Here is a 117,314-nt window from a genome sequence, read left to right as displayed (position 1 = left end):
TAGAGACGATTTTTATTCCATCCTTGGCACTGGGAAGAGCCACGTGATTTTCGCGAAATTCAAGCCTACTACTATTACCATTCCCATCACTGGTTCTGTATTGTACTGAGGTGAATTAAACACAAAAACCTCATGTAAATACGAGAAATTCTTTCTCTAAAATGTTTTTTTCTTCATAGTCAACATAATCTTTGTTATAGACAGTAAAAAATCCTTATTTTTGAACACCGTCAATGGGTGAGAATGGGTTAATGTTCATACATTCAAACGAAATTCTAATATGTTTTCAAACGTTTGCAAATGCATGATGCATGAACGTATTCCCATACTGGAAAATATATTTCAAGTCATATTACGAAAATTATACAACAATCCACTTGTACATATGCGTTTTTGACCCATTTTCATCCCGTGACTGCAATACTTTGTTATCAATCTCCGGTACGCTTCACTGGTCGTCTTGGGCTGGAGTGACATTCTCATTGATCCACACACATATATTCTTCAACGCCAATCCGATCTAATTGAATGGAATTTCGCAACGGTTTCTGTAATTGTAGCGGGAAGCCCTGTGGGTGTCTTCGGATAACAACAGTTTTACCACATATCCTTGAAAGTGAGACTTAATGCTTCCGCAAGCTTTTTCTCTCCCCTTCTTCCCCCATTTCGGCCATGAAAAAAAGTTGGCTGCAAATTGAATGCAATTGTTACTAATAAGAATGTGGTTATGGACAAAATAGTTTTTTACCAATATTTAAATTCAAAAGAAACATGAGAAATTTGTGATTCTCAGCGTTTAGTACAAAGTGTTAATCAATTTGTCTATTATACATATTTTTCATCATTTTCTTCAAAATTTAACATCTCTTTGTAGAGTAATAGAAGATCTTAGTTTGAATCAACTTGAATAACACACGAAAATCAACTTGAAACACACAAAGCTGTAACAACACACTATATGGAGTATTGACAGAGCTTTGACTTTGGCATGCTATCATTATATATGAATTGAACAAAGTAAGAAAACCATATAATTATCGAATTCATTGTTCAGATTGGGTCACCGTGTTAGGAATATAAAAAAATATCGTAGTCACCAACGAAGGACCTTTCAATCTTTTCTTTTACGCGAACGGTTACCTGGTTCTCTAGGGTCGTGCTTTTGAAATTTCGACGTTTGACTTCGATGCTTCTTTTTCCTAAAATAGATGGCTATATAAATATGCAACATTAAATGATTTTACATCTAAATTGGCTTTCTGTTTTAGTCACATGTTCAAGTGACAATGAAACCTACTAACGTATTGTATTCCAATCGTGTTATTGAAGTTGATAAATAGTAATATTACATATATGCTTTTTGGCTAACAGGGAGCTAAACATTTTACATATTTTGTGGTTGTCAAATCAATTAGATTCTAAGCTATTTTTTTTAAATGCACTCAAAACGTAGATCATTTGACAATACTTCTTCTAGAAAATTTTCTTTAACTTACTGTTAAGTGTAACGTCGGTTTTCATTTCTCTATGTTTTTGCTGATTACATCGCAATCTTGGAAATACCATAATAATGAAATACTGTTTTGAAGAATTTGAGTTAAAGATGGTTAGCATTATTGAAAATCAGACAAAAAAAAACAACAGTTTATGAGATAAGTAAACTAAATGCATGTACAAAAGTCTCTTTTTGTATTAGAGAGTACATGACTATTTAGGTCATTTTATCAGAGGTAAAACAGATAAGTAATTTGTTTCATATGCTCTGCATACTTGATGTAATTCAATTGGATACTCAAAAGATATAAATTCAAGAATAATACTGGTGGGAGCGTATTGGGCCGGAATCAATATGTTTTACTTCTTCTGTCGCCTCTTCTAGTAAAGTATTGGAAAGAGTTTTAGCATTTGCGAGTACTTAGTCTCTAGAAAAATAGAAATACTTTCTTTTTATTTTTATTTTATCGTACCACAAGTCAAAGACCATTACGACAAAAAAAGATGGGATATTGGTTCCGGTCTTTAAGGAAAAAAAGCAATAATTCTTGTAAAATATATCAATGGTACTGTTAACAGGTTTAGAGAACGGTCTTTATTCTAGGAACATGTATAAATATAAATTAATGATTTTCACACTATGGATGCAATGGTATGGGAAAACATGTATGACTGACTATAGTGTCATTTGAGGTTTACGAATAATTCATTTAGGTGGTCAATACGATCGAAAAGCTGGTTATAATATAATTCTGGAGGAAATTCATAACTGGCATATATAAAAGATGCAATGAAATAAATCATATGTGATAAAGTAATAGTTTTTTGTAAGATTTTATTTGATGACAGTTCCATACTCCCTAATTGTCGTATTGGTCACCCAAAATGGCTAGTGGTTTCTTTCTTAAGACCGCTAGAAGCAGCTAGAATACCAGTTATTCTTATGATCATACTAGAAATACAGTAAGTCCACAGACAAACAGACGTCAAAGCTAGAACAATTGTCTATTCAAAACATAGCCTTACGAACGTTGACGCTCCATGCTAAAAAATTTGCGTTTGACCAACCGGGATCTAGGAGGCGGTAGTGAGTAAATGTCAAACTCGAACTAAAGTGATACGAGCGCAGCGAGTGACCCGTCGACCAACTACCAAATATAAGAAATGTGCGCTATTCTGTTGTACAATAAAAATAATTCGAGTGTTACGTCTGTTTGTCTGTGCAAATAGCTGCCATTTCATTGATTTTCATTCGATTTTTTGAACTTACTTTCTGACTGACTTCAAAAGAGTAAAAATTGTTTGCTATGAGTGAACGAAATGTTTCAATTTTTGCCATTCAAAACTTCTCACTTTCGAGGCTTGTTTTAATAAGCTTTTTCCTTAAAAATCTATGCAAACTTATAATGTCCAACTGCCTTACACGTCTCTTTAGTGGCTAGACGACTTTAATTGATAATTCGACTTTTCTATTAATGATTTCCATGAGCTGTCCGGTGGGCCCAGATAGCCGTAGCGGTAAACGCGCAGCTATTCAGCATGACCATGCTGAGGGTCGTGGGTTCGAATCCCGCTGGTCGAGGATCTTTTCGTAAAAGGAATTTTTCTCGATTCCCAGGGCATAGAGTATCTTCGTACCTGCCACACGATATACACATGCAAAAATGGTCAATCGGCAAAGAAAGCTCTCAGTTAATAACTGTGGAAGTGCTCATAAGAACACTAATCTGAGAAGCAGGCTTTGTCCCAGTTGGGACGTAACGCCAGAAAGAAGAAGAATGAGCTGTCCGGTATTTGAATCAAAGTGTCCGGAATATGAGGCAAAAGTGGGGAAGCGTCCGGAATAAGAATCATGAAAAGGCCACACATTTCGATTTATTCAAAATTATTCAAGTTGCGGAAGCGTGTTCTTCATCCACCATTCGAAAGTTAAAGGTTTCCGGCGCTCGATAACGCTGAGAAATCATACAGAATGATTTATTATGTATGCTCTATGCTAATGTGTACTTCACTAAAGCCTTAAGTGTCCGTAATATGAACCAAAACGGTATTCCGGATTTTACTGGGGTCACGGCAGTGCAAAATTTGAGAAATGCATTCATTTTTTCATTGAAATTACAACACCGAAGCGTAAACGTAGGAAAATGATTGATTGTGATGATTTGAACATAATTTTAATTAGTGAACAGTTCCGGAACACTGTTGCTAGTTTCGCCATGACTTCTTTGGGAACATTTTTGTTTTATGCTCAAACCAAACCAAAATAGGCAGTGTCTCGTTAAAGCTTAAGCAAAAAGTTCGTTTTTCCGCGTAATAGTTGTTTTTTTTTTTTCAAATTGTTTTTCTCGCGTCGGCGTTGAAGATTTTTTTTTTTCAATTTATTCTGCTGGGCACTGCCTCGTTGAATCCCAAGCAGAAAGTTGTAGGGAATAAGATAAATAATAAAAATAATGTTTTAAGTTAAATAGGATCAATCACAGTAATCGAGAAAATAACAGATCGCAGGAGTCGAGCATAGTATGACAAGTTTAATAAATCAGTCTTAAAAGAGATCTTGGAGAGGAAGCAAATTACTTATTCCCTACAAAAGTTTGTACGTTTTTTCGCACATTAGGGAAAGTGTTCCAGTTATGGCCATAGTGGTTTCCCTATTTCGTCATATGTAAAATTCCGATAGGTTTTACTTTTTTATCTTTTTGAATGTTTTAACATCAAGATACATTCTTTATCTTACTCCTAAAACACACAAAACTTTTCAAAATGTGTATAAATTCAAGTTTTCACATATGGCGAAATAGGGAACCACTATGGCTATAACTGGTACACTACGCTAGTCGTTTTTTTATTTATTTTTCTCGCGTCGGCGGCGAAGCTTTTTTTCGGTTTATTCTGCACGTGCTCTGCTTGGCATTGCTTCGTTGAAGCCCAAGCGAAAAGTTCGTTTTTCTCGCGTCGCCTTTGATTTTTTTTTTTTCGGTTTATTCTGCACGTGTTCTGCTAGGCAATGCGTCGTTGAAACCCAAGCAGAAAGTTCGTAAATATGGACATTAGTCTATGTCGAAACAGCCCATAGTGGGCATCGAAAATAATAGGTTCGTTATTCCAGGGGCCTTCCTTAGCCGAGTGGCTAGAGTCGCGGCTACAAAGCAAAGCCATGCTGAAGGTGTCTGGGTTCGATTCACAGCCAGTCCAGGATCTTTTCGTAATGAAAATTTCCTCGACTTCTCTGGGCAAAGAGTATCGTACCTGCCACACGATATACGAATGCGAAAATGGCAACTTAGGCAAAGAAAGCTCTCAGTTAAGAACTGTGGAAGTGCTCATAAGAACACTAAGCTGAGTAGACGGCTCTGTCCCAGTGGGGACGTAATGCCAAGAAGAAGAAGAAGATTCCAGATGATTTACTAGATTTGATTCGGGAGAAAGAAACAGCCAAAAATATTTTGAATACGAAGTCCGCAGAAACCAAACTTGAAAAACTGTTTTGTCTTCACCCTTCGAGTCGAACGATCCTTTGGTGAATGTGTTGGAGGGCTTTAGGACATTTCGTCGAATGACGTTTGGTCGAATGACATTTGGTCGAAAGTACATTTGGTCGAAAGGACATTTGGTCGAATGGACATTTGGTCGAAACGCTGTAAAACATTTATTTTGGTCGAATGACGTTTAGTTTAAGATGTAGGTTTTTTGTACAATGCCTGAAATATTTATCTCGAATGAATTTATTATTCTTCGAAAATTTCATCATTCTTTGAAAAACTACTAAACAAGTTATTTTACTGCTCAACGATGCGAACATAATGTTTTTATTATTTATTATTCTTTTGAAATGTCATCATTCTTCGTAATGAACTGCTGATCTTCATCTGATGGAAGTATTCGGAGAGAGTACTCGATATCAATCTTTGAATTCCGTGCCTTGCAGCTTACGGCTGTGGGTAAGATTTTTTAATGCGGAGATTATTAATAAAACGGAAGGTAAAAATTACTTCAAGGAAGGAAACCCTTTATGGCGAAGTGATTGTTAGGTGTCGGTGACTCTACTTATGGCCAATTGGCTTATTATGACTTCAAGCTTTATAATTTCCTCACGCAAATATATGGCTTTGCTGAATTTTGAATTATTCAAAACTAAAATTGTGCTAATTATATGTATCGGGAAAGGGAAGACGAGTTGACTGAGGCAACGAAATTTGGATTGCGCATATGGATTATTGGTAAAATGACTGATACTTTTTCAATTATTCAATCTATTTTGTGTTAGCGACAAAATGCTACTCTCGACGATAGTCAGACTAAACGTAAGCCTTCGTTTTCATACTATTTAGATTCGACCACTATCTTTTCCACGAAATGTCGGTTCGGCCAAATATCATATGCTTCCTGTTGCAACTAAACATTTTCGACCAAATGTCCATTCGACGAAATGTTCGTTCGACCAAATGTACTTTCGACCAAATGTCATTCGACCAAACGTCTTTCGACCAAATGTCATAGATTCGTGTTGGAGAACCTAAAGTCTTTTCCACTTAGGATTTGGCCGCATAAAATGAGTGATTTCTCTTTGCAGAAAAAACGTACAAAAAAACTTAATTCATCAAGCGTTTTTAATGTAAGGAAAAAAATGGGATGGGGCCAGATAGCCGTTACGGTAAACGCGCAGCTATTCAGTAAAACCAAGCTGAGGATCGTAGGTGGGTTCGAATCCCACCGGTCGAGGATATTTTTGGGATGGAAATTTCAGCGAATTCCCAGGGCATAGGGTAACATCGTACCTGCCACACGATATACACAAGCAAAATGGTCAGTTGACAAATAAAGCTCTCAGTAAATAACTGTGGAAGTGCACATAAGAACACTAAGCTGAGAAGCAGGCTCGGACTCAGTAGAGAAAAATGTCTCTCAGCTTTTCAGTTGCGGTTTATAAATTTTTCCTGAATTCCACCCCTAAATTATTGTACATCAACACTATCTACGTTATCAGCCATTTATTCAAGAATATTTCTAAATCAAGCGCTGTTTCCATTATTTTGATTTACCGTTAAGTCACCAGTCACCGTGCGGCCTCCATTCACCGTGCACATATACAAATTCCTACGGAATATTCATACAATTTTCACAAATTATTCTTTTGTCTGCTAAATAAGATAAAACTAATGAAATGAAGTAGTTTTTGTCACAAAGCATTTTCAAAAACCTAGTTTATGTAGTCAAAATCATGTGAATTCTGTTTGAAACGCCAAAAATTCACATATTTCATTTTAACGTTTGAGTATGAAATTTTGCAAAATTTCAACAAGTTTTCGCAGTGGATTGTATTAGTAAGATGTATTTCATCGTATGTGCAATGGGATTTTATGCAAATTATAATTTTTTATTGTGTCTCAGTGGAAACCCAAAAGCACGATGAATGGACCCTTTTCAATATATATTATTCCTATTACCGTGCATTACTGTAAAAGGCATGAAATTATTCGGTAATATTAGATTTATTGTTATGTCGTGATTAAACTACTTCATATATAGTTTTTGAGTGAATATGGAATGGTTTGGACAATACAGTCAAACCTCCTATAACGATTTTAGTGAAAAAAAAATTATTTAGCCAATTTTTAAACTTTTTATGGTTTTCATTGTAAATGAAGACTTGAATACTCTAAAAAATGAGTGCGCACACTATTAGCAAAATAATTGCTCTATCAACAACGTTTCTTCAAGGTACGAAACAAAATCATGACGAAAACTATACGCACGGTGAATGGTGCACTAGTGTGCACGGTAAATGGTAACATAGAACGGTACGAGGCGACCTTAACATGACATTTTCAAACATATTTTTTTGTTATGCATCACTAGTTTTAGATTTTTCCCTGAATTATGATATAATTGCATGCCACATTGCGGTATTCTAGTACGCTTCAAATTATTTGGAAAAGTTATATAATTTTTTGAGCTGCATTTTTTTCTTAAATGCACGGTGAATGGTAGCTTGACGGTATTTCTTAACTTGACTTTTGATAATTGCCCACAATTTTTCGATCGGTTTGATAAATGGGCAATTTGTTGGATTGATACTTTTCAATGTTTCTCAATCATACTCGGTAAGTAGGCCTTGACCAGGTTAAACGGTTTTTTCTTCGCTTGTCAATTTTTTTTTTCCCGTTTCAGATTCGAAGTTTCCGAGGCTTTGATTTTCGATTTTGACGACTTGATTTGTGGATTTTCCAAGCGTGTCTGTTACAAGAGTTGCTGTTTAAGTTATTGGAATTCAAGTTTTCACCTTTTTTGCCGTTGCTGGAATTAACTGGAAAATCTTGAATTCGAAGTTTCCGAGACTTTCAGTTTCAATTTTGACGTCTTGATTGGTGGATTTTCCCAGTGTGACTGCTTCAAGAGTTGCTGCGCAAGTTATTTGAATTCAAGGTTTTACCATTTTTGCCGTCGTTGGAGTTGTGTTCACTGGAAAATCTTGTATAATAAGTATAATTTTATTTTTCTTCTTTATTTATTTTTCTATTATTTTCTATTATATTGCTCATCTCATATTTGATCTTGTAGTTATATTGATCATTTAGTTTCCGTTATGGAAACTGATGGGGATGAGGGGGGATCAAAAGATAATTCTGATAATTCTAATACCACTTTATTGACCAAACCTTTTCGAGTGAAGGTTTACCCTTCTAGTTTCTCTGGACCCTTTGTTGTATATTTTAGAAAAAAGAGAAACCAATAAATGTTTTGTTGATTTCCTCAGAGATTTATAAAAAGTATAAATCTGTGAAGGAAATCAAAAAAGTTTCTTTGGATAAACTGAGAGTAGTTTTTGGATCTCGAGATGATGCTAATGCACTCTTAGAATCCAGATTATTTTACAATTCCTATCGTGTGTACGCACGCAAATGGAATTATTTATGACGAGTCTTTGGACTGTGATGATATAAGAAATCATGGTTCAGGCTTTTTTAGGAACAAGTCCATTTCTCCGGTCAAGATTTTGGATTGTGTTCGTTTGTCTAAATTATTCATTGATGGAAATAATTCAAAATATGTACATTCAAATTACATCAAGATTACTTTTTCTGGATCTGTACTTCCAGATTTTGTAATGGTTGATAATGTTATTTTTCACGTGAGACTTTATTATCCAAAGCTCATGCATTGTGATCGATGCCTTTTGTTTGGTCACACTTCTAATTTTTGTTCAAACAAGAAAAAATGTTCTAAATGTGGAGAACTTTATGATTCTTCTACATTTGAAGAGCAATCTAAAGTATGTATTTATTGTAAACACAAACACAATTCTTTAAACGAATGTGTTGTTTATATTGAGAATCAATCGAAATTTAACCAAAAAATTAAAAACAAAAATTTGTTGTCTTATGCTGAAGTTATGAAATCTTCAGACAACACTGCTTCACTTCACACTTTTGAAATTTTATCAAATCATGATGATGACGAATGTCATGAAAATGTTGATAATTATATCTACAAACCTCCTAGCAAAAGAAAAAGAACCATTAATAACAAGTCGCAACAAAACCAAATTTTTGAACCTCAACCATCTACCTCGTTTGATATAAATTTTCCCCCTTTGAATAACTCTGCTTCAACTAAAAATATTCCTGGATTTCGTAAAGTAGAAGTTGACACATTCAACAATAATAGTCAGAATTCAAACAATTCGCCGGATGAAAGACATAAGGAAAATTCTGATAATTCAATTCTGGGCATTTTAGAGGAAATAATAGATTTTTTGGAATTAAGTGAATTTTGGAAAAAGTTAATCAAAATGTTTTTACCTATTTTGGCTTCCTTTTTAAATAAATTGAATTCATTTGGACCCCTCATTTCTTCACTATTTTTGTCGTAATGGCTTCTATAAGTATCAATAACATGAATATTTTACAATGGAATTGCCGCAGTATCATTCCCAAAATTGATAGATTAAAAGCACTTGTTAACAGTCATAATATAGATTTGTTTTGCCTAAATGAAACATGGCTAACTACATCAAAATTCTTTCGTATTCCAAAATTTAATATAATTCGAAAAGATAGGGATTCTTCATATGGAGGAGTACTTATTGGAATTCATGACGATATTGAATTTAAGTATTTAGATTTAACATTGCATTCGCAAATTGAATACGTTGCTGTTTCTATTAAAAGAGAAAATTGTGAATTTTCTATGATTTGTTTTTATATCCCACCTAATGTCAGTTTTTCGTTGTCGCAAATTAAAAGTATTTTAAATTAAATTCCTCCTCCATTTTACATATTAGGTGATTTTAATGCACATAATTTTGCTTGGGGTAGCGACAAAACAGATGGTAGAGGTTCATTAATTATGGATTTAATTGATGAATTAAACTTACATATTCTCAATGATGGATCTTTTACTAGGATTGTTGTACCACCCAATCAACCTTCTTGTATTGATTTATCTCTTTGTTCTAATAGTTTATCAATGAAATCTTCTTGGAAAACTATTGATGATCCTAATGTTAGTGATCATTTACCAATTTTAATTGAAATTCCAAATCCAGCTCGCGGTATTTTATTGCATGATTCTCATGTTCCTGACCTTTGTCAAAATGTTAATTGGACAAAATTTTCTGATCTTATATCCTTTTCCTTAATTAATATTAACAATCTGGATTCTCCAATTGAAAATTACAATAATTTTTCAAAATTACTAATTGATTGCTTGCGTGAATCTCAAACCAAAAAAATGGTGGGTCATAATAAAAAAAAGCGCCCATGTTTCTGGTGGGATAATGAATGTTCCATTGCTCTAAAAACAAAATCAGATGCTTTTAAAAAATTTCGCAGATCAGGCTCCAGAAATGATTATTTTTTGTATTGTAAAGCTGAAGCATTGTTCATTAGACTTACTAAATCCAAGAAAAGAAATTATTGGAAAAATTTTGTCCAAAATCTTGATCAGGAAACATCATTATCTACTTTGTGGTCAGTTGCAAGAAATTTAAGAAACTATGACTCGACTGTTCCTACTGTTTTGGAATATTCTGAAAAATGGATAGAGGAGTTTGCATCTAAAATTTGCTCTGATTTTGTTCCTAAATCCATCAAGTTTAAAAATAGAAGTCAAAATCATTTTCCTGAACTTTGTAATCCACTTTCATTGGCTGAATTTAATTTGGCATTATCAATTACTAAAAATACAGCTCCAGGAATTGATAACATTAAATTTATTGTTTTAAAAAATTTACCTGATGAAGGAAAACTTCATTTACTTTCAATATATAATGATTTCTTATCTCAAAATATAATTCCCTATGAATGGCGTTTCATCAAAGTCGTCAGTATTCTTAAACCTGGTAGAGATCCTTCATTAGCTGATAGTAGGAGACCGATAAGTTTGTAACTTTTAGAGAGAATGATATTAAATCGTCTCGAATTATGGGCAGAGAACAATAACATTTTTTCATCTTCTCAATTTGGATTTAGAAGAGGTCGTGGCACTCGTGACTGTGTTTCACTTTTGGCTTCACAAATTCAACTATCGTCTAATAGAAAACAGGATGTAGTATCCACTTTTCTTGATGTTTCTGGAGCCTATGATGCTGTACTTATTGAATTACTTTTCGAAAAGATGAATCATTTAAAAATTCTAAATTTAATCACCAATTTTATTTACAATTTGTTTTCTTTTAAAATTATGAATTTTTTTCACAGTGGATCCTCAAAATTATCAAGATATAGTTTTTTTGGACTTCCACAAGGTTCTAGTTTGAGTCCGTTTACAACTTGTTCACCAGGCATATTGCATCAATTATTCCAAATGGTTGTTATTTGCTTCAGTTTGCCGATGATAATGTTATTTCTATTAGCGGCAAAAATAGAGAATTTATTAGACATTTTATGCAATGTGCTTTGAATAATATTGATTCATGGGCTCATGAGAATGGGTTTTCATTTTCAGTTCAAAAAACTAAATACATCATATTTTCAAGAAAACATTCTAATATAACTATTAACTTGTACCTTAATGGAATTGAAATTGAACAAGTTGATGAGTATAAATATCTTGGTATATGGTTTGATTTCAAATTGAATTGGAACATTCATATTAAACAAATTCAAAAAACATGTTCGAAAAGAATTAATTTTCTTCGCACAATCACAGGTATTTGGTGGGGTGCTAATCCATCTGATTTAATAACGCTTTATAAAACTACTATACGTTCAGTTATGGAATATGGTTGCTTCGCTTTTGGAAGTGCTGCAAATACATATTTTGTTAAACTTGAAAAAATACAATTTCGTTGTTTGAGAATATGTTTGAAACTTATGAATTCAACTCATACTCAATCAACTGAAGTTCTTACCGGTATTGTTCCTCTCAAAATTCGTTTTCAAGAACTAAATTGCAAATTTTTGATTCATTGTTTCTCAAGTAATCATCCAATTATCAACATTTTGAAGTCCCTATTTGAAATTAACCCGACGAGTAAAATATTGGAATCTTATATTCATTGCTCAACTGAAAATATTGTACCAATTCCATTGAATGGTTTTTACAATTGTAAAATTGATGTTCATACATATCAACCTTTGATTGACTTGTCGTTATTTCATGAATTAAAACAATTTCCAAAACATTTACATCCTCATTTTGCCAATATCTTATTTGAGCGTAAATTTGATGGAATTGCCCCTGCACAATTTTATTTTACAGATGGTTCATTAATTCAAGATATCGCGGGTTTTGGAGTATAAAATGAGTTTACGGCGTCCGACCAAGTCCGAGTCGGCGTATAGACCAATTTGCTTGATTGACACGGTGGGGAAAGTGCTCGAGAAGATCATCCTCAACAGACTGTCGAGGTACACCGAGGGTGTAAATGGTCTCTCAGGCAACCAGTTCGGCTTCCGGAAAGGGAGGTCCACTGTAGACGCTATTCTGGCGGTTAAGAAAACCGCTGAGATAGCACTCCAGCGTAAGAGGAGGGGTATTCGCTACTGCGCAGTAGTGACTCTGGATGTAAGGAATGCATTTAATAGTGCCAGTTGGGCGGCTATTGCTGATGCGCTCCTGCGTCTGGGGATACCCGAGTACCTGTACAAGATTCTCGGAAGTTACTTCCAGAATCGGGTATTAGTCTATGACACAGAGGTGGGTCGGAAGTGCTTTCACATAACCTCAGGAGTCCCGCAAGGTTCCATCCTGGGTCCGGTGTTATGGAATGTCATGTACGACGAGGTGTTGAGATTGAAATTCCCGGCGGGTGTGGTCATCGTTGGCTTTGCCGACGATATTACGCTGGAGGTCTACGGTGAATCGATCGAAGAAGTGGAATTGACTGCAGCCCACTCGATCGCAATTGTGGAGGAGTGGATGAGCTCCAGGAAACTGGAATTGGCTCACCACAAAACGGAGGCTGTTGTTGTCAACAACCGAAAGTCGGCGCAGCAAGCGGTGATCAGTGTAGGCGACTGCACAATCACTTCGAAGCGCTCCGTCAAACACTTGGGGGTGATGATCGACGACAAGCTTACCTTCGGTAGCCATGTCGATTATGCCTGCAAGAGAGCCTCCACAGCTATTGTGGCACTGTCCCGGATGATGTCCAATAGCTCTGCGGTGTACGCCAGCAAGCGTAAGCTTCTGGCCAGTGTCGCCTCGTCCATACTGAGGTATGGTGGCCCGGCTTGGGGCACGGCTTTGAGTACCGATAGCTACCGTAGCAAGCTAGAGAGTACTTATAGGCTAATGTGCCTGAGGGTTGCGAGCGCGTACCGTACCGTGTCACACGATGCACTTTGTGTCATCACCGGTATGATGCCTATTGGTATCCTTATCATGGAAGACATAGAGTGCTTCGAAATGCGCGGCACAAGAGGCATACGCAGGACTGCCAGACTGGCCTCCATGGTCAAATGGCAGCGTGCGTGGGACAGTTCCACCAAGGGAGTGTGGACTCACAGGTTGATTCCGAGGTTAGATATCTGGGTCAATAGGCGCCATGGGGAACTAACATTCCACCTAACACAGGTCCTTTCGGGTCATGGATGCTTTAGACAATATCTACACCGTTTCGGTCATGCGGGTTCTCCCGAATGTCCAGTTTGTGCAGGTTTAGAGGAAACGGCGGAACACGTTTTGTTCGTGTGCCCGCGTTTCCGCACAATGCGTGACCGCATGTTTGCCACATGCGGTCGGGACACGACTCCGGACAATTTGGTCCAGAGGATGTGTGCAGACGAGTTTGGCTGGAATGCCGTTTCATCGGCTATCACCCACATCGTCTCGGAACTCCAAAGGAGGTGGCGTGTGGACTCGAGGAGTGACTAGTGCAGACGCTAATCAACAGGTGGTCCAAGGGTTCGCAGTCGGCTACGTAGGTCATACCGGTGCCCTACGGTCGAAATCGACCCTTACAGCGATTAAGTGGCCGCGGGGAGAACATCCTGGTAGCGCTGCTGTCGTGGCGCCGGCCTACTGGGTGGATACGAGCCTCTGGTTGTTCGGGGCAGGTGGAGGCCCCTTCGTCAGCAATCCCAGCTCGTGCTAGCTGATAGGGCCTGAGCCTTCAGTAGGTCAAATTGCGAAGCCCGCAGTATCAGTTCTTGATACCTGCGGTGCAGCTGGGCGCGGGCTTAGTGGTCGACCCTGCCCGCCTTCAGCGGACAACGGGAGGTGAGGACCACCCGGGAAGCTGGCAATGCGCCAGCATGCTACCTTGGTGGACCCCCATAAGCGTGTCATCGATGTTCGTTGCTGCATGGCTACGCAGCTAACCTGGAGGATGCGATGTGCAATAGCCCCTCTCCGAAGCAATGCCTTCTTGGTGGTCCCGGAGAGACGAAGGGTTTGGCGGCAATGGAAATGGTTTAGTGGGTCGGGGGTGTAGTCCTGTTTACTGCTTGTACGTAGTAAATGGTCCCCAACCCCACACTCCCGGACCTCGGTCCGGAGTCTGTTGAGCAGATTATCCCCCCATTGCTTAGAAGGAAAAAAAAAAAAAAAAAAGGTGGTTATGCCACGGCCGGCCGATTACGTCCATGAGGGAAGACGCCTGTGAACCCCACCGTCTAGCAACGCCCTCTGGCCCGTCAACGGACTGAAGAACCGTCCGTACATCCGCCCGCTTCGCCATTCCGGCGAGAGTTCCGGCCGCACAGCAGGATTGGTGTCGCTGTGTCGGCCATTCGTCTATCCAACAACAAACGGCAGCGGTATGTACCGGTATGAAACATTAGAATAGGACACACTTAACAAATTTAACACCGAATTGAAATACACAGAACAACACGCACACGCCACAATTAGGGATTTTTTAATAAATGTCCAAGAAACGTTAAAGTTCCGTGTTGTTAAGTTTTGTATCGCGAAGAGCCCTTGATTACCCAGTAGCTAGCCGACCCTGGGATTGCCGGAGAGATCTTGCATCTTGAGTTGGCCTGGCACTGTGTAAGTTTTCCCGCTTAGTTTCAGATCCCTTCCCATTGCAAAATGTATGGTAATGAACAGGCTGATTTATTGGCTAAATTTGGTGTTGCTCGGGGGCTTATTTATAACCGTGACATTTCTTCTTCTGAATATTGCGCAGTTCCCACCTTATTGGACCCCGCACTTCAGAAGTGCGGGCGGGTTCATAAGTGCGGAAACGTCAAACCCTTTGTTTTCGCCGTTGGCGGGCAAGAAAAGGCAGTGAATCGGTTTCGCGCCAACGAAAATTGTTTAAGTTTTATCAAAAGCATGTGCTCTCAGCAGGGTTGCTAGTTTGTTTGTTTCATTTGTTTCACGAAAACTTGCTTGTAAAACATTTGTAAAAGTATGTCAGCCATTTGAAATAGGCTTGTTCGATTATAATTAATTGTGACAATGATGCAGTCAAGTGCAAATCTGCATTTGGATAGCAAAACCAGTGTAATTTGTCGCGTAAATGTACATTTGAAGAATTTTCCATTTGCTTAGAAACATATTGGAACCACTGCTTGGTGACCTTCGAAGTGCGATACACAACTTTCCCAATAATCCATTTATCAAAGCAAAGCACAATATTATCCCAAATTAAAAGAATATTCCATTAGTAAATGGCAAATTTGTTGGAACTCTAGCGACAAAGGAAGATGGTGTTATTCAATTTGTCCTAAGGTCAGTCACTTGGTTTAAGAATATACTAGGTAGTAGAAACTTTATTTGCTCTTTTTCACGACTGATATCAAATCATTATTTGTGTAACAGTCATTTATATCGTATCAATATTAAAGATTCCAATTTGTGTGAGTGTGGAATCTCGTATGAAGACATTGATCATATTGTACTTCAATGTTCAAGATATATTTTATCGAGAGAAAAATTATTTAATAATATAATCAATGTTGGTCATTCAATTCCTGTTTCTATTCGGGATATATTGGGTACAAAGTACTACCCTATACTTAAACTCTTATATCAATTTTTAATTGAGATCTCGTTTTTTTGTATTTTTTTTATTTTCAGATATCAAGATGATGTTTGGATACCAAGATGATGTTTAGTAAACCCCCTCCCTCATCCCATTTTTCAAGATATCAATACACTCTCAAATCTACATTATATTCCAGTATATGGCTCTGTTATGGTTTTTTTTACCGTATGAGCCTTTAGTTTTAGTTTTGTTTTTGTTTTGTAACGTTATAAGAAAAGATAAAGAGGTTTTGTGCCTCTTTGAGAAAGATTTCGAAAGGAAATCACTCAAAGGGGTTTTTCCCTCTTTCAAAATTATTGGTTAAAATAAATAAATAAATAAATAATGTTTCTCAATAAAATCGACGTTATTGTTTATTTGTTTATTTCGTCAACCGACGTAGACTAGTACATTTTAAATATACATATTTTTGTTTTATTTCTTAATGCTAGTATTTGCTAGTATTTTTAATTATGAAATTTATAAAAAATATTGAAAAAAGAAGTGTAGTGTTAGTGATGTATATTTCATTTTGTTTTTAGATTTTGCCGAGATATGGTAAAGTCAAAAGTTTCGCAATGTTGATTGTAAATAGCCATCATTTCATTATTGGCATAATTTGTTCGATGATGATTTGTCAAGATTAAGCTATGATTTCATAGTTGCCTAGAAGGAATGTAGAAATTCAATTTTGATAAGATTTGTGTAGAATCAATACGTTGCGAAACGATATCATTTACAAAAGAAACCCTTGCGATTTCACGCCGCTCTTTCAAAGTTTGCATGTCAAAATGTGCAATATAATAGACATTGTTTTTGTACAGATTCTAATCTTTCTTCGTGTGTGATTGAGAAAGGAAACCATACAATGCTACAGTGTTCCATGATTGATCTTACATATGCAACCATTCCATATAATACCATTTTATAACAACACGACCAGAAACGGGAAAAGTACTGTAGCAAACATTTATCACCTCTGCATTCACATGCTTCCAACGCAATCATGAAAATCCGAAACAAGCCGTGATCATTAAAAATAACAACAAAAAGTCTGGACGCTTTGAAACTGTGACACGTGTTTAACTTAACTACTGTACTAAGATTTCTTACGCGCCATACAATTTATTTTTCATTTTCATTCAAAAAATCTTACGGAGGGGGGGGGGAGGTTGGTTAATTGAAAAACCCCGAAAATTGTCTTACGTAATTAATGGACCGTCTCTACTTTCACTATTTTCACTAATGGAGATATCTCTACTAAAGGAGCATTTACCCTATTTACCGGAAAGGTGTTAGTTTCCATTTGTAGAAGAATAACATGCGTTTCTGATAACACATTGAAGACAATCGTAAATTACGTTACATTATTTAACAATATCAAGATAATTGCCTACCAGGCAACTTATTGTCTCATATATCCGTTAGACACCAAATCTGAGATAATTTTCTCTCTTCCGACACGACGACATTCATGGATAATCCCTAAGAAAAAGCATCGTCAATTGAGAAGTACTCGTTATCAGTCAGAACGCTCTTTCAACGATGAAGTTCAATATAAAAGTTTCATTTGGTCTTAGACTGACAAGCTATAGTGCATGAGTGACACATAGAAGGAAGTGTTTGGCCAAACAAGAAACTAGATGATCCAATAGTGTGTAGTGCAGTGTAAATAAGTGCAAAGGTTTCATAGTTTGAGCTTGCTTCGAACCTTACCGATGTCTTCTGCACACTTATAAACCTTTGAATATTTGGTCATTAATTGTAGAGTAACGAATTTATTATGCATATATTTGTTGGTGTGTAGAAAAAATATGTAGAGTATATATTCTAGCTTTTGTTTATGTTGTAAAGAACATTCCAGGCATATTGAATGTGTATGATTTACTGAATATGTGCAAGTGCAAGTCTGTGAATATGTTAAAATTTACAAAACAAAACTTCAGAGTGCATAGTGAAAAACAAAATTTATAAGGTTCATAATATATTCATTACTCTATAGCAAATCGGTTTGAATACACAGCCATGCATTGACTCTAGGATGTGGCTATTATGCCGAACATGATTGTTTGCTCTTATCTCTAGTTTATAAGATTGTAAGAATCAAGACTGATAGTACTCATTCAAACGAAGCAGCATCGAGTAAATAAGTTCAATGTTGCGCCAATGACATGAATATAATGGATGCAAAACTGTGTGAGAAGAAAAAAAAACGTCACATCAAATTATGTGGTAAGTATATTGAAAACACAATAAGGCAGCATCAATTTATTACGTATCGCTAAAATTGAAATTTTTTGCCCAACACCCCTCCCCTGCTTTTTGATGAGTCGTTACGCTCGATCCTACCTCCTCCCCTCTTTGAGCGTTACGTAATTTGTGGACGGTGCCTACCATTTAGGCATGTTTGCTTGTAGGCTTCTACTGCCCATATAAGTCCAATGAACATTTTTGTCACAAACATGCCAATTGTCGTTTAAAAGTCGACTTAATCATCAAAATGTCGTATCAGAGGCGTCGCGTGAGGAATTTGGATACCTCTGCACTAGGTTTATGAACCGTTATATTTAATGATCTATATAAATTTTGCAATTGAGTTTTAAAAGAAAATTACAATCCTTCGCAATTTTTCGTTGATTGCTTTCGTTTTGATGAGTGTTGATGATACTTGGAACTTTAATTATAATCTGATACCTTTAAAATTTTAAAAGTTATGGTTCTGGGCATGATTTTTTACAATTTCATTCGGTAATACGCAATAATTGAATATCATACAATTAGCGTACGATGAAATAATACATGTTGCTGCTTATTTAACTGCTATGTATGACCATTCCTGTACCTGCCACACGATATACGAGTGCGAAAATGGCAACTTTGGCAAAGAAAGCTCTCAGTTAATAACTGTGAAAGTGCTTATAAGAACACTAAGCTGAGAAGTAGGCTCGATCCCAGTGTGGACGTAATGCCAAGAAGAAGATGACGTGTGACCAAATACTTATTATGCCCGCTATGCCCCGTCACTATGGAACTTAGAAACTAACTGAGGATAGTTGAAAAGTTTTGTCATTATATGGTCTTAAAATAAGAATTCGCTTGATGTATCAATTTAAATGAGAATATTTTTTTAGAAAAATAATTAGGTGGAGATCCCCCAGTATCGGACTTCTAAATTCTAAATTCTAACAATTCGAAAACTATAGATATTATGCGGTCTCTGTGCCCAATTATGATAAATATTGCTGTGTGCGTTTGAGACGCAAATATCAAATGCGGGAACACCAAAAGCGGTCAGATTTTTCACAAGGAAGGCGAAGTCAAAGTTTGATTTTCTTTACCAGGTTGGCGGTGATATGGACATGGTTGCTAATTATCCTTTAATTGCTTTGTGTTGCATTTGAAGTCCAGTTAGCCAGGGCTCACAGTGGGACGAAACTGAAAATTGACGGTAAAAACTTCTTAGAGGCGTTTTAGCCCATAGGTGTCTTCGGGAAACGTTCTACAACATTTTATATATTTCAAAAATATGTTAGAGTTTCTTCAGGTTGGGAATTGAAAATTGTTCCCAACCACCCAGGCTTTGTCCTGGGCCTCAGGGTCGTTTGTGCTGCTCCAAGCGGAAATTGGGGTAGATGGCTGGAAAAACTTTCCTTTAAGGTGAAGATGAATCGAAGCCAAACTTCAAATTTTCAAGAGCACGGATCTGAAGATCCAAACATCCATTTAAGCTGAAAACTTAATCGATTGATCATTAGCTGGTGATGACCAATCGATTAGGTTCAGTGTTGCATTTGAACGCGTTCAGTTTGCGTTCCAGTTCAAACTTTTGAACGAGAGATCAAGTAGGCTTGCTCATTGAGCAGTTCAAAAATCTGAACCCGTGCGAGCTGGAAATTGAACTTGAAATGAAAACTGTTTTCATGGCAGATACACGACATATATCAACGCAGAAGTTTTGCAATATATTGAGAAATCTTTAAAGTTACATATATGTTGAGTGATAGGGGCCCAGATAGCCGTAGCGGTAAACGCGCAGCTATTCAGCAAGACCAAGCTGAGGGTCGTGGGTTCGAATCCCACCGGTCGAGGATCTTTTTCGTTCAGTTTAAAATGCATCACTGATTAGGTTTTCAGCTCAAACGGATGCTTGGTTCTCCAGATCCGTGCTCTTGAAAATTTGAACTTTGGCTTCGATTCATCTTCACCTTAAAAAACTAAACGTAGTCCTACGTCAAAATTTAATATTCAAAGTGGACAAAACCGAAATGCTTGAGATGGGGGAAATTCAGGGCTTAGCTAGTTATATTCAAAGTTCTCAATTGAAGTATAAGATTCATTTAAATTTGCGCTCATTTTTTTTATAGTGAAAGGGGAATTGGAAGGGAAAAAAGGGTTGTCTTGTACATTATCACACAGCTTCTGGGGGGATGAACTTTCTACCATGGCGTTGCGGGTCTCGGCACCATTCGCCGCGGTCTTGATTTCGCCCCATAACGGCTAAACGGGGCGTTTTCCGTGGCGGTCGCAAACAGAGGGCGCAGCGGGATCTTCAGTTGGTAGATCGGTTTTTCACTGCCGGCCGCCGGCCGTGCCAAACGTGAGAGGTTACAAATGTTGTTGTAGTGTCCCTCGCCTTACTATAAATGAGGTACCAACCGTCAAGTACCAAATTAGTTTTTTATGGCTAAGGGCTACTTCCTTCCACGTTGAGTGAGAACGGTCTCTTTTACCATCCGGCGGTAGGACCGACCAGACGTCTATAAGTATTCTCTTTAAACCAGTGTAACTGTTTTAATATAATAAACTTAGTTTAAAAGAAGTGTGTCCGCGTGCAGTTATTGTCTAACTGAAGATATAATAACTTGGCGACGAGGATAAAACCTCACAGTGAAAAGTGAATAGGTAGCGAAAAAAGTTTCGCGCAGTGAAAGTTGTGCAGTCAGTTGAACACGTGTTAGCAACCTAACCTCCAAATGTCGAACACTGATACACAAGGTAGTGGTGCAAGTGGTACATCATCGAATACTGTGAAAATGGAAGGAAATGCTGTTGCGGTCGCTCCAGTCATTCGAGCTGGCATGTTTGGTCAGATAGAGCCGTTTGTCGTAGGGGAAAATTTTGTGGAATACATTAATCGTTTGGAAATGTTCTTCCTTGTCAACGATACCCCGGAAGATAAGAAATTGCCGGTGTTAATTACTGTCGCCGGTCCCAGTCTTTACACTGTCTCTGTAAGACTGCAGTCGACTGTGTGCACCAGAAGATCCCCGTGTCAAGCCCTACCAAGTCCTGGTAGATCTTTTGAAGCAGCATCTCGCACCCACCACCAATGTAGTCGCCGAAAGATACAAGTTTCGGAAGTGCGAGCAACACTCTTCGCAGTCCATCACGGATTTTATCATCAGTCTGAAAGCAATGTCTCAATCCTGCAACTATGGAGATTTCCTACCTGACGCCCTACGTGACCAGTTCGTCGCGGGAATTTACGACCAAAGTCTTCGTAAACGGTTGCTCACGGAAGCCCAGCTAACGTTCGACAGTGCGTGCTCTCTAGCCAGGAGTTGGGAAGCAGCACTCAACCAAAACCAAGAAATGTCCAGTCTAACGTCGTCATCGTCGAAGATCGCAGCAGTCCACCAACAAAACGGAAGGCCAAATAAGCGAAGCAGTCAACCCAGTAGTCAGAGGAAAGTGCCTGCGAACCAAAAGTCTTGGAAATCGTGTTTTCGCTGCAGTCGGCAGCATGATCCAACCACGTGTCCTGCTCAGAGTTGGATGTGTTACACATGTGGCAAGCAAGGTCACACGTCAAAAGTGTGTCAGTCAAGAAAGTCGTCAACGAGTCAAGGTCAGGGAAAAAAGTCCAAAGGAAACAATCGTGTAGCGGAAATGTCTGAAGCGCTCGAGGTCCTACGGTTGAACCTGTTTGAAGTTCCAGAAGCAAATGTACCAGCATCAAATTCGTGTCGTCCTACCAGCCCGGAACCATGTGTCCAGGAATATCGGTCCACTCCCGGAGATAATGCAGTCTGTCCAAGTGGCCTAAACCGCCTAAATCTACCAGAATTCGTACCTCTTGTGTGCGAAGGTCAACGTCTTGACTTCGAAGCGGACTGTGGAGCATGTCGTAGCGTGATATCGGCAGGAACTTATCGAAAACATTTTTCGAATTTTCCTTTAATTCTTACTGCTCAAGAATATCTTTCCGTTTCAGGTCAAAAAATACGTCCGTTGGGTAGTGTCACATTACGCGTCGTCGCTTCATCTGGAATATCCGGTCGTCTGGGCCTGATAGTGATTCCCACCGGTCGAGAGATGAACCCGCTGTTAGGTCGAGATGGTCTGGATCTCATCTATCCAGAATGGCGGAGAATCTTTTCCGATAAGTCCGTGAGTACCTTACAACCGTCTTTTGAATCTGAGCTCAAATCGAAATTTCCAAAGATTGTGTCCGAAAACGCAAAGGATGCAATTACCGGATTTACCGCGGAAATTGTCTTAAAGCCTAATACAACGCCGGTCTTTCATAAAGCTTATTCGGTACCGTTTTTGTTGCGCGAAAAAGTCGACAGTGGACTAGAGAAGTTGGTCTCAGAAGGAATTCTGGTTCCAGTAAAAACTTCTCCATGGGCTAGTCCAATAGTAAGTGTCCTTAAAAAGGATGGCTCGGTGCGCATTTGCCTCGATGGCAAAGCCACTCTTAATCGGCACGTTACCGCGGAACATTACCCTCTTCCAAGGATTGACGATATTTTGGCTAGTGTGGCAATTTGAAAGATTTTCTGTAAAATCGATTTGTCCGGAGCGTATTTGCAAGTTTCGTTGTCAGAAACGTCGCGTTCGATTTGTACAATAAATACTCATCGCGGTCTCTTCAGCTTTACAAGAATGCCGTTTGGCATCACTTCCGCGCCCGCGGTATTTCAGTCAATCATTGACCAGATTTTAGATGGTACACCAGGTATTGCCTACCTGGATGATATCATCGTAGGTGGATCGTCTGTAGATGACTGTAGAAAGAATCTCATGTCAGTCTTACAGAAGCTAAACGACCACAATGTCAAAATAAATTTGACCAAGTCACGTTTCTTTGAAGATAGTATTGATTACGTCGGTTACACTATCACAAGTGATGGTATACGCCCCAGTGAATCAAAAGTAAGGGCAATACTCGACGCCCCCGCACCCAATAATGTAGCTCAACTGCAAGCTTATCTTGGGTTGCCTAATTATTACCACCGTTTATTACCCAATCTGTCGATTGAGTTACGTCCTTTATACGATTTGTTGAAGAAAAACTGTCGTTTTAATTGGACCCCAAATTGTGAACAATCTTTCCTGAAAACAAAGTCTCTTCTAGTAGAAAATAATTTGCTAGAACCGTATGACCCATTAAAGCCAATCATTTTAGCTGTCGATGCCAGTTCTTATGGTGTCGGAGCCGTGCTTTCTCACTTAGTGGACAATGTCGAGAAGCCTATATGTTTCGCTTCTTCCACCCTCACACCTGCCCAGGCGAATTATGCCCAGGTGCATAAGGAAGCATTAGCTGTTGTGTTTGGAATTACGAAGTTTCACAAGTACCTGTACGGTGCTAAGTTTACCTTGGTAACCGATAACACTGCCGTGAAGGAAATCTTCAATCCATCTAAAGGCACCTCCGTTATCGCTGCTGCAAGACTACAGCGATGGGCTCTATTGGTAGCAGGTTACCAATATGTCATAGAGCATCGTCCTGGAAAACTTTTAAATCATGCCGACGCTCTATCTCGATTACCACTTCCTGAAAAAACTGATATTGAGCACGTTAGTCTCGGTATCAAGTGCCTTAATAATGCGTCTAGCATAGTAAACCTCGATCTTGTTCGTACTCATCAAAAGTCAGATCGAGTTTTGTCTGAAATGTATAATTTTCTCCAAAGTGGTTGGCCGAACCAAGTTGAACCTTTTTTACAACCCTATTCAAGTCTAAAATCTCATTTTGGAGTTGATGATGGTGTTATCTACTTTGACGACAGAGTAGTAATACCCGAAAGCTTAAAGTCTGCTGTCATTAAGCAACTGCACTCCAATCACGATGGAATAGTCCGAATGAAAATGTTGGGTCGTAGCTATGTTTGGTGGAAACATATGGATAAAGACCTCAACGAAGTAGTTCAGAAGTGCGTTGTTTGCCAGCAACGGCAATCAGTTCCACGCGAACAAGTAGAATCATCGTGGTCAAGGTGTGAACGTCCTCTTCAAAGGATTCACTTAGACCTGTTCTACTTCGAGGGTCATATCGCTCTAATTATTGTAGATGCATTTTCTCTTTTACCATCCGGCGGTAGGACCGATCAGACGTCTATAAGTATTCTCTTTAAACCAGTGTAACTGTTTTAATATAATAAACTTAGTTTAAAAGAAGTGTGTCCGCGTGCAGTTATTGTCTAACTGAAGATATAATAGTTGTGTATTTGTATTTGCCGAATATACCAAAGCCGTGAAATCATCTCATCAAAAGATATAATGAATTTATGGTAAAATTTACACAATTTTATTGTAGAACATATCCTGTTCATAAATTGCGCATTGAGCATAGAACTGGTCTGAAAACTGATATTTATGGTAAAAGAGGTTAAATTTAAAAATATCAACTTTGTTCAGCAAATTGTTGAAAATAAAAAGATCTAAAACTTTGCTGAAGTAATGATAGCCCTAAAAAAATTCTTGAAAAAAAATATGTTTTGCTCAGATGCCCTATTAGGTTTTATTTAGAAATTATGTTTTATAATTAGTCGGGATACTAATTCAAAACAATGCCCCGAAGACACCTCTAAGAGGTTTTTACCGTAAATTTTCAATATCATCCCACTGTGGGGCCCAAGCTAGATAAAAATTTAACTTTCAGAAATCACATCGAGGGCATTCAAGCCAAAAGTAAATAAAATTAATGATAAAATGAAAATGATTCTGAAGCTTCCTCCCTGATATAATATCAATGTGTCTCTTAAAAGCATATGAAATCAACTCACCTATAAAAATTGTGAACAACTACTGCAAATTACATGTAATATGTTTTATATCCTGCAAATAATGAATAAAATAACATGTTAATTCGTACACAGTTCCGGAGCCTATGACAGACAGTATTTATAATATAAAAATATCATTGGTACAAACAAGTAAAAAGTACCAAAATCATACAGAATTCCGTTTGAGCTAGGTACACTGAGAACAGCATTGCGGTAAAAAATACCATGTTGATAGTTTAAATTAAATGCGCTGCACCACTTGATTTGTGCAGACTACGTTACTCATTCATCTCAAACGGAAAGTGTGGTCTTTTTTACCATGTCGACGATATTTGAGCCATCAGTCAAAATTACCATGCTGCATGGTAATCTTGACAACAATTCAGTCATTTATTTTACCATGCGATGCGTTTAAAAGGACAGCTATCGTACAGTAAATTTGAGTATTCTCTATATTTATTCCAACCCATCAAAAAAACTACTATCCAATTCCATCAATCGTAATTATTTATTGAAGAATAAATTCTCTGATAATGTAATGTGTTTTCTAGTCCATTAAAAACAGGATTTTTGGATTTCAAAAACGGCGATCGTAGTGGAGTCCTGCAGAGAACTTTATGCCCGTATTTGCCTTCATTGATCTCTGATGGAACATGGCGGCACATGCAGAATCTGCTCACCATCGCTCAAATTTTCTATAAAACATGTGCATGGTTAATATCGCATTAATTTACAAAACGTAATAAATCGATCAATAATGGAATACTCACCAATAAAAGTAGAATGAAGTAGTCCTAAATTATATTTTGGATCACTTATTAGGGTCTGGAAATTGCACGATGCAATCTGCAAAATGAAAATAAGTTGCTGAGCGAATTGTTGTATATTTTGTGAATATTTCTTACCAATTCTAAAAGTTCTGGATTAATATCAGCATGGGTAGAATAGTTACTATAAAAACATTGCTTAATATTACGTCCAAAACACAAAACAAAAGTCTTTTATATCCGCGCTTATGTTAATCCTTCACAAGTTGACGGAGAAAAACAGCCAAGTTGGTGGGGTCATTATCACTACGTTTTGTTGTTAAAATTACCATGCACATAGTAAAAATGACAACATTGTTCATTAAAAATTACCGATCTTGTATTTATCTTCAATGCAGGGCAAGAGTGCTCTTGACTTCTCATGATAGTAAAATTTATCGATCGATGGCATAGTAATTTTAACAATATTGCAGTACTTGTAAAGACAAGCACGTTAAATTTTAACATAATCCTGAATAGTAATTTTAAGAACTATGCAGCGGTTGTATTTACTCCAACATTAGTTTCAGTGTAGACTTACCAATTCTTTCCCCTTTAGAAACTTTCTAATAACTCTTTAAAAAGACATTTAGCCGTTACAACAACTCATACAACGAACTATCAAAAATTCCACAATATTATATTCAAAACGCAATTTATTTTTTTCCTGGTGAAAAAACAACATCAAAACATTGAAATCTTTGGATTTTTACTCATCAACATTACATTTGACAATTTCGTCAACACTAAACAACAATTCCGCTCATCTCAATACTACAGTCGCTTCACAAAAGAACAACTATGTTCACATTTAACGACAATTCAGTCAGCTCTAAAGAACATGTTTTTCAACTAAAATTGGCAATTTCGCCTACCCTGACCAGAATTGTCCACATTTAGTTCAAATACCGGATCAGTGGATTACACCAGAGTTGTAACAGGTTTTGTTACTCAGTTTGCACGTTTTTTATAATGTTTATATTATATACTAGTGGTCCCGGCAAACTTCGTTTAGCCATCAAGTAGGCTGTTGAAAAACGATATTGATTATCCCATACAAAATGACAGTTCCGTTCACGCACGTTTTTTCAACTTTCCCGGTGAATATCCTGGGATTTTTATACACACAAACACGTCGGAACCCTTGACGAACAAACCGGAGGTAGAATCATTCAAATCCATTGACCCGTTCGTAAGCCATTTCGTGACATACAAACACCATTCCATTTTTATTTATATAGATTAAAACTTTGGCTGGTTAGTAGTTAAAATAGCTAAAATTATAACACAATTTCCTCTAAACTAAACGAAATTGAAACAAACTAATAATTCAAACAAAAATGTAACTTATATTTATTCAAATAAAAAAATATATAACTCATTTTGTTATCGTTAATAACAGAAGTATAACCAAATTTGTTACTTTCTCGAAAGTTGAAACATATTTTGTTATTATAACTGATTTTGTTTTAGCTCTGCTATAATTACCTCCATCAACTCAAAGTACAAAATGAAACATAACTTGTTATTTGTAGCAAATTTTGATACAATTGTGATGCTATTTTGTTGTATTATTTTGGTCTGGTATGATGCAAAATATATTTCTCGCTGAACCTAAAGGACCTATGTACAAATTAGAGATTCTCTCCTATCTCGCTCTCTTTCGATTATAACAGTGGAATACTGAAGCTTTTGAGAAGTTTTTCTCTGTAGAGCGAAAGGCAATTTCCTTGACTAGCATTTCATACAAAAAACGCAACAGAAGAGGTCAATGTGACTCAGTTATTGATTAAAGCGAGGGTAAACAAATTATGCTTGTATTGATCATGCTTGCGTAATCCAAATGAATTTCATATATTCAATATCATTATTAAATAATTTCAAATTTAACACTATACATCAACTTTTTATCGGTTTTCAAACATGTCTACTTTTAAAAAAAGTCATGCATATTCCAAGAATACGCAAAAATTGCTCTCCTTAAAAGCTTTGTTTTCTTCTTATACACCATCTGTCCGGTATTGGGGGATCTCCCCCTATCTCTGAATAAATTGTGATTATTCAATGAAAGTAGCTAAAACGAATGTATTCATTTTAACAAAAATAATTGTTCAATTTGCAAATAATATTCCGTTGAATGTTAAATATCTAATGTTCATGTTTATTCGTTCTTTTCATCTTTCAATTCCAGACCTAATAGCAATATCGTCAATTTCCTGCCTGGCTGTTATTTTTTTCACTGTTGGATTTTTCATACAACGATATGATTTGACTAAACTGATCCTAGATGACCGATTGGAAATGCGTCAATTCACGCCCCATTTCAAGTGGTGGCAAAATACTTCTGACGTTTTGGTAAGTTGCAAAAAACGAAAACACATCTAATATGTCTATCAGCCTAACCCAAGTAAAATTAGTAGTGACCAGACGTCCCGGATTGTGCGGGACAGTCCCGGATTCGAGCCACCTGTTTCGCATTTCGTTTTCCTAGCCACCGTCTGGCTAGGATCTAACACAATACATTTGACGCCATTCAGTGATTTCGTTTGATTTTTATATTAGTTTCTTGTTTTAAAGTACTCTACTGTGCTATCGGTTACCATTATTTCCAAGCTTCTGTAATTGACAATAATTTTCCAATCTTTCTGTGTTATTCTATAATCCAATCTCCTAAGACTAAGCTTCCATCTGACCATATGGTTTTGATATGTCTATGCACTGTTTGTGCTCACTAGTTTGATGTTCTCAAAATGTGATTTTGGTTCAATACGGACCTCCTGATTTTCAACGAGCAGTAAGTCTATTTCATAAGCTCCACCCCATGAAAGTCTTCTCGACTTGCTAGAAAATCACAGAAGTTGTAATATTGATGGATGGTGGCTTTGTTTCTGTTGAACTCAAGAGATAGTCTTCGAAAAAATCTTAGAAATACGAAATACCACCTATAAAAGGAATCATCTACTTGAAAAGCATCTCCATTAATACCACAGCCTATTTTGGATACATCAGTCAAAATTTGTTTGACTATATGATACAAAAAAACGTTTACGAGTGCTGAGAACAATACAATTAACTTTCCCTTACCCGATATAATGTGTTTTGAACACGAAAATTTCAAGTTTGGCTTAATTTTATAATCACTTTAAAATAGCGTACTTTGACCCTAAAATGTATGTCAATACTACTCCAACTTGTTGTTCCGAGACTCAATGCTGTCTTTTTCACCTTTTTAACCCGATATTTTCATGACTTAATTCAATATGTTGAAATTTAACTATATTCTAAGCAATGAATTTTGTCAAAATAACAAAAAGCTCTAGAATAAAAATATGTGTTCTTTATCTCGATATCTCCCATACACGATGATCAGTTTAAAAACGAGTTAGGAAAAGTTTACTGTACTCAATTTTGAACCTGGTTCGGATTTCACCCATGTTACATTTTAATGCAATTCACATTTTACTTGAGCTAGTTCCGATTGAACTAAATTGGATTTTTTTTTTTTCACACATTGAGTTAACCTTTCGGTTGTCGCGCGAATTTTTGTAACGCGAGTAGTCGCGCGTTGTACTTTGTACAACACCCTTTTTTTAATTTATTTATTAGTATCATTCCAAACATTACATTCATTATTTCTTATATCTAGGTGTTCTGTGTTATTACACAACACTATCATCCCAATTCGGTAAAACAAATCTAAGATTTTATTAACATTTTGTTAACAACATATTACATTTCATTTGCCGTAGCAGTTCAGATTTTTTACAGGTGAGTTGATTTCACCTGCTTATAAGAGAAAAAAAACGTTTTGAATATACTTAACCTAACTTAACCTAAACATATAACGCATTAATCGTGGCAATAGAGGATTGCAACGATTTTTGCCTGAAATTGTTGATTACTTTATTTGAAATTTGTTCCAATGTTTCAACATTGTATATTCTATGTAACTCATTGGTACTATACCAGGGAGGAAGCCTCAGAATCATTTTCAAAGTTTTATTTTGAATTCTCTGCAGAGCTTTCTTCCTGGTATTACAACAGCTAATCCATATTGGTACAGCATACAACATGGCTGGCCTGAAAATTTGTTCTTAAGACAAAGTTTTGATTTTCTATTAATAAGTGGATAGAGACATTTTACATATTTGTTACATTTGGCTTGAATGCCCTCAATGTGATTTTTGAAAGTTAAATTCTTATCTAGCATGAGCCCTAGATACTTAACTTCATCTGACCAATTTATTGGAACCCCTTTCATCGTGACAACATGTCTACTTGAAGATTTCAAATAAAGAGCTTTTGGTTTATGTGGGAATATTATTAGTTGAGTTTTGGAAGCATTAGGAGAAATCTTCCATTTTTGCAAGTATGAAGAAAAAATATCCAAACTTTTTTGCAATCGACTACAGATGACACGCAGGCTTCGTCCTTTGGCGGAGAGGCCTGTGTCATCCGCAAACAAGGATTTTTGACATCCCTGAGGTAACTCAGGTAAGTCTGATGTGAAAATATTGTATAATATTGGTCCCAAAATGCTGCTGGAAGTCTTTCAGATCTGGAGTTCTGATAATTAACCTGAAGTGTACGATTTGACAGATAACTTCGAATTATTCTAACAATGTATGTTGGAAAATTAAAGTTTTTTAATTTTACGATCAAACCTTCATGCCAAACACTGTCGAATGCTTTTTGTACAATACCCTTGTTTTTGCGAATATTCCAGGAGTCTGACCACTTAGAAAGATGATGTCTTCGGCAAAATTGTTCAGTAGCTCAAGGGCTATCATTGTTTTAGACAAGACATTCGGGATTTTGCCACTAGGCGGCGCTAGTGAGCATTAAACATTTGTTTCGCAAATATCTCAGGAGCCTGATCACTTAGAAAGATGACGTCTTCTTCAGAGTGGTTCAGTAGCTCAAATTCTTTCTTTGTTTAATCCTTAAAGTTCGAGATTTTGTAAAATAATGATAGTCCCTGAGCTTCTGAACAACTTTGCCGAAGGTGCCTGTCTTAAAAGTCAAGATCCTGCAGTATCCGCAAAACAAAAATTTCATGCTCACTAGCGACGCCTGGTGGCAAAATATCCTATTTCTTGGCTCACATAATGATTTCTAAGTGGTCAGGCTCATGAGATATCTGCAAACGAAAATTTCATGCTCACTAGCGCCGTCTAGTGGAAAAATTTTGAATCAACTAGCTCGAACACTGATAGTCCTTAACTTACTAAACAACTTTACCGAAGACACCATCCTTCTGCAAAGTTTGGGTTCACCTGAGACGCACATTTTTGTCAATATCTCTGGCATTTTTAAACCGATTTTAATAGTTTAAAGCTTTTTTGAGCGCAAAAAATGGCGCGTACATGATTGGTTTGAGATTTCACAGATTTAAGTAAGTTCAGGTGAACCCAAACTTTTGCACGATACACCATACTGAGGGGTGAACCCAAACTTTTGCACGATGACTTGACTGACTGTTTCATTGATTTTGAATACTTTTCAGATTTTTCCGCAAAAAATTCATGAGTGCTCTTCAAAGAATATAAGATTATGATTCCAATGACACCTTGTTTTAAAATTTTGGTCGATCCAATGCTGAGGAAATTCGCTATGTTTTTTCAGTGCGTTTTTTGCAAAATGTCACAACTTTAAGTAAAAATTCTATACACAAAGTTCAAAGAATGTTTTTGGAAAAATACATACGAAGTAAGAATAACTCTTTGCCTTTCGAATGCGGCTTAGAGAGTTTCAATTGGACGTGTAATCACAGAGATATGGACTGAACACTTTTGCATGTTTTTTAGGGGGTGAACCCAAACTTATGCACGGGAGTGTATGTTGCCACTCATGAGCACATAGCACAGATTCCATGAGACATAAATCAATAAATGAAGAATAAACTCGCTTCCAACAGATCTGGCCACTCTAGAGTTCAAGGATCAGGGCCCGCCAAAAACTCTTTTGAAACTTCCCAACTAACAATGTTAGCGCTATAAGCCAAGAGCTGTGATGGTAAATCCACCAAAATGGCTTTGGTGAGTGATTTTGACGGATAGCGCCGACAATTTTTGTCGCATAGGATTCATCGTATGTAGCGCGGTTGTTGCACCCAGAGAATTTGTTTAGAGAAGCGCGGATTCTGAAACCAAAGGTTCCAATTGAACCGTCAAACGTGGTTCCAATCGAGCAAAATCAATGAGGCTCAAAAAAAAGTTATGCAAAAGAGACGATGGGTGTGTGTTAGTGAAAAGCGATACGTAAGTGACGTCATTGATAAGCTTCGTTTCTTATGGCGACTGACAGAACGACACGCACACTTAAATATTGTTTGAATGACCTCAATTATTGATAGTCATTGCAAATGTTGTTTATATACAAAGTCGAAATCCTCTCCGCGTTTCTCTGTATAATCGTATTCTCTGGTTGCACCATGGCCAGACTCATTTCCCGAGTGCATGCACGGAAAGAAATATCAATAGGGTCCTAAAGCCATGTCCCAATTTTAGTGTTAAACGCTTAAGTTTAGGCCAATAACACATGTTTACTCAATTTTCTAATGTTTTCCGTTGGTTTGAACCCGAAAATCATTTTATTAGATTTTGTCACACCCCTTGGCTTAAACTCAAATTTTGGGTGTATTTTGTTTTCCGTGTCCCTTCCGAAACGTCAGATAGGAACAACCCCAGTGTTAAAACTAAAACCCTTGTGGTGTTTTTGTCGACTAAGCGAACGTCAAACATGATCTCAAGTGTCAAGGTTCATTTATGGACCCAATTTTTAAATTAAAGTTTAAACATGATATAGCCGTTATTTGAGCGGGAAAAATTGCTAAAGTAGTTGCAGTAAGATGCTCTTTCGTGTTATTGAATAAAAACAAGGTTTCATTAAAAATTTTAGGACCCAATTGTGATTGAAAACAAATCTGTTGGGGAAAATCAACTGATGATAATTGTCGTTCAACTATTATCAAACGTTGCGTGAAAAAATATTGCAAACAATATTTTTAATAAAAATAAAATACACTTCGATACCGTCAATCCGCCCCAAACTGGATAGCGTACAAATCACTCAGCTCAACGCAATTTATAATTATGTATTGAGTTGTATATATTAGTTGTGGTGCTAAAGGACTGCTTGAAAATCCACTGAGATTCTTTCAGAAACTTTTCTGAAATTATTATATGTAGTTATTACTTTGATCGCTCTGATTCTTCCAATAACCTACTTGAGACTTCCTATTGGATTATCCCGGAAACCCATCTTGGGTTATTATGGAAATCCTTTCAGGATTCTTCTGTAAAATTCTGGAATTCTGCCGAAAATGATTTAATACTTGCTTTCCAGTGGAATGGAATCTATTTAAAAAATCTGGGTTTCATCTGGGTTTCATCTGGGTTCGGGGATTCTCACAAAATTTCTCGGGATTTCTTCTGGAAATCCAACCGAAATTATTATTTAAATTCTGATATTTTCTTCGTAATCCTTCAGTATTTTTTCCGTGAAACTTATTGAAAGTTTTTTGAAAATTCCTCTGAGATTCTTTCAGAAAAATGTATTAGATTATACCTATTATTCTGGAATACTCTCGGAAAGACGAGACTATAATAAAAAAAATCTATTATTTCACTTCACTTTCTTCCGTGCAAATTCTTAGGATTCTTTCGGAAATTCCTCTGAGATTCTTTTGTAAATTCCAATGAAAATCTTCCAGAAATCTCTGTGAAATACTACCGAAAATCCTGTTAAGAAACTTCCAGATGTCTCTCGGGGATTGTTTTGAAAATCTTTTTTATGGAAATCTTGCCGAAAATCTTCAGCAAATTTCTCTGAAATTCATCCGAAATTTCCTCTGAAATTGTTTTGAAATCCTCCTACCACTCTTCAAGAAATCCTTCTTATATTCCTACAGATGTATTGTTATTGTTTTTATTGATTTATTGTTTCTGCCTGAGATAATTTTGAATATCCGGATTTTTTCTGGAAATTCCTTCGTGATTCTTTAGAATTTTTTTCTAAGATTCTTTGAGAAAAAAACAGTGATTCTTCTGGAAATTCATAACGAAGTGTTCTTGATTTTGTTCGTGATTTTTAGGTGATTTTCATTGGAAATTTTCTAAAATCTTCTCTTTAAATCTCTTCAAATGGAAATCCTTCAAGAAAACTACCTGACGGCCCCTGGGACTTAAAAAAAATACCTATGAGATTCTTTGATTACTGATTTCTTTTTCTGATAATCTTCTGAAAGTTACTTTTAAATGGTTCCGGAAATTCCATTTGAAATTATTCCGTAAATCTTTTTGGAGTTCTTTTGGACATCGGAATTATCTGTGAATTTTCTTTGAATCTTTCAGGGATTCTTGCGAAATAACTTCAAGGATTCTTTTGGATATCACTGTAAAAAGCATTCAAAATCCATTTGGAATTCTCCTGGGATTTTTTCAGATATTTGCAAAAGTACTTAAATAGTTCCTTTATAAATCTCCCTGATAATATTTTAGTGATTTCTCTGTGGTTCTTCTGTAAATCGACCTAGGATTCTTCCGGAAATCCTTCTTTAACTCCAAAGCAATTTCCAGAATAACTTTCAGAAGGATAGTTTTAAGAATCCTAAATATTTTTCCCGAAGAATCTCAATGAAATTTCGGGAAAAATACCAGAACGGTCGAATCTTACGAAAATACGGTAGAATTCTTGAATGCTTATCTTTCAAGCAGAATTCCAGTCATATTTCCGAATGAATCTCGGCAGGTTTTACGGAAGAATCCCAGCAGAATTTCTTTAAAAATTCCAGCAAAATTTCTGGAAGAATCTTCGAAAGATTTTTTGAAGCCCTCCAGCAGGATAACAGAAAGAAATCCAAGAAGAAATCTGAGAGATACTCGAAAGAATAACAGTTTTCTTGAAAAGTTCAGGATGCTCCTAAATTCTAGAGGTAATTCGGAAAAAAAATTCTGCAGGAATCCTCAACAAAATCTAGTTGAATGGATTTGAAGGATCCTCAGAAAGATTTCCGAAAGAGTCCCAGAAGGATTCCCGAAAGAATGCTAGAAAGCTATCCGGAAGAATAGGGCGATATTCAAAACTGAGAAGGCAATAAAAAGCTCTTTTTCAGTGGTAGTAAAAACAAGATCTTGAAGCAAAGAAAGCACAACGGAAGATGAACTAAACACAAAAAGTTATGTATTCACTTTGCACTTGAATCCAGTTTCTTGATCCAGTTTCCTAATTGCAAGTAATTTACGTTTTTCATTAGAGTTGTACATATTTTGGCAAAATCCACTAAAAATATCCAAAAGAATTGCATCAGGATTTTGGTAAAATCTTCCATAGTATTTCCAAAACAATTTTCAAGAATTTCGAAGAATTTGATTTCCAGGATTTCAAATATAATCCTTAAGGAGATACACGCTAATTCACCTACAGATTCCTGCAAAAAAAAAATCCAAAAAGGATATCCAGAAGAATCACAAAGAGATATCCGAAAGAATCTCAGAAGTAATACCGGAATGGTAACGATTTTTTTTTGGATGAGTCCCAAAGCGATATCTGGAAGAAAAATCAGAAATAATCTCAAGATATCCAGAACAATCCCAGAGAGGATTTGAGGGACTCATGAGTGATCTAAGAAAGAATCCCGGGAGCAACTCCCAAAGAATTCTAGAGTAATTTCTGGAACAATAATTAATATTTGTTTCATATTATACATGCATAAAAATACTTTGATTCAAATTTATTTCTTGTGTAGCATTAAGTTTCATTGTAGACACAGCTCGTAACATCAATAATAAATTTAATTTATAAATTTTTATCCAGGTGAATTTAAGCACATACAAGTAAAATAACAGTTCAAATAGTAAAATACCATTCTCATGAGTTTTCGAGGATATGTTTGTTATTTGATATTTAAATACTTGAATTATGCTGTATCAATATTGACAAGTAATTATGTTCAGGATTTTTTCAGATATTTGCAAAAGTACTTAAATAGTTCCTTTATAAATCTCCCTGATAATATTTTAGTGATTTCTCTGTGGTTCTTCTGTAAATCGACCTAGTATTCTTCCGGAAATCCTTCTTTAACTCCAAAGCAATTTCCAGAATAACTTTCAGAAGGATAGTTTTAAGAATCCTAAATATTTTTCCCGAAGAATCTCAATGAAATTTCGGGAAAAATACCAGAACGGTCGAATCTTACGAAAATACGGTAGAATTCTTGAATGCTTATCTTTCAAGCAGAATTCCAGTCAAATTTCCGAATGAATCTCGGCAGGTTTTACGGAAGAATCCCAGCAGAATTTCTTTAAAAATTCCAGCAAAATTTCTGGAAGAATCTTCGAAAGATTTTTGAAGCCCTCCAGCAGGATAACAGAAAGAAATCCAAGAAGAAATCTGAGAGATACTCGAAAGAATAACAGTTTTCTTGAAAAGTTCAGGATGCTCCTAAACTCTAGAGGTAATTCGGAAAAAAAAAATCTGCAGGAATCCTCAACAAAATCTAGTTGAATGGATTTGAAGGATCCTCAGAAAGATTTCCGAAAGAGTCCCAGAAGGATTCCCGAAAGAATGCTAGAAAGCTATCCGGAAGAATAGGGCGATATTCAAAACTGAGAAGGCAATAAAAAGCTCTTTTTCAGTGGTAGTAAAAACAAGATCTTGAAGCAAAGAAAGCACAACGGAAGATGAACTAAACACAAAAAGTTATGTATTCACTTTGCACTTGATTTATAATCACTACTTTTTTGATCCAGTTTCCTAATTGCAAGTAATTTACGTTTTTCATTATTTTCCATACGTTTTAACAGTTCTCCGACTACTATTCTACCATGCTCTTGTGTTGAAAGTTTGAGAAATTTGAGAATCCAGCGTAGCGTGATCAGTGGGTGGAATACAAAAAAACAGTATCGTCGCTCGGCGGCCAGTGAAAGAAACTGAATGTTCGAAAGGTGTCGCCTGTACTTTTTGCCGCTGGCGCCAACTGTTAGCGTTTAAGAACGAAATAAACAGTCGTATACAGGATTTTTGGAAGAGTGCCAGAAAAAATTCAAGGATATTGACGTAAAAATCTCAGTGGCATTGCTAGGAGAATTTCAGAAAGATTTTCGGAAGCATCATCGAAAGTATTCTGAAAGGATTTCCGAAAGCATCTCAGATGTTTTCCGGAAGAATACTAGAGACATTCTCATAAGAATACCAGAAATATTTCCGGAAAAAAATTAGTTATTTTCGGAGGAATTCCCAAAGCATTTCTAGTAGAGTTGTACATTTTTTGGCAAAATCCACTAAAAATATCCAAAAGGATTGCATCAGGATTTTGGTAAAATCTTCCAAAGTATTTCCAAAACAATTTTCAAGAATTTTGAAGAATTTGATTTCCAGGATTTCAAATATAATCCTTAAGGAGATACACGCTAATTCACCTACAGATTCCTGCAAAAAAAATCCAAAAAGGATATCTAGAAGAATCACAAAGAGATATCCGAAAGAATCTCAGAAGTAATACCGGAATGGTAACGATTTTTTTGGATGAGTCCCAAAGCGATATCTGGAAGAAAAATCAGAAATAATCTCAAGATATCCAGAACAATCCCAGAGAGGATTTGAGGGACTCATGAGTGATCTAAGAAAGAATCCCGGGAGCAACTCCCAAAGAATTCTAGAGTAATTTCTGGAACAATAATTAATATTTGTTTCATATTATATATGCATAAAAATCCTTTGATTCAAATTTATTTCTTGTGTAGCATTAAGTTTCATTGTAGACACAGCTCGTAACATCAATAATAAATTTAATTTATAAATTTTTATCCAGGTGAATTTAAGCACATACAAGTAAAATAACAGCTCAAATAGTAAAATACCATTCTCATGAGTTTTCGAGAATATGTTTGTTATTTGATATTTAAATACTTGAATTATGCTGTATAAATATTGACAAGTAATTATAAGAAATAAGTATGTATGGAACAATAACAATTTTAATTTATCCCTATAATTGAACGACAATTTTAATCAGAATGAGCCTCCACCACATCATCCCTCTCAGGAGGATTTTGATTCCCTGTAAATATTTTTTTGCGGTGATTCAGAATTGAAAATATTTATCAAATGACTATTGTAATCACATACTTGTTTAGTAACATGTATTTTTATTCGATATTTAAAATAAGATTAGTTAAACCGAACATGTTGCTCCTTCGACAAGTACCAACAACGAGCATTGCTTTAAGTTATGAGATTTTTTCGTAATGAATAACCAGCATAAACGTTCTCCCCCTGTGTACTAATTATAACTTAAAATCATTTTAATTATATTCGATATGTTGCCTACTATTTTACACGGCGACATGCTGCTTTCAAAACAAACTTTTACATCGATCAACCAAACCATAGAACATCCAACAGCGGAAAAATAATAACAACCGATCATTTCAGGGGGGGGTAGGGGTACCGGGGGCAGTATGGACACCCGGGGCAGAATTGACACCCCCTGTATCTTTGCATAAGCGAATACTTTTACACTTTCAATGCAAACAATATTTCAGTTGCGTGTCGAAAGAGTAAATTATCTACTAAAATTTCAGAAAAAATGTTCAAAACATTGATTTTAAACCGAAAAATTGAGCATGATTTTATTTGGTTCAAAAATTATAACATTCACACCTTATCAAATAAGGTTTCAGAGGCAAATGACTGCAGGTTGACCGATAATGTAGTTCTTGATTGAATCTTCAATTATTTATGCTATATTCAAAAATATAGTAGATTTTTTTCTGGTAATTTAAGACATTGAAAAACTTATATGAAAATTTCTTATACTTTCGGGGTAATATGGACACCGGGTGACAAAGAAGAGCTGACACTTCAAAGAGAAAGAATTATAACTTCAAACACAAAATTATTCAAAAATATTTAGCATTTAATGCAATGATTATGAAGCGGAACCACAAATCGGTAAAAAATCGTCAATTCTTGATTAAAACTAACCTGGAGGCAATATTGAGAGCATCGCTACGAAAAATGTCGTAAATTGGTTTTAATCATGTTTTCAGTGGCACAGTGACGTATCACTATGGTTTCATGAATATGTACTTCATTTTTCGAGGTTTTGAGAACGATCACGGGATAATTTTCCAATAAACATTAGGGTGTTCATACTGCCCCATGGAGGTGTCCATTTTGCCCCGCTAGCTTGATGGCGACTACCAAATATAGGCTTTTTTTAAACCCTTTTTTTGAAAACAAAATATTTTTTTTTCCTAATTATGTAACAATGTTTAACAAATGCTTAAGAACTCTAAAAAGCATACTGCATATAAAAAACAGTATAATATTCATGTCTTTACAGTCAAAATAGGCAAATTCCTTAGGGTGTCCATACTGCCCCGTGTCCCCCTATACGCAACGAGGTTCGCCTACCATGTTCATGTTTTGTGGGTGTATTCGTTTGGCTCACAACGCTGCTTGGCATCCCGCTGTTTTAATGTTGAAATGCATCAGCATTTGCTGTTTGGCATGGTCCGCGTTTCGACCTGTGCTGTTTGGGTCGGCCCGCGTGAGAGATGATGCTGTTTGGGACGGCCCGCCCGAGAGATGATTGTTAGGCGAGCTTTGTTTGTAGTTGACAGCCGTACACCCACCCTGGATCATTTCAAATCGTGCCGCTCTTTCCGTGCGCGCGCGCTTTCTGCAAAGCTGTCAAAACAGACTTTTGAGCCTTTTCTTTCGCTCTCCTTCAACTCAACAACTCAGCACGATCCACCTCGGGGTGGATTGGTGAGCTGTCTGGTTGTTGCAGATGAACAATCATCGTGTAGCGCGACATCATCATTGCCACCAAGCTTGCAACTCACCAGAAAATCGTGGTACAATTAACAACGGCCCTAATGTTATTTTCTTTTTGCTGTATAACAGTTGAATTGAAGCAGCGAACGCTGCAAAAAGAGAATATACCTCGAATAGAACCTCGACCAGAGCTGAAATCGACTTTTTAGTTTCTATTCAAATTTTATATATTGTCGCACCGCCACCAAACCGGATCGCGCCAGTGAGACTCGCGACGCGCCTCAACTCGCGCGATTTTGAAATCAGTTTTTTAGTGTGGCGCTGCATTCTTACGATTTTAATGAACACAGCGCACTATTCACATATTAGCTGCGACGCACGGGGCCCGAGAAAACAATAATTATAAATAAATGTTGGTCTTGATTTCTACCGGATACATAATAACTGAAGTTTATAGTTTCCAATAAAATAACTGATAGTCTAATCATTTATCGTATCGGCAATGATGAATATATTTTTTCAGATTTTCATTGTACGTACTTTATGTCCTTGCACAAATTTCGAACAACAAAGTCGCTCAGAAATAACGCGATTTGTACAGAACTGGTAAGAGGAGCTTCTAGAAATGTTACGTCATATACAAACAGGTAGCGAAAAAATCACTCAAAATTCAAGATGTGTGAAAATCAGAATTTTATCTGTAAAAGTCTCGAAATGGCAGTATGGTAAAGTCGTGCCCATACTATCTGGAAGGTGTCCCATTCCAATTTAAAGTATTAAAAAATTAATTTGTGCGGGTCATAATCGTCGTTATTTTTTTACACTCAAATGGACGAAAAATTGTTTTTTTGTTATTTTTTTAAGGCACTCTGTGCTCGTGGCCACTACTGTGCCAGAATCAGTTGATCTGTAGCTTCTTTACCGATACAGATCAATTTTTAACTTATCTATTGACTGTTTAACGATAAACTTGCGACGATCGACGCGCCACCATGTTTCATATAACGGAGGGTATTAGAACTAACTTGGAGGTGATGATTTGGAGGTTATTTGGCAATTTGGAGGTTAAAATCCCCTCCAAACACTAGCGATTTTGCGGTGGGATGTTGACGTTTGATGACGAATATTTACATCTACTTTCACTCTCTCCTACTCTTTTACTCTCACACCGAGCAGGTAGGAGTGAGGCAGCTGCCTGCGAAGAGGGTCAGTTTGTCTCAGTCACCATCTGATACTGACGGAGGATGGATGTGCTCCCCAAGCACGGTCCTCCGAGAGGCGTCTTCTGGTGGCTGGACGGTTTTTTTCTGGAGGGGCTGGGAATCGAACCCATGACCTTCCGCTTATGAAGCGAAAGCGTAACCTCAAGGCTGCAGACCCCCCTAAAAAATTGGTTTTTAAAAGTATGATTTGTCCATGATGAAATTTTTATATCCTACAAATAAAAATTAAAATAATATGTTAATCAGTCCACAGTCCGGGAAGTCTCCTCTTCTGCGCTAACGGCAGCCTGTATTTATAGCTCAGAAATCCCGTAGGTACAATCAAGTAAAAGGTACCAGAGTCATGAGGAATATCACTTGAGGTAGACATGACAGTCCTTTCCCCTTCAGAATGCCACTGTTGGCTCACCATACAACAAAGAGCAGATTCCGTTTTTATAAACCGTTTATTTGAATTCAATGTGGGGGCGGTTATAAAATTCCTGGATGAGAGGAGAGTAGCTATGTAATAAAGAGTTTTCATAAAACAATGCATCTACAAATTTTACTCACGTTTACTACGCGCTCGGAGTCAGACAACAATTGATACTCTGACGGTTATTGTTGCATGGATACCTGAAGTTAATTTTAAGTTAATATCTTTTATGGTTGATTCACTTATACTGTACAAACGAAAATAATAATCACTCACCAACTAATTATTTGTGTGATTTTAGATTTAACTGCCGTAATGAATTGCTCGCCGTTTGTTTAGGTTAAGCTAATAGATAAGTAGTTTAGGATAGAAATTCAGCATGTTTAACTCATAATAATTCACTCTTACCGTACTAATAGAAAATAGCTTATTAACTTTTATCATTAACTAACAATAGATTAAGATTTTACTAACTTTAGACATAGGTTTGTTTTAGATTAAAGAATTGTGCCAATTTGTCTTTGTTCACGCCTCGTTATTCTAATTTCTTGCCATCTCATCTCCTTGACAGTTTGCCAAGTCCATATAGGTACTACAGTTTCCCTTTGGCGATAGTATTCGTAGAAGCGTTGCCAGTCCGGTGGAACTGCATGTTGACAACACTCCCCCGGGGTACGCCAACTTCCGGTTGGCTTATAATGCTTCGCGGTGAACATCAAGGACTGCCAGCTTCGTAGCAGGCCGTTCGTACACTCCGTTAGCTGTTTGAACGGTGGCAGATCGGATGCATCCATCTCGTCCTTTGTTGGTCAGGATGATTCGTCCCTTTGGCCAACAATTTCTGGGAAGTCTTGGGTCTGCGATGACGACTATGTCGCCGATCGAAAGCGGCTTCGTGTGCGCAAACCATTTTGTCCGCCTGGATATTTCTGGGAGATAATCACTTACCCAGCGTCTCCAGAACTGATTAGCGAGTATCTGAGAGGTTCGGTAATTGCGCTGTAATGTAGAACCACTATCATCTAGGGTTGAAAGAGGTTTAGACCCATTCGATGACCCGAGAATAAAATGATTTGGGGTCAACGCTGGAGCAGAATCGTTGTCGATTGGTACATGGGTCAGGGGCCGAGCATTCACGATATTCTCTATTTCCGTGAGTGTGTTCCTTAGTTCTTCGTCCGTGAGCTTCGATGCAGGACGAATTGCCATAAGGTTAGTCTTCACCGTACGGATCAATCTCTCCCAGCAACCACCCATATGAGGTGCAGCAGGGGGGTTGAAAATCCATTCTGTATCAGGACTCACAAATTCAGCCATCACAGGTTGGTTGATTTCAGCCACAGCCTTCTCGGTTTGCACCGATGAAATTTGTACCTCGGTCACTATAGATTCTCCTCGGAGTACCCCTGCGAGAAATGAAGTTTCGTAGACCCATAATACATGAGTTAGTACTGAGGGAACAGACCAGCTCAATGTGGATCGCTCGGACGGTCAAGCAGGTAATCAGCATTCCCCAACGTTTTTCCGTCCTTCTACCGACGACCACCTCCAGAGGACCAAAGTAGTCTACCCCGACATATGTGAAGGGGCGCGTGAACGCTGCAAGTCTTGCTGCTGGAAGGTCCGCCATGAATGGCGGTTGTGGAGCCGCATTTTCGTTTTTGCAACGCTGACAACCTTTGCGTGCCTTGGTGAAGGCGACTCGAATGCGGGGGATGTGAAACTTTTGTCTCAGTTCGTTTATAACAGTTTCGTGATTACAATGATGGTATTTGTAGTGATAGTGCATAATTACTAGCGTCGTGATGTGGTGAGTACGTGGCAAAATAATTGGCTGCTTGGTGTCGTGACTGACAAATTGACAAGCGCCGATTCTGCTTCGCATCCTCAGAACTCCCTGTTCATCTAACCATGGGCTCATTTGATACAGCGGGCTAGATTTTGGAAGAAGTTTTATAGAAGAAGTTGAGCGTTATTGCTGCAGAGTAGTTACTTCGTCAGGGAAACCTTCTTGTTGAACAACACGAAATAGATACGCTTCAGCTTTTCTGAGTTCCATCATTATCAGCGGTCCTAGAAAAATTTGTTGCTGTTTCGCTTTCAGTCGTAAGTTAGAGATGTAACGAAAAACAAATGCCAGGCTGTTTCGTACGCGCTGCCAGTTCGAGAAGTTGTTGTACCGAATAAGTGAAATGTGTGGAGCCGTGCGATGAACCATCAAGTGTGGACGAAGCTCTGTAGTGGGCGGTGAAACTAGACGAGGGGTTTGAGGCCATTTTGTTTCTGAACACCATAGAAAATCCGGACCGGTGAACCATCTGCTGTCTGATGAAAGATCCGGCTTTCCGTCCCACTTAGTCCCATCGTCGGCCGCGTTAAGCCTGGACGGCACCCACCGCCATTCCTCTGGCTCAGATGTTTCGAGAATCTCACTTACTCGGAAGGCTACAAATTGTGAGTAGCGACGATGATCTGAATTGATCCAGTGAAGCACGTCCCGAGAATCTGTCCAATACACTCGTCGAGTAATCCGAAGCGTTAGAGAGGAGATGATGGTCTGCGCTAGTCTTGCTCCAAGAACGGCACCTTGAAGCTCCAACCGAGGTATGGAAAGGAACTTTAATGGAGCTACACGAGCTTTCGAAGCTACAATAGAGCACTGCGTAGATCCGTTGTAGTCGAATCGAAGGAACGCTATCGCAGCAAACCCGTTTTCGCTTGCGTCGACGAACGTGTGGAGTTGGATGTCGGTACAGCTGCTTACTGCTAACGGAGAGCTGTAACAGCGCGGAAGGCGGACGTTTTCTACTTGGGGAATAACGCTTGTCCACAGCTGCCATTTCCTGTACACATCTCCTGAGACTTCTTCGTCCCACTGCACCTTCGATCTCCACACTTCCTGTAGCAAATTTTGAGAAATATTAGGAAGTGTGCGATAAGTCCTAAAGGATCAAAGATCGTCATTAAGACCCGGAGCATTTCTCTTTTGGTGGGTGGTCTTTGGCCCGTTAGAAGAAGTGAATCGTATCGGTTCCACCCTACTTTGAATAAGAATTCATCTGTTTTCGTACTCCACCACATTCCGAGGACTTTCTCGACGGCAATTTCGGAGGAAAGATCCATATCCTTCTCAGCCGTATCACCTTCGTGCAGTGCCGTAAGAACAGTTCTAGAATTGCACATCCAATTGCGGATCTCAAAGCCACCTTGAGAATGCACATATTTAACCTCTTCCGCTAACCGTATTGCTTGATTTTCCTCATCGACGCTCACTAACATGTCGTCTACATAATGGCGCTTTGTTATTGCTTCCACAGCAATTGGATGGGTGGCCCGGAAACGTTCTGCATTTACGTTTTTGACGTATTGGGCACAGCTAGGAGAACAGCTGGCCCCAAAACTCATTACTTGCAACACGTAGACAGCCAATTCGCCGTTCTCGTCTGTCCAGAAGAATCTGTGACAATGTTGGTCCTCGGTTCGCATCAAAATCTGATGGAACATTTCACGGATGTCTCCGGATAATCCAATTCGACCTTGGCGAAATTGTAGGAGTATCGCCAACAGTGAGCATAGCAGATCGGGGCCCTTTAACAAGGCGGAATTCAATGAAACGTTGAATGATTTGGCGGCTGCGTCCCACACCAATCTTATCTTTTCTGGCTTGTTGGGGTTCGTAACAGGGAATATGGGCAGGTACCAGATGCGCGGGTACGACTGTTCAAGTTTCTCTGGTGTCAGCTTTCTGGCGTATCCTTTGGCAACATATTCAGCAATTTTTCCGTTGAGAGTCTCTGCTAAGTCAATATCTCTGTCCATTCGCTTTCTGAGCTGTTGATGCCTACGCAAAGCCATCGCTTGATTGTTTGGCAGTCGTACGTTGTCGTATCTCCAGAGCAATCCTACTTCGTAGCGATTATCGAGAAGTTTTGTCGTCGATTCGAGCAGATATTTGGCGCGTTGATCTTCGGAGGAAAGGAGAAGATTCCCATTAGGCTTCGCGACACCAAGACTGCCCAGCGCAAAGTATGCCTTCATAGCCTGGTGAAGCTGGTCGTCTGAATCTTGATTTTCAGAGCATACGTGGACCATGCACTGGGCGGACCCTCCGGCGTCACGACTCAACCTTCCACAAACCGTCCAGCGAATACGGGTCTTGACACCAACAGGGTCCTCGAAATTTCCTTCTTTGCATTTGAGTACTACTCCGACAGAAACATGCTTCATTCCTATCAGAATACGTGGTCTAGCCTCACGATATGATTGGATTGGCAGCCCACGCAGATGGGGATACAGTCGCTTCAATTCTGCAGCCTCCAATGTTTGAAATGGTAATAGCAGTTCTTTGACGGTCCTAACAGATGTAAGGGGGAACCTTTTGTGTTGACTATGAACTCCAGCGATGTCCAGATCGACAACTCGGGAGCTACCTTCGTTTCGTTCCGCACCGCCAGTCCATCGAAGGCAAAGTGGTAGAGCGCCACCTTCAAGTTGTAGTTCTTCTGCCAACTCCTCATCTAAAAGTGTAAGCTCCGATCCTTCATCAAAGAACGCATACGTTTCGACGGATCGACTTTTTCCATAAAGTATTACCGGTAGGTAACGAAAAAGAACGGAACTAGAAGTTGTACGGTGGACGTTGCAATCATGTGTCTGGGTACCGATTTTTGTTTCGGATGACTGCTGTACGGACGGCTGTGTGCACACGTTTGCACTCGTGGTCGCTACCTTTTTATCATTGTGAAGTAGCTGATGATGCTTCAGTTCACACCCATCCTTTCCACATGGTTTCACCTTACATACTCCTTTGTGACTGCGGAGACATTTTCGGCAAAGTCCGCTTTCTCTAACTGCAGCCCATCTTGATTCTCTAGATAGTTCTAGAAAACGCCTGCATTTTTCAACTGCCTTGCACCCGCCTTTGCATATAGGACACGTCTCGTGATCCATCCGACCCGATGCTGGCTTGAATTTACCCGATGAAGGGTGAACGCCCGATGATTCAGAATGGGCGTTTAGGAAAGCATTTCCTTTCTTGTTTCCACGATAATCGCCCCGAGTCGACTTTGACTCCAAACCAACTGGAGGAATAGCAATTGTGCTTGCTGCTTCGGCTAAAGAGTAAACCCAGTTTCCAAACGCTGCTAAATTCACCGCTGGTAGTGTTTGGCGGTAGCGTGCCCAGTCCAGCTTGATGGTTGGTGGAAGCTTGGCAACGAGCTGATGTAACAGAGAGATGTTGTATAAATACTCCTCCATTCTGCATGCGTCGACCGTCGCACAAAAGTTACGGACGTTCACAGCAAACTCAACGATAGTTTCAAATTTATCCTCTCTCTTAGCCGGCAGATTGTTAATTTTTGAGATTAACGAATGTACAATCGACTCCGGCTGACCAAAGAGCATACGCAGAGTATCGATTACACGCTGAACGTTTGACGGATGCATGAGCAAACTTTTCACCGCCTCATACGCTTTACCCTTCATGCACTTCTGCAGTCTGATAATATTCTCATCATCAGTAAATCCGCACATCGCAGTAGTATTGGTGAAAGTTGATAAGAATATCGGCCATTCTTCGGGTTGTCCGGAGAACGGAGGCAAATCTTTCGATATCGCTTGTCGGGCAGCGAGTTGTTGGCTGTTCGGTGCTTGATACTGGTGCGGACTTGGGTGGGAAACGAATATCGGAGATGGCATAAGGTTGCGTTCAGGTGGCGGGTATACTGAAGTACCCTGAGGTAGCGGCAGGTACGATGGACGATTAGCAGGAATTCCGACTTCACGTGGTAGACTGGCGGACGACCTATTAGCATCGCTGAAAAGTTGGCTAGCATGGCTGGGTGTGCACCTAGGGCCTGGTCTCATGCTGTACTGAGGCGAATTTGGCTGTTGAACGGACAGGTTCGTAAAAGGTAATTCTTCTACATCCTCTGCTACTCTTACTGAATTGGAGTATTTCGTATGAAGCTTGCCATCCTGAAGCAGGGTATTCGTCTTTTTTATCCAACTCTCGACTCTACTGGAACCTGTGCCATACGACGAACCAGAGCGGCTGCTCATTTGCTCGAGAATGCTATACTTCTTCTGTATGTATTCTCGCTGTAGTGCATTTTCTTCATCAAGTCTCTGAAGTTGCAGCATCAGTGACTTTTGTGTAGAACTCGACCTTATGGTCCCGGCCGGAGTTCCCTTCGGCTGGTTTTCGCGTTCTGCATTGGATTTCTGTAAAGAATCAAAGGCCGCCACATCTGCGGTTTCTTCTACAGCTGGCGGTAAATCGGAAATGGGAGCTTCCTTTCGTGAAGCGCTCCTTGTGGTTACTCGTAACGTGTTCGTGGGTCGTCTTATCTCCGAAGAAGACGCCTTTCCATCGCTAGGTTTGCGTTGCTTATTCTGACTGCCGGTTACACCACTCGTTGATGGGAGTTGTTGACCACTTGTCAAGGTTGTTTGCTGGAGCCCGGTTGCATCGGCGCATTCGAGACAACACTAGCTCACCTTCTCAACATCTTCTGTCACTCCCACGCATGAAAAATGATGCCATTCATGGCAGAGATCGCACTGCACCATAGCACTATCGTCGGGTTCTCTACAAGATTTACAAGACCATCCTGGGCGAGTCTGCACCACTTCTTCCGTCGTAATTGTCACCACTGGTAAGCTTCCTACTCCGGCGGGAGTATCACTTCTATCCTTATCCGATCTATCGCCTTTCGATCCACCGTATGCGCCTGATTTGCTGGTATTGCGGCTAGACATTTCGGCTGAACTAAACGAATTTTATAATTTGTTGGCTCACCATACAACAAAGAGCAGATTCCGTTTTTATAAACCGTTTATTTGAATTCAATGTGGGGGCGGTTATAAAATTCCTGGATGAGAGGAGAGTAGCTATGTAATAAAGAGTTTTCATAAAACAATGCATCTACAAATTTTACTCACGTTTACTACGCGCTCGGAGTCAGACAACAATTGATACTCTGACGGTTATTGTTGCATGGATACCTGAAGTTAATTTTAAGTTAATATCTTTTATGGTTGATTCACTTATACTGTACAAACGAAAATAATAATCACTCACCAACTAATTATTTGTGTGATTTTAGATTTAACTGCCGTAATGAATTGCTCGCCGTTTGTTTAGGTTAAGCTAATAGATAAGTAGTTTAGGATAGAAATTCAGCATGTTTAACTCATAATAATTCACTCTTACCGTACTAATAGAAAATAGCTTATTAACTTTTATCATTAACTAACAATAGATTAAGATTTTACTAACTTTAGACATAAGTTTGTTTTAGATTAAAGAATTGTGCCAATTTGTCTTTGTTCACGCCTCGTTATTCTAATTTCTTGCCATCTCATCTCCTTGACAGTTTGCCAAGTCCATATAGGTACAGTTTCCCTTTGGCGATAGTATTCGTAGAAGCGTTGCCAGTCCGGTGGAACTGCATGTTGACAACAGCCACCTTCACGTTATTATGTATCCGGTAGAAATCAAGACCAACATTTATTTTTAATTGTTGTTTTCTCGGGCCCCGTGCGTCGCAGCTAATATGTGAATAGTGCACTGTGTTCATAAAAATCGTAAGAATGCAGCGCCACACTAAAAAACTGATTTCAAAATCGCGCGAGTTGAGGCGCGTCGCGAGTCTCACTGGCGCGATCCGGTTTGGTGGCGGTGCGATAATACAACAACTCATACAACGAACAATCGAAAATATACCTAAAATGTTCCACATTTTAGTACTTATTCCTGACTACAACAAAACATTCAAATCATTCTATTCATATTGCTAAACATTACAAATGACAACTTCGTCAACACTAAAGAACAATTTCGTTCATCTCAATATAACATCTCGCTTCACAAAAGAACAACTATGTTCACAATGTACGACAATTTACTTCAACTCCAATTGGCAATTTCACCATACTCAAATAAATAAAATTGGCAAACTCGCCACCTCAAAGAAAAACGATAATCGCCAACACACGTTTCCATGATCCTCGTCGCCACTTTTGTATCCTGCAAATAAAAATTAAAATAATATGTTAATCAGTCCACAGTCCGGGAAGTCTCCTCTTCTGCGCTAACGGCAGCCTGTATTTATAGCTCAGAAATCCCGTAGGTACAATCAAGTATAAGGTACCAGAGTCATAAGGAATATCACTTGAGATAGGTAGACATGACAAAAATCTATCAGTTTTGATTAGGGAAAAGCAATAGATCAATTAATAGTCGCAGTGGTTCAAATCCCAACAAAAAAGGGGAAAAGCACCAATTTTCGACCCATCTATACGATTTCGGCCTACTTTGTATGGAAATCCGAAAATTGGCAAAGAATTCTTGTGGGTCGAAAATTAGTGCTTTTTCCCTAGCAACAACTCAAAATTCAGCACGTCAAAAAAATTTCCTTGTGTCTCTAATAAAAACTTTGGTTTTTTTATAACACATTGCTGGGACTGCTAATCATTGCTCGTGTTAACTAGTATCAATATCTATTGGAATCTTTTTAGGTAACTTGCAAGGTGTATGTGTTTTCAGTGACCAATGCTGAAAGATGGATGAACAATTTAGATGAGCAATTACATTTCGAAGAGATAGGACCCATCGTGTATAGAGAAACACTCGACCATCATAATGTCGTTTTTCATCCAGAAAATTCTACCATATCCTACAACTCCAGAAGGCAGCTTCATTTTATGTCTGAACTTAATGAAAGTGGAATACTCAACAAAACCATTATTATTCCAAATACCGCTGTATTGGTAAGTACTATTTATTCGCTAAGAAGGATGATATAAACAATAATAGTTTTCATTTTATCAAAAATGATAATGTTCTTAATTAAATGCAGAATGAATCTTTCAAAAATATCTATGAATGAATCTTTCAAAAATATCTATGAATGAATCTTTCAAAAATATCTATCTACGGCTTTTTTTTTCAAATCATAACTAATATTTGTGTAAATTCTCCAAATGCTAAGTGAATATAAATAAATGTACTTATTTTTCGCTTCATTTTCTTGTTGTGCAACGAATAAAGAGCAATATTACATTAACCCCTCTACCGGCAGCTTAATGTTTTACTCCTGAAAAAATATTTAAATTGCGATAACTTTTTTGTTTCTGGATATTTTTGCACCATTTTTTCACAAGATCTCAAAAAACTCTTCTAGTTTAAGAATCCGTGTCGATATCAACCATTGATGATCTGGGTTTGAAGATATTCCGATGTTTCTTGGGGGACCGAATCTCTCCATATAAATTGTCTCTGGCGGCCATTTTGTTTTTGGTCAATTTATCAAAAAAATAAACTGTGGACTATACAATGCCAGGTAATAAGGAGCTACTCTGAAAAAATCATACAAATCGGTTCATTATTCTTGGAGAAATCTGAAAATTACGATATGAGGTTTTTTAGAGTTTTCAAGATCTTTATTTGTCCAGAGTGGTACCAGAAACATAAATGCTCATTTCTCAAAGACGGCTGCACCAAATTGTTTCATTTTTTCACACCATACTCGCATTAATATATCATTCCAAGAAGTGAATATCCGAATACGATAAAAATTCTGTAGGCTGAGATATCTTCGTGGGTTATGGCTACGAGTCGGTCCCCCAAGGAATTTTGGAATATCTCTGGATCCAGATGACCAATTATCAATATCGACACATATTCTCAAACTAGAAGAGTTTTTTGAGAGCTTGTGAAAAATTTGTGCAAAAATATCGAGAAACAAGAATGTTATCGCGATTCGAATATTTTTTTAGGGGTGAAAAATGGAGCTGCCGGTAGAGGGGTTAAATGTATTAATGTATATTGAATGTTCATGTTTTTAATAACAAACTCCCCTAGCATAGAGAGACATTATGATAAAGTGAATATATTGACAATTCGAGTGACAACTAAAAGTTCGTCAGTCAAAACTTCGGCGATGTTCAACGTAGGCATTCTAATTTAGTGCTTCGCCGACGCATAGATTACCTTTGTCGGCGTAGCACTTTATTAGAATGCCGACGCCGAACTTTGACGAACTTTTGTTGGTGATATTTCATTTCTCTTATTAATAGCTTCTCTCTAAAGTTAATCTGAATGCACAATAATTTATAAGTAGTTTCCATATTATTGGGTTCGATCGGTGTTTACATTTGCTGCTTTAGAATTTCATGAAGAAACATATCGCTACACAATATTTAAGAAATGAATATCTTATTTGAAGTAACAAATGCATTTTTTTCGTTTCAGGCAATGGCAGCGAAACTGCAAAACTCGAACTCTCTCGTCAAGTGGGGTTATAGAGCGATTTTATCAAGCTCCGGTGATAAAGTTTTCGTGAACACGACCATTTTCAACTACCTTTGGAATCAGACAAGTCCGATTATCAAGTCTGCCAGAAAAATTGTTCCATTTATGGTTCCCCTAGAAAATATTGGTGCTTTGAGTGTGGTAATGTTACAAGTTAAAATAGGACCGATGGAGACGACTGCCCCTTCTGGGTAAAGTCTCTAAACAAAAAATCGGACCGATGCAAATATTATGTCAACGTTTTAGGCCTATCCACTTTTTCAACGTATTTTTTTGGATTTTTAAGTCCATACATACACGGGAAAAAATTCTGTGGTAAAAATAACTATTTTAGCTGACTACGCCCATTCTTAAAACTACCATGGAAATTCAGACCAATTTACTATGTTTACGGTACACCACACCGCATTACTGGTACATTTGACAGAAATAATTTACAACAATCTGTTTCCAACTACAGACATGGTAAAATCAAGCGTATTTCTGGTCTGCTGAAAATTGCCGGTGCGAGCGCTTAAGTTAACCCCCTAAAATGGTAGTTTTTATCGCACAATTTTTTTTGCGTGTATGTCTTGATTTGACTTGCGGGGAACGTGCTTCTGTAGCCTGCTACACTGCGCATGATCATCGATCTTCTTTTTATCAGAAATGCATCGTATACTAGAGCAATTGTCTAAAACTGGGTATTCAGGCGTAAATCTCTTCGTAAGTCATGATTGACTGCGTATTTTAAATATTTCACAATTTTACGTAAACTATGAAATGGAATATTTCAAATGACTGAATTTAGACAATATTCAATCCAAGAATGCGATAATTATCTTGGCAACTGTTACTGTTACTGAGACTGTTATCGTAAGGATCCCAAACCCAAACAAACTAAATTTATGTTCAAAAATGATTACAACCAGATAATTTTTGCAGGATCATGAAGGAAAAATATTCGTATGTGTAGAAGATTCCCCCATAAAATTGCTTATTGCGCCTGGGGCGCAATAGTGTGGCATGTATTGAACAATACAATGTTATGAAAGAAGTTTAAATTTGAAATTGATCCTGAGGTGATGCCTCGTAAAAGCCAGCCAGAGAACAACTGAAAATGCAATCCATGGAATTTCTTTCCACGGTTTGTAATTTCAGTCACACGGTACTGGTTTTGTCGGAATACGGAGTATTTTTTAATTATTTATTAGTATCATTCCAAACATTACATTAATTTCTTATACCTAGGTGTCATCCTATTTTGGTAAAACAAATTCTAGCTTTTATTGACATTTTGTTAACAACATATTACATTTCATTTGCCGTAGCAGTTCAGATTTTTTACAGGTGAGTTGATTTCACCTGCTTATAAGAAAAAAACGCTTTCTATTTACTTAACCTAAATATATAACGCATTATTCGTGGCAATAGAAGATTGTAACGATTTTTGTCTGAAATTATTTATTATTTTATTTGACATTTGTTCCAATGTTTCAACATTGGATATTCTATGGTAACTCATTGGTACTATACCAGGGAGGAAGCTTTAGAATCATTCTCAAAATTTTATTTTGAATCCTCTGCAGAGCTTGCTTTTTGGTATTACAGTAGCTAGTCCATGTTGGTACAGCATACAACATGGCTGGCCTGAAAATTTGTTTGAATATCAAAAGCTTGTTCTTAAGACAAAGTTTTGATTTTCTATTAATAAGGGATTAAAGACATTTTACATATTTGTTACATTTGGCTTGAATGTACTCAATGTATTTTTGAAAGTTAAATTCTTATCTAGCATGAGCCCTAGATACTTAACTTCATCTGACCAATTTATTGGAACCCCTCTCGACGTGACAACATGTCTACTTGAAGGTTTCAAATAAAGAGCGTATGGTTTATGTGGGAATATTATTAGTTGAGTTTTGTAAGCATTAGGAGAAATCTTCAATTTTTGCAAGTGTGGAATTTCCTAACTGTAGTGCTTGACAACTTGGCAGATAATAAACTTCAACTTAACAAGGGTTACTGCGATTATGATTAATCACCACATCTCTTTTTCTTTCAATAAATATTTTTGTATATTCATGTTTTTTTTTTATTTTTGAGAGATTTAGATGCATTACATTATTGAAACTCAAGAAACTTCTTCTGAGTGCAACTGAAACGAACATATCGCCTCAATATTTGGCCATACCGAAATCTCTGAAAAGTTTTATATCTCTTGTATTTTTTTTCAAGGGCGATACCAATGTAGATGTTTTGTACATAACTCCGAAACCAGTACTAACCACTATGTCAATTGACCAGTGTCCAGTCGAATTATTGCACAGCGATAGCACCGGTTTGTTTACGTCCGCGTGTCATCAAGCTTTTTCCTTTTTCGAGGGTAATAATCACACTAATAATTTGCAAACACGTCGCAATTTGGTCGTCAGTATCTGGACTTTTAGTGGAATGTGTTAGTTTCTCGATTAGTCGCGGTCTAGTGAAGCTTTAAGGAACTTTTTGTTGGTGCAACAAGCGCTCTTCTTACCATAGCTAGTGCCACGACGCACTAGCATTGTAACCCGTTTGTTTTCGTGCACACCGTCATGCGGAAAGAAGTTTTTCTGATCATCATTCGGCTACTCGGCTTCGGCCATGGCCGAAGCTAGTCAAGGCTCCCGAACGGGGGGGGGCCTCTAGGCGATCCCCCTGAAAACACGTTTGGAACACTAATTCCCCACTGGCTGATGAGCCACGACGAAATTGGCTATCAAATTGTGCTCGTTTTACAAGCCCGCCAGCAAACACCATCGGACAGCCAGGAAAACAACTTTTCGTTGAAACGGCTCCCCAGTCCGTTTATCATTGGAGCATCGGTGGAACAGTTGATTGGACGACAGGAAGCTAGGAAAGTTAATGCAACTAAGGAAAACAGAGGAACTAAGTATCTGCTTCGCACAGACGCCCGCTCAATTGCTGAAAAACTGTTAACGCTCACGGAGCTCGTTGATGGAACACAGGCAGAAGTGTTTACACACAACACGTTAAATTCTGTGAAAGGTATCGTTTACGAGTCGGACACTGTCAACGACGATGAGCAAGAGATTTTGAAACACTTGGAATCCCAAGGAGTGACCAACGTCCGTCGTATTCGTAAACGAGTCAATAACGTTCTTCGAAACACTTCACTTTTAGTGTTGACACTAAAAGGAGCCGTCTTACCTCAAACAATTTTCTTTGGTTTACTAAGAGTCCCAATAAGAACGTACTATCCTTCACCACTCCTGTGCTACAACTGCGGAGTTTACGGACACTCGAAAAACGTCTGCAAGGGGACATCAATATGTCTCAACTGCTCCCAAGAACCCCACGTAGCCAAGGGAGAACAGTGTCAAAATCCACCATTCTGCCTGCATTGCAAAAATGATCATTCAATCGTTTCACGCGACTGCCCTACCTACCAACACGAAAAGAAAATAATTCATCACAAAATCGACAACCGGGTATCCTTTGGTGAAGCCCGCCGCGTGTTGAATGAAAACCAGAAGGACACGTACGCCAGCGCTCTTCAGTACCGTCTACATCAGTGATTCCCAAAGTGGGCAAATTCGCCCCCCTGGGGGCGATTTCCGGGTTCAGGGGGGCGAAAATTTGTAAAACTGAATTTGGGGGGCGAAAACGCATAGAAAGGGGGCGAAAGTACTAGTAATGAAATTAAAGAATCATACAAATTATAGGAGATTTAACTGCATCGAAAGTATTTTTGAAGCGAGACATTTGTTGGAGCTGTTGGATTTTCTTGAAACTTATTTCAAAATCACAGCATATATTCAGTTACTTTTTGTTGGGGTACTTAATATTAGGCAGCTAATGTTATTATTGGTGGAATCTGTTTTTTTGCAAAAACAAAGTCGGCATTTATTTTGGAATTTTGGATTCATAATACCACCTATTTTGAAACTTTTGTGAAATCAGACGGTCAAAAATCGATTACAATGGATAAAATCACTAATTGCTAAATACGGAAAGTTTTTAATATGGCTGATACAAATATTCATTTTCTATAAAGTCAAACACTATCCAACTCTTTCAAGAAGACGAAAATTATGAAAGGGAGAAGTAAAAAGTCATTACATTTTTGACTCCCATAAGATTTTTGAAGTTTTTTTAAGTTACCAAGCTCGGTAAATCGACGATCGAGAATGGTGCAATAAAAACACTATTCTTTCATGACTTTCTTCCATAGAATCAAAAATAAAAGCTTGTTGAATTACCTTATTCCTTATTTTAACATGTTGCAGAAATCTGTAATGTGATTGATATGCGGATACGTTTCGTTACGGGACAATTTAATTTTGTGGATCTTACTGAAGAAATATTGTGGTATTGTTAGTGCAGCTGAGAGATCAATTAAAAATACTTTGAAAAATAACATCAACTCAATTTTGACGAAAATGCATCGGACTGATTTGCGATTCATGGCCAACACTAGTAAACCTGAGAGTTTGACAAACTTTTTATACATATATTCATTTAGGGGGGCGATTCTTAAATATGTTGGCCTCAAGGGGGCGAAAGTCAAAAAAGTTTGGGAATCACTGGTCTACATCAAGTGGAATTGGAGAAGGATACTATCATCAGAAATCTGAGGAATGAGCTAGAAGCGGTCAAAGCAGAGATGAAGCATTTAAAAACATCATTGAGAGCTCAAAGTAGCAATATTGTATCGCAAAACATCGATATTTCGCCCCCAACCATCACTTGTAGCACTCCACCTGCTGACCAGACACTATCCACGTCCGGAGCTGCTGATAACCCGGAAACTAACAGAAACCAAATTAATGGAAGAAAGTCGCGTAAGGACAAAGCATCAATGTCACCCCCAAAAGCCCCGCTCAACTCCAAAACTCAAAGCACACTTCAAACGATGAAATTGCGAAACCGAAGTCGGAGCGATAAAAGAACGAATGCATCTCCGCCTGACATTGACTACGACCCCAAGGGGAAACGCAGACACCTGACCAATAACGATAGCTGTAAATAACCCCTTCACTTCAATCTTCAATGGTTTCGACCCGGCAATTCATCCTGACTCTGGCATGGACACCGTTCATAACATACCAAAACACAAGGACGAAGACCAACGCAATGTCAAGGAATACGATTATGGTAATCTCAAAAACAACATATCCCGAGTTGAGATGCGGTTTGAGGGAGGGGAATGTGCAGTACCCCCCTCACTTCTAAACGGAGAAGCGAGTCTAGTGAGGGAGGCAATCCGGGACGTCTTTCCACCACCCGTTGACTGCCAAACTCCTAGCTCGGTCGCATATATCAACGCTGCATACAACACGCAACTCCATCAAATCAACGTAGCCCCAAAACCGTTGCCAACAGCCGCTCTTTGCAACTCTGAAGCATACGACCACTACAACCAGTTTCGGCCTCTTCCCGGAAGCAGCAACCCTGCTACAACTCCCTGAGCACTCCATTTCGACCTATATGCATCCGAAGACCGTACAACAATCAACACCAAATCAGTTCGCCAAGCGCGAGGCCTGCCACGTCGACCCTGACCAGAGATGTTCCGGTGCACGCCGATGAGCCTCCGGCGGCAGTCGACGTGGCCCTCATCTTCCCCCGGGCAAGTATCGATACATTTCAATCTCCTATAGAACAGTCAAATTCCATTATGTTTTCCAACAACCCAGGAACCCCCGTATATACCAACACTCAAACACGGGACGAGGAGGATCTCGTGTCCGACGATACTTGCAGCAGTTCATCCCATCGCCATCGACCCAAAAAAACGCTGTTCTTACAATGGAACATTCGCGGTCTCTGGAGCAACCATGCAGAGCTGTGTCACATAGTCACGCAAAATCCTCCAATAGCCATCGGACTACAAGAAATGATGTGCGGTGACGCTAGCATTGCCCTCCGCAAACAATACTCATGGAAGCTAGCGAATCGACATTACTGTCAAGGTGCTGGGGCGGCTGGTCTTGGAATACTAAAGGAAATTCCTCACGACTTCATCAGCGTTGACGCAGCTCGCCTGCATAGCCCCCACAACATCACCATAGTTTCCATATACGTTACACCGAACAGTCCTGATTCTGACGTAATAGATGCACTACAAAAAATCACACACAACCTTGAGCAACCATTTATTATTGGTGGAGATTTCAACGCTGCTCACGAAGTCTGGGGTAGTCCCAAATCATCAAAGAGAGGCCTAACACTACTCAGCTGGTTCGTCGAAAACGACTTTTTGGTTTTGAACAATGGGGAGCCCACGTTCATCAGTTCCACCCACGGAAGTGCATCGTGGATAGATCTAACGGTAGCATCTAAAAGTGTGGCGTTTAAGTTCCATTGGTCGATATCCAAAGATACACATGGAAGCGATCATTTTCCGATTAGAGTGTACCTTGAGGACAGAGCTCCGAATATAATACTCCGGAAGCGATGGCTATACAAAAATGCAGATTGGCCGAAGTTCGAGAGAGTCATCGAAAACCACCTGAACGACGATGCAGACAAAAACCTTTCTGTAGACGAAATTACTGAGCTTATCGTAAATGCGGCTAAATCAGCCATTCCTCAAACGTCAGGTCGTCCGCCAAGAAAAGCCGAGCTGTGGTGGACTGACGAAGTTCAATTTGCCATCAAAGAACGTCGGAAAGCGTTAAGAAAATTAAAAACGAACTCATGCGACCGATCCGAAAAGGGATGAATTACGTAAAGAATTTCAACAAGCTCGGAGCGCTGCCAGGAAAGTGGTCAACCATGCCAAGAAGCAATCTTGGGAAACGTTTTGCAACTCTTTCAACCCCCAAACTCCAGTGGATATTCTTTGGAACAACTTCAACAAGCTGTCCGGGAAACGGAAGACCGGATTAAAAGGGTTAGTGATTGACGGTAAGCACGAACAAAACCCTATAATCATTGCCGAGCACTTTGCTAACCACTTTCAAGAAACATCTGCTGCTGATAACTCTGAAGACGAAAGAGAAGCTGAACAATCCGACTCAGTCTTGGAACTTGCAGAGAACACCTCTCTGAACAGTGACTTCAGCTTTCAAGAACTCCTACGAGCTATTGACATCACTAAGGGGTTTTCTACTGGCAACGATACTGTAGGCTACCCAATGATTTGGCGCCTACCGGTATCCGGAAAATTGGCCATGTTGAAATGTTTCAATCGGGTCTGGACTGAGGGAAAATTCCCACCTTGCTGGAGAGAAGGGCTAATTGTCCCTATTCAAAAACCCGGGTCTCAATCGAGATCTGCGGAGAACTTCCGTCCAATCACGCTCCTTAGCTGTGTAGGAAAGATATACGAGCGCATGGTAAATCATCGGCTCACAACCTTTCTAGAAAGGAACAAAGTTTTACATCCTAGTCAGCATGCTTTCCGAACCGGTCGAGGTACCTCCACGTACTTTGCCGAACTTAAGGAGATTCTTGAAGGAGCAAAACGGTCTGAAACACACCTTGAGTTTGCCTTACTGGACATACGAAAAGCATACGACCAAACTTGGCGTCCTCACATATTACGTCAACTAAAACTTATTAACGTTGGAAGTCGCATGACAGCATGTATCGAGGAATTCCTGAAGGATCGCCGTTTTCAAGTGTGCTATGGTGGTTCTCTTTCTTCACAGAAAACTCAAGACAACGGGGTACCTCAAGGCTTAATACTATCGGTTACGTTATTTCTTTTAGCTATGAACACGGTCTTTGCGATCGTACCAAAAAATGTTCGGATCTTGGTTTACGCCGACGATATCGTGCTAGTTGCAGAATCTAAACAGCAAGCAGCAGTGCGTCGACAACTTTTGCAAGCAGTTCTTGCGGTAGATTCCTGGGCCAAAAACATCAAATTTCGATTATCAGCTAACAAATCGTGTCTATTGCACGTATGCCAAAGAAAACGACATAGAATGATGAAATCCAGGCCCGCGATCGTCATAGATGGAGATGCTATCCCTGAAGTTAAAATTGCCCGTTTTCTAGGAGTGTGGATTAATCGTAGAGGTGAATTCAGAGCGCACGGGGCTAAAACAGCAGACAGCTTACGAAATCGAATAAATTTTATTAAGGCTTTAACGCCGAAAGCTAATCGATCATCTCTGTGGAAAATAATTAATGCTGTTTGCCTCTCAAAGCTGATGTATGGCATCGAACTATTTGGAATGGAACTTACCAATACACTACAGCCTATCTTCAACGAGCTGCTAAGAATCTCGTCAGGAGCCTTCAGATCATCCCCCATCTATAGTCTTGCAGTAGAGGCGGTCGAACTACCATTAGACCTTCGTTTAGCTGAAATATTCATCCGTAAATATTGTCGATTAGCAGAAAAATCTGCCAACAACTACCCTCGATTCAGTGAAGCAGCCAACTCCGTATTCATGGAAATAACTAATGCTACAATTCCTGATATTGCAAGGCTAAAAAGGGTGAGCCGCCGCCCGTGGGACAGTCCTCGCATAAAAGTAGACTGGTCAGTCAAGAACGCTTTTAAAAAAGGGTAGAATACACGACTTGCCAGGACCTTAGTGCAAGAGCATCTCAACGGAAAATACCTCAACCACTACAAAATCTTCACTGATGGATCCAAAAAGCAAAACGAAGTTGGCGTTGGGGTTTTTGGACCTCAATTACTAATTGAACAAAGCCTTCATCATCAATGCAGTATATATACGGCAGAAGCTGCAGCACTCGTAGCTGCCGCACGATATGCTCCTAAGGAACCAACCGTCATCCTGTCAGATTCTGCAAGTTGTATAGCCGCCATCGACAAGGGGGATTCAAATCATCCTTTCCTACAGGAATTCGAGATAATTGCAGGAAGAAAGAACATCGTTGTCTGTTGGATTCCAACTCACTCCGGAATCTCAGGAAACGAAGAAGCAGATCGAGCAGCTGAACAAGGTCGATCCTCAAGACTACTCTACCAAACGGTACCCTCAGCCGATGCGATAAAATGGATCAAAGGGTTGTTCCGCCACAGTTTTCAGGAAAAATGGGACTCTCATCGCTCAACTTTTTTGCAAGCCAGTAAACCTTTGGTCGAAAAATGGCACGATAGGAAAGACCGACGAGAGCAACGTATACTAACGAGACTCCGAATTGGTCATACTCGGATGACCAAGCAACACCTGTTCGACCGAACGTTATCAAACAACTGCGAAATATGTAACACTGAACTTTCTGTAGAACATATCTTACTAAACTGCATGAAATACGATGCTATTAGGGAAGAATTACGACTAAGTAGTAACATTCAGATTGTACTAAGCAACAACGAAGAGGAAGAAACGAAATTGTTAAATTATATCAAGAAATGTAACCTGCAACTATTAAAAAAATCCTAAATAAAAGCGAATGAACCATTTGGTTTAAAGCTTCAAAAAAAAAATTGACCAGTGATCACTGAACTGTCGTCCGCGGAATATTTTGAGATCATTGAAGTGGTTTACATGGCAAGTAACGCTGAGGACGACTGCAGTAGACATTACATTTTCACAATCTGCTATTTTGGCTGGAGATGACCTTCTCGAGCAAACTTGACAGATCGAATCTGTCACTTTAAATATTCCTTTCTAGGGGCAACATATTTCACTTCCGTCGGACCATCTTGACCAAAGCCTTCGCTTTGGCTCTCTTCTAAGGCGAGCATATTTTCAACTTCCGCCGGACCTGACAGATAGAATCTGTTGTATTCCGTATAATAATTAAACGTTTAATCACTTTTTAAATTTATTTTATTTTATTTTTTTAATATTGGTAGAAAATTAAAAAAACAAATTAAATTTTGTAAAATGATGCACAATTACAGTGGCATAATTGTAGGAAAACACTGTCTCTTAGGTATGACGAAACTTCTACAAGCTTTTCACCACAGGAACTCTTGGAACGGACTTTTGATCGGGATCGATTTTTGCCTTCCTCTCCGATAAAGATTATCTCGAGCAGTTTGTATGGATACCTACAATATTGTTTCTTAAGACTCTACTATTTTATTGACAAACAAACTTACCTTTGAAATGCCATATTTCGATTTTTTTTCCCATGCGGATCAGATTAAATACATAGAATGATATGGTGAATACATAACTAGAAACACAACGTCTTATTATCCCATGTTTTATAGTTCATTTACGTATTCTAATCATTAACTTACACTCCCGTGCATAAGTTTGGGTTCACCCCCTAAAAAACATGCAAAAGTGTTCTGTCCATATCTCTGTGATTACACGTCCAATTGAAACTCTTTAAGTCGCATTCGAAAGGCAAAGAGTTATTCTTATTTCGTATGTGTTTTTTCCAAAAACATTATTTGAACTTTGTATACTAAATTTTCACTTAAAGTTGTGACATTTTTCATAAAACACACTGAAAAATCATTTGTAATTTCCTCAGCATCGGGTCGACCAACATTTTAAATCAAAGTGTCATTAGAATCGTAATCTTATATTCTTTGAAGAGACCTCACGAAATTTTGGCGGAAAAATCTGAAAAGTATTCAAAATTAATGAAACAGTCAGTCAAGTCATCGTGCAAAAGTTTGGGTTCACCCCTCAGTATGGTGTATCGTGCAAAAGTTTGGGTTCACCTGAACTCACTTTAATCTGTGAAATCTCAAACCAATCATGTACGCGCCATTATTTACACTCATAAAAAATATTAAACTATTAAAATCGGTTGAAAAATGGCAGCGATATTGACAAAAATGATGTGCGTGCGGCTCAGGTGAACCCAAACTTTTGCACGATTTGCATCATACTGAGGGGTGAACCCAAACTTTTGCACGATGACTTGACTGACTGTTGCATTGATTTTGAATACTTTCCAGATTTTTCCGCCAAAATTTCGTGAGGTCTCTTCAAAGAATATAAGATTACGATTCTAATGACACTTTGATTTAAAATTTTGGTCGACCCAATGCTGAGCAAATTATATATGAATTTTCAGTGTGTTTTTTGAAAAATGTCACAACTTTAAGTAAATATTTAGTACACTAAATTCAAAAAATGTTTTTAGAAAAATACATACGAAGTAAGAATAACTCTTTGCCTTTCGAATGCGGCTTAAAGAGTTTCAATTGGACGTGTAATCACAGAGATATGGACAGAACACTTTTGTATGTTTTTGAGGGGGTGAACCCAAACTTATGCACGGGAGTGTACCTTTGAAAACGAATTGAAAACAAAACCCTAACTCCATTTTGATAGCAAAAGCTAACTTCTTCCAAGGCGCATGATATTTGAACATATAACATTCACATAGGTAACCAATCTGTGGAAGTTATATGTCTAAATGGATTCATGAATAATATGTAAAGGAATACTTTTGGAATGTACAGATGATACAAGAAGTTGAATGTATATGAAATTTCTGATAAATTAGCCTGTTCTAATCATCTCAGTGCAGATAGGCCTATTTCGTCTGTGCCTTACAGACTTCTTCAGTGTCGTGTGCTCGATACCCTTCCTTTGCAAAAATTTAATAATTTAATCTTTTTACAGATGTACAGCGACTATAATGACAGGGTGAATGTGCGGCATGGGGTACAACACGGAGATAATCAATTCTTCATGATCAATTCGTATAGAAATCGCCCAACAGTCCCAGGATATATTCCTGAAAATGGTGATTGTTTTGCTTCGATCGTGAATTCTTCAGAAGGAGCCCTTTATCAACAGAACTTGGATGAAAACTCGGTGATTATATATTGGAGAAGAACACTTTGCAGAGCAGTTCCTTTGTACTTTGAGAGGAAAGTGCAGCGTGGACCAATACTTGGCTACGAATATGTTCTTCCTGACAGTTCATATGATCGATTAACTAATGTTTCCGAAGACTGTTACAAAGGCCAGAACGATTTCCTGGAAAATGGCATGACTGATATGTCGAAGTGTTATAATGGTAACTATTGATATGAAATCTGAAGAATGCATAAAAAATCATATATTTTTCTACTAGGTTTTCCTATAGCAGCGACCAGCCCACATTATTATGCAAGGAACTTTACGATGGCAAACAAAATATCTGGCATGCAACCGAACCGTGAGAAGCACTATAGTTACACAATTGCAGAACCAACACTCGGTATACCGATTGATCAACGAGCCCGAACTCAGAGCAACTTAGTTATTCCATCCTTGACAGGATTTTCAAATGACATCCAGAAATTCAGCAACATGATTCTACCGATGTTCTGGATAGAATACGTAAGCAGATCATGGGAACATACAAATTCTACTATTTTCCTTCGTCTATCTTTCATGGTTTCATTCAAATCTTAAGGAGTAACACACAGTGCTTGTTCATTTTTTGACATTTTCACTTTTAGCATTTCTTATTGTTATAGTAATGTAATTACAATTAATGTAATTACTCAGTGGCGTCTCGTCGTAAGGTGCACTTGATGCAGTACACAGTCGAAGAATTCAATATAATAAAATGAGAATATACATTATAATTATCAATACTTGCAACATTCGTAATATACAGTTGCTTGAAAATGTTCTTTGCCTAATTGGTGCATCGCCGTCAGTGAACATTACCAGTCTCCTCCGTTCGATTCTCCCTCCCATGGGCTCGCTCAACCAGCAAGCGAAAACATCAAAGCAAACAAAACAAATTGCCATCCATCGTATTGCAGAGAATATCCAGTCCAGCCGTGTACTCTCTCTTGTGCATGAATAGCGTGTATGAACACAGCAGGAATGTACATCTGTATTGGCATTTCTAGACCAACAGTGGCGTTGTATACTGCCCATAAACGCATAAACCATGTGAATAGGAAATCCAGCAAACATGGGACTGACATGCGTTTATGGGCAGTATAGGTAAAATCTGGTGCACTCCACTTTGTGCACCCGAGAGAGAAATTGCCCATGGCGCGGTTTGCGAGAATCGAGAAAGCGCGCGCAACTGGCGTCACGACGTCTGCTGTTGGAAGAGAAAACAACAACACCATATATGCGTATGAATATGTTTCAAAGGCCTTTCGGATGTCGCGCGATACATATTAGGCGCGATATTGATTGGTACAAAATCAGGATGTAATTAACATATTGCAGTCAACTCTCTCTTACTCGATATTCCCCCTAAAGCTAAGTATGCTGTTCCGCTCAATAAAAGTAAAAATTTCTGCGGAAAAAATGGTCAAGAAATTTTCTACATTAAGCTCCATTTGAAATGACATTTTTTTATTAGTGTCATTTCAAACATTCCTTACTTACTTGATACTTGATGGGCAACAAACCGCTACGTTGAATCTACGCCGAATAGATAATTCTTCTCCACTGAGCTCGGTCCTGAGCCAATCGCTTCCAGGCACCCTGAACGTTAAGGTGAAACATCTCAGAATCCAAAGATGACCGTCACAATGGCCGACTTGTGCCCCTACTCACGTTTTCAATGGCACTAAACTGGAGAAATAGTTGGCAAACGTTTCTGATCTTCTTATTTTAAACTTTCTGCTAGTGCACAAAGCCAAAATAAAAAGTTCACCCTTGCTGGATGCTTTCTTCGCGAGATTTGTGCCTTTGAAGTTTCAGTGCAATATAAGAAGTTGATTACAAACTGTTTCACCTTAAGTGCCCTTAAGTCCTCTTCAACTGCAAAAAGCCAACGTGTGCGCGGCCTACCACGAAGCCGACGGCCTCGTCCGGGTTCTCTACTGAATATTATTTTTGCTTGTCGTTCTTCCGGCATTCGTACCACGTGACCAGCCCAACGCAGCCTGCCGTGTTTTATGAGGTTGATAATATCCACCTCTTTATATTGACAATTCGAGTGACAATTAGAAGTTCAACAGTCAAAACTTCGGCGAAGTTCGGCGTCGGCATTCTAATTTGGTGCTTCGCCGACGCATAAGGATTGCCTTTGTCGGCGTAGCACTTCGGTAGAATGCCGACGCCGAACTTCGGCGAACTTTCGGTGATATTTCATTTCTCTTATGAACTTCGGTCTAAAGTTAATCTGAATGTACAATATACTTTGGTTTTAAAAGGCACGAATGCCTCTTCTACGGCTCGACGATCAATTCCGATCGATATCGTCCGCAAAAACCCGAAAGCATATGCGACCGGGTGACGATGGTACCGCTTCTTTGCACGCTCGCTCTCCTTATAGCTCCTTCGAGAGCAATGTTGAACAAGAGGTTCGAAAGCACATCTCCTTGCTTCAATCCATCTAAGGTTACGAAGGAGGTTGAAGTCTCATTCTGTGTTATTAGACAACACTATCATCCTAATTTGGTAAAACAAATTTAATTGAAATGACATTTCTTTTCAGCTGCGTACTGAGATCAAAGAATAATGCTTTTCTTGACCATTTCTTTTCAGCTGCGTACTGAGATCAAAGAAAAATGCTTTTCTTGACCATTTCTTGCAAGAAATTGTCCACGCATCGAGATAGGCGATTACTTTTCTGTTGAGGTGCATACTTCGCTTAAGGCGAAGTAGGCCGTCATTGAAATTTGTACGCGTCGTTGATGATTGTTGCTAATTCATCTCACGATTTCGAATCAAAGAAAATCAGCTGGTTTTGCACTGACACAGCTGAAAAAGTATCAGCATACTTTATGCATGTTAGCGCGTACAGTGATACTTCTTCAAGCCAATATAAACTATCGAGACTGAGTTTTACCACTTTGAAATGCAAGCTGAAAAGTCATCATTGTTGCCAAAACGAATGACGGGCTACTTAGCCTTAACTCGAAAGAATGCGCGGTCCCTTCAATTTAGCATACTTTGATACCTCTGTAAGTCAATATCTCTCTGAATCGATGTTCCCTAACTCGACGCAATCTGTTTGAGTTTCCCATGCAAGTTTACCTCTCAGACTCAATATTTTCATAAAAAGTTTGAAATGTCCTCCTAATGTGAATACATTCCATAAATTGGAGTTTTTTTTAACGACACTTTACCCTCATCAGGGCATTCGTGTCGGGCTAGTCGTTACTTTACAATACATTAGATTTCACTGTATATTTCGATATCCCTAATGAATTTTAGGATTTTCGTTTCCTTTTCCGTGTTGTGTTGTAGAATATCTACAACTGATCCGCTGATACCGCAAGTCATTCGTCTTTGGTGGTACCCTCCAGGGGGGTGGCAAGAGCCAATAATTACCAATCCAACATCAATTCAACATGGCGTCCAGTGTTCTTGTTTTGATTATATTGGGATGGACAAAACAAAGTTTTTATGGGTAGGAGACATCAATGATACCTTGCTGATGCGTAAAACAATAAACAAAATGATGAACAAATCAGGAGCAAGGTTAGGGCAAACCTACCAGAAAGTGGGTACCAAAACGATGTGAGGAAGAGCCGAAATGTATGCAGGATGACAGCCGTGTCAGTCCTCTGGTACCCTCTGCACTCGACTAGTATATGATGCACTGTTATTTGTATGTACACCACACCAGGTACACAATGGAGGAGAGTTGCGGTTGAAAAGGCGAGTGTTAGGCAGGCGTAACCACCCCAGCGCCAGAGAAGTCGGTTTCCTTTGTGCCATCAGTAAAAAAATGTTCGTAGGATTGTTTGAAGGACGGAATAACGATGTTCTTGTTGGCGCCTGCTTTGAGTGTGTTCCTGAGCTGATTATCGACATGTGGTGCTGCTACGTACCACTCCCGTTCAGTAGTTCTTACGATGCTGTTGATTTTTGGGTTTCGATATTGGTATCACTGTACCAAGCTTCCATTGCTTTAAAAAAAAATCAGTCATTCCAGATTCAGTTAAAAAGTTCCAGTAGGGGTTCATTCACAAATTTCATAACGCTGAAAATGGCCATTTTTGGCACCCACCGACACCCTCGTAACGCTTTTTGTATGATTATTCAACGAATTTTGTATGAGCTGTAACATTTTGAGGACACCCACCCACCCCCTTCAGCGTTATAAAATTTGTGAACATGCCCATTTGAAGGTTGTTCAAGTTGCTAGACCAGTACTTCCCAAACTGTGCGCCGCGGCGCACTGGTGCGCCGTAGCACTTCTTCAGGGGCGCCGCAAGTTAACTCATGATTAAATTTGAAATCTTCCCGTTATCTTAGAAAACCTCTCAAATTTTCGAAAATAAGTACTGGTCAGGTTCGTTTAAAGAAAACCGTTCTTCGACGACTTTTAAACAAATTATATCTGTTTCCATCGACTGTCATTGGAACATTCATTGTAGAGAACTTTTGAACTCGTTTTTAGAATTTGAGGCCTACCGCACAGTGTCGTCAAGCATTGTGCTGATAAGTGTTACTTCGATTCCCACTTCATCCGGATAACTTTTCATGAGGAACGTTTTCCGATTGTGTCAACAGAGCGTTGAGTGCTGGTCCGTTGTCTAACGTGGTGCTTCTTTCAAGAGACAAAATGGTCCACTGGAAGCATTAAAGTGTTGGATGCAATTAGGTTGACTATATTTATTTGATTGACGCAAAACACAGCATTTAATACTATTTTTGCTCAGATTGTTAGGTTTGTCACCGTAAATTTTGATAAAATGTATACGTAATGTAAAATGTTTTTTGCTACAAAGGAACAAAAAAACAGAGGTGTAACTTTGGAAGTCGTACTTAGAAAAGGACACAAACTGTCAAAAAATTTCAGCGAACATCACTTTGAGTTTATTGTTTTAATTAAGGTGATCAAAGTATTTTAGAAAGATCGTTATGCGAATATAATTTGGTCATCCACGGCAAAATAAAATGGAAGTGGCTAAATTATATACGCGTAACGCACTGTCCAAAATACATAAAACACCCGAATAATCCTCCATCCAATTATTTTAGTGTTGTTCTGTCCATATTGAAAGTATTATACTTCTGGTAAAGATAAATACAAAAAAAGGTATCTCATGTATAAGAAAGTCCTCAGCCTTCAGTTTTTAGCTCCGGTGCGCCGCGCCGTTTCCAGAAAATTACCAAGGGCGCCATGATCCAAGAAAGTTTGGGAACCTCTGTGCTAGACGATATCAGTCTTCCCAAACGAACACCGAACACGTTGGTTCAGGCAGTTTCGTTCTCTCCTTGTACTCTGTTCTCGTGTGCAAACCGAAACGCTCGAACCTGAAACTAAACCAAAACATGTGTAAATTAAACATCGGTTCGGAAACCGGTCCATTTGTACCTCGTGCACTCAGAAATAATAAAAATCACTAAATGAGTTTATTTTATTAGTTTGAAAACTTAACAAGATTTATTCATTGCGTGTTCTACAAAATATGCATTTTACGCCTATTTTCCAGATTTATTCTAACTATTTCGAATTAAGTAATATAACGCATACATTTCAGATTGACAATTAGACCCAGAATCAAACCGGGTCGCCATTTTGTAAGTTTTTCGCAGTACCGGTAAATGATCAATAATTTTGAAACGAGTGATAACAGTGATTAACGAGTAATTAACATCACAAAATGGCTAGCAAAATGGTAAGGACGATAATTTGAATTCATCTCCACTGAAATCCTTGATCAACAGATTACCTTATTTTCCAGAAATCTTTTTTTTCCGAAGACGACTACAACTCTCCCAATCATCAGTATGCCGAACCGCACCGGGAACTCACATCATCCGGTACAAGAAATTAAGAACTTCACAAAGCTGCACTATCACCCGTTCTGAGGCCTTGATCTTCAGCCGATTCAGCCAAGATGCTGGGAATAAATCCTGCTGATGCAAGTTCGAACGCAATGATGGGAAATTGATTTGATATATATTGTAATTATTTTACAGTATGTGTTGTGAATAAATAAATATACAGTTTAATCCATGATTAGCTCAGAAGTGAGCTGGTAATTAACATGTAGTATTTATAATTTCATTGGGATTACAATCTCAAGCAGCTCAAAAATAGTTAAAAATATGCATAAAATCTATGCATTTTTAAACGGCTGACAAATCGTAAATTTTAGATTAAAAATAACTAAAAAATAAACATTGTTAAACTAAACTGCATAAAGATGGCTCTGCCTTCTTGCATTTTAGATATTTTATGCATGAACCAAGGCAAACCTGCATTTTGCATGAAAAATATGCATTAATGACTTTATTTATTTCTGAGTGTGTGCAATCGCTTATCAATTTCTACTTATCGTGTCTTGTTGTATGATATAGTGAAATTCTTGAAATCCTTGTTTTTATAAAGTTTCCGCTAAATATTATTTAAAGTATTGATTTCTCTGTTTGTCTGCTTTGTGCAATTATTTGAACCTAAGTATACATGTACATGTGTTCGGTTTGATACACAGACTCAAAGCGCGTTTGCGGTTCAACACAAGTTGCAAGGTTCAAACTGTTAGAAATTCTCTGTTATAATGACCTTTTTGTCCTTTGTCCAGGTTTTATCCTGGACCTCAGGGACGTACAAAATGGCTCCGAGAAGAAATTGGAGGGTGAATGGAACGACTAATCTAAAATTCCATAACTCATGTTCATGTGGGAAAAAGGAATAGGATATTGATTGAACACATTACCAATTTACTGGATGATGGTGGGCTTGATCTTCAACGCCTTGACTGTGAACGAAACGGGCCCCTGCCTTGTTGATGTATGGGTAAAGAGAGCCGGATAGGACATGTCGCTCCGGTAAGTGACTCGGCAAATGACTTTAGATCTGGGTCGTCTCCGTTGCTCGGGGCAATGCACACTGAAGCCGATCTTCTAGGGCCGATGACGAACCAGCCAGACGACCCATTCACTATGGCGACGGATTTCTCCAGCAAAGTGTCACCAAATCGAAGCTACACTTGTTTCACGTCCTTCTACCGCTTTTTCGATGGCGAATACTTTCTTGGGGTAGTTGATACACTCTCGGTCACACGCGATTACTTGGTGGTGCCTTTTTACTGCAGGTTAAATTTAAGTTTTACTATAACCGCACTGCACGACTTGTCGCTATATACTTTTTCACCTTCTGGAGGCCGAACTTCGGAATGACAGCTCCTTTTATGGGGTTGTCCTCCACGGTCGACGAGCTGACTCACCGATTGTGACGGTAGTGGCCAGCTGTGGCAATGTGTAACGGATGATGATTGGGTTCAGGAAAGGAATGATTTCGATGTATTTTTTTAATTCAGTTTCGATTCATTTTTATTCAGTTTAGAAAGTACAGTCATCTCTCCCTTACTCGATATTGAAGGGACCATCGAGTTAGGGAGGCATCGAGTTACAGAACACAAAACCAGTGCAACTGGGATCCAAGGGACCATCGAGTTAGCCATGAAAACCAACTTTTACTATGGTTCTCTAACTCGATATCGAGATACGGAATATCGAGTAAGGGAGAGTTAACTGTATTCATATTTAAATTCGAGCTGCCCTTATAAAAAACTAATGATAAGAATAAGGAAACTATATATAAGAAAAAACAAGTATTTACAATAAAAAATGTAACCTTTATTTGAAAGGTAACAAAACCAAAGTTGCACATCGGTTCTGTTCATGGGAAGACTGGGCGATATCCGTGCGAAAAATATTGCATGTGTAAACGAAAAATCCGTTTTTATACTAGTGAGCTGGTGCACTGATGGTACATGACATTCAGGGCCATCATGTCCGGTGCATTTTTAAACAAAAATGTGTCCAACGTCTAAGAATCCATTTGTAAAAAAAAGAAGGAATATGATATTTTAAGACGCATCTTAAGGTCCGGATATTACTGTACCATTGCAGTATCTTCCTTTCAAATCATGCCAAACGACTATTATGCCAAACAACTGTTATGCCAAACCAGGGATGGGAAAAGTACTTTAGACTCAGAAATAAAAATAGTCACAGAATTACTAAACTTTATGCATGAATGACTATTTTCTATCTGCCTCTCTTTCATTCTGTTGTGAATTTCCACACTAACTGTCATTTCGACTGGGTTGAAGCTTAGCGATGCTTTAACCCAGGCAAATTGACAAATAGGAATAAAATTCCCTGCATGATGAAAGAGAGGCAGATAGAAAATAGTCATAAATTACTAAAATTTAGTCATTCTGTGACTACCCGTGTTTATGAGTGTAGCAAACATTTACCGCCTCTACATTTACATGTTTCCACACGACCATCAAAATCCAAAGCAAACCATGACCGTTCAAAACAAAAAAATGTCACGGCTCTTCAAAACTGTAATCTTTTTTTTTTCAACTTTTTTCAAACCCGAATGCGAAATGACTCGAGCACAGTAGTGATCCGATTTTTCCGGTTTTTGGGGTTTTGCATTTTTGCTCGATAAAGTCAGCATGAAATTGAACTTGTTTATATGTACACGGGAAAAAATTCTGTGGTAAAAATAACTATTTTAGCTGACTACGCCCATTCTTGAAACTACCATGGAAATTCAGACCAATTTACTATGTTTACGGTACACCCCACCGCATTACTGGTACATTTGACAGAAATAATTTACAACAATCTGATTCCGACTACAGACATGGTAAAATCAAGCGCATTTCTGGTCTGCTGAAAATTGCCGGTGCGAGCGCTTAAGTTAACCCCCTAAAATGGTAGTTTTTACCGCACAATTTTTTTGCGTGTATAGCAACGGAATGATTGTGCTCTTGCTATTAGCGCTAATAGATTTCAATTACAGTGGGATTCCGTTTTTGGCAACAAAGTCGAAATTTTCAGTTGCCAAAATCGGAACCCATATTTTAAATCTAGGCTCTAGAGCATCTTGCTAGGAATCCGTAAGATCTCACCTAGAATTCTCAGGATTCCGCTAAAGATTTTGCTAGAAATTAGCATCTTTGGATTCCGCCAGACATACTAAAAATATTTCTAGAAATCCACATTATCTCGCAAGAAAATTACAGGACGCCCTAGCAATCTTGAGTTTATTAGGAATCACCAGATTATGGACATAATTATACATTCTCAGGACGCCGCCAGAAATCTTCAGTGTTCGCTAAGAATATGTAGATTATCCTCAAGAATTGCGTAAAAAATTCTGAAAAGTCCACCATGAACCGAGAATCCCCAACGTATTTACCCAACGTAGACCCAGCTCAAAAGGAACACTTTGATTATGTTCTGAGACCCGTATTCTTGATTAAAAATCTTGTATAGAATTCTGGATCGTCTCTTAACAAATCTAACGTCTTACAGAACCTCTAACAAAGAGGGAACGTAGCTATAAATAGTTGACGCAGAAAGATCAATATGCATGCCAATACCACAGACAAAAAGTTAAAACACTGTCAATCGTTTTTATCGCATGGTTCAATGATAGTATTGAGAATAAACTGTAGTTTGGACTGTGTTCGCATGTCATGCGTATCATGGTGCCAGAGGAATTCTTTTAAAAAATATTATAGAATGTAGTAAAATATGCAGACTTTTCATGGATTATATATTGACACTTCTTCAATTCTCTAAACTAACTCAATTTATTTAATGAAATTCCTTAAAAGTTATGATACACGAAATTTTGCTGTATTTATATCTATTACTGCGGTGTGTTCTTACATACGCAATTTATGTACATCCATAATAATAAAAACAATGAGCCAAAAACTTTGTGTGAGTCATAGATTTTTTGTTCCTTATGTCGGTGCTTTTACTCAAACAAGCTGTTCCAGATATAGAAAAGTGTTTTTTTAATGTATCACCTACTGGCAGACTCAAGTGGGCTGGTCACTCAGCATGAATGCCTGAGAAAAGAGGTATCTAGTTGAGATAGCAGTTGGGATTATTGGCCTCATTAAACGTTGCGAATTGCGCAAAATTGAAAACACAAGCGAAATATTAGCGATTGAATTATTTAACATTTTTTTCAGTCATTCACCTCGAGATGGCTGCCCGAAAACGATCATAAGTGGAGAGACAAAAACACTCAACATTCAGTGTGTGAATCGTTGGCAGCGCAACGCTTGATGGTATTGATGCTGCTGCTGCTTTGTGTTTTGGTTGACTGGCAGAATCGATGAAGTGTGGTAAATTGTGGTCACAGTTCCCAAGCCTGTGTCAAACAACTATTATGCCAAACGGCTTTATGCCAAACGGGGTTGACCCTTGAAATAGTAGTTTACGGAACAAGTTGCAGAAAGATGTAAATTTATCCTACGAGGCTTGCCGAGTAGGATAATTATGACGAGTGCTGTAAAAATCGAGTTCTGCAACGAGTTACGTACAACATTTTTTGCAATTTCGCAGAAGACCACTTGAGGGTATCAGGAATTATATCGGAATGCATTCACCATTATTTTACAATTTCTGAGAAATTATTGTGTTATGATTCATTACGCAACTCAAAACAGTTGCGTAATGAATCATTACAGCACTGGTTTAAGTTAGGTAATAACAATTCCCGCACTGCATACTTCAGTGCAGGAAAGTAGGCCATTTCATGACAGATTGGCGTGATGAAAAACAGCCTATTACGATGAGAAATTGCAAAAAGTACTTTGAATCATTACACAACAATTTTTCAGAAATTTTAAAATTATGGTGAATGCATTCCGTTATAATTTCTGATACCCTCAAGTGGTCTTCTACGAAATTGCAAAAAATGTTATACGTAACGCGTTGCAGAACTCGAGTTTTACAGCACAGTTTTACGACTCGTGCTGTAAAAATCATCTCTTTGCAAGTTGTTCCGTAAACTACTATTTTGCAATTTCTCATCGTAATAGGCTGATTTTCATCACGTCAATCTGTCATGAAACGGCCTACTTTCCTGTACTGAAGTATGCAGTGCATGAATAGTAATTACGCAACTGAAACCACTGCTGTTATTAATCATTACGCAACGCTTTCTCATTACGCAACTGTTTTGAGTTGCGTAATGAATCATTACACATCAATTTTCCAGAAATTGTAAAATGATGGTGAAAATGTGTTCCGATATTATTTCTGACACCCTCAAGTGGTCTTTTACGAAATTGCAAAAAAAATGTTGTACGTAACTCGTTGCAAAACTTGATTTTTAAAACACCCGTCACTTTTTTTTTTTTTTGTTATGTTGTTTATTTTCTTGATGAAACGTTGGCTAATAAGCAACGGAATTGCAAAAGGTAATTAAGAGTACAATAACGTACATTTGACAATGTATACGTACCGATGTTGATTTTTAAATTGAAATTGTTGCACGCCATATCAAATACACCAGAATCCTGAACAATTTTTTGAAAAACTTTGATAAGAACCTCACAAACAAAGGGAACTCCTCTTGCCCCGCATACTTCTATTATAATCAACAGTTGAAAAAAATTTCGATTTTGTAATGTGCACCAAGTAACTGTTGTCTCTTTAGCATCAAATACCGCGCAAAAAAAAAAAACAAACGGACACTGTATTTCTATTTTTGACCAGAGGCTTTATTTTCGGACACTTTCTCATTTTTAATTTACTGAAATTTTTGAGGTAACCAATTAACTTTGGAGGATTAGTGTTGTGATTTTAACAGATTTTATGGAACAGAAAGGGTACAATAAAGCCGTTGGGTCAAAATACATTCTTTATCCTATGCTAAAAATTGCAGTATTTAATACTATTAACTGATTTTTTTTCTTCTTTTTTGCAGCACCAAAACGAACTTCCGCTTCGCATTATCAACTTAATAAGAATTTTTAACATAGTGAAAGACATACAATCTTACCTGCCTTTTGTCTTTTACGCGTTATTTATCCTATTATTGCTTATCGCGCTACACAAAGCTTGGAAAATTGACAGCAAATATATCCAAATACCTTCAGTAATGATACAGGAAAAATGTTTGCAAAATAACAACAATTCGGAATTAATAAAACAATAATTTCAAATCAAAACTTGTTTTTTATTTTTATATTAAATTTAGTGTTCCTTACATATTTATATTTCATTATACAAATTTAAAAACAACATAAACAATATTATTAGTACCTGGATGTTTATTTTTCATTTATTTTTTTCTGTTTCTTAATACAATAAATATTCTTTTAGTCGATATGAGGGTGACCATCGAATAAAAGAGATAAGATTAACTAATTATCTGGAAAATAATCAATCACAGTAGCCAACATTTACATTGAGCTCAAGACCATATCTAATAAGGGAGAATGTAGTTCAACCACTGTCTGTAGCTTAATATTTTTACATTACTCTGCTAATAGTCATCGGATGCCAGGAGCCAGAAAATTTGCATAGCATTTTACCAATAGAAATTTACAAGGATCCCATATGTTTCGAAGAAATAGAAATACACATCGCCTATATTTACATTAGCCGCTAAATCTTTCCTTATAAACTTTATCACGCAAATTTTTATCGAACACAGTGCTGAGCACTTTTCCTGTTTCATGGATTCTATTTTTGAAACGCTCTCGATCCCTGGCAGCTATTTCCCATTCGCCCTTCCTCGCCTGGCGGTATGCGAAATCCCAGGTTCTCATCACGTGCACTTCTGGTTTCAGATTGAATTGCACCTGAAAATAAATAAAAACAATAGTGTAAACATAAGAAAACTTGATTTGCATAATGTATCATCAATTGTTATTTAAGCGCGAAGAGTCACTATAATAAAGCAAATTAAGCGTCTGCTAGAATAAGAACGTAAGTCACATGATCGATATTCATCGATCCTCTCTTTCGTGAATAAAGGTGATATTTTGTAAGCATTTTTAATGATGCAAATTTGTAAGCATTTTTCCACTTCAAACCGCTTGGCAGAGATGCAATCTTGCGTTCTGAGGTGAAAAAATACTGACTAACTTGCATCTTGTCACCTTTATTTGAAGAAGAGAGGACCGATTAAGAGAAATCGATCATGTCACTTACCCTTATTCTAGCGCACACTTGAAATTATAAATTTATTAATAACTAGTGCTCCCGGCAAACTTCGTCTTGCCATCAAGTAGGCTGTTGAAAAACGCCATGAAAGTCACGTGTGGAAAATGACAGATTAGTTTTCTCCCGTTTTCTCCACTATCCCGATGACTTTCCTAAACTTTTTCTTCGCACAAACACGTCGGAGCTCTGGACGAATTCAACAGTGAAGGAATCATGTAAGTCCAATCACCCGTTCTCAAGCCATTTCGTGACATACAAACACCATTCCATTTTTATTTATATAGAAGATAGATAGATACACCCGATTCTGTTTTTGCACGGGGGATGCGTACCGTGCAAAAAAAGTTTTCAGTTCAAAATTTCAAAAACCGTGCAAAAAAAGTAACAACATTTCTCTACGTTTCATGCAAAAATCAGGTTTAGGCGGAAAAAAATGTATGGAAACTTTTTTTGCACGGCCGTGTAAAAAAAATCCGTGCAAAAACAGAATCGGGTGTATATAGATAGATAGATAGATAGGGTGTCTGTGTCAGTAACGGGTGTTCAATAAAAAAAAATCAGCCATACAGCAAAAACACATTTTATTTCAACCAATTAAGTATTAAAAACATAATGTTAATTAAGTTAATTAACTGATTACGCGCGGTAAGGATGGATAAATTATGGGTGCACTGAACCAAGAAATATCATAAAAAGTATTAAAAACCTCACATACATTTAGAATTATGGTAATCATATCAATGTATTGTGTATCCATTGCAATTCATTAAAAAAGTGCATAGAACTTATTATAATACCTCATCATATTTATGGGTTCATACTGTTCATATACAACAAAAGTCATGTAGGTTAAGGCTAAGTAGCCCGTCATTCGTTTTGGCAACAATGATGATTTTTAGCTTGCATTTCAAAGTGATAATACTCAGCCTTGTTAGTTTATATTGACTTGAAAAAGTATCACTGTACGCGCTAACATGCATAAAGTATGCTTATACTTTTTCAGGTGTGCCGGTGCAAAACCAACTGATTTTCTTTGATTCGAAATCGAGAGATGAATGAAAAAGATGAAAAACAATCATCAACGACACGTACAAATTGCAATGACGGCCTACTTCGCCTTAACCGATAATGGTTATGTGATTCGCAGATGTGAAAATTAGTAGGTTTTCAAGATGGCGTATTTAGTTGGTTGGTTCCATTTTAGCAGGTTTTAGAGTTCAGTTTTAAGTGTGTTTCTCCACAGTTATTGTTTGATTGAACTACAACGATAGGTAATTTCAATGTTTATACACAAATTAATCAAATATAAATTCGCTATTTCTATTTAAAATTTACAGAAAGATGAAGGAAATTCTTAGGATATCAAAGACTTTTGCAAGTCGCAGACGATGGATTATGGCAGGAAAACTGACTTGGAATCGCATATTTCAAAATCAATATATGTATAAAACAATTTTGAATAATAATTGAATAAATAATTTAGAACGTAAATTATGTGTTTCGTCTATTTAAGTGGAATAATCCCAAAAATATAAAGCAAATCCTTTGAAAATGTATTAAACGATCATATAAGAATCACGAACAAAAACAATTATTTTCATCTTAATTATCCATTAAAATTCATTAAAGAGATGATTAACCCATATGGCTTCATTCACAAATTTCATAACGCCAAAAATGGTAATTTTTGACACCCACCCACCCCCTCGTAACGCATTTTGTATGAATATTTCTAGAAATTTGTATGAACTGTAACAACTTGCGGACACCCACCCACCCCCTTCAGCGTTATGAAATTTGTGGCCCATTCACAAATATATGTTTCTGATCAAATGTATGTGTTTTATCTGATGAATGCAATCAAAATGCAATCGCAAACGTTCATGTTGTAAACCAATGAACCTTATGTGAAAAACTACATGGAAAAAATTATATTTTTTTTTTCAGATAAATATGACATGATTACTTGGTGCAGTGTGAAATTATAAAAAAAAATCCACGTGCTCGGCTGGGATTGGAACCCAGGACTCTTGTATGCTTGACGAGCGCTTTACCAACTAAGCTACCGAGCCACTTGGTGACCCAATAACTTAGTTGATAACAAGTTTCGAATTCAAATTCACACAGATCACGCATATCCCTTTCATAACCCACATCCATCTATCTCAAGTATACTACTAATACTAATATACTATTAATTAACTCATTACGCGTGGTAAAGATGGATAAATTATGGATGAAGTTATGAAAAAATCCCGAATTACCGAAAAGCTCAATAGGCGGCATCCACAAATTACGTAACGCTCTAGGAGGAGGGGGGGGTTGTAGGCTCAAGCGTTACGGCTCATACAAAAATTTGAAATTTTTCGTACAAAAAGTGTTACGGAGGGAGGGAGGGGGTCAAAAATTTCAATTTTAGCGTTACGTAATAAATGGACGCTGCCATATACAGTGGGATTCCGTTTTTGGCATGCTCCGTTTTTGGCATGCTCCATTTTTGGCACCCCCCGATTTTGGCAACAAAATGGATCCGTTTTTGGCAACATTTTTGAATATCATTAAAATTTGTAATCTTTTTGTAAATATTATCGTGTCTGTCGCTTTATTTATCTGAATGGCAGGTCAACTATACACCGATTACATTCCAGATCTTCATTTTCGTTGATATTCCTACAAATCTCATTAACTACTAAGGGCTCCCGTACGCGCTTATTTACTTCAGGATGGTCATTTGTCATGCATTCACAACGTTTCATAAGGCCATTCATCTCCACCACAATCTCAACTAGAGATCAATCTCATAGGCATTCCTATTAAGTGTCCAGCCCACTTGGGTCTACCAGTAGGTGGTACACTAAAAATCACTTCTCTCCTGTTTTGGAACAGCTTGTTTGAACAGAGCACAAGCACATTAGACAACTAAAAGTCACCTTTTTAGCTCACTGTTATTATTATGGAGTTACATACATTGCGCATGAAAAACACAATGCAGTAATAAATGAAAATACAACAATTTGTCGTGCATCATAACTTTTAAGAAATTTCATAGAATAAATTGCTTAATTTTAGTGAATTGCAGAAGTGGCAGCATATAATCCATAAAAAAGTGAAGATTTTACTTTATTGCATATTATTTTTTAAGAATTGCAATGTTCCATTCAATACCGGCACAAATGCGAACACAGTCCAAACTACAACTTATTCTCAATAATTGAAGCGTGCGATAAAAACGATTAAGAGTATTTAAAGTTTTTGTTTGTGGTATTAGTGTGTATATTAATATTTCTGCGCCAACTAATTAGAGCTACGTTCCCTCTTTGTTGGAAATTCTTTAAGACGTTAGATTTTTAAGAGACGAGTTCGGTACAAGATTTTTAATCAAGGATACGGGTCTCAACATAAACAAAATGTTCCTTGCGAGCTGGAACTATGAGTTTCCTAATTGAAGCCTGGAGACTCCTTAGGAGATTCTTAGACCTTAAGGGACTTCTCAAAAGTTTTAACGGATTCTTGAGAATGTCTGCAGATTCCTAGCGGATACTTGGGGTTTTTTGTGGGATCCTGAGAATGTATAGTTGGTTATTGGGGATTAAGTTCGAAATTTGGTGATTCCTAATAAACTCTTAAGATTTCTAGGGCATCCTGGTAATTCCTAGCGGGAAAATGTGAATTTGTGGTGGTATTTTGAGTGTTTCTGGCGAAATATATACCCAGGACATTTGATTTGTACTCAAAAACGTCTTTGTATGAATACAGTAACACATTTAATTTTTTTCGTATTCTTACATAGTTTTAGGAAAATGTTCAGTTCTTGTATAAAAGCCACTTTTGCGATTATTAATTTTACATGGCCCACTCATACAAATAGTGTACATAAAGCTTCTAAAAATCATTAAAGACGTTTAGGTGTAAAAAGCATGGATGTAGAACGTTTGCCACAATTAACATTTCGGCGCTATAGATCCATAGCATAGTACAATATTACGGAAAACTGCTTCGAAGTGAACCGTTCAGAAGTCTTTATGCCATATAGTTCTATAAGGATGATGTAATAACATTCTAGTCATGTTTTCAAAACCAGTAGTTGAAAAATAAAATTTAAAATAAGGGTTCCAATTTTGGCACGGTTCCGTTTTTGGCAACTGAAAATTTCGACTTTGTTGCCAAAAACGGAATCCCACTGTATGTCAATATATGTGTCAATATAAGTGTCAATATATGTGTTATATGAAGGGGGTGGGTGGGTGTCCGCAAGTTGTTACAGTTCATACAAATTTCTAGAAATATTCATACAAAATGCGTTACGAGGGGGTGGGTGGGTGTCAAAAATTACCATTTTTGGCGTTATGAAATTTGTGAATGAAGCCTAATCATGTCGTCAGTTGAATGCGAACGACACGTTGATGGCCTTCCTCCATCTTTACACTTCCCCAATAAAGTTATTGTGGAAGCGATGTGGGTATTAGCCTGGGACACGATTATATGAAAAATTTAGATTCTCGCTCCAGTCCACTTGTTGGATTGCATTTACTGACGTGAATCGCAAGTCAGTCCCATCTGTAAAAAGTAGGCATTTGGAAAATGGGCTGTAAAGTTTTCAAACTTGTACGAATATTCAAAAACAGATTCAAACTTGTATAACCATACGCATATTCAAAAAATTCCAGAGGATTGGATAAAGATCAAATCTTAATAAAACATTCACAATTTGCTTTTCACTGCTATATCTTTCCGAGAAAAATATAAAGATAAAAAAATATAAAGTAGTGGGACTAATATGCGGTTTCTTTTCATTATGGGACAATTTGACTTTCTGGTTTTTCCTATTTTTTTCGAACAAATCTTATTATCTTATCAATGCATCTGAAAGAGTATTGAAAGGCTGAAGGTCTCTTTAATAAAGACAATAATAATAAAGACAACTGTGTAAAATTTCAGCTCGATCGGTGAAACTATATTTTAGCGTCAGCCGTTCAAAGTTTGTATGGGATTTACTATGGGAAAACTTACTTTTGCAAAGAAAAATCGTCAGAGGTCGCCCATTGTCTTCTATAAAAATTCTGAACACAAATCTCGATAAGCATTTTTACGATGAACAACAAAGACCGTAAAGCAATTCGATGCTTATGAAAAAAAAGTTATTAAACATAGACTATTCGGAAATTTTGCCCAATTTTGTTATTATTGTTATTCCACGTGTTAATCAACGTTGCCTTGTCAATAGGTTTTTATTGAATAACTTTTTTTCACAAGTAACGTAATGATTACTGATACTGTCTAGTCGAAATGGTATTGAATAATTTTTCATTTAAGTGCTATTTTGTTTACTCCTGTCTTTTACGTAATATTAGAATCTTAAATGTCAATTGTCGTCAAGTCTTAACACAATTGGCTGTTTAGTAGTAGTTCTAGTTATTTTCGTTTTTTGTTGTTAAAATTATTTATTGGCCATTACGTTCATATATCCTTAAAAAAAGTCACTTTCCTTGTCTGTTCAACAATTTCTCGAAACTATAAAGTGTACCCTAATGATCGATCTCAGCGTCTTACTTTCAATAATCATTATTATATTGAATATTTAAGAGTAAAATTACCTTAGGCTTCTATTACAGTCTCCTACAAGATTCATTTTTTTGGTGGCAAATGCAATGCTTCACAACGCCTACTTTCTACTTGTAAATTTTGCGAAAATGAAGCTGGAATTAGATTATTTATACCGTTGTTACAAAAGAGGTTTTTCTTTTTATGGCAATGTAAAAACCATATTAAAATAAGATTGTCGCCACTTATTTCTACTCAGTGAATCTACTAGTCAATTTCCTCAGAGTAATATTCCCTACGTCGTACATGATAACGATGTATCTAGCTAGCTAATAGTAAGAGTGGCTACGGATCATTCTGGTTAGCAAAAGGCAAACTGAACGTCGCGAATAGTATTAATGTCCACTTCGAATAGATTAATTATTTGAAATGGGCATCAATGCTATCATTGACGCAGAATGTCCGTTGGATCACATCCGAGATATTATTGCGTCTATGCCATATGAATTATGACGCGGCTTTAAGCAAAAAATGCCAAAATGTGATACCACCACTACAGGTTACGCCTTTGGTTTCCATCATATGGGCTAATGGATTATGCCCTCCCATCGCGGAAAGGTCGCATAACCATGGGGAGGGAAAATTTTGCACAGTTGTTATTGAACCTAAATGCAATCCAAAAAGTGGACTGGAGCGAGATCTTAATTTTATCCCACACTAGTGGGTATGATAGGCAAACAGTTTCAACACAAAATAAATCGCACTCGCTCTGCGCGCGTGTGTAGTATATTGCCCATATTCACTTAACTGTCTCATGTTCTATGGGATTTTCTATAAACATGGGACAATTATGCGAATATGGGCAGTATATATGAGATAGGCGGATGTGGGTTATGAAAGGGATCTTCGTGATCTGTGGGGATTTGTATTCGAAACTTGTAACCAATTGAGTTGTTGGGTCACCAAGTGGCTCGGTGGCTTAGTTGGTAAAGCGCTCGTCTAGCATACAAGAGTCCTGGTTTCGAATCCCAGCCGAGCACATGGATTTTTTTTTTCATAATTTCACCTATAATTTATCCATCTTTACCACGCGTTAATTTAATAACCATGCGGATTGGATTACCGAAAAGCTCAATATATGTGTTAATACCTATAATGTTTATTCTTCATTAAAAAAAGTCAAACTATCCTCGTAGTCCTTCGCCCGCCAATTATTCATTATTACTAGGGTTCAGATTGAGTATCACTTCTAGTACTAAATTTGGTCCCTTGGTACTGCAAATTCTAGGAATGACAAGAACTACTATATGACCCGACTCCATATATTCACATATTTTCAAGAATCCAAAAGTAATTTTACTCTAGGCACCATCCACAAATTGGTAGAGGAAGGAGGTAAACACAAGCGTTACTGCTCATTCAAAAGTATAAAAACTGTAATACAAAAAGTGTTACGCTAAAATTCTATTTAATTCTATGCAAATACAATGATCATGTCAAAGACACCAACTTTGTATCCAATCACTGAATTGACTTATAAACGTTTGTTTTACAACTAGCGCTATGTTGGGAGTGATTCATGACCTAAGAAGTTTTGAGGCGAATAGGTTGATCAACTTTGTTGAATACACCAACTTTGCATCCAATCCCTGGTTTGAAATATAAGCAAATAATATGTTTGCCTACTAGCGCCACCTTGGGAGTGTTTTCCAAACTACTATGTTTCTAGGCGAAGAGATCTCATTTAGTTGCACTCTTTTGTCGAAGACACCAATTTTGGATCTCATCACTGAACTCAGATATAAAAAAAAAAGAATTTTGACCACTAGCTCCATCATGTGAGTGTTTTCCGAACTAATAAGGTTTTAGGCGTATAGGTCTCATTTAGTTGAACAACTTTGCCGAAAACATCAACTTTGTATCTTACACTTGACTACAACCAAAAAAAATTGTTACTCATCTTGTGAATATGTTTTGAACTAAAAAAGTTTTATGCGAATAGGTCTCATTTAGTTGTTCAACTTTGTCGAAGACATTAAGTTTGTATCTCATAACTGGACTGAGATACAAACAAATACAATCTTTGCCCACTAGCGCCATCTAGTAAATGTTTTCCGGAATAATAAATTTTTAAACGGATGTTTATCATTTAGTTGATCACATTTGTCGAATACACCAATCCTGTGATCAACTTTGCAGAAGACAGTTTCCTATTTATAGGACACTGGGTGTTTGGGGCTTCTTTCCTATTATTAGGACGCTGGGCAGATATGGGTTAACATACATTTATCGGTTGAAGTAGTTTTACGGATAATAAACATAAATTTCGCAACGGGGTCCCTTAGCAAATTGCTCAGATGGTGACGATTCTATAACATTCCCCAGAAAACCATTCCCCCGAAAACGGTTACCCAGAGTGAACCATTCCTCAGAAAATTCAAATATACCTACCTACTTCAAAATAAAAAAAATAGGTAAACATATTTATTTTAAATTTCATTTTCATTTTCATTCAGCAGCGTTTGGTGCGGCAGACACTCAATCACGATTTGCTGGTTCGGTAATTTTTCATACTGGGTACGAATCATAAAAAAATACCGAACTTTCAGCTTTTTGATTGAAAACTTCTGAGGTTCAGCAATAATAACCGCAATAACTTTTACTTTTTACTTGCTGTTACACCCAATTTCGCAACATTACCGTACAGACCGAAAAGTCAGTAAAAACAATTCAGTAGTTTGTTTTTTTTTTTTTGCAATTTCTCATCGTAATAGGCTGTTTTTCATCACGCATCACTATTTGTATTGATCTTTGAAGAAAGAACAGAATCTGGAGAAGCAAAGCGTGAAGCATGGCAAACTTGAAAGCCAGTAAAAACACTCTACAATTTTACTGACTACGTCAGTAATTTCCATCAATCAAAACATATTTTGGTTTACTGGGTTTTTCGGTAATCGTAAAAATTACCGAAAAATCCGTAGTTCCAAAACCCAGTAAAATTTTACTGGGGTCGGTAATCTGAATTGGCTGTGCAATGAGAGTGCAAATCAGTCCTGTTGGAGTATGCAATGATACAAAGTCTTGTATATTAAGTGGCAACACTGATGTGTAGAGTATACGTAGACCATAGCGAATGACGCATGCGCCGGTAGGGCAGTCGGCGAGCGCGCCAAATTCGTGATCAAACGTCAACATCCCACCGCAAAATCGCTAGTGTTTGAAGGTGATATTAACCTCCAAATTGCGAAATCATCACCTCCAAATTAGTTCTAATACCCTCCGTCATATGAATTATGGTGCACCATGGTGGCGCGTCGATCGTCGCAAGTTTCTCGTTTAACAGTCAATAGAAGGAAGAAAGGGAGAATGGAAAGTTTGCCATTTATTCGTAATGTAATATTCGATCCGTACAGAAGGGTTTAGTAAAAGTTTCTCGTAGCGTACAGTAAAGTTGTTGTTTTCTTTCCTACCGAAATCCAGGTTCCACGTTCCGCTTCGGTGACCCTGTTCTGCATTGTGGTGTGTCCACCTTTGCCCAACAAGTCCAAAGCCGGGGGCAGGGATAGGTAATGGCCCTAATAGTCTGTGCGGACCGCATGAACACCATCGGAAAGGACAGGAAGAGGGTATAGAGAATTGGAGAAGACTTGACACAAATGCTTCAAAATGTAAATGTGTTAGCTCTCCATTACTCGATATTCCGTATCTCGATATCGAGTTAGAGAACCATAGGCCTCTGCACTGTTTTGATTTTGTATGGGATTATGACGTTTACTGGCCTTGTTGTTTACTAATTTCATGGAAGAATGAAAGAGATCTAATGATTTTTGTGCAGAGCCCCATAGTAAAAGTTTGGTTTTCATGGCTAACTCGATGGTCCCTTGGATCGCAGTTGCACTGGTTTTGTGTTCTGTAACTCGATACCTCCCTATCCCGATGGTCCCTTCAATATCGAGTTAGGGAGAGTTGACTGTAGCAAAATAGAACACATTTTGTTAAAAAGATTGTTACAAAAAGTTTGTCAATTGGAAAACTGATCCCACTTTATAAATATGACAAAAAAATCATGAGATCAAATATTTTTGTAGGTAGCCGCTTAAGACAAAAGGTAGTACTGTGTGCGTTTGAAATGCAAATATCAAATGCGGGAACACCAAATGCGGTAAGATTTTCAACAAGGAAGGCGAAGTCAAAATTTGATTTTCTTTGCTAGGTTGGCGGTGATATGCTCATGGTTGCTCAGTATCTTTTGGTTACTTTGTGTTACCAAAGACACATTAAAGACTTCCATGTCCCTTGCAGTAGCACGAAATTTAATGGCTCATAAGGTAATCTAGAATGCCGTGAAAAGTGTACTACGATCTGTCAAACTTGGGTACCTTTTGCACTACCGAGGGACCAAATGCAGTACTAGAAGTGGTACCCAATCTGAGCACGAGTGGGACGGGCCTGGTGTTACCGCATGTGAAGCTCAGATAGACTGGATTTGCACGTCAAACAGCAATATAAGATAAAGGAATAAGAGGTCGAAGTTAGCGAATGTATTGCTGTGTGCGTTTGAAATGCAAATATCAAATGTGGGAACACCAAACGCGGTAATTTTTTTTTTCAAGGAAGGCGAAGTCAAAAATTGATTTTCTTTGCTAGGTTGGCGGTGATATGGATCATGGTTGCTATGTATCCTTTGGTTACTTTGTGTTACCGCATTTTTTTTTTTTTTTTTAATAAAAGACACCGACACGTTAATGCTTCCAGTGGACGATTATGTCCTTTGAAGGAAGCACCACACTAGACAACGGACTAGCATGCAACGCCCAGTGGCACAGTCGAAATACATTCCTGACGAAAAGTTTTCCGGACTGAAGCGGGAATCGAACCCACACTCCTTAGCACGATGCGGCTAAATGCCTTGGTGACACTAACCGCACGGCCACGAAGCCCACATTTGAAGCTCAGTTAGCCAAGTGTTGGGTCCCAGTAGTTATCACAACACCATGGAAACAACCAATCTCAAAATTGTATATTTTTTAATCACAGCAACCCTTGTATGCCTATATAAGGGCACCGACTGACACCTCAGTCTTCATTAGTTATTTGACTTCCAATAAATTAACATTTAATTGTAGCAGTAAAAGTCAAGCTCTTTTCATTCCGGAAGTAATTCGAACATAACAATTTGACGACGAGGATGGGATATTGTGGCTGTTTTTCCAAACCGAAATCAGTTTCAGCCGGGGAGGAGAAAAAAAACATGCCAAGCCACAGCCAGCAAACAAATCAAGCAAACCCCGAAAAGCCAAAGCCAGAGGGGTGTACATCGTGAACCACATCGCTGAAAGTTCCAGCAAGCGTAAGTACGTGCCAACCTTTATCAACGGCGTTGCTACCAAGCTGCAACTGGACACGGCAAGTGACATCACCGTGATCTCGAAGCAAACGTGGAACTGTTTGGGCAACCCTCCGATGAAAAAACCAACGATTCAAGCAATCAACGCGTCGGGTGAACCGCTTCATCTGATGGGTGAGTTCCAGTGCGACGTCAGCATCAATGGCAAAACCGCGCGGGGAAGATGTTTCGTTACGACGGCTGCTAACCTCAATTTATTAGGCATTGACTGGATTGAGCTTTTCGAGCTGTGGTCGGTTCCCCTCGACTCCGTCTGCAAGCAAGTAACGGCGGAGTCGGTCGACCAACAGATCCGTGAATTCCGAACGAAGCACGCGGATGTTTTCAACGATTCACTGGGGCACTGCAAGAAAATGAAGGTAAAGCCCTTTTTTTTTTTTTTTTGTATGGTTTTCAGTTGGAGCTGCCTGACAGCTTAACTTGTCAAGGCTGAACCCTCGGTCTGGCTTTTGCCAAGTTTCCCCTCTACCAGGACCAATACTCAGACGGACTAGGCAATGGCGCCCACATGAACACTGTTTTTTTATTAGTATTGTGACGTGGTAGTTTTTGAAAAGTGCCCATATTCCCTTGCTTCTGAGAAAAGGAAGCATTGTGAAAATCAGCAGCTCCATCAGAATTTGTTTGAAATAGTTGTGTAGTAGTGTCATTACTAATACTGTCTAGTCGAAATGGTTTTGAATAATTTGTCATTCAAGTGCAATTCTGATTACTCCTGTCTTTTACGTATGATTAGAGTCTTAAATGTCAATTGTCGTCAAGTTTTAACAAAATTAGGCTGTTTAGTAGTAGTTCTAGTTAATTTTATTTTTTGTTGTTAAAAGTGTTTATTGGTCATTACGTTCATATATCCTTAAAGAAAAAAATCGCTTTCCTTGTCTGTTCAACAATTTTTCTAAACTAGCAAGTGTACCCTAATGATCGATCTCAGCGTCTTACTTTCCATAGTCATTTTATAGTGAATATTGAAGAGTAAAGTTACCTTAGGCTTCTATTACAGTCTCCTACATGATTCACTTTTCGGTGGCAAATGCAATGCTTCACAACGCCTACTTTCTACTTGTAAATTTTGCGAAAATGAAGCTGGAATTAGATTATTTATACCTCTGTTACAAAAGAGGTATTTCTTATTATGGCAATGTAAAAACCATATTAAAATAAGATTGTCGCCACTTATTTCTACTCAGTGAATCTACTAGTCATTTTCCTAAGAGTTCCTATGTATTCCCTACGTCGTATATGATAACGATGTATCTAACTAGCTAATAGTAAGAGTGGATACGGATCATTCTGGTTAGCAAAAGGCAAACTGAACGTCACCAATAGTATTAATGTCCACTTCGAATAGATTAATTATTTGAAATGGGCATCAATTCTATCAATGACGCAGAATGTCCGTTGGATCACATCCGAGATATTATTGCGTCTATGCCATATGAATTATGACGCGGCTTTAAGCAAAAAGTGCCAAAATGTGACGCCTTTGGTTTCCATCATATGGGCTAATGGATTATGCCCTCCCATCGCGGCAAGGTCGCATAACCAAGGGGAGGGAAAATGAAGGTAAAGCTTTTTCTAAAACCAAATGCCAAACCTGTTTTCTGTCCCAAGCGACCAGTTCCCTTCAACACGATTCCGATGGTCGATGCCGAACTCACACGGTTGCGAACGTTGGGCATCATCGAACCTGTCGACTTCTCCGAATGGGCTGCTCCCATCGTTGCAGTGCGAGTTCGCATCTGTGCGGACTACTCGACGGGACTCAACGAAGCGTTGGATCCCAACAACTATCCGCTTCCAACACCGGAGGAAATCTTCGCCCAACTCAACGGCAGCAACGTCTTCAGCGTAATAGACCTCTCCGATGCGTACCTGCAGCTCGATGTGGATGAAGAGTCCAAAAAGCTGCTCACCATCAACACGCATCGTGGGTTGTTTCGTTTCAATCGCCTGGCCCCCGGAGTGAAATCAGCACCTGGTGCATTCCAACGCGTGGTGGATGGAATGATTGCGGGCATACCTGGCGTCCGCTCTTTCATCGACGATGTCATCGTGTTCGGAAAGGACATGAAGTCACACGCAGCTTCACTCAACCTACTCTTCCAGCGACTAAAGGAGTATGGCTTCCACGTCAAAGCCGAGAAGTGCCACTTCTTCGAAACACAACTCGGTTATTTGGGGCATATCGTGGACCAACGAGACATCCGTCCAGACCCCGAAAAAGTGAAGGCTATCGTTGCACTCCCACCGCCAATCAATGTCTCCGAACTTCGATCGTACCTGGGTGCGATTAACTTCTAATGCAGGTTCGTGCGCAATATTCACGAACTGCGTCATCCGATGGACCAGCTGCTGAAGAAGGACGTGAAATGGCGATGGACTCCGGAATGCCAGAAATCTTTCGACCAGTTCAAGGCGACGCTTCAATCAAATCTGCTCCTGATACATTAAGATTCCAAGCTTCCAATCGTCGTGGCAGCGGACGCATCAAGCACTGGCATCGGGGCAGTCATCTTTCATCAATTCCCTGATGGCAGAATGAAGGCGGTGCAACACGCTTCGAGAACGCTCGCACCCGCGGAGCGTAACTATGGACAACCTGAGAAGGAGGCTCTCGCGTTGGTATATGCGATGACGAAATTCCACAAATATTTGTTGGGACGACATTTCACACTGCTGACCGACCACAAACCACTCCTGTCCATCTTCGGTTCCAAGAAGGGCATTCCGCTACACACTGCGAATCGACTTCAATGGTGGGCTCTCACAATGCTGAACTACGACTTCGAGATTCAACATGTGTCTACAAGCGAGTTCGGATGTGCAGACCTGTTGTCCCGGCTGATCGACCGAACCAAGCAACCCGAGGAAGAATACGTCATTGCAACACTCAGCCTCGAGGAAGATCTGGTAAGCATCCTTTCCGACGCCGCCGAGAAGGTACCTGTTTCTTTCGCAGTGCTGCGGAAGGCAACATCAACGAACACCACACTCCAAACCGTCGCAAAATACATCCGTGACGGTTGGCCCAGCTGCTCCAAGAATCTTCCCGCTGCAGTTCAATCCTACTTCCAACGCCGAGAATCGCTCAGCGTTGTCGACGGTTGCATCATGTTCGGCTACAGAGTCGTCGTCCCCGACGAGTTCCGACAAAGGATTCTGCAACAGTTCCATCGAGGACATCCAGGAATGGTCCGGATGAAGGCGATTGCACGAAGCTTTGTGTACTGGCCCGGCATCGATAGCGAAATTGAAGATTTCGTCAAGCGCTGCAACCCGTGTTCGACTGCAGGCAAGACTCCTACCAAGACGACACTGGAATCCTGGCCCGTTCCTTCCAAACCCTGGTCGAGCATCCATATTGACTATGCAGGTCCAGTAGATGGGGTCTACTTCCAGGTAATAGCAGATCCTTATTCCAAGTGGCCCGAGGTACACGTAACCAAATCGACGACAACGAAAGCCACGATCAAACTGCTGAATCAAACCTTCGCAACATTCGGCGTTCCAAAGGTAATCGTTTCGGACAACGGCACCCAGTTCTCAAGCCACGAATTCCAGAGTTTCTGTACCAGTCAAGGTATCCGCCACATTCGCATTGCTCCGTATCATCCATAATCAAATGGCCTAGCCGAAAGATTCGTGGATACCCTGAAGAGAAGCCTTCGGAAAATCCGTTCAGGGGGAGAGACGCTAGAAGAAGCTTTGGTCACATTCCTGCAGGTTTACCGCTCCACTTCAACCAGTGACCTGGACGACAAATCACCGGCCGAGATGATGTTCGGCAGACCGCTACGCACCGTTTCATCATTACTCAAGCCAAGCAGAAGCGAAGGAGAAATCATATCCAGAGACAGGACGAAGCAAAACGACGCTTTCAACCGGAAGCACGGCGCAGTCAAGAAAGGTTTCCAGCACGGAGATACCGTGTTCGCCAAGGTTTATCAAGCAAATTCCTGGCAGTGGGAACCAGCAACCGTCATCGAGAAGATTGGATCTGTGAACTACAATGTGTTCCTTGAGGAGAGACATCGCTTGATACGGTCGCATGCCAACCAGCTAAAGATACGTGTTCAGGAAAGCAGTTCAGCAAGTCAGCCTTCTCCACTATCGATATTCTTCGATGGTTTCGGACTCCCAACTCCAGTAGAGACTTCGCCAACCGGCATTCAGGACGAACTTCCAGTGCCGCAGCAGTTCGAAGAACCACTGACGGCCAGTCCAGATATATCCTACTTGAAGGAAGATTTCTCAGAGGATGAAGCCGGAAGCAACGACGGGTCCATAGACGAACCAGCCGAGGACGAAACTCCGAATGCAGCTCCAGTTGCAACAGATGTAGCAGCCCAACCGACTACACCAATCCTGGAGAGAGGACGGCGCATGATTCAACTTCCAGCCCGGTTCAAGCCATATTGGATGATGAAACCTTAAGGGGGGAAATGTTGAGTCCCAGTTGTTACCACAGCACCATGGAAACAACCAATCTCAAAATTGTATATTTTTTAATCACAGCAACCCTTGTATGCCTATATAAGGGCACCGACTGACACCTCAGTCTTCATTAGTTATTTGACTTCCAATAAATTAACATTTAATTGTAGCAGTAAAAGTCAAGCTCTTTTCATTCCGGAAGTAATAGTAATCCGGACATAACACCAAGGTTTGCACGTCAAACGCAAAAAGCAATATTTGATTGATTGGTCGTAGTTAATGAAAAAGAATTTTGAACTGTGATGTCATTTCCTTAGTTGAGTATTGTTTGACTCTAGGGTCTTCTCTAGGACAAGAATATTTAAATTGTTCAAATTGAACACAATCTTTTCCACGAGTGCTATCCGTTGTTTGTTTGCTCGCAGGAAACCACATCCAAACTGCACTCTTAAAATACTTCACATAAAGTATCAATAATGCAATGCTGACGATTTTCCTAATAAACAGAATTAATCAGAAACTTTCTGGCCTTGTGTAAAAAAGAAACATGTTTGAGAAAAGTTGTAAAAGACTTTTGCATAATTTGAACCAAGTTAAATTTTCACAGTTAAACAGTTAACTGTTGGTAGGTAGTCTTTGTGTTATATAAATTGCATAACATTTTTAGCGTGACGAAATCATGACCAAACATTCCTGGGCATACTCGGATCATTTTTACGAAAAGTTTTGTTTTACAGCAGCCTGGATGCTTGTTGATTTTCATTTCGCATCCCCCAGGTTTGACTAATTGAATTTTTATTATCATATTGTAAATTTTGCACCCTATCGGACGCGACGATTTGTAATCGTCGCCTGTGAAACCGTCGCCAAAATCGTCGCCAGCCAAGCAACCGCTGTGAATTTGACGTTACACCAGTCTTACCAACACAATGGCAAATCACCACCTTTGATTTATTTTCTGGCATTTGACGTTTCCCCAGTCTTGCCAACACAAAAGCAAAGCACCTCCTTTGATTGGTTTGCTGGCGATGATTTTTTCCAGTCTGTTCGAAAGTTGGCGACGCGTTTTGTTGTGAATGAAACAGACAATATTGCAAATTCAAACCTATCTTATATTTCAAATGCCTTCACACGAAATCAAGAAAAATATCTATGTACCGTGTTACCAACTTAGTGGAAACAATAGTAGTAACCATCCCTGGGGAGTAGAATAATCTGCCAGGGATATGAGTTATTTTTTTATTGATAGGAGTTTGAGTTGTCTAATTAACTGGATGGAAAATAACTTTAAATTAGAAATTTGTTCTAAAAACTATACCCTTAGTCTTAATACCCCTCGTCTTGAGAATTGTCGGAGTAGCGCATCTGCTATTCTAAGCAGGTGGTATGACTGATTCCGGATGAGATTGAGAAGAGAAAAGAGAGAGAGAGAGGAAAACTGTAGCAAAGAGAGTAGAGAAGAGAGTGGAGGAAAGGCGATACCCGGTGAAGGATTGATTTTGGCTAGGGGAGCAGAAAGTACCGAACTACCACGAAGGTCGGATGGGAAAAGTTAATTGGTGCGTGTCGAAGTGAGTCCGATATAAGAAGTGACCGACTGGTGAAGAAATAGACCATCCGAGTGTGGCGAGCTGGTCCTCCGAAAGCGTTGACGGGAAGACATTCCGTGAGGCCGGCGACGTGGTCAAGTACGCTGAGGCGACCTAGGGTGATATCCCATCCCAGGAGGCTGTTGGAGCCAACCCTATCCAATCCCCGAAGGAAGATAACCCCAATAGGCAGCGCAACCCGCGCTTCGGTGTAGGAACCACCAGATTCGACCCGTGGAATTCGTCCAGTGGAGCTACTAACTTCGGAGAGGCTGGCGAGCCCCGTGCTGGTGTCCGACGAGTCCCATCAGCTATCGTCGAGGCACACGCCACGTGCGAGTAGTACCGACCGCTATGGAGGTGAAGGCCTAGGGAGGACTGATGGGTTAGTCCCCGCTCTCTTGTGCCCAACATCCGATGTGGTACTACCCCGTCCGCGAGCACGAGGGACGTCATCCCACTACCACGTGGTCTACCTTACCCCCACAAGGATCCACAGAAGCTAGATCAGAACCCGAAGACCCAGAGGAGCAGCGTGGTAACAAGTTACAGATCCTGCATTCGACGAGGCCGCATATCTGCCAGCCGGTGTGTAGCAGTCGGCAAGTAACAACCATAAATGTTCCCTCACCTCTCGCTCTCTCTCGCTAAGCATGCACATCTATGGGCCCCAACGAACCCCCCCCCCCAAACAATGTAATTTCTTCTTAATAAATAATGTTTAAGCTTACTTCTTGTGTTTGTTGCCACTTTACGAAAGATTGCCTACTTTCCCTAGTGCTGGGCTACTCTTGGTTCACGGGTGTGGTTGTGTGAGTTCTCCCTGAGTAAGCTGACGCCGACCCTGAGAGGGTATAGCCGTGGGGCTAGCCGCAATTAACAATTGGCGATCCAACCAAATCCAAAAATATTCTTCTTATAAGAATTTTTTTTCACTTACTCGGGGTGAATCACGATTCTTACTCTCATTCATCGTGATCGTATCGTGGTGTTGTAGGGAAGTATTCGTCCGAAAAGACAGCTAAAAATCTGTTTGATCCATCTCAACCATTATAATTTGATTATAGTTACTATTCAGAAGCTTTTCTGGTCTATTTCTTATAGTTGTAATTGATTTTCTATATGTCGTTAAGGAATGAATTGGAATCTAGAATAAGTTAGAAAACGAATGAATTGGAATTGAAAATTAATATTAAGGAATTGAATTAAAATTATAAATAACTGAATTACTAAGAATTGTTAGGATTTAATTACTTTTATAGAATTATAGAATTGAATTATTTGATTGAACAATTGAACTCTTTTTATTCTAATTTTATACACAAATGGCTGTTAGTATACAAGAATTAGTGGCTGAAAAGCTCAAGCAACATTTCTTTGACATTCGTGTAGATCATTTGAATGAGGACGAGTTAGATTTTGAACTCGAAATCAGAGAAATAGTTTTCGATGATAATGAATCCATGACTAGGAAGAGGCGAGCTCTCAGAGAAATGCTTAAGAATGAAAAGTCAGCAGAACATCCGGTTTACATGCTCAAACGAAGTCCATCAGAGGATTTCCAAGCCTGCATAGCTAAATTTGAAGAGATTGAAGGAACGATAAAAATTTCAGCGAAAGGGTTGCCACCCAGATGTCAATCTAGATTACTTCATCTAGGAAACCGATTGATTCTGTTAGAGGCTTTAATATCAGAAGAAGAAAGGGAAAAATTGATGAAAATGCAGGAAGCAGTGCTCTCGTATTTGAATAGGTATTTTTATGGAAAGCGTTCGGTTGTATCTGAGGAACAGGAGGATACGGGAATCGATAGGTTGTTCATTGAGAGTGAAAACCCAGTAGGACGTCAGGATGAGGCGATTGGCCAAATCACTCAACCGTCTTCAACGGGGCAGATGAAAACGGGGTCATTGTTGGAAGACGAAAAGGACATCGTCGAGTCCTTACAGAGATTAGGCTTACTAAACACAAATAATTTGGCGCGAGTCGAGGTAACCGATGTGAAAGATGCGTTATTGTCTCTAGAGTATGAAATTAATTTACTCAGGAGATTTCGAGATTTGCATTCGATTTTACCGGACAACCAGATTCCGACCATAATAGATGCACACTTGCCACAAGTGAATCGTACCACCTATACGGGAACGGTGCCTAAGAATACAAGGTCGAGTCCAGCTGCTTCTAGTCATTCATTCACTTCGGGTGGTATAGATAGTTTTGCTTCGATTGACCCCACTGTTCATAATTCGATGAGTTCTTTTGTGTCTTCGGGCACAACCCCAAGCTATTCTATAGCGAGGGCCGTTGACCCTAGGCTCGTTCCCGAGTTATCGACCTCGTACCCTATGATAAACTTTCAGACTCTGACATCGACAACCAGCACAGGTCCTCGTGTCACAAGTACCATGTATGCCGCCAACCCATATTTAACAATGGGTTGCCTGTCAACATCTCAGGTTCAATTTAACGTACCAGCAGCTATCGGTTTCAATACCACCGCTGCATCACAGTTCGAGCGCGAATCAATGAATTGGACTCGACCGTCTGTTGATCCATGGAGGGCAACGATTTCACCGGTTACGAATTCAATTCCCACCCTGACGTCTACAATGGGGTTACAGGGACAACAGATGAGCACTAACAATAATTTCAATAGTCTGACTTCTAATAGTCAATTAGGGCACCATACTGCTCAATCCATTCAGCATCCAGCCAGTACCATGGAAGCATGTCGTGGCCAGTTTGGGCACAAATCGCTTCCGGTTTCGAAATGGAAACTGAACAAATATGCCGGGACCGATCAGGGACTTAAGCTGAACGAGTTTCTTGTTCTGGTGTCACAGCTAGCTTTATCGGAAAGAATTTCTGAGCCCGAGCTTTTCGATTCCGCTTTGCATTTATTTACCGGACCAGCCCTTAACTGGTATATGACAATGCGATCTTCGGGGAGGCTGGCAAGCTGGCAACATCTTGTCAGCGAACTTCGTAAAGCTTTTGCGCATCCCGAACTTGATTCGTTGGTACGCACCAGAATATACCAAAGACGTCAGCAAAGGAATGAGACATTTCAGGAGTACTATTATGACATGGAAAGTATGTTTCGATCGATGATAGTACCCATGAGTGATGCAGAGCAACTGGATGTTCTCAAAAGAAATATGAGGTCAGATTATAAAAAAACGCTTCTTTGGAAGCCGATCTTTAGCTTGCCGGATTTGTTGGAAGCAGGGCACATAATTGATGCATCTAACTTTTCGTTGTATGCTAAAGTATTTGGCCATGAAAAAACCTCCAATGCCGTTTCAGAAATCAAGATCGACAAAGGTGATCCGAAGAATTTCAGCAATCGACCACCGTTTAAACCAACTACTCAGCAGGGTTCTAACCCTTCTAAGTTCAAGGATGATAATTCCAAGAAAAAGGGAGGAACTGACGAGAAAAAAACTAATCAACCGATTCAAGCAGGTCGATCCAAAGAAATGGACCCTAAGGAAGGTCCCTCGAAACCTACGAGAACTTTAGATATGCTCATTGAGGCACATCGACCCCCTCGGAGTTACGAGTGTCTTTATTGTCGACATACAAATCATGCTCTTGAGCAATGTAGAAGCTATAGGGGTTCTATATGTATGGTTTGTGGGTTCAAGGGATTTGAAACCCAGAACTGTCCTTACTGCCAAAAAAAACGGCCTACAGACGGCCCGAAATCGCGGACCGTCGAACCCAAATGCGTAAATCCAGTACCAACTGGAATAACTCTTGCCGAATTCTGGGAACCAGTTCGGGAAGACCTATATTCTAGTGATGAATCTCAGGTTCTCAATATTGCCATTGGAGATACTCACGATAGTCGACCTTACGCCAATATAAAAATTTACGGGCGTCCATCCAAGGGCCTGCTGGACTCAGGAAGTCAATTGACCTTAATAAGCGAAGAAGTGTTTCGCAAATTGAACCGCACGAAACTAAGACCCTTGAGTAGGCCGATTATTGTACGTTCTGCAAATGGATCAGAGCTAGAAGTTCTTGGTCAAATTTCTATTCCGTTCAACTTTGCTGGTCACATAAAAATAATCCAAACCCTCGTAGTAAAGACCCTATCTGTAGACTGCCTACTGGGTATGGACTTTTGGCAAAAATTCCAAATATGGCCCACTATTCGAGACTGTGCCGCTACATTAGTTGACGAAGCAACAGAAAAGGGGCCTCATCAAACTTTGTCAAAATCTTTAGAATCAAACCAGCTCTCAGAAATTAAAAATCTCTTTTTGGGTGCTCGCCCAGATGGGCTGACCGTCACACCTCTGATCGAACATCGGATAGAAATAGCCGATGAGTGGAAAGACAAACCTCCGGTACGTCAATATCCGTACACGCTATCTCCAAAGGTCCAGCAAAAAGTGGCTGAAGAATTGGATAGAATGTTGGCCATTGGCATAATTGAAAGGGCACATTCTGATTGGTGCTCAAACGTTGTACCGGTTATCAAACCAACAGGAATGGTTCGTCTCTGCCTAGACGCTCGCAAAATAAACGAACGGACGGTACGTGATGCCTATCCCTTGCCCCACCCTGGACGAATTTTGGGTCAATTGCCCCAAGCAAGGTACCTGAGTACCATAGATTTATCCGAAGCTTTCCTCCAAATCTCCTTAGAGGAAAAATCACGAAAATTCACAGCGTTCAGTGTACAGGGCAAGGGAATGTTCCAATTCACCAGGTTGCCTTTCGGACTAGTCAATAGTCCCGCAACCTTGTCACGGTTAATGGACCGAGTTCTGGGACATGGTGAATTGGAACCGAACGTCTTCGTATACCTTGACGACATTGTCATTGTATCGGAGACGTTCGAGCATCACGTACAGCTCCTTCGGGAAGTAGCGAGGCGTTTGGCAGAAGCGAATCTCTCCATAAACATAGATAAGTCTAAGTTCGGTGTCAATGAATTGCCATTCCTAGGATACCTTTTGTCCACCGAAGGCTTAAGACCCAACCCAGATAAGATACAAGCCATTGTGGAATACGAACGACCTAATACCGTCACCAAGCTGCGCCGGTTCCTAGGAATGGCAAATTATTATCGTCGTTTCATAGAAGATTTTAGTGGCATCACGTCCCCGCTATCAGACTTGCTGAAGAGTAAGTCCAAGGTATTGGGCTGGAACGAAAAAGCTGAACAAGCATTCACACTAATTAAGGAAAAGCTGATATCAGCCCCCGTACTAGCGTGTCCAGATTTTTCAAAAGAGTTCACCCTCCAGACGGATGCGAGTGATGTTGCCGTCGCGGGCATTTTAACTCAGATTCAGGAGGGGTTTGAAAGAGTCATTGCTTTCTTTTCACACAAACTCACAACCCCGCAAAGAAATTATCACGCGTGTGAAAAGGAAGCATTGGCTGTCCTCTTATCCATAGAAGCATTCCGGGGATACATCGAAGGCTCTCATTTCACGGTTATTACCGACTCGTCTGCCCTAACGCACGTCATGACCGCCAAATGGAAAACGGCATCCCGATGTAGTAGATGGTGTCTGGAGTTGCAGCATTACGACATGACCATACGTCATCGTCGAGGAAAGGAAAACGTTGTTGCCGACGCTCTGTCGCGCAGCGTGGCTACAGTCGTCACAAGCAATATTTCCAATCCAACCGTCAAAATCACGTCCGATTCCCTTGACTCTGCTCAGGCAATCTATGACAGTTTACTTGAAAAAGTATACGAAGAACCAGACGATCATGTGGACTTTCGTGTTCGGGATGGGGTGCTTTATAAGTATGTCGCAAACACTAGCGAACCACACGATGATCGGTTTGACTGGAAAATTATTCCTTCTCCAGCTGAAAGGAATGGTATCATCCAGGAATGTCATGATAACTCCATGCATCCGGGAACCGATAGAACACTTAACCGTATCCGTCTACGATACTTCTGGCCTCGAATGGTCTTAGACGTGAGAGAATATGTATCAAAATGCACCATCTGTAAGGAGTCTAAGGCCCCGAACATAGCCCTAGCTCCTCCGTTGGGAGAGAAGCGTGTTACGTCACACCCTTGGCAAATTATTGCACTAGATTTCATAGGGCCACTACCCCGAAGCCGCAATCAAAACCAATACATATTATCCGTTGTTGATCTTTTTAGCAAATGGATAATGCTTGTACCATTTCGTAAGATTGACAGCAAAAACCTTTGCAAGGTATTACGAGACCAATGGTTCTACCGGAATTCAGTCCCGGAGGTACTTATCACAGACAACGCTACGTGTTTCCTGTCCCACGAATTCCGGGCGTTATGCACGAGGTTTGATATCCGGCATTGGCTCAATTCTAAATACCACTCCCAGGCAAATCCTGTGGAGCGGGTGAATAGAACCGTCAATACCGCCATACGTACCTACGTAAAATCCGACCAGAAACTGTGGGACTCCAGGATATCTGAAATAGAGGCCATACTGAATTCTTCAGCACACTCTGCTACGAACCTGACTCCATTCTTCACGACTCATGGTCATGAAATGTTTCTAAAAGGATGTGACCACGGTATTGGTGAAGATGATCCCCAAATTTCAGTAGCTGATCGTGAAAAGCGCCAAACTGAATTATTCAATGCAATCAATAAACTTGTCCAAGACAAACTTGAGAAGGCCCACCAAGAAAGTCATAAACGATACGATCTTCGCCATCGGACTTATGGAAAACCATTCGAGGTGGATCAAATGGTTTACAGGCGTAATATGAAACAGTCTAGTGCTGTAGAAGACTATAACGCCAAGTATGGGCCACAATATCTACCGTCGAAAATAATCCGTAGAATAGGTAGCTCTTCTTACGAAATTGCCGATTTGGAAGGGAAATCTTTGGGAATCTGGCCAGCTATGCATCTTAAGCCTGGATAATATAAATTTCCTATCTGCTATAGTATCTTTGATAAGGATCACAGACCTATCCAAACAGACGAACTCCTGCCTGCTAAATCCGACGAAAATACTAGAGTCAACGACCTTTGCTTTCCGCTCAAGTAGGGTAAATAGGAAAGGTAAACAATCTAATCAATTGCCCTCTTTATAGCTCATAGCTCGCGAGATATCTTAAAGAAAAATAAAGGTTTGTATTACGAAAGTAGTTGCTTGTACAAGTAGGAAACACCATAGGATATCTTTTTTTTTTGTTTGCTTAAAGCATGAATGCTTTAGAATAAAATAGTTCCATAAACTCTTATCACCGTAGTTTAATGAGTTTCGCTTCACGTCGCGATGTTGATGCAGCCGTTCTGTTTTGCTCTCTCTATTCGTCGGCGCGAGAAACTCGTAAAATAATCATAGCTAGATTAATGATCGCCAACGTTTTAGGCTCAAAATAACAATGCTATAATTATAGCTACCGAGGGGACCAGTCGTTTTGACGAAAACGGCTTGACCACAGATTTAACACAGACTGTAATCTTCATCTCTCTTACAGAATGGTTATTGAAAAAATCTAATATCGAATAGGTAGATCTTGGCCTATTTGAATAGTCGAAAGATAGGAATGGTCTTTTGACATAGTTGTGCTATGAAGACGCAAACTGTCTTCTAGAGAACCCAGGTAGAGAAGAGTAAAATTTAGCTAATTAGAATAAGAATAAGTAATTTAAAAAAAAATTAAAGATTTCCCAACAGGTGTATCTACACGAAGACCCAATTGAACACAGCCTATCTTTAAAAATCGAACCAAGAATATGAATTATATAAATGGACAATATAGACAAATTGCATAACTTTCGGATACGTCCTTTAGAAAACAATTGCAACGCCAAAGAAATAGCAGTTTCTTGCAGCTAGTGACTATAACAAATCAGAATAAAAGCAAATCAGGATCCGGATATGGGCTTAATAGAACGACGGAATTTCCTCACAATACTGGATTCAGGAACGGAAAAAAAATACTTAGCATAGCTCAGTATTTTTTTATTTTGAGAGGGAGATGATTGTTACCAACTTAGTGGAAACAATAGTAGTAACCATCCCTGGGGAGTAGAATAATCTGCCAGGGATATGAGTTATTTTTTTATTGATAGGAGTTTGAGTTGTCTAATTAACTGGATGGAAAATAACTTTAAATTAGAAATTTGTTCTAAAAACTATACCCTTAGTCTTAATACCCCTCGTCTTGAGGATTGTCGGAGTAGCGCATCTGCTATTCTAAGCAGGTGGTATGACTGATTCCGGATGAGGTTGAGAAGAGAAAAGAGAGAGAGAGAGAGGAAAACTGTAGCAAAGAGAGTAGAGAAGAGAGTGGAGGAAAGGCGATACCCGGTGAAGGATTGATTTTGGCTAGGGGAGCAGAAAGTACCGAACTACCACGAAGGTCGGATGGGAAAAGTTAATTGGTGCGTGTCGAAGTGAGTCCGATATAAGAAGTGACCGACTGGTGAAGAAATAGACCATCCGAGTGTGGCGAGCTGGTCCTCCGAAAGCGTTGACGGGAAGACATTCCGTGAGGCCGGCGACGTGGTCAAGTACGCTGAGGCGACCTAGGGTGATATCCCATCCCAGGAGGCTGTTGGAGCCAACCCTATCCAATCCCCGAAGGAAGATAACCCCAATAGGCAGCGCAACCCGCGCTTCGGTGTAGGAACCACCAGATTCGACCCGTGGAATTCGTCCAGTGGAGCTACTAACTTCGGAGAGGCTGGCGAGCCCCGTGCTGGTGTCCGACGAGTCCCATCAGCTATCGTCGAGGCACACGCCACGTGCGAGTAGTACCGACCGCTATGGAGGTGAAGGCCTAGGGAGGACTGATGGGTTAGTCCCCGCTCTCTTGTGCCCAACATCCGATGTGGTACTACCCCGTCCGCGAGCACGAGGGACGTCATCCCACTACCACGTGGTCTACCTTACCCCCACAAGGATCCACAGAAGCTAGATCAGAACCCGAAGACCCAGAGGAGCAGCGTGGTAACAAGTTACAGATCCTGCATTCGACGAGGCCGCATATCTGCCAGCCGGTGTGTAGCAGTCGGCAAGTAACAACCATAAATGTTCCCTCACCTCTCGCTCTCTCTCGCTAAGCATGCACATCTATGGGCCCCAACGAACCCCCCCCCCCCCCCCCCCAAACAATGTAATTTCTTCTTAATAAATAATGTTTAAGCTTACTTCTTGTGTTTGTTGCCACTTTACGAAAGATTGCCTACTTTCCCTAGTGCTGGGCTACTCTTGGTTCACGGGTGTGGTTGTGTGAGTTCTCCCTGAGTAAGCTGACGCCGACCCTGAGAGGGTATAGCCGTGGGGCTAGCCGCAATTAACAACCGTGCCCTAATTCCGCACATTTCGTACATGGAAACACATTAATATTGCAGCAACTTTTTATGCCATTTGATGCTACTTTATATTAAAATAAGTTTGAATCACAAGTAAAAGCTTATAAGGCATTTTATCGCGGCGTAAAAAACAAATTATCAGTGGAGGCCCGTCTAAGTAGACGCCATTTTTCTAATTTCCTTAGCGTCCGTGCTAAGACTGTAGGGCAAAAACTGTTAAAAATAATAAACTACAAAACAATCACGAGGCTACCGCTCCATATCGCTGGCTACTGACTGATATCACTACCAGCTTAGCACCTCGCTTTTATTTCAAGCCTGGGTGTACATACCTATTTACAATATTCTTACTTAAAACGTTACCTCTACAATTCTTACGCTGTCATCTCCACCGCAGGGTCTGTGTTGTACCTGCTCTTCAATAAAAACAAAAGCAATTTCTTTATTGAAAATGTTTCATTTTTATGCAATATTCCATGGAAATACTTGCTACAGATATGTTTCGTGGTGCTTCTATGAAATATCAGCATAATTATTAAGTTTTATCCCAAAACGTATTGCGCGGAATTAAGTCACGGCTTTTTTATAATGCACTAATTCCGCGCACTGTTTTTCGCTGAACAACAAATAAGTTAAACTTGCTAAATTCGTCTTCACACGTGACTACTTCTCTGAAAAATATCTTCATACCTCAATACGTTTCACGTACAAAGCGGAATATCTGGAAAGCCCACTTACAGGGAATTTAGAAGCGGCCGCACTGAAACCACAATGTCATTCATGGTGGGAGGAAAAGTTTGTCCAAATGCCAAGGTTCTTGAAAATTTAAAAATTGTTGTGTGAACAATAGACCACAAGGGGAGTGTTGTGGCACCGCAGTAGTGCCTCGAGCTAACATTTCTTTCTTCTCGGCCAGCCTCGCTGGATAAATGTATAACTCGTGCTGAAAAAATCATCATTTTGCTACTTGTTGCATAAATAACTGTTTCAACGATCAACGTGAATTTTCACGTAGCTATGACGTTTGGATTATTTTGAGTGCACGCATTAAGAAATAAAGGGAAATAGGGTAATTTACGGCTTCGGTACCATTCGACTATTATCGGCAACCCATTTTCAAATGCCAAACAGTTTCGCTAAAGATGGCATCAATTCAAATGAATTCAAAAAGCGACTGATTTGGAGCTGCCGAAGATATTCGCCTGCAGCTCTTATGGGAAAGCTGCCGAAGAAAACGAGGCTGCCTACAATAGTCACACTGACAAGATATGTTCGAAACGTTGTAAAAATGTTTGCATAAAGCTTTTAATAATTTTATCCGTGTGAGTCGATAGAGGATTGAACAGCGCATTAAATGTAAACAAGCAAACACATAATTTGTCCGCTGGTGTCCGAGAAAATTGCAAAACGCGGCATCGGCTTAGACTGCCGAGAATACGTAAATTCCCTTATTTCATGTATAGTATTAAGTGAATAAATTAGTCTTCGACCCGAATGACCATAGACGATTACAGGATCGTTAATAAAACAAACAAACAAACAAACAATTATTATGTTCGAAACCTCAAACCCTTCTGTTAATTTAATTCTAACACAAACGGCGCCGGTGTGTTTGAAGCTATCGAAAAATCTCTCAGTGAACTTAAAAATGATCTTAAGCCATGAGTAAAATTGGTACCAAAGTCAAAATTGAAAAAGCAGTTTTCTCCTTTTAAATAGACAAATCGAATAGAATAAGCACAGCTCTTAAATTTGCCAAATAAAAAGGCTGTGTTTTTATTTTCTTTGGTTTGTTGTTTTAAATGGAGAATACTGCTTCTTCAGTTTTGACTTTTGTTTTCCTTTTTTTATTTGCGCCTTAAAAAAAAAGATTTTGATTGAATAGATTGGTTTCAACACTCTCCTTATACGAGTTGAAAGGGATGCTGAAAACATGCGACAAAATTCAGTTTTTCTGCTATTCCTACAACTGTCTCTTTCGACGCTTGTTGTGATTATATAACATTTTGCGGTAATCCACTTCGTGGTGTACCATTTCCGGTATGACATTTCGCGGTTAGTACCATTTGGGGCCCAGATAGCCGTAGCGGTAAACGCGCAGCTATTCAGCATGACCAAGCTGAGGGTCGTGGGTTCGAGGATCTTTTCGGGATGGAAATTTTCTCGACTTCCTAGGGCATAGAGTATCTTCGTACCTGCCACACGATATACACATGCAAAAATGGTCATTGGCATAGTAAGCTCTCAGGTAATAACTGTGGAAGTGCTCATAAGAACACTAAGCTGAGAAGCAGGCTCTGTCCCAGTGGGGACGTAACGCCAGAAAGAAGAAGACCATTTGGCGGCATGTCATTTCGCGGTTTGTACTGAGATGTTTCATCTATCTCAACAGTGCAATTTGAAGAACTGCCGGTGTTCAAAAGAAAGGTAAATCACCGATGAAAATGTTATTGGTGATAATGCTAACAATTTTTGGTGCAATTCGTAGGAAAAACCACACCGCGAAATGGTATAGAACGCGAAACGGCATACCGCTAAATGGTACTAACCGCAAAATAATACAAATTGCGAAATGGTACACCGCAAAATGCTTGACCGCGGAATGGTTTACCGCGCAATTTCGGACAACCAGCGAAATCTTCAATTGCATTTTAAAAAAATCTATGGAATGTTATTTAGGAAATGTTTGAAAGAACTGCATTAGTAATCCATGCAGAACTGTTGGAAAAATCCAAGAAAATCATTGGTCGAATGTAAAATAATTATTTAGGAATTCCTGGAATATTTTTTAGAGCAATTCCTGGAAGAAACCGTGGACAAATTCTTTAAGGAATGCATATGAAAATTACCGGAATAGGGGCAAGATGAGCACCCCTCAATTTTGAGAATAATTGAATGAATTTTATTAGAATAACGATATACAGTACTGTTGAAGAAGTATCTCAGCAAGCCTTGACATCTATAGCTGTGAGAATTATCAGAAAATAAATTAGTTCCTTTTTAACCACTACCAAAGACAGACGTCTTAGCTACTCTCTACAGGTTATGGGCCTGTCGCATTAGAAAATGCCATCGACTCCAACTTCAAGTTCCGGCGGATCTTCAAGTCTCCCACCAATCGAACGATTGGCTGGACGAGAAAATTGGTCGTCATGGAAGTTCGCAGCGAAAACTTTTCTTCAGCTGGAAGGACTTTGGGAAGCCGTGAAGCCCAAGAAAAATGAAGACGGAACATTTGAAGCGGTCGAAGAGAAAAAGGACCTTCAAGCCCGATTGAAGCTGATCCTGCTCCTGGACCCGGCAATCTATGTCCACATCGAAGACGCCGAATCGGCGCGTGCGGCGTGGGAAAAATTGGAAACGGCGTTCGAAGACAAGGGGCTGTCTCGGCAAATCGGCTTGCTCCACAAGCTCATCAAGTCGGATCTGGACTCGTGCGGCTCGATGGAAGAGTACGTGAACCAGGTAATTTCGACTGCGAATCAGCTGAACGGCATCGGATTCAAGCTGCCGGATCTGTGGGTTGGAATGATCCTCCTGGCTGGGCTTCCAGACGATTATCGACCCATGATAATGGCGCTAGAAAATTCTGGTGTCGCCATAACGGAGGACTTCGTGAAAACCAAACTTCTCCAAGAGCGACCGTTGTGTAGCAACCAGCAAAACAGTCAAGCGTTCGCAACCAACAAACGGAAGGAAAATTTCAAAAAACAGCAGCCTACTTCATCCAAGGGCCCGCAATGCAGAAAATGTGGTCAGTACGGACACATCGCAAGGGTCTGCAAGGATTCCAGGAAGGGCGAAACGTTTTGCACGGTGCTTTCCACGTTTGGAAAAGGTGACGCGAATGACTGGATTTTCGACTCGGCGGCGTATGCGCACATGACGAGCAACAAGCAGCTTTTGGACAGCATCGAAAAGGCAAGCGGTAAGGTGGTTGCAGCGAATGGAGGTACGATGGACATCGTTGCCTGTGGCAATGCAAACCTTCAACCGAAGTGCAGAGGCGATCAAGTCAGCGTGACCGCGAGCGGCGTGCAGCTGATTCCGGGATTGACGGCAAACCTTCTTTCGGTGAGCAGAATCGTGCAGAAGGGGTACTCCGTTCAATTCAACAACGATGGTTGCAAAGTGCACAATGGCCATGGCGAGCTGGTGGCGACTGGTAGCCACTTCAACCACCAATTCAAGCTGGACCAGGTGGTGAGTAAATCTAACGAAGTTTTATCGTGTAATGCTGCAGGAAGTTTTGAGCTCTGGCACAAACGGATGGGTCATCTCGGTGCCGGAAATCTGAAGAAGCTTGCTGGTGGTTTGGCAACCGGTATCGTGCTGAACCAAGACGCTAGTGCAGATTGTCGAATCTGCCCAATGGGAAAGCAGGCGAAGCTACCATTTCCGAAGAACGGATCCCGTGTGGCGAACGTTTTGCAGTTAGTCCATTCGGATATCAGCGGTCCGATGGAAACGAACTCGATTGGCGGTAATCGGTTCTACATCACGTTCATCGATGACAAGACAAGGCGTATGTTCGTGTACTTTCTGAAAACAAAATCAGAAGATGAAGTATTTGCGGTCTTCAAGAGACTCCGCGCGATGGCGGAGCGCCAAAGCGGCAAGAAGCTCAAAGCGATCCGGACTGACAATGGTAAGGAATACCTGAACAAAAGTTTTCAAGGATACTTACAGCGAGAAGGCATCCGGCACGAGACGACGAACGAGTATACGCCTCAGCAAAACGGCTTGGCGGAGCGCGCCAACCGGACGATAGTAGAAATGGCACGGTGTCTACTATTCGAAGGCAAATTGTCGAAAAGCTTCTGGGCGGAGGCCGTATCTACAGCAGTGTATCTCATCAACCGATCTCCGACTCGTGGGCACAATCTGACCCCCTAGGAAGCCTGGAATGGAAGGAAACCCAACCTTTCACATCTACGTGTGTTTGGGACGAAAGCAATGGTTCAAGTTCCAAAGCAGAAGAGGCGCAAGTGGAATCCCAAATCCCATGAATGCGTTTTAACAGGCTACGACGAAGAAACCAAAGGTAATCGACTGTACGATCCGAAGAAGAAGTCAACCATCGTGAGTCGGGAAGTAATTTTCCTGGATGAAGGTGCTTCATCCGACGCGATGTCTCCAGCGGAACCACGCAAGAGACCAACAACGTTCGTTCGATTGGACTTCGAGGAGCCGGTTCCCTTCCCTACACCGGAGAGGCCTGTTGCGGAAACAGAAGATCCGATGATCGATGACGAAGCGGAAACAGATGACGACTTCGAAGAATGTGTTTCAAGCGATGATAGCGGCACAAGTACCGCAACTGACCCTGTGCTCCCTTCGCGACAATCTTCACAACCACCTCGGTCAAAGGTGTTGAGGCGCAGCGAACGGGAGCACGTTTTGCCAGGCAAGTATAGAGACTTTCATGTTGACGGCACTGGCCTACCCGGTTTACCACTTCCACAGCCAATCTCCGATGATGATTCGAGTGACTTCCATGGTTTCCCTGATGACGATTCCACTGGTGGACCGATCGATGACGATGGTCTTGTGGCGATTACATCTGGCATGGATGGCGGACTAGGAGATGATCCCGCTTCGCATCAAGAAGCGCTGGCTCGGACGGATAGCGACGCATGGCGGCATGCCATGCAGGAGGAATTTGATGCTCAGGTGGCCAACAACACCTGGACCCTCACCCCGCTCCCCAAGGGTAGGAAAGCTATCAAATGCAAGTGGGTATTTAAAACGAAGTGTGATGCTGACGGAAACCCGACCCGACGTAAGGCTCGTTTGGTCGTTAAAGGTTACTCGCAGCGAAAGGGGGTAGATTACGATGAAACGTATGCTCCCGTCGTTCGCTACAGTTCGCTGCGATACCTTCTCGCACTAGCGGTCAAGCACGATCTGGCGATAGACCAGATGGACGCGGTTACGGCCTTCCTGCAAGGGGATCTCGACGAAGAGATATTCATGGAGCAGCCTCCATGCTTCGTAGACGAAAAAAAGAAGACGATGGTGTGCAAACTGAACAAGGCGTTGTATGGCTTGAAGCAGTCGAGCCGAGTTTGGAACCACAAACTAGATGCGGCGCTGCGACGTTTTGGACAGACACCAACGAAATACGACCCGTGTGTCTACATCGGCTTCCGAGGAGGCAAGATTCTGATCGTTGCCATATACGTTGACGACCTGATGATCTTCAGTAACGATCGGATGTGGACGAAGAAGCTGAAGGAACAGCTATCCAGCTGCTTCCGTATGAAGGATCTGGGACAAGCGCAACACTGCCTTGGAATCCGGATCGAGAGGAAAAACGACTCCATCGCTTTGGATCAAGAGTCGTACGTAGAGTCGGTTCTGAAGCGGTTCAGCATGGATCAATCCAAACCTGTGAAAGTACCGATGAACTACAGTGAGAAGCTTACGAAGGAAGCAAGCCCAAAGGACGACGATGAATCCGCTCGGATGAAGGACGTTCCGTATCAAGAAGCTGTCGGGTGCCTCATGTATTTGGCGCAGAGCACTCGGCCGGACATACTTTTTGCAGTGAACACTCTCAGCAGATTCAACAACAATCCGGGACTCACGCACTGGAACGCGGTGCAGCACGTTCTGCGTTACCTACGTGGTACTTCCGGCTTCAAGCTGGTCTACAAGAAGGATGCTGATTCCAGTATTGTCGGCTACTGTGACGCCGATTGGGGATCCGATCTAGACGAGCGGAAATCAACCAGCGGCAACGTGTTTCTGGCCCAAGGCGGTGCAATTTCGTGGATGTGCAAGAAGCAACCCACGGTTGCATTATCTACCTGTGAAGCGGAGTACATGTCCGTATCAGCCACTGTACAGGAAGCATCATGGTGGCGTGGACTTTCGGCGCTACTGGACAACAACGACGATCCCATAGAAATCCGTTGCGATAACCAGAGCTGCATCGCAATCGCAAAGAATGGTGGGTATAATCCTCGCACGAAGCATATCGATATACGCCACCACTTCATCAAGGACGCACTAAGCCGTGGTGTGGTACAACTAGCGTACGTTGGCACGGAGGAGCAAGTTGCCGATGGCCTTACCAAACCACTGCAGCGGACGAAGTTTGAAGGGTGCCGTCAGATGATGGGAATCTCTGCGGCTTGAGGAGGAGTGTTGAAGAAGTATCTCAGCAAGCCTTGACATCTATAGCTGTAAGAATTATCACAAAATAAATTAGTTCCTTTTTGACCACTACCAAAGACAGACGTCTTAGCTACTCTCTACAAGTACTGCCCGATTTTGTCAGCTTTTGAACCCGATTTAGTCAGCCTGTTTTAAATTTGGCAAAAAATTATTTTCGTCGTGTTTCACCACGTGTACATTGAAACTTATGATAATGTTTGATGTAATGCACGCATGTGAGTAGCTAGAGGGGGCAATGGCAATGCCACCTCCCATCTGGACGATGCAAAAAAATACTACGGGAATTATTCTTCTGTGAATTCTTCAATACAATTATTACGTCATGATCGGGGTTCTGAATTTTCGTATCAATGATGCGAAACCTACGATTTTTCGCACGTAAGGAGAATGCTTTTTTCGCTTCCTCACGTGAACATCTTTTATCGCTCACACTAATTTTCCCTGGAGCTACGATGGAGGATAACCGAAAATCACTCCACTCTAGGGATAATTTATTTTTCACTCTATCATATTTTCGCTCACCAACTGCTCCCGAGAATTATCACTATGTGGGATAAACAAAAACTAGTGCCGGGATTCGAACCTAGAACATTGCTAAAAACAACCGCGATGCGTACACGCTAACCATGCTACCACACCAACTTAACGAAAGGAGTGGTTAATTTGGTGCATAAAAGCAACTGCTGCTAGTGGCGATGGGTACAGGAAAAGTTCTCCATGGATCGGAGAAAGAGAAAACAAACTTCTCACAGCTGCGGAAATGTGTAATTATCTATTTTCGCTTTGTTTTGTGGACGGATAAAATCGCAAGGCAGCTAATCGCTGAAAATTGCTGTGAGGGATAAATCCATTATCGTGAGAGTGAGTGAGAATTCGGAAGCCTGGTCATTAGACTGACCCTTAAACAAAAAAGTTGTAAAACTCAACGGGGCACCCCCTAGATATGAGCCTTAGGGTAAGAAAAACACTCTCTCAAAATTTCAACTCGATTGGTTGTTCCACCAGCTGGCGCATTCGATTTGAAGTTTGTATGGGATATTCGTCTCAAATATATTGAAAATTGATCCTATGTCACTGTTTCGTTCGGTATACTAATTGTTCGCGTTCAAATAAGCCCAGAATGACAAATACACTAGTTGATACCGTAATGAATATAATTGCAGAAGGTTGTATCTGGATTTAATCTCATTTTCATACTCTTTCAGTTGTTGAAAGTTAGGCTTAGATCAGCACTCCCGTACATTCACTTATATGCATGCGACATGTGCCTCAGCTCGTTCAGCGTCATAGGTGGCTATGATGCGCTTAGTGGCTACCTCCAAGCTATGTTGAAGAAATACAAGCAGTATTGCATGATATACTTCAGATGGTTAAAACACCAACTTTATTAATTTTGATCATGGTACAATCTTCTACAATATTCTTCGCTATTACATCAAGTAGTGTTTTTGACATTCTGGGTCCAATTGAACGCGATCATCATTTTTCCTGAACCAAACAGTAGATGATGTGCTGTTGCTCATATGTTTGAGCTGAAAATCCCATATTAACTTCAATTCAATTGCGCCAGCTCATGGAACGACCAAATGAGCTGAATTTTTCAGAAAGGCTTCGTCTAATCCCAAGAAATAATCCTGGAGGGTGCCCCGTGGAATCATACAACTTTCTTTTTCTCCCATACTGAGCTGGGCCAGTCTACTGGTCATGATAAATTGGAAAACTTATAGAGTCCACTAATCAATCAGATTTTTGAAAAACATTTGCCAGAAATTATTCTATGGTTTTATCAAATCTGTTAGGAAGCCCAAAATTTGTTTGCCAAATATTTTGTCAGCAGATTATTATCGTGTTTCTCGAATTATTTCTTAAATTATTCCATAAATCGTTCCTTGGAGTACCTCAAATTTCTCCAGAGATTTCTCAAAAAATTTGAAGATGGTTTTTGGAGATGCCTCTTAAAACTCTTCCATGAAAACTCAATGTAGTATACCAAATCTCGGCTTATACTAGATATGTACAGCGAATTTCATGAGATCTCGAGTATCAGTAAATCGTGTTTCGTTACTAAGCAACCTGACAATTTGCTATGTAAATCCCGCTTAAAACTTGAAAACCAAGATTCACACTGCTGAGTTCATAAAAAAAACTAGATGTGTGTGTTCATTCATGCATTCCGAGAATTTCTCTCATTAATGGACCAGTGCACGAGTTCACTCGTTGACGTTTGAGCGGTGCCGTGTTATTTACGTGACCATGGGAACCAGTGAACTTGGCATCGCTCAAACGTCAAATTAGTGGTCCATAATCCAAAAATCAATCTGTGGAATCATTGTGAAACTTTTTTCAAAAATGTTCAAGGAATTATTTAATAAATTGTATTAGAAACATACTGTTGTTACATTGAAGGGATTTTTTCATCATGAATGAAACTTTTTCATGCATTCTCTCTTAAACTCGACCACAGACTTCACCCGAAACTCATATAGAGTTATGTTATTTTTTAAGAAATTACTTTAGGGTAAGTGTACCAGTTTTGGCCACCCTAAGGAAAAATATTGTTTATTTATAAATCAAAAGACCTTTGGTTACTGTCTGGACATTAAACGAAAGCTTTCAATCCATGCTCAGCAGGGAAAATATAAAAACTAATCAGAAACTTTGTTTTTGTATTAAAAATGGTGGTGGCGAATACTGGACCACTTGCACCAGTACTCGCCACGATTTTAATTTCGGTTCCTGAATTCGCCACTTAGGGAAGGTGTACCGGTATTCGCCATGTACCAGTTATTCGCCACCCCAGATTTTATACCGTTTTACTTCATATATGGTTGCCAATTGTTTAGTGTTTGCTAAATTGCTTTGAGATGATACGGAAACATTCTTGGAAACCGCAAAATTTTCTCAGAAAATAATAGAAAAAAATCATTTTCCTTAAACTTTTTGCTCCTTTGCACCTATTTTTCGCCACCTGTTCCTGAATTCGCCACCCTCCATAAGAAATCAACGTAAGTGGCGAATTCAGGAACCGAAATTAAAATCGTGGCGAATACTGGTGCAAGTGGTCCAGTATTCGCCACCACCATTTTTAATACAAAAACAAAGTTTCTGATTAGTTTTTATATTTTCCCTGCTGAGCATGGATTGAAAGCTTTCGTTTAATGTCCAGACAGTAACCAAAGGTCTTTTGATTTATAAATAAACAATATTTTTCCTTAGGGTGGCCAAAACTGGTACACTTACCCTACGTTGATTTCTTATGGAGGGTGGCGAATTCAGGAACAGGTGGCGAAAAATAGGTGCAAAGGAGCAAAAAGTTTAAGGAAAATGATTTTTTTCTATTATTTTTTGAGAAAATTTTGCGGTTTCCAAGAATGTTTCCGTATCATCTCAAAGCAATTTAGCAAACACTAAACAATTGGCAACCATATATGAAGTAAAACGGTATAAAATCTGGGGTGGCGAATAACTGGTACATGGCGAATACCGGTACACCTTCCCTACTTCTTTTACTCCTTGTTAAATTCATTCAGGTTTTTCTTCAGTCTGTCGCGAAATATTTCTCTAAATTTGCTCTTAGTTTCATTGAGATTCGTTTTGTTGAAGTTTTCTAGGACATTCTTAATGAAGTTTGACCTAGGACTCATTAAAATCGGTTTTTCTATAATTCCGATATTCCTCTAAAACCAGTTTTAAAGATTCCTTCAGAACTTCCTCTAATTTCCCTTCTGAGTTTGTTTTTAAAGTTGCTAAGCTTATCGAATGATTCCTACAGGAATCATCTCTCGAGATTATCAGAAATTCGATGGGCAATTTTACTAAGAATATATTGAAGCAAATAATAATCCTATAGGGAGAGGAATAATTCCACAAATTTAATCGACTTCATGCAATGTAATTTATGAATACTCTTGCTTTAAAAACACACCAAAACATAATCCTGGGAAGCTAGAGAAAATGTCATGGTTTCCATACTGTAAGAAATATTTTTACAAAAAATCCAGGTCAAATCTTCTTTGTTTTCTTCTTTTTCTTGACATTACGTCCCCACTGGGACAGAACCTGCTTCTCAGCTTAGTGTTCAATGAGCACTTCCACAGTTATTAACTGAGAGCTTTCTTTGTCAACGTTGCCATTTTCGCATTCTTATATCGTATGGCAAGTACGATGATACTCTATGCCCAGGGTAGTCAAGGAAATTTCCATTACGAAAAGATCCTGTACCGACACAGACACCTTCAGCATGACTTTGCTTTGTAATTGTAATCGTAATTTTATTGATCACGGTATTCTATCAGTGTACACTTTTTATCAGGACAAGGAAAATCAAATATATTTGAAGAAAATCTACTTTTGAAACAACAAACATTTGTAGCCGCGGACTCTAACCACTCGGCTAAGGAAGGCATAATTGATGTTCATCCAACTACAGTCGAATTTCATTCGTTTTAATTGGGCTCCCGTTAGTTGGGCTGTAGCCCACCTAAAACGAAGGCAAACGTCATTTACTGACAGAAGACGCAATTTATCAATGATGGTTGATCTGATTTTCTTTTGTTCTACGTTATTTGACATCTCGAAACTCAGCTTGATTAGTGAATTCACTATGTGGGCTAAAGGTTTAGTGCAACGAACGGAAGTTGACTGTACCATTTTTGATAGTACAAAACACCACCTTACCGAACCGTCACCCGTGAAATTTATTTAATGGAAATGGAAATGGACTTATTTTTTTAGCTCACTGGAAAAAGAAATGTAAACAAACCGATGGGCTAACAGATGGCGGTAATGAGCAAGCTGTTAAAAAAGTGATCGATAGACAGCGATGTGAGTGGGACGTTTGTAGATCTGTGTTTGACCCTTACCACTCAATGAAAATGACCCTTACTCCCTAATGAAACAACGGTTTTTTTTTTCTTTGATTGCACCCAGTATCAAAATAGCTCTCGTATGTCCTTACAATATACTAACAAATTACAAACCTTTTTTTCCTCAAATCCAGAATCTGGTTGATGGGACACGGTGGCTTCACTATCCTCCGCACAGCTGCTATCTGTTTCATCTTCTTCAGAATCGTCTTCATCGTCAAAATCGAATTCAGTCTGTGGCACAATATCGTTCTCTTCATCCTCGTAACAGAACACGATACCGTCGTCGCTGCATTCGGATATCTGACGACACCGCTGCCGGTTAGCTAGCACTGGAGGATTTATGGCGCTTGCAGAACAGATATCAATTCTGGACAATGGAGTTGTCATATCGAATACCATAACGAAGCTGTCTTCACTATTGCAGGATTGCGAGGAACGTCTGGGTAAATCCGTGTAAATGGGAGCCATCGGAAATGACGAGCTAATGGAAGGGAAGGACGATTCAGATAGGTCGATGGAACTTCTCACACTCGAAGATGAAAACGAAACCGAACAGCCTAGACTTGGCGTACTGTAATTTTCGCAATCGGAACCTGATTCATAATCGTCTGCGATTTGCCACAGGTCTTCCGTTATATTTGTCTGCAGGGTTTGTCGATTTTTTACTTTACGATTTTTGTTACATGCTTTTGTCTTATTATACAGGTGAAGTGGTGTCCAGTTTGATACTTTCTTCGTTAGATTGCAGTTGTTTTTGTCCATATTGGCAAAACTTTTGTCCTGAGCCACATTATTGTGTATCCTTCCTGGACGCGCCGTATTATACCGTTTACTGCAATGCATACTTTTATCCGGATTGTGATCGACAGGTGGAACGAAAAAACAGTCTTCAAATGGTAAGGAGATGGGTTCATCACAATCTACAACATCTTCAGGAATCGTAAGTTTTGCTTTCCCTTGCACAGCTTCGAAGATCGGGGTATTAATGTTAATATCGACGGATATATCGGGGACAGTAAACGATTTTTTATTCTCCATTGATTTGGTTTGTGTTTCAGGAGGTATGAATATACTGGCCAGCGCTGCAGACAATTTTTGAAGTGCTGTTCCAAACATTCCTCTGAGGACTGTGGAGTTGAAACTTTGACTCGAGGAAACTTCTTTGTCCTTGGACAGAAGCAGATCACTCTGAGGGTAATCCTTCTCAAGAATTGACTCCATACCTGCCGTCCTCAGCCTGTTCGTGTTCCAATTGGAAAGCATGCTGGAGTTCCAGCTTTTACGCGATTAGATTCTATATACACTTAATGATGCCACTATCTATGTGAAATTTACATCAATCTACTATTTATTAAGGGGCTTCAACAGCGTTCGCATCAAAAGTTCTTGCAAGCGATTCGACATTTCGTTAGAATGAAATCATTGTCGTCATCATAACAATCATCATTATTGGAGCGACCTTCGTCATCGAACAGAGTAAACTTGATTTTCCTACTATTGTTCTTCTTCCAGGGGGTAATTTTTCTCGCGCAAAGCTGGCGTAAGCGATGAGAGTCCTTCAAACCAACAATTCTATAATTACCACCGCACTGACACATCAATTTGTTCGGCAACCACAATTCTGAGTTGTAAAACTTGAAATTTTTCGCAAATTTGAAAGATTTTACGCAATTATGTTCCATTCTTTTCACTAGTAAGATTGATTGTGTTTTAGTTATACTCAGCCATCTTGTTTCTCGAAAGCTACTGTCAAAGGAAATTCTGATGCAATCGATTCACAATTTTGAAAAGGGCGTGTTCTATATTTTTGTTGCAAAAGGCTGCACGCGAAAATTATACTACATAAATATTAAATAAACCTACACGGAGATAATATTCAACTCAATTTTGGGTTGTTTCAACCAGGGTGCACTCAAAATATAGGCTAATATTTTCAAAGCTGAACCACAGACAAACAAACGTCACACTCTCATCGCTGTCCATCGACCAACTTTTTAACGATCGATTCGAATATATGGTAGGTGGACAATCGACCACCCGCAGCGCTCGCGTCGTTTTTGTTCGTGTTTGACGTTTACACGCAGAGAATTAACAGCTATTCAAAATAATAAATATTCGTATTGTTTTCAATAAACATTTTTAATTTGTTGCAATTAAAAAATGCGTTGGAACAACAATATTTATTATCAGAATAAATCGAAAATATTGTTGAATTAAATGGGAGCAATCTTAACTAGAAAATTTGTTAAAATAAAAAAGAAAATCATTACGTCAAATGATAGTTTTATTTGTTTCAATTTCCTTCTTTGTTGATTCAATTAATCATGCGTATAGCATAAAAACAGTCCCGCCATTTTAGTTTTCAGCGGCAAGAAACATAATCAAAGCTATTTTTGGTAAGTTTTGGCCATTCTTCCTACATTTTCGTTTGTACTAAAGTATTTTATATTATTGCAGTCAACTCCTACGCGACTTTTTTTTTGTCGCGGAACGGATAAAGTTCATTCGCCAATTGCTTCGGATTATGTAAGTGCAAGTGTCATATACTTCTTACGTAAGTGGAAATAAAGTAAGCTATTCGGAACGATTATCGTTGTTTATTTTATAAAAAGAAAAAAAAAACAAAGGGTTCAGGGGACTGGGATTTGAAAAAATCAGTTTTTAATTCAAACAAAAACATTGTCACATCAAAAACAGTGTAATTTTGTTTTAAAAACGATAGGTTTTATTTTAATGCAGAAAATTGTTGTTTCAAAAGAAAAAAAAGTTGAA

At 39.4% G+C, this 117,314-nt stretch overlaps 2 protein-coding genes and 1 long non-coding RNA gene across 20 annotated transcripts; 1 reads left to right on the top strand and 2 right to left on the bottom strand.

Moving 5' to 3' along the window:
* The first annotated feature begins 17,436 nt into the window (after positions 1 to 17,436).
* Positions 17,437 to 75,617, top strand: LOC5572043 (scavenger receptor class B member 1). Of its 18 annotated transcripts, none has more exons than XM_021844233.1 (8): positions 17,440 to 17,597; positions 17,916 to 18,145; positions 27,925 to 28,088; positions 49,680 to 49,931; positions 51,415 to 51,615; positions 62,979 to 63,378; positions 63,436 to 63,683; positions 74,977 to 75,617. In XM_021844233.1, the coding sequence occupies exons 2-8, from the start codon at positions 18,085 to 18,087 to the stop codon at positions 75,205 to 75,207; spliced, it is 1,557 nt and encodes a 518-aa protein (XP_021699925.1). In that variant the 5' UTR covers positions 17,440 to 17,597; positions 17,916 to 18,084; the 3' UTR covers positions 75,208 to 75,617. The 18 variants fall into 18 exon arrangements, 17 of the variants coding, with proteins under 17 accessions (XP_021699938.1, XP_021699936.1, XP_021699932.1 ...); XM_021844232.1 differs by having other exon boundaries at positions 17,440 to 17,677; positions 17,999 to 18,145; XM_021844231.1 differs by having other exon boundaries at positions 17,440 to 17,712; positions 17,937 to 18,145.
* On the bottom strand, positions 25,379 to 26,258 carry LOC110676414. Its single transcript, XR_002500362.1, has 3 exons — positions 25,833 to 26,258; positions 25,698 to 25,773; positions 25,379 to 25,622 (listed from the first exon to the last, which is right to left on the bottom strand). It is a non-coding gene; the product is annotated as an uncharacterized LOC110676414 (long non-coding RNA).
* LOC5572041 lies at positions 75,281 to 116,307 on the bottom strand. Its single transcript, XM_001660099.2, has 2 exons — positions 114,654 to 116,307; positions 75,281 to 75,856 (listed from the first exon to the last, which is right to left on the bottom strand). Exons 1-2 carry the CDS (start codon positions 115,803 to 115,805, stop codon positions 75,653 to 75,655), a joined length of 1,356 nt encoding a protein of 451 aa, XP_001660149.2. The 5' UTR covers positions 115,806 to 116,307; the 3' UTR covers positions 75,281 to 75,652.
* Positions 116,308 to 117,314: the final 1,007 nt, after the last annotated feature.

Source organism: Aedes aegypti, chromosome 2 (assembly GCF_002204515.2).
Source record: "Aedes aegypti strain LVP_AGWG chromosome 2, AaegL5.0 Primary Assembly, whole genome shotgun sequence".
In the NCBI taxonomy this organism is placed as follows: Eukaryota; Metazoa; Arthropoda; class Insecta; order Diptera; family Culicidae; genus Aedes; species Aedes aegypti.
Note: the sequence above shows the minus strand (reverse complement) of the source record. Positions and strands in the feature narration are given on the sequence as shown.

Bases quoted from the DNA above. Each gene is read 5' to 3' on its own strand.
- LOC5572043 (XM_021844233.1), top strand. From the start codon at position 18,085: ATGAATATAATGGATGCAAAACTGTGTGAGAAGAAAAAAAAACGTCAC. The intron at 18,146-27,924 runs GTAAGTATATTG...TTTCAATTCCAG, and splicing joins ACGTCACATCAAATTATGTG to ACCTAATAGCAATATCGTCA. The intron at 63,379-63,435 runs GTAACTATTGAT...TTTTTCTACTAG, and splicing joins TATGTCGAAGTGTTATAATG to GTTTTCCTATAGCAGCGACC.
- LOC5572041 (XM_001660099.2), bottom strand. From the start codon at position 115,805: ATGCTTTCCAATTGGAACACGAACAGGCTGAGGACGGCAGGTATGGAG. The intron at 75,857-114,653 runs GTTTGTAATTTG...ATTTATTTTCAG, and splicing joins CTGGATTTGAGGAAAAAAAG to GTGCAATTCAATCTGAAACC.